The sequence below is a fragment of the Grammomys surdaster genome, unplaced genomic scaffold (assembly GCF_004785775.1).
Source record: "Grammomys surdaster isolate TR1022 unplaced genomic scaffold, NIH_TR_1.0 125580, whole genome shotgun sequence".
Taxonomy (NCBI): domain Eukaryota; kingdom Metazoa; phylum Chordata; class Mammalia; order Rodentia; family Muridae; genus Grammomys; species Grammomys surdaster.
The window spans coordinates 837,570-981,748 of record NW_021620426.1 but is presented as its reverse complement, the minus strand read 5'-3'; the positions used below and the strand labels follow the sequence as shown (position 1 = coordinate 981,748).

General features: G+C 36.1%; 1 protein-coding gene across 2 annotated transcripts; it reads right to left on the bottom strand.

Annotated features, from left to right (window-relative positions):
- Positions 1-48,655: 48,655 nt before the first annotated feature.
- Positions 48,656-136,218, bottom strand: Zbbx (zinc finger B-box domain containing). 2 transcript variants are annotated; one of them, XM_028786770.1, is made up of 17 exons: positions 136,037-136,218; positions 133,519-133,567; positions 131,572-131,681; positions 128,528-128,623; positions 107,908-108,057; positions 102,289-102,463; positions 93,178-93,313; positions 85,442-85,551; positions 84,998-85,098; positions 83,755-83,834; positions 81,796-81,935; positions 78,279-78,568; positions 71,218-71,368; positions 68,080-68,202; positions 58,120-58,377; positions 50,551-50,686; positions 48,656-48,850 (listed from the first exon to the last, which is right to left on the bottom strand). In XM_028786770.1, the coding sequence occupies exons 3-17, from the start codon at positions 131,650-131,652 to the stop codon at positions 48,724-48,726; spliced, it is 2,154 nt and encodes a 717-aa protein (XP_028642603.1). In that variant the 5' UTR covers positions 131,653-131,681; positions 133,519-133,567; positions 136,037-136,218; the 3' UTR covers positions 48,656-48,723. The 2 variants fall into 2 exon arrangements, with proteins under 2 accessions (XP_028642603.1, XP_028642604.1); XM_028786771.1 differs by having other exon boundaries at positions 93,178-93,298.
- Positions 136,219-144,179: the final 7,961 nt, after the last annotated feature.

Sequence of the window (144,179 nt, the reverse complement as noted above, 5' to 3'; positions counted from 1 at the left end):
GAAGCCAAGCTACCAGAGGGTTTTAAAACCAGTGTAAAGGTAACTGGGGCATAGCAAGCTGGAAGATCACCCTGGAGATATCTATGCACCTGTAAGTTTTGTTTAATAAGCCTAGATTCATTAATATAGGAATAGCATTCCTCTGCCAGTCCAATGCAAGTTGCTTCCTACTCAGCTCCTCAGCAGGTCAGCAGAGCTCTCCTAATTTTTAAGGCAACCCTCACGAGAGAGGTTATCTGCAGATGGAGAGAGTTGAGGCTATTTAATGTGGAGGCCATGGCCTGGCTAAGCTTGTCCTGGGAAGTTGTGGGCCAGGTGTTGTGTCTATGCCAGGGTTGCCCCAGAGGCCCTTATTGCTCCAGCAAGGCCAAATCTGTTAAGATTCCTCCTAGTTGTGAGGCAGTTTCACAGCTGTGACTTATATATGTAGACCTGTGGGGAAATTATCACAGGACCTAATAGTGGATTTTTACCAGAGAAGGTAGGAGGTAGTTAATATATATTGACTTGGTGACAGTGATGCTATGGAAATATGCTGAATGGGAACTGGAAGAAGGACATAGGAGGTATAGGGGAAAGGATAGATTAAAAAGATATATCCATTTACTTGTTGATATGGGAAGCAGGTAAAGAGTGAGTGTACATTATTGGCAAGGTCCAGGGCACAATGGATGACACTTTGCATACGGAGGATTGCCAGCTGCTGCCAGATGTGATATTATAAGAGAAAAGGAAGTTTAACCTGGCTACCAGGCTAAGGCTGGCTCCTCCTCTGTGAGACAAAGATGAGAGGGCAGAGCTATGTGCATGAATAGGGTCACTCAGGCCTGGAGCCTGATGGAGGTTGAGAAAGCCATCCTACTTCTGATCTCAGAACAAGATTCCAGGCTTTGGTCGTGTTTTGATCCCAGTCTTGTTCTGGGCCAGCTTCCCAACCCAATATCCCCACAGTATCCTTTCTGAAATCTTTCCTGACATATGTGGGGAAAGAATATTTTCTATATGTCTCATTTTAGGTCTCAGTAGTCTAAGGATATTCATTCTCTGAACAGTGAACAGTTCTGATCCTTCATGTGAAACAATGTCTGCTGCCAAAAGCAGGTTCTTTGATAACAGTTGAAGCTTACACTAAGATAAGGCAAGAGACATGTAGTTAGAAGAAAGTTTGAAACTACCTATCCTCATAAAAATAATAGGAATACATTTTCTCTGGGATGGTCAGAGTTGCAATAACAGGCATGAGTTCCATCTTGTAAAATGAGATTTACATACAATCTATGAATACGTATTTACCTTCACAAAATTACTCTACTATAGCACCGATGGCCCTATATTCTAGGCTATCACTATTCTTGCTCACAGAGTCCATAGTTGCATTCACAGAGGCATAAGACACTTGAAGATTTGTCTTCCTTAGCAGTTTCTGCTCTGTGAAAGCTAGTCAGTAGAGAGAATGCTTCCCAGTCAATTCCCTCTTGAAGTTTCTATGTTCTGTGACCCAAGTATATATTTTTCAGCAATAGCGACTTACTATCTAGTTCTAGTGGGAAAACATGAACTATGGCAGTAGCTTGCTTTATGACAGAGGCCCAATGACCCTGGTTTTAAAATCTTGTATAAGACTTACTGATTTAAATAAGAAATTTCACAGTAAATGAGCAAATCAAATGGACCCATATCTAAGACCAAGATAGTCAACAGTGGTCATCACTAGGATATAAACAATGTAAGTAGTAAAATTATTCTCATTCATTGGTGTATTACCCATTTGATAATATTGTTGATCACTGAAGATTATGGGTTATCAGGAATCTAGACTTATGGGCAAATGTTTTAGTTGTTTGCATTATAAAGAGTGTATTACTGAAAAACTTACATTGAAAAAATTATACTTGGCTATGTATTTTTTGTTTGTAATTAATTTCCCATTCAGCATCTGTCTGAAGCTAAGTCTCAGATAATATTAGACTGAAACATTGAAAATAATACTTACAAAATGATCAAACAATGAGGGTGCCAATTACAAACTTACTTAAAGTTACACAATTTGTATCAAGATTCTCTTCCTTTGAAGACTCCTAGGGAAAACATTTATTGACTATGGGCATTACAAGCCATCACAAATGTGTTGAGTAGTATTGGCCAAGAACTGCAATAGACTAAATTTCAGGCAATAGCAACATTTCTTATAGATGACACTTTTCTCTTGGTATAAGAATGTCAAAATGAAAGACATGTTGATACTAGCTGTCGACCACTTAAGAAAACTGTTGTCTTTAAAATGAAAATATGCAAAAATTGACAAGACCTCCACTTCTTAGGGAGTCAGACCTACAACTCAGAACTCACAGGCAGTATTGATTTTAAGACCCTTTGTGATTTATTTTCTGTTTTCTAAATTATGTCATCTCTTTATACATTACTGAAATACAGGCTTTTCCCATATCTAACAACAACAGTAACAATAAAAATTCAACTGTTGAGTCACAATCGTCTTATGACAGTTTTTAATGTTGACATGAATTATTTAAATGTTCATTTCCCCATTACCTCAGCCTAAATTACATAATTGACTATAAAATCATAAATCAACACATATCTTTTAATATATGTACTATAACCATTTTTATACACAGAAGAACTGGTGCAGATCCATTCAGGTCCTATGCTTGCTGCTTTAATCTCTGTGAGATCATATGTGCTTTTCTCAGTGGATTGAGGGGGCCATGTTCCCCGGGTGTCCTTCAGTTCTCTAGCTCTTACAATCTTTCTCCTTTTCCACAGGGTTCCCTGAACTCTGAGGGGAGGGATTTAGTGGAGACATTCCATTTAGATCTGAGTATCCCTCCCTCTAATGTCCTACTGTGGGTCCCTGTATTTGTTCTCATATCCTATCACCGGAAGCTTCCTTAATGGTGGTGGCTGAATAAGTCAATTTTACCATACCCCTCTTCCGCAATGATCCTGAGCCTTAAATACACTCAGAAGTTGTGTTATAGATGTAGCTGTTGGGACTGAGCTCCACGATTCTGCATTTTGATTGGTTGTGGTTTTCTCTGTTGTAAAGAGTCATTTTTTTCTTTCATTTTTTTATTTTATTTTTCCTCAAATCACAATTCATTCACACAGGAGTTATAAACACAGAAAGGCAGGATGTGGAGAAGGGGATGACACTGGAGTGTGGGTGTTCAGGGGGAATACAGATATCTTTCAGAACCAGATATCAGCTGGGTGAAGGTTCAGGCGACAGGTCACTAGAGTCATTTTTTCTTAATGAGATGTGAGAAGTACACTTAGCTGTGAATAAAAAACAAATATTTATAGATTACTGTTCAGGAATGCTCGTTTAATAAAGTGGGAGCTGTAGGTTCTCCAGTAAGGTTCATTCATGACTTCACTAGCCTTGAGTAGTTGGATGGGTTTCCAGTACTAATCATGATTTCCTATTTGTTGAGTATGTCTTATGTCCAATTAGGCAGCTATTAGTTACCAGGAAGATTGCATACCTCTATTGTACTTTAGCATTATTGGGTCATCCATACCTGGATTGGACTATGGGTACTTTCCTTCCTTTAGGAGCTTGTATACTCCTAATAACATGAAAGTTATTTCTCACAAAGTTTCTTTGAGGTTAGATCCACCTATGGTCCCCAGGATCCTGATACGGAAGTGGATGTGAAAATAGTAAAGGCCAGCAGAACATGAAATTTATTGTGTTATTGTGTTTACTCAAAATGTCTGAAAAGCTATATCTATGAGGTCTCACTAACATGGCTGCCTAAACATTACCTGAGCAATTATGACACAAATTTACATACTAATATGGAATAGAGAAAGCTCATAAAGATTCAATCCTGAAGAGAACTACCAATCTAAATCAAAACAATACAAAAACTACAGGCAACAAAGAAATTCTGAGAGCAAAAGCAAAAGTCTTCTCCAGGGTAGAGCACACAAATTCATTATCAAATGCCAAATGTTCAGACTTGAAAAAAATGCATATCTTACATTATACAAACTGAGCATTTTGTTTTAATACATCTAAGTATATACATATATATATATATATATATATATATATATATATATATATATATATATGTGTGTGTGTGTGTGTGTATTTATATATATATATATACATATATACATATATATATCACATATATAACATATATATAACAACAATTATAGTAAAAGAGGTCATAAATTTGAAAAGAGCAGAGTATGTAGGAGGGGTTTAAAGGATCAAATTAAATTAAACCAGGTAGGATGAGATGATTGTCTTGTCTTAGGGTTTCGATTACTGCACAAAACATCATGACCAAGAAGAAAATTGGGAGGAAAGGGTTTATTAAGCTTATACTTTCACACTGATGCTCATCACCAAAGGAAATCAGGACTTTAACTCAAGCAGGTCAGGAAACAGGAACTGATACAGAGGCCATAGAGGGATGTTGCTTACTGGCTTGCTTCCCCTGGCTTGCTCTGCTTGCTTTCTTATAGAATGCAAGACTACCAGCCCAGGGAAGACACCACCCAAAATGGGCCCTCGCCCCTTGATTACTAATTGAGAAAATGCCTTACAGCTGGATCTCATGGAGGCATTTCCTCACCTTAATCTCCTTTCTTTGTGATAACTCCAGCTTGTCTCAAGTTGACAAACAAAACCAGTCAGTACAATGATGATGTAGTTACATCATAATCTCCATAATCTCCCTCCCTCCCTCCCTCCTCTCTCTCTCCATATATATATATATATGTGTGTGTGTGTATACATATATATATATATATATATATATATATATATATATATGTGTGTGTGTGTGTGTGTGTGTGTGTGTGTGTGTGTGTATATACATATATATATATATATGTTAGCTAAACTCTTCAAATCTAATATATATAATATATATATGTATGTATGTGTGTGTGTGTGTGTATATGAGTGTGTGTCATACTATGTACAAATCACATCACATTCTAATATACCTATACAAAGATGATATAAAATAACATGACTCTCTAAGAACTATACTCAGTGTCCAGACATTTATAAGTGAGATGGTTCGAATGTACTTGACCCAAGGAGTGACACTACTAGGAGGTGTGGCTTTGATGGAGTAAGTATGTCATTGTTAGAGAAATTGCATCATGTTGGGGTGGGTTTTGAGCCCCTCTGCCTGGCTGCCTGAGGAGTCAGACTTCTCCTGTCTGCCTTTGGATAAAGATACAGAGCTCTCAGCTCCTCTAGCTCCACATCTGCCTAGAAGCCATTCTCTCACCTTGATGATAATGGACTGAATCTCTGAACCTATAAGCCAGTTCTAGCTCCAATTAAATGTCCTTTAAAATAGTTACCTTAGTCAGGATGTCTGTTCACAGCAGTAAAACCATAGCTAATACAGTAAGTTATGTTGTTCCTGTTTCTACACACGAGATAGATGTGTAATGATAAGTAAATATCCACATTGGTTTCAGAAAAGCATTTCAAAAAATATTGTTGAGTCTTTTATTCTGTAGGGTTTAAACACAAAAAACCTAGGCTCACAGGTGGTATACAGAAGACTGAAGTTTGATCAGGCTCCGCCCCCTAACACATGGCCCAGCCCCAAGATGGCCCTGGATCTGAGGAATAACAGGATATCCCAGATGAAGAACACTTTGTTTTCGGGATTAGGCCTCATTGAAAAATCTTCCTGGTACATGCTGCCACCAGGGAACATATTACTATATGTGGCCTATGCTTCAGCCAGGGCCACACTGTGTCCACAGAACATTATCATTTCTATAAAAACTTGCTTTATCCACAATTAAATAACATATCTTGTAAATATAAAAATTATATTTAACATCTCTTGACATGATTTTGTTTTCAAAATTTCTCTCAGTTATCTTTACTTTGGAAAAATCAGATTTTTGAAGACAGACAGGCACACATACACACACACACACACACACACACACGAACGCACATTATACCTCTGCCCTTTGCATACTGTTCACATTCACTTTTTACTACAGAGTTAGTTTTTATGTTTTGTGTTGTCGTTTTTGTTGTTATTGTTTTTCTAGTGAGTGAACCGAATCAAAGAAAATGTCTGTGTTCTTAATAGACTTGATGTCCAGCCTAAAAACACCACATGCATTTCAGTGTACTTGCACATTACTTTAGAAAAATCCAGTTGATGACTCATGAATGAAACTCTCAGATGCTTGTTCAGTTTCTAACTGATGGATGAAATGGTGTTCATTCATTGTGCACAGCATGGTATTTTGAAGAATAAGCACATGACCGAATATAGTCAATAAACACATTCACTACTTTATGTAGTTCATGTTCTTATGGAAAGAACACTTTATATCCATCACTACATTTCAAAAATATTATTCATTATCTAGAATTAGTCTCCTATTAACAATGAACCTGAAATGTATTTGTCCTTCTGAATCAAAATTTAATAATCCTGAAATATAGTACATCCCTGACCTATCCCCACACCACTCTACCTTTGGCAAATCCTCATTTTACTCTTCACATCAGTATAAACTTATATTTCCCACCTACAGATGAGATTACAAAGTATGTTTCCATAACCAGAACTTACTCCTTAATCAGAGCAAGGTCATTCAGATGATCATTTAGAAAATTCAATATTCATGTTTCTGAAATATAGTTTCAGTATTAGCTAAAAAACAGAAGAAAGGAAAGACAAAGTACTTCTCCTGGCATCCAGTGAACCTGAGGAGGATGTTCAGTTGTATTCCACACACTATAACAAAAATAACTTTTCAGAATCAGACTAGTGCTTTATTTCCCCACTATGGCTTGCTGTGGTTTTATATGTCTGCTTTTATAATTGAAAGAGTCTCTTTCCTTTAGTTATTTTAATTGTCATAGACACAGAGATGATATAATACACTAATAGAAAAACATGTGTAGTATTCTTGAAGCATCCTTAGTGGGATATGGATACAGACACAAAGTCCAACAATATTTTCAGACTTAAGTAATATGCCTCTTTTGAAAGTCAATTACTTATTATTAGCATAGACCCCATGGCTATTAAAAAAAAAAGAACATTAAACAAACTGAAGTCATACTTTAAGAGTGGCTGTGTTTTATGTATTGAAAGATTAAATAAAAAGACTTGTCTAAATGATCTCCTTTAAAATTATGCCAGATTTCCAGCAGATAAAAGAGATGAAAATACTTATCAGGTCTGAGTAGAAACACAAAGCTTTTAAACCACAGAGTAAAAGCCAGGTGAGTAGGGCATTCTAATCATTTCATTAAAACTCCAGCCACTGGATTTGTTAATGACATAGGCAACTTCAAAAGAGTTCTGTTCCTATTAGACCTCCAAGAGTTATCTTTGTCACACAATATTCAAGAGTATTGGCTAAGCTTTCATTTAATTTTAAAAAGTGGAAATAAAAATCCATTGGAAAGAGTACATGTAGATCTCACCTCCGGAAAATTAATTTAATAATATTGTACATAACAATCTAAACTGTACATTCACTTCGAGTTTGCTTAGATTTTCGTAAAACATAAAAGAAACAGGCATTGGAGATGAAGAAAAGGTTGAAAGAAAAAAAGGAAAAAGGAAAAATCAAGCACTAAGATGAAAATTGAACATCAGTAAGCACATTCTTGAAGAACGTATGGCAGCATGATTGGCAGGTAAGGAAGCAAGAGCAATAATAACCATGGGCAGGTCACCTCTCTGAAAAACTATGATTAAATCCTGTGATGTAGGATTTATTTTAAGGGGGAAATATAAGTTTATACTGATGTGAAGAGTAAAATTAGGGTTTGCAAAAGGTTGAGTGGTGTGGAGATAGGTCAGGGATGCACTATATTTCAGAAATGTTAAATTTTGGTTTAAAAGGACAAATACATTTCAGGTTCATTGTCAGTAGGAGACTGAGGGAAAAGCAAAGCATGTCACAATTGCAACAATTAGAGGCCCCAATGGAAGAGTACTTGGTTGCTCTGTGTGAGTCTGTCCATTCAGTTTAGAACACTTAGAAAGAAAAAAAAATGTTAGATTTTTTTGAATGATTCATCTCTTTCCATCTGTTCTACACTGACACTCAAGGGCATGAAGTTGTTTTTTTTTTCTGCCATTATGAATCAAAGCATGGCTTCTATAGAGGAAAGTTAGGAGAGTCAACTAGAATTCCTAGGTGTGGAAGAATAAAACTGTATGATATTGTATGTAGGCAAAATGACTCCTGGAAGATTATGGACAGATAAACACAAGTGCATACACATGATGAAATTGTACATGTATAACTCAAAAAACTACATGTGTGGGTTCTATCACAATGTTTCTCACAATAGAATGTTTTTAGCAGAATCTTTTTATAGGTATGGATGTATAAAACATTAGTGAGTCTCTGACAATAGCCATATATTAATATTTTAATAAAATGTTCTTCTAAATTGTTTTAACGAGTGCAGCTTTAAAAGCAAGAGAGAAAGTTCAGTTGAGGTTTAAGCATGAGGAAATGAAATTAAATGCCAAGCACCCAAACAAGCAGCTACAGGCAGATGTGTGTCGTATATGACTGTAAACATAATGCAGGTGAGGTGGACATAGACCTTTGGGGCTAGTTAGGCAGCCAACCAAGCCTAGTCAGTAACTTGCAGGGTAAAGGGAGAGACGTAGTCTCCACCCTCCCAAGAAAAAGAAAGAAAATAAAAAAGCAGAAAGAGAGCAGAAAAAGAACAGCTTATTAGAAGTCACCCAATTATTTCTGTCTTCCACATATGCACATGTAATCTCTATCATGAAAACATGCACCTACACATCCATATAAAAGTGGAAGCCACCCTGGAAGGCTTGCTCTTTTCTAAATGGAAACAGAGGAGGACTGGACTGAGAACAAGAGGGAGAGAGCAGGGAGGAGAAACTTCAAGTCTACATGTAATAGATGAGAGAAAAAATAAAAATGATACATAAACTGTCATTATAGTATATTCTCTCATTTATTAGTGGTTCAATACAACAGTTTAGTTGCAATCCTCTACTAGATTTGTAAATTTGACAGATGAAACATGAAAAAGTCAATGAATTTGTTTATGAGGACTTCCATAATAAAAACCAAAACTCATGTGGCTTAAAATAATAGACATGGATCCCGGCTAGGGATGCAGGTAGGCTACTTGCTGTGTCCACACATTGACATTGAGGATAGACATCAATAATTCCAACAAAAGAATAGAAAAGGATATTGTGAAAGTATATATATGAAACAAGCTGGGGCAGCCATTTTAATATCTGACAAAATAGACATCAAATGAAAACAAACCAGAAGATGTATGGAAGGACATTGCATTTTAATCAAAAGAAAAATCTGCCCAAAATTGTAATCTTTAATATCCATGCATCAAATATTAGAACACCTAAGTTCACAAAAGAAATATGGTTTAAATCACGTTTTGACATTCACAAAATGATAGCCAGTGATACCCTACTCTTATCAATAGAGGCCATCTAGACAAAAAATAACATAAGAATGATAAAGCTAACTTACATCATAAAACAAATGGATCTAAAGCATATTTACAGAATACTTCACCCAAAAACACAAGAATAAACCTTTTTCTGAGCACTTCATGGATCTTACTTTAGAATCAATCACATGCATAAACCAAAGCAAGCTTCTGCAGAAACAAGAAAATTGTAATGACATCCTATCTAAGCATCATGGATTAAAGCTGGTTAACAACAGAAACAATAGAAAAGCTTATAAGTTTAGGAAAAATGAAAAACTTAATATTGAATGAAAAATGGGTGAAGAAAGGAATTAAAACTCTGTAGAATAAAATAAAAATAAAAATTTAACATACCCTACCTTATGAGACACACTGATAGAATCTGTAAAAGGCAACCTCATAGCACTAAGTGCCGACATAAGAAAGTGCAGAGATCTCATACTAGCAACTTAAAATCACGCCTAAAGATCTAGAGCAAAAAGAAAAAAATCATACCCAAAAAAGAGTAGATGTCAGGAAATGATCAAGCTTGAGGAAGAAATTAATAAAATGGAACCAACCAAAAAAAAAAATTAAAAAAACACACAATATGAAGAGTCAGTGAAATAAATAGTTGGTTCTTTGAAGAAAAGTAAATAATAATGACAAACACTTACCCAAATTAACTAAAAGGCAGAGAAAAGATCTAAGTTGACAAAATTAGTGATAAAATTGGGGACATATCAACAGAAACTGAGGTAACTCATTGAATCATGAAAATATACTTTAAAATTCTGAACTTCACGAAATTAAAAATCAAAAAGAAATGGGATTTTTTTTCTCAACATATACCATTCACCAAAGCTAAATGAAAATCAGATAAATAATTTAACCAGACTGAGAAACTCTAGGGAAATTGATCCAAAACCAGGCCTTTGTAAAAAATTTAACACCCCTTCATGAAAACATCCTGAAGAGATTAGGGTTACAGGGAAATATCTCAATATAATAAAGGCAGTTTTGGGGAAGCCCATCACCAACTTTAATTTAAGTGGAGAGAAACACGAGCAATTCCACAAGCAGTTTCAAAGTCAGGAACAAGATAAGGTTGTCCATTTTCTCCATACCTATTAAATATAAAACTTGATATCTTAGTTAGGGCAATAATAAATATGAAGTAGATCAAGAGGATACAATTTAGAAAGGCTGAACTCAAAATATCTCTGTTTGTAGGTGATATAAAAACATATATAAGTAGCCCTAAAATTATAAAGGGAAGCTCCTACAAATCATAAACTGAAAGTGGCAAAATAGAAAATTGATTCTACAAAACCACTACAGTAACCTTTCTGTATGGAATCAAGAAACAGATTGAGAAGGAAATCAGAGAAACCGCAGTCTTCTGAATAGCCTAAATCATATAAAATATTTTGGAAAAACACGAATCAAACAAGGAAAAGAATTGCATGATCAAACCTTAAAAGGGCAAAGAAAGACACTGAAGAAGACATCAGAAGGTGCAAAGATCTCCCCTACTCATGTATCCATAGCATTAGTACAGTAAAAGTGGCCATCCTACCAAAAGCAATCTACATGGTCAATGCATCACCACCAAAATTATAATACAGTTTTTCACAGATCTTGAGAGGACAATTTTCAATTATTTACAGAAGCATACAGAAACAAGGTTAGCTAAAATAATCATGAATAATCAAAGAATTGCTGAGGATACTACCCCATCCCTCAAGTTCCAACTGTACTTTACAGCTACAATAATAAAAACAGCATGCTACTAGCACAAAAACAGAAATGTTGATCAATGGAATCAAATTGACGAACTAGACATCAAGCTTGACACTTGATTTTTGATAAAGAAGACAGAAATACACACTAAAAAATTTAGCATTTTCAACAAATGATGTGGTTTAATATTAATGGCTGCATATGGAATAATTTAAACCGATCCATGTGAGTTACCTTATACAAAACTCAACTCCAAAAGGATAAAAAACTACAGCATATGAACAGACACATTGAATGTAGCACAGGAAAAAAAATTCTGAACAGAACAACCCATACTCTTGTCAAAGTTATAAGTTGTTTCTCACAAATGGACAGCAAAGCCTTATTGCTGAAAATAAAACCTACACAACTCACTGATAACAGAGAAGTCAAGCCAGTGTCTACATTAAGCCTTCACTACTACTGGCTAGTAGTCTAGGTTATGGAAGGTTCCCTGGAGGCAACCAAGGAGAAACATAAACAGCAACCCATGTACAGACTCTTTAATCTATAAACCCATCCACAAATCCTTTGACATAAAATGGTATCCTGCATGCAAGATATGCTAGAGCAATGGTGGCACAAAACTTGTGGAGAAACCAACTACCATCTGATTTGATTAAAGGACCATTACATGAGATGAAACCCATATGCAACACTATTTGGTTGACCAAGAACTTGAGACTAGAAACATCAGAGACCCAGGAGAAAACCAAATCCCACTGTTCTACAAAAGGAACCCAAGAACAAAATGACTAATTTTGACATTATGTTTTACACAGAGATCAGTGTAGACTGCATATCCAGTAGTAGATAGCCAATAGAAAAATGCAATAGCATCCTTGGAGGTTCCTTGTCTCAGAATGTCATGTCATGGATTTTCAGTGTTTGTTTTATTTTATTTTTAACTTTTATTTTATGTTATTTATTCATTCATTTACTTGAGCTTTTTATTTTTTATTTTATCTTTACCCTACTGGTTACATATGTATATATGTATATATATATATATAATGTACATATATACATATGTAACCAGTAGGGTTAAAATAAAAAATACTATATATAATGGGTTCTGGTTTTGTATTTTTATGGGGTTCATGAATATGTAATGAGTGAGTCTGTGCTTGAGTATCTGCTTCTTTTACCCTTTCTTGGATTTTATTCCTTTTATTTGTTGTTTTGTTCTAATCTAATTTGGCTGGTTGTTTTATTTTATTTTAGTTTATTATCTCCTAGATGCCTGCATGTTTTTATTCTTTTATAAAGAGAGACAGAAAAGGCTGGATCCAGGTAGGAGGAGAGTCTGGGAGGAAATGAATGGTGAAGAGGAAGAGGAATCCATAATCAGAATACATGGTATGAAAAAGATCTATTTCAATAAATAAGAAAAGTTTTCTTTCATTGCTCTGTGGAGTGTGTGTGTGTGTGTGTGTGTGTGTGTGTGTGTGTGTTTGTATTGAAATATAAGTTTCAGTACAACTATGCTCCGAAAGGTTTGAGAAACGTTCCCAGTTTTGGGGAGATTTTGGCATGTCCTATATTCCTTGGCTTCTACATGTGTAATTCTAGTCTATCTCTCTCTTTACATGAAAGTCTGTGTTTTTTCCAAGGGCATCATTAATAGGATTTAAGATCATTTACACATACTGAACTCATTTGAAGTTGACTGTATCTGCACAATTACATTTAATAAAGGCTTATTTTCAAATAAAAGTCATTCTTGGGCTCAGACTGATGGTTGGCTGTGAGTATCTTCATCTGTATTAGTCAGATGCTGGCAGAACCTCTCAGGGGACAGCTATACCAGGCTCTTGTCAGCAAGTGCTTCTTGACATCAGCAATAGTGTCTGAGTTTCTTGTCTGCAGATAGGATGGATCTCTAGGTGGAGCAGTCTCTGGATGGCTTTTCCTTTAGTCTCTGCTCCATTTTTGTCCCTGCCTTTCTTGCTATGATTATTTTGCTCTTCCTTCTATGCAGGATTCAAACATCTACACTTTGATCTTTCTTCTTCTTAAGCTTTAACCATCTGACTGAGCCCTCAGATGCCAATGGAAGAGTTAGGGGAAAGAACTGAAGGAGCTGAAGGGGAGGGACTACAACCTCATAGGAAAAACAATATCAACTAACTGGGCAACCCAGAGCTCTCAGGGACTAAACCAACAACAAAAGAGTTTACATGGAGGGATCCATGGCTCCAGCTATATAAGTAGGAGAGAATGGCCTTAACTGGTATCAGTGGGAATGGAGATCCTTGGTCCTGTGGAGGCTTGATGCTCCAGCATAAGAAGACACTAGAGCAGTGAGGCAGGAGTGGGTGAGTGGGTGGAGGAGCACCCTCATAGAGGCAAAGTGGAGGGGGGATGTAATGGGGGATTTGTGGAGGGGAAACTGAGAAGGGAGATATTATTTGAAATGTAAATGAATAAAATGGTTAATTTAAAGAAAAAAAAAAGAAAAGAGTCAATTTTACAGATTCTGGATAGCACGAATTCAGAAAACTCATAGAGAGGAACACATTTCAACGCACCATACCAGATCAATTTGAAAATCATTTAAAAGATATTACATATTACATATTTTCCTTGTAATTAAGTGTTCTGAGAAAGTATACTGCTCAAGAAAAAAAAATCATATTTCAACATAATATCATTTATTCATACAATTCTGTTGAAGACTGAAGAGGAGGAGCCTGAAGTTTATAAAAAACTAAAATAGCAACAACCACAATAGTGTGAATTGTCCCTTGAATTGTCCTGCTACTTGAACTCAGAACCACATTCTCTAAGTAACTACATGAGCATACAGTGAAACTTTTCTCCGGTGTTGTTCCATTTATTCTTAGTAGTCAAATCATTATTTGAGTTCTATCTGATAAATATTTATTGAATTGCTCAAAATATGTGAGAAAGTGAATAATGAGTACCCTGTCAAATGACAGAGGAATAAAATTAAATACGCTTCATGAGTTACAGCTAGTAACAAGATGGAGCACCGAAATATTTGCCGAGAGACTGAAGTATGGACCACCATGTCACACCATTAAAATAGAAAGAAACAACTAATATGCCAGCAATTTGTAAGATTCTAGTCGAATTTCATGAAGTAGCTTTGAAAGATAAGGAAGCTTCAGGTCTGTGTATAAGGATAGAAACTGGAAACCATTCTGGAGAATAGAAAATGATTTGACTTAATGTAGTAGGCAGATACCTATTTAAATAAGAATGTGTTCCCTAAACTAATAGATACAAAACTTCACTCTCTTTTAGTATTTGGATGCATGCTTAATTCCCATAGTTAATTTAAAATGGAGTTGGTTCAGTAGCTCAAGGATTTTTCTTTTGTTTGTTTGCTTGCTTTTTGTTAAGATTTATTTTTGTTTTGTAAAAGTTCTATGCATGTAAGGAAAAGTAATATACACACACATTCAAATGTACAATGATTCAAATATTGCTTATTTCTATGTAATCTTCATGTAACAAACCACAGTTGATATGTTAGATTGGGATTGGTGTACAAGCATATGGGTGAAGCAAATCAGCCTTGTAATCATGTACACATGCAATTTTTAGGTCCAGGTATAATCTGAGAATTGTGTATCTAAGAGGGTTTTGCATTAATATAAGCCTTTTGTAGTCTTCATTCTACAAATACTAAAATGTCTTTCTTGTTAATTATTTCCCACTAAACAGTTAAAAAGTTAGGAAATTGTTCCCTTGTCCAGACTAATTTGAACATGCTTTATTACTGACTGATAGATTCCAATTAGTAAAGTAAAATGAAGATGGAATATCCCATGTTCTAAAATGTGGCCAAATCTGCACCAATTGCAACTTATTTTAAGTTACTCGTACAAACAAACCAGGAGCACATGAGGTAAATTGCAGTAATCTAAAGCAACTGGCTCACTTTTCATGTAAATTGCCTCAAAAATGGTTTCTAAAAATAATACTTTGAATGACTAAAAATAAGTGTGTGAGTCAAACTCCAGGAACTGTTGATTTCGATTGCTGCCTGTTGTGTCTCTGCATTTCAAATAATGAAAGGAAAAAAAAAGATTTCACAAAGCAGCAATGTGAGTTTTTTTGAGAGATGTTATATGACATGGTGAAAAATGCCATTTAACTGGAAAAATACTTGTCCTCTATACCTGAGGAAAGATGGTTCACAATAATTTTACAACCTATGCTTACACCATCTTTGCCTAGAATTTTGACAAGTGCCTTGTTTTCTGACAAGATCAATCTTCATAACAAATGACAAAGATAACTATCATGTGGCTCATAAATGTGTGTGCCTATTCTTCCTGTATGGAGTCCCATAGAGTAATTTTGGGAGTGAGGTGGGCTTGAATCAACCTTGCCCTATCATTCTCATGGTCAGGATTAAACTTGTTACTGGAGATGTCAAAAAAAATCTCCTGAATCTCAGCTTTAGACAAGGGCTTGAAGCAAATTCCTGAAAGTATACTCAATATCCTAACCCATCACAAGGGTCGATCCTTTCAGTTAAAATGCATTCTCACAAAATGTTACACCAGACTAAGTATTTGATAAGTCTTCTCAGACTTTGAGACATTCTCAAGATACAGGTTTAAGAACTTGAAAAACAGCAATGAAGTAGGCAACCACTATTAAGATTTAATATCTCTCTAGTTTTTGTTCATTTGTTTCTTAAATAACTTAGAAGGCTCACTTCATCAGCAGGACCAAGTAATAGTCAATGGACTTTTATTTAAAGTAATGCTGTCAGAAGTACAGAATCCAAAACCCAAATTAGAAGTTAATAAGCATGTGTTAGGGATTTCCTTCATCATCACTTTCATGAAAGTCAAGATGATAAAATCAAACCATTATCATGAAACCAAATGATAATGGTTGTCCAGAAATGAAGTTAAAAAAAGAAAAACACAAAGTAAAAAATTATTCATAGGAGTTTCTTTTTTACTTATGTATTAATCAGAGTTTTAATGTCTTAAAAAGACAGAGTCATGGGTGAGGGAAAAATGCCATCCCCTTCCCTTGTGTTGTGCTACCAGTGACAGGTGGAAGAGCTGGCCCCAGGTCATGAGATCAGGAATGCTGGCACTGCCCCTCACCAGCTGCAACATTGAGGAGAGCAGTCTCCCTAAACCTCGCCTGGGCAACACAGTAGATCTGGCCCTGCTGGCATAGGACAAGGTGAGTTAGTCCCAAGGGCATGAGAGCAGGAGAGCTGGCTCTGCCTCTTGTTGGCTGTGGAGCTGGGTAAGCTAACAGGGACAGGGCTGTAGAGTTTGACCTAATTGTGTGGGTGCAGAAGTGCTGGTGAACTGTCCAGCTCAGCTACCACCCAGACACTGATCCAAGGCTTTGTGTTGGCTCACTGAACATCTGCCCCTATCTCTGAACTAATAGAACACATTAAGGGGCTGGTCCTACAGATACAAAGCTGCAGGCTTTTCACAACACAGAGCAACAACAGTATATTTGAGATGAATCCTGAAGAGAATCCAGTATTGATAGTATAACAGAAGCCAGAAGCCTTGAACCAAAGTCCTCATTGCAATGAACATTTGCAAGTAAAAAAGTGTGGACAAAAGGGTATACTGTGGGATGAAAGGAGACACACTACAGCTTCCACAGTGGGATTTCTTTTCCTTTTTCTTTTGTGGGGAAGGCTACAAGGGCAGAGGTTGTCTATGAAGGGACAGGGAGATAGATGAGTGGAGTTTGAGTGTATGGTGTGAAATTCACAAAGAATCAATGACACATGAAATAAAAAAAATTTTGAGAAGAGATCTTCCTGTCAGTCATAGTGCTATCAAAATCCCACTGTGGAAAAGCAGTGTTGACTGCCATGGAAAATATTATGTCTGTATTGGTTGACATCAGTGTGAGCAGTCTTATGTCCAAAATAACTATTCCCCAGCTTCCTGTTTCCAACATCATAAGGAACCGACAGATTCTGTAACTCACAATTTCGAAAGTTTCAACAAATAAAAATAAAAGCTGAAAAATAGGGGATAGCAAATTAAATTATGATGTTTACCTGTAGTGTATATTAGCTTATTTTAAAGACGTTTTATTAACATAGAAGAAATGCTATGGATCTGAAATAAAATGTGGTGTGTGTGGGGGGGGAGGGGCATGATAACAACTGTATTCTTTTTCACAGGATGCCAGAGAGAATATTGCAGATGTGGTCTTCACAGTTGTGGAGATTAGAAATGTAAAGTTACTTTATTAGCAAATCTGGTTTACTCTCAGGCTGCTCTCTAACCAAAAGACATTGCCTCCTAGTTGTTCTGCCACATGTGGACTCTCTTATTTCTAAAAAGATGTCAGTCATGTTTAATTGAGGTCTTAACTTAACAGTTTGTCCTGACTTTCTTTTTGTCTCTGTGATAAAATTGTGACCTAAAGCAGCTTTGGGAAGAAAGGGTTTATTTTGTTTCTAGTCTACAGTCAACAGTAACCAGGACAGGAGTTCAAGCAGGAACCTGGAGACAGGCACTAAAGCAGAGACTAGAGAAGAAAGGGGTTTACTGGTTTGCTCACATGGTTTTCTCATCTATCTTTCCTATAAAGCAAACCTCCCTAGGGATGGTACCACCAACAGGGATATGGTCCCTACTATATTAATAAGCACCCATCTATCAAACACACATGTATAATGGATTCAATTCAAATTTCAGATGAGATTTCAGCTTCCCTAGTCTGGCATTTGTCTCAAATAGGTAATAACTAACCAGGACTCATTTTAATTTAGCCATGTCTTAAAAAAAGAAAATGTATCGCTAAATTCATTCTCAGGGTCTGTGTTGAGATACTCAAATATGAATGTGACATGGCATAGTTTTTTTTCACTGAGATAATAATATGTAGAAAGATATTTCTATGGCAATATGTAAAAAGGTATACCATAAAAGTTAACAAATAAATGAGAAAATTAGAGGTTTCAACATAGGAAGTAATGAATACATTTTTATCTTTGAAATCTCAAGAAATGTTGAGAAAATATAATGTAAATAAGAGGAAATGTTTATTGAACTATACAAGTTTTTATTTTGTGCTTTTACTGTAATCTATTTCATCAAAACTTATCTATCATAACACAAACTATCAGAAAAACGGAATTATTCTACTTAATAGAAGATTTCTTGCCTTATAATTTGCAAACATTCATATACCCATAAGTAAATTTCCAAAGGGAAAGAATGCATATCTTAATAACATTTGAAATTTGATCTCTTCCATATTGCCTTCAACAGAAAAACATGTTCAATAACTTGTCTAAAGACAAAACACTAAAATATCTCTAAGTCCTCCACAATATGAAGACAAAAGAAAAAAACACTTAGTTTGAGCCTGGGCAGCTCTGCTCAACTCTAAGAAAGGTTTTAAACTTACAGTTTTCTGCACTGGGTTGAAGCATGTGCTTATAATGCCCCAAAATAACTTTCTTAATATTTGTTTCAGCTCCAAGAATACATTCAGTCTCTGGAAAGTCTGTGATAGTCAGAGTCAAGAGAAGATAAGATACTTAGGCCTACAGCCAAGACCAGCAATCAAAAGCAAAATGGAAAAAGAAAAAAAGACATGAGTTTCTTGGGATAAAAAATTGTGCTTTTTAAAAAATATTTTTATTTCTTATTATTGATGTGGAAGTGTGGGGAAAAGGGAAAGGAGAACAATATCAGAAATAAAAGGAGTGAAGATAAAGAAGGGTGTAAATTTATGGGAACATAACAGGAAAAAAAACCATGCATTCCAACATAAAACCTCATTTTCTGTAAACTACAACATTCTGTAAGTGTATGGAATGTGTCATTCTCTGTCTATTAGCTGAACAGTAAGAATTCATAAAAAAAAGAAAGAATGGGGGAGGTGAAAACTTTTCCCCCTCTGTCTCTATTGTAGATGTATTTGAGGTAGACTCTAAACTATATACATTTGTATATACATCATCCACAGTTTTGTAAAAGGGAGGGGCCAAAATCTACTCCATAAACATATTACAGCACATTATGTTAAAATGCATTCCTCATGCTGTTTACCTTGACACATCCTTCTTACATAACTGTAAGTCTGTGTCTTTTTAGAATTCTTGCTATTACCTCTCTTCCCTGAACTGATTAGCATTGTTCCTGACTCTCTTCTTTTATGATTGACTCTCTCTTTTTATTCCATGTGTAAGTGACATCATGTGTCATCAATGTTCTTCCTGTGCTTTTTTATTTTCTCTATTGTTTGCACATTGTTATAAATGGGAACAATGCATATCAAAAGCTGGAGACTTAATACCCTCCTCTTAATTATATATTATGTATATATTTATAATATTTTATGTAATTAATTTATGTAATGCACTATCATGGAATCAAGTATCATTCAGTCTTACAAAAGCAAGAGATATTGACGTTTAAACAAGTATATACATCTAGAGCTATTTGAAAATATATCCACTGGCAATTATAAATAATTCTGCAATGACTCTCAGAACAGTGATATATATCTTCAGGGTAATGATTTTTTATTTCACTTTTGTGGAAAAAAAACTAAAAGAGAGGCAAATGAAAAAATTTTGGGATTTCAAGAATTAATGTTGTTAAAATTACTCGACTATGCAAAACTATCTTTATGAACATTGCAGCGACATTTTCTCACAAAAATAGGAAAAGTGATAGGAAAGTTCCTTAATGTTTCCTGAATCACAAAATAATCTTGAGAAGGAAGAACAAAGTCAGAGTCACAGTACTTCCCAAGTTTAAACTACATTAAAATGTTGTAGTTATCAAAAGAGTATGGTTTGATCACTCCTGAATGCATGGACCAATAAAACACTCTGCACAGACTAGAAATACACCCAAGCATATGGACTCAGCTAATTTTTGGTAAGGCCACTGAGAAAACAATAAACAAAAGTTTACTTTTAAATGATTTTTCAGAGAACTGGAAATCCACATGTAAAATGACTGGACCTGATACTGTACTATATATAAAACAAAGCAAAGCAAAACAAAACAAAAAAACTCAAACCAGCTAATGACTTAAATGTTATGACAGACTCACAAACCACCTAATACAAAGCATAGGAAATGTTGTTTGCTCTTATCCTTGGCAGTTACTTGTGGATATTACAGGAAATGCCCACACAACTAAAAGAAAACCAATGAACTATAGCTACATTATGATTAAATTTTCTCTCTTCTTTTTCAATATAAGCTTGCTATGCCATAGAAGTTAGCTTTTAGCTCTTGATCTTCCTGCTCCTGACTCCTGAGTACTAGGATTACAGTCATGTGCCATTAAACAAAATAACTTAATAATAAAAAGGTAAACAGGCTGTGGGCAGGAGAAAATGTTGGAAAAGATGTCTAATATGTTAATTCAAACAAATCAAGGAAAAAATAGAATAAATTGATTAAAATGGGAAAATTACACTTCTCATGTGAAATTTGGCCTCTGAGATGAAATGTAAGGTTATGTTACTTTTTAAATGTGTTTATTCAGCTACTATCACTTTTATGCTTATTTGATGAAGTATGATTGTTGTAAAATAATCACAATCAGGGAAATGGTTCTGGCAGAAACCTAGTCACTTTCCTCTGTCCTAGCTACCCACCTAGATGACTATAAACATCCAGAGGGCAAGTCTATTTAAATCTACACTTCTTAAACTTTTCTAATGGGTCTTAGTTTTTATCCTAGCACCTTACTTATGCTAAGACACCACTTATCTCCCTTACCTTCTTCCAAGCCTTCTCATGCCCTCAACCTCCTCACCCTATCCAGAGGCTGTCACCCCACCTAAGCCAAAGATTCATTTGTTCTTTCTTTTCATTGTTCTTTTGTGAATATGTATACAAACAGATGGATTTCATAGGAGCATTTCCACACATGCCTTGTTTCTGTTGGTCTCACGCCTTCAAGGACCTCCATCTACCAGTCTACCAGTACCTTCCTGTCTGCTTGAGTCACACATGTATTTTATTGCTCACTTTTACCCTCCTCCTTAATGATTCTTTTCTAATACTCTCCCTAGTTTTATGAACTTACCACATCTATTTACATATGAACAAAAATGTATGTAAAACTGAGAATTTATAATAAGGAGAACATGCTCTTATCATTTTAAGCCTGAGTTTACAATGACTTTCTTTCACTCACCTACTTTCTAGCAAGTGTCATGGTTTCTATTGTCTTTTTGTCTGAATAATGTTTCACTGTGTGCGTGTTTCACATTTGCTTTTATCTGTTCATCTGTTACGGATGTCTAGACCAGGTACGTTTCCAACCTGTTGTCAATAGAGCAGAAATAGGAAGGGATGTGAAACTGTCTCTGTGGTAGGATGCAGAACTCTTGCATATATCCACTCAACAGTGGGAGAGCTGTGCAGTTCATTAGTTATTTTTGATAAACCTTCTCTCTGATTTCCAAAGTTGCTACATGAATTTTCACTGAAGTGTAATATTAGTGAGGATAATTTTGGTTTTGAATAAGGAATTAAACAAAAATATTTTGGGGGGAATCAACATTAAAATAACATCCTAAATCCAGGTAGTGTCTATCTGCAATGTCATGAATGTGACAGCATCAAGTGACAAATGTTCAACCTTCTATCATCAACACCCCTGAAGAAAAGAGACTCACCCTCTCCTAGCAGCCACCAACTCTCAGTAACACTTCAGTTAGGAATTGAGATGTACATGTTTCTCCTTAATCCTGGAATCATAACAGACTTAAGCTGGTGCATGTATTTTGCCAATAACCACAGCTGATACAAGTTCATGAACCAGCTCTACAACTCCTGGAGACTATGTTTCCTACTTCAGAGAGGCATTCATATCTGTGTTTATTACTGCTATTTTCAAAGTAGCTAGGGAATGGAAGCTGCCTACAGGTCTGAGTTGATGAATGAACAATGAAAATGTGGTGTCTATACAGAATGAAATTTTATTTAACAGCAATTAAAAAAGAAATTGTGAAATTACAAGTAAATGGAAGCATCCTAGAGAGGTGATTCAACTACCTCTTTTCTTCCATCAATTTCAGTATGGCATTTCTGAGGCTAGACCACTTCCTTCCCTAAACTATATGAGAACTGCATTCTAGGCTCAGGACCATATGCTTCTCTGTAGTTCACCCCAGATTACCTTCAAGCATAAGAATATTTTTAAATCACTCTGATTAGTTCAGTTTCCTGAGAGTGAATGAAAATAGATCATAGAGTAACTTCAAACATTCAAATGTTTCCTCTAATTTCTTCACAGCAGAAGGTGAAGAGTTAAAGTGCTTCTTAAACTGATGAAAGTGCATCATCAGAACAATGAGTCAGATCTGAATCAGGCTTAGTTCCTTCCAGCACAAAGAGCTCTCCAGTCTGTTTTAGGCATTTGTGCATTATGCTACACTAAGCATGTGCGTAGTAAAATTCCATTCAGCTAAAATAACATCTATAAGAAGGACTCATTTCACATTAGACTGGATTTAGCTAAGTGCTATCACTCCTTGATAAACCTTTATAAGGGAGATATCTTACAAAAAGAGTGGCATGAAAAAAGATTTTCTTCCTGGAAATTGGGTGCAGGTTGAGAAGCCTTTCCTCTGTTGCCTTGCATCCTAAGAGGTCTCAGAGCTCCAGCTCTGTGGAGCATCATTTGAAAAGCATTGGAACAGGACCTGCTTTTCCTCAGACTCCTCTCCGTTTCCATCTCTGAAATTTTTTCAGACAGGAACAATTACAGGTCAGAATTTTGACTGTTGGTTGGTAACCCCCTCTCACTTGATGCCCTGTCTTCCTGCTGGAGGTGGGCACTATAAGTTCCCTCACCCTACTGTCAGATATTTCATCTAAGGTCTCTCCCTTTGATTCCCGAGAGTCTCTCACCTGCCAGGTCTCTAGTATATTCTGGAGGGTCCCCCAACCTCCTATCTCTCAAGGTTGTCTGTTTCCATTCTTTCTGCTGGTCCTCAGAGCTTCAGTCCTTTTCCCTCATCCAATTACTTATCTTCTCCCTCCCAAGAGGAACTGAGGCATCCTCACTTGGGCTACTCAGCTTGTTGATCTTTTTGAGTTCTGTGGACTGTATCTTGGGTGTTCTTCATTTTTATTTATGTATATTATTATTATCATTATTATTTGCTAATATCCACTTATTAGTGAGTACATAGCATGCATGTTCTTTTCGGTCTAAGTTACTTCATCCAGGATGATATTTTCTAGTTCCATCCTTTTGCCTGCAAAACACAGGCCCAGAGTAGGATCCAGCTCGAGGGAAGGTCCCAAGACATGACACTGTTACTGAGGCTATGGAGTGCTTATAAAAAGGGACCTATCATGACTGCCCTCTGAAAGACCCAACAAGCAGCTGAAAGAGTCAGATGCAGATATTTGCACCCAACCAATGGTCAGAAGCACAGATCCCTGTGGTTGAATTAGGGAAAAGCTGAAAGAAGATGAGAAGAAGGGTGACCCTGTAGGAAAACCAGCAGTCCCAATCAGCCTAAACCCCTGAGATATCTCAGACACTGGATCAAGAACCAGGCAGCATACACCAGCTGATATGTGGCTCCCAACACATATACAGCAGGGGACTGCTTGGTCTGGGTTCAGTCAGAAAAGATGCACCTAACCCTCAAGAGACAGGAAGCCTCAGGTAGTTTAGAGGTCTGTTTGAGTGGGGGCTGGAAGGTGGTGACATCCTTGTGGAGACAGGGTGGTGGACAGGAAGTATGATGTGGAACACACAGGGTAGGAATAAAATCTGGAGTGTAAATAAATAGATAAAGAAAGAAAGAAAGAAAGAAAGAAAGAAAGAAAGAAAGAAAGAAAGAAAGGAAGGAAGGAAGGAAGAAAGAAAGAAAGGATTAAATTTTAAAAAGCACTGGCACAATACAGTTTGCTCTGCATTGAACTCCAAGTTGCATATGACAGTGCATCAAGTAAATACCTTAGGGATAGCACACACAATGTCTTAGATCATGACTCCATCACTCATGTTTCTGGTTTTTTGGTAATATCTGTTTTTCTAGGAATTTTAGAAAGCAAATAAGCTCATTGCTGCTAAGTTGAATGACATACACCTGCCACATCTGGCAGGTGGCAGCTTTTGTCAATATGTTATTAGAAACGTTATATGTCCATGTTTTTATATCCTGGAATCATAACTTTATGATCTACATTTAAAAGCAGTTATTGATACTTTCTGCCTCTCTAGAACAAAATTCCAAATCTCTTTAGTTGTGGACACGTAAACACACACACACACACACACACACCTGCCCAAAAATCTTTAGATAATTTTGTAATGTAAAACTTCAGGATATTTTCATCCCTGGTTACAAACTGACTAAGTCAGAGCTAAATGATCACTCTGTGCTTGGGACATTGGTACATGTGAGTTTAATAAGGAATGTTTTCTATTCTTGTCCAACTATTCACTAAATATATACAATATAATTCATTTGTAAGGCCTAAATTAAACATCATATATTTTGTAAAGTTTTTCTTAACACAAATATCACAAATATGCAGGCATTCTATTTCCATTAACATGATTATTTGGCGTTTATTCTCCCTATCAACCCACAGAGTACTGAAGGCAAGATTCATATTTTATTCATTTATTCCCCTAAGCCTTATCACATATATGTTAGCAAAGACAGATAAGAATGACAGTAGCTATAAATGAAGTACTTCCTAAGATTATCATGTAGGTAGCCATACTCAGGATATTTGATGATCAAGTGTTAACTGAACTTGTCAAAGACACATAGGATGCTTGTGTTTTGAGCCCTCCTCAAAAGCATCTCCCATCTATCAATGTGCTACCCATTTTACCTTTGAATTAAAACTGTTTATTGCAAACCTAAGAATATAAAAAGTACATGGCTGGAGTTTGTTTTGGATATCTTGTTTAACCAAAATTTGTTGACTACATTTGAGGCTCATATTCTGAAAAAGATTCTTTTTAATTTTTTCAAAAATATATTTTCAAAAGTTAAGGTATACATTACAAGTAATAAAGCTTAGATAACTGTGAAACCTCTCTGTTCAGTCCTAGAATCTAGAGTTGAGATCAATTTTATTAAGCACTACTAAACTATCATTAACATTTTCTTTGACGTAGGAAGAAAATATCACATAGTTTAAATATAGCCTATGGAATTTGAGTGTCTATAATTTGAACTCATAATTTCTGCTTATTGACTTAGTAACACTAGTTATATTGTTTTACCATTTGACGCCAAAATCTCTTCATATATCTTGTGTGGATTAATAATAATATCTATGAGCCAGACACTTCTAAGGTCTACGAAAAATGCTTATAATACATTTTAGATGCTTAACATGTTAGAAAAATACAGAGGAAAGGCTTTCCACCAACCTCTCTTGTCATATGTCTTTGTAAAAACTCTTTCATTTAGTTAGCATTCACTGAACACTTTCTCTGTGCTAACTGTATGTTAATGAGACAGTTATGAATAAGGCAGCCTGTGCCATCATATTTTGTAAACATTTGAGAATTTTGTATGCCTTCCCTTGTGCTGAAATAATGACACACCGACCTATTATATGTATTAGTAAACGTCAGGCATTATAGGAGGTCAGGGTTTTGAGCTATTCTCTCCTGAAATACTGCCTCATCATGACTCCCTCCTGGCAAGTCCTTCTGGAGACTCTTCAGAGATAGAAATTCTTCTTATCAGCTCTTTATTGATGATCACAAAATGATGGGGAACAGAGTTTTACAAAACACTGAGTAGGAAAACACTTCATAATAATAACAATACCAAGTCCTGATTTTTAAGCTTCTACAGTTGAGACAGAGAGAATGTAGTACAAACTGCATTTTAGTTGGCTAGTAGTGCAGTAAAAAAAGCAACAATGTTTCTAGGCATCATTTAAAAACAGAAGTTTTAATACTATATTTCTGAACAATAAGTACTATCTGTTGAAGACGTTGCCATTAGCGTGGCTGTACACATTTACTTTTGTTAATGGAAAAAAGAAAAGAAAATTTCATTCATTCTGAGGTTTCATAGAATCAGATGTTAGTTAATTCTTTAAAAGCCATAGAATGTGTGGTGTTTTTAAGAGGCAGTATTGGAAATTAAATTGAGACTGCTGTGTTATTGTGTGTCAAAATTCCTCTTGCTTAACAGTGCAATGAACTATGTTTCACTAATATTAAATGAATGTGTTTTTAATGATCTTACAATAAAACTGAAATCTTAAGACAAAAGTGATGCTGACAAAATAAAATTGTTTCAAACTTGGAAAATAAACCAGTCACTGAAAATGTAATATTCATTGGAATGATAAATGGTTCATTTTCACATTGGAATTTGTGTAAGAGGAGAAGAGAAGTAAACTTGGTAGAAAGTTCTGCTACCATTAGCCCTCATTTTAATCAGGAGCATCTGCTAGAGGATTGGTTCATCCTTTAATTAGAAGAAGATAAAACCGTTTAAAGAACCAATAAAAGGGCATCTGTATGACACTGGAATGAGCTTCCTCTAGAATCTTGTGGCCCTTATACCAACCAAGCAGAGGGGCAGCACTTGCTTTTGATCACACAGCTTTTTGACAAATCTTCTGGAACTTCAAGGAAATTCCTTACCCAGAGAAGAATTAGATATGAATCTAAATTTCATATCCTACAGAGTAAATCATACTTAGAAATGGAGATGTACCTAGATGAAGATTAAGAAGTTAAAAATGAAGTTACTGTTTAATCATTTCCAGCCACAGTTCATGAGACTAGAGTGAAAGTTATTCCAAATTCTACATGAGAGAGTAACCATGAAGAGAGTTATTAACATGACATTCTTGGGTTGGGTCTAGTTTCATACAAATACTAAGAATGATCCTGAATTACCACCTACATTTAATAACCATTCTTTATTGCGTAATTCTTCACACCTACCAGAGCACTCATAAATTCTTTCATATAACCCTTCTTCATTGATCCTGAATCCTTTCCCTGAGTCTATCATAGAAGCCTATAGTATACTAGACTTCACCATTTAAAACATGCCTTAACCTGAAGCTCTGGGACTGTTGAGATATGCAGGCCCTGAAGTATCTCAAATTGTTCTGCCTTTCTTCTAAAGTCTCTGTGTTATAGCTCAGCCAAATTATTTGTATCCAGGTTAGGTTTTCAATGTCTCTCTTTTGGTTTAGAGTAGTTCAATTTGGAAGGGCAAAACTGTCATATTTGGATGAAAGCAAGGCTATGAGATAGAGTGATCATTGAACCCAAATAAAGTAAACTCTTGGTAAGAAGCAGAAGCTAAGAGTGACTACTGAGCCAAGAAACCTCCCTTAGCTGTCCTGGTCTCCATGACCATGGCAGTCCTATGACAGAGATGCCTCAGACCCTAGGAATCTCAAATGCCTCTTTGAAACCAGCTTGTTTTTCTTTAGTTCTTATTCTCAGGCTTATAAGCAATTCTAGTGTTGCTGTAAGTTCTTCCTATTTTCAGTATCTTCTGTGACTTATCTGTGCTTGAAGAAATTGTGTATAATCTGAAAACCAGTCATCGAAACACCTGCCAGACATTGGGCCAAACTTGAATGAATTTCAGTGAATTCAAGACAAACTATGCTCTATCTGTCCTTCTCTGGAGCCTAAAGTTACAGTAAAAAATTGTAAATCCAGCTGTCTTAACAATTCTGGACAGTGTGCATGCCAGAATACCAGCATAAGAATGGGACCTGGAAACGCTAGGAAGGCATTTCAGGTCTGAAGGCAGAACCTTTTCACTTCAATTTTAAAAGTCTCCTTTATATAAATCAAATACAGGCATATATGTGTTTCTTGAGCACTCAGTTTTCTTTTAGACATCTCAACAAATTGAGGAATCCTCAGTTTCCCAGAAGTCAGCTCAAATACAGTATCCAATTGTATACATGTCATAGAAAGTATTTAAGCTTTGCATTATGGGGACATAGATAGCAGTGAGACTATGTCTCAGACCATCTGGAAATCTTGGCTCTATTGCACTACAATACAGCATTCCTATAAAATATCATTTTATATTTGTTCTCTGTGTGCACTTGTGAACATTTCCAACATCATAAGTTTCAAAATGCCTTAATATTGGAATACTCTTTTAAAACAAATATTCCATGTCACATGTTTCTAACACTATACAAAGGAAGGAAGTCTTGGTCAAGCCAGGTTGGATTGGGACATCATTAGCCCAAAGTCTAAACTTTCCAAAGATGTGGAATGTATTTGACGATGTCTGAAGGAGTTAAATTTAATCTGAATAATAAGTTGCGGGGCTACAGCTTTCAAGTTGGCAGGGCTCTGAGGCTGGAATGCAGAGAGGTCCTCCATGGGAGATTAGATGGCAGCTTGATACTTGAAGACCTTCTCCACAGTTCTCAATGGTGGGCCCGAAAGACACAAGGAAGTCCATGGTTTTAAAAGGTTTATTGTCTTGGTGGAAAGTGGGTGAAGCCATACCCAGTATCCCCAGGGTGGGCCTGAGGTTAAAATACCGGGTGTAAGGAGGAGAGTCTGGGAAGGAATTGGCTTAATTGGCTATGCCCTCTGGGCTTTAGGTATCTCATTAATATGGAGATTTCTTGAGTCACGCCCTCTATTTGTGGAGGAGCTAGTAGCCATTGCCCTACATGACTGAAAGGCACTGATCAATGGAGGTAGATCTTCGGTCATGTGTCAGGTGCCTGGAGTCTGGGAGCATGGCGAAATGCATGCCATCCCTTGCAGAGATACATGGTAGGTCACTGGCCATCTCTAGCCAGTGCTCCACCAGAAACCAAGCTATCTTTTCATGGTCCCACAGTAAGTTTTTTTTTCTAATTGTATGCCATTATATAGACAGAAAAATTGAGGATATGGCTCATATAATAAACAGGGTGAATTAGGCATAGAATTGTCTCAAAATCTGACTTGTTTAAAGACTGGCTCTTATCACATATTTCAATCTATACTAGCTGCAGTGCCTATATGTTCTGACAACAACCAGTTATAGTAGTGAGGACAGTGTCACAATCGAAAAGGATGCTACATGCATTTACTACCCTCTTTTCTTATCTTCCCTAGTAATAGAACTATCCCTATAGTTCTATTCTGAGAATCTATGTATTCAGTCACATGTCCATTTTCATTATATCTAGATACAATTATGTTCTCACCAAGAAAATGTAAGTCTTGTAACAAAGGCCTGAAGCCCTGAGGGCCAGCAGAAAAAAATGGAAACAGGCAACCTTGTGAGGTAGGATGTTGGGGGGACCCTTCAGAATGCAACAGAGAACTGGGAGGTGAGAGACTCTCCGGACTCAAAGGGAGGGACTATAGATGAAATGCCTGACAGTAGGGAGAGGGAACTTATAGAGCCCACCGCCAGCAGGAAGACAGGGCATCAAATGAGGAAGGGGATTGCCATCCCACAATCAAAACACTGACCCATATTTGTTCCTGTCTGAAAGAAATGCAGGGATGGAAATGGAAAGGAGCCTGAAGAAAAGAAGGTCCAGAGTCAGGCCCAAAGTGAATCCAGCTCAAGGGGAGGTCTTAAGACTTGACACTATTAGTGAGTTTATGGAGCGCTCACATAAAAAGGGACCTATCATGACTGCACTCCATAAGACCCAACAAGCAGCTGAAAGAGTCAGATGCAAATATTTGCACCCAATCAAGGGACAAAAGCTCTTGATCCCTGTTGTTAGATTAGGTAAAGGCTGGAAGAAGCTAAGAAGGAAGGTGACCTTGTAGGAGAACCAGCAGCCTCAATTAACCTGGACCCCTGAGATCTCTCATACACTGAACCAGCAATCTGGTAGCATACTCCAGCTGATATCAGGCTCCCATCACATATACAACAGAGGACTGTCACGTCCGGGTTCAGTCAGAAAAGATGCACCTAACCCTCAAGAGACTGGAGGCCCCAGGGTGTTTAGAGTTCTGATTGGGTGGCGGGTGGGAGATAGGAACACCCTTGTGGAGACAAGGGGATGTGGAGTAGGTATGGGACCTGGAATAGTCAGAGGGTGGATAGAGGGGGAAATAAAATCTGGTGTGTAAATAAATGAATGAATAAATAATAAAACATAAAATAAAAAACAAGAAATAATAAAAAAAAAAACAAGAAAAGAGCAATCAGGTTAAACCTTAGGAAAGAGTTGGAGGAAGAATTGAAAAGCCAAGCAGGGGATAGGAACTCCTTAGGAGGACAGAGTCAACTATCCTGGACCCTTGTGGGCTTGCAGAGACCAAGCCACCAAACAAAGAGCATATACGGGCTGGACATAGGATCCCAGCATATATGTAGTAGATTTATTGCTCAGCATTTATGGGTTCCCAACAACTGAAGCAGAACCCATCCCTAAAGCTGTTGCCTGTCTGGGAATCCCATTCCCTAACTGGGCAGCCTTGTCTGGCAACAGTAAGAGAAGGATACACCTAACCCTGCAGAGACTAGATGTGACAGGGTGGGAGGATACCTAGAGGGTGGGGACCACCCATTCAGAGAAGGGGAGGGGAATGGGACCAGAAGGGGCAGAAATCTGGATGTAAAATGGATAAATAAATAAATGGAGGAAAAAGACAGTAACTTATGAAAATCTTCACTATCTTGAAAGATAAAGTATACTTCATAATGAAAACACAATGTAAAATGTAGTTGCCATAGAAATGCCTGACTACCCTATTATCAGACTTAATTTCTCTCTCTAAAAAAAAAAAAAAAAACTTACAGGTTTATTACCTTGTTGTTTGGTGTCTCTCATGAAATTAAATCAAATTAAAACTCACCCAATAGCCTAAGTTTCCTCTGCAGTTGGGCACAGATCAAAGAAGAAAGTGAATGTGATAAATATTCCTGAAAAATTATACAGGAAGCTCATGTCCTGCCTGTGCTTTTAATTCTCACATTTTCAGACAAAGCCATTAAGAATAAACAACACAAGATTAGAAAGGTGGCTCAGTGAGTGAAGAGCACTTGCTGTGCAAGCATACAAATCAGAATTTCATTCTCCAGAACCTACAGAAAAAGCAGGCTTGGCTTCCCATTGTATCTGTAACCCAGAACTGTGAGAGGTAGAGACAGGTAGATCCCTAGGGTTCACTGACCATCCAACCTTCTTAAAATGATGAGACCCAGATTCATTAAGACTCTGTATCAAGAGAAGAGCAATAGACAGGACACTCAGAATCTTCCTCTGGCTTCAGGATGATGCACATTCAAGCATCGGCATGGGTATGGGCATGGGCATGGGCATGGGCATGGGCATGGGCATGGAAATCAGCAAGTGCATGCACATGCATACACGTGAACATGAACATGCACACTCACACATGAGTGCACACATGCACGAGCACACACACATACACACAGAGGTGAGAAATTGACCTTAAACATCCATTTCACATTTATTAAAACATATATATTAACAGCTGTTAATTGGAGCTAAGAGAAAAGATCATTTTTTAAAGAAAATTCTTGAAAGAGTTTGTGTATATAATAGCAGATGTATATTTTTCTGGATGGAAGGTATACACATATCTCTTCCTTTTGCCACAAACAAGAGCAGAGACACCTTTCAGAACTGTTTGCATCCACTCTGATCGTATATTATACACAATCGTATATTATTCTTGAGAAAGAATATTTATCAGTCAATTAATTCTTTTCATTTAAAAGGTAACTGTCACCTAATGGAGACTGTTAAAGAATATCGTCTCCTTTTCCATAACTATGGAAGACATTTGCATTAAATGAGGAGGTTCTTTATTTCCTCAGGATTCATTTATGCCTGCTGGTTATTCCCCAGCTAAAGTCATAATCTTGTTTGCAACATCATAATCATTTACCCAGTGAACAATCAGTGTGTCACTAACAAAGAGTTATGACTTTAGGTAAAGGATAAACTACAGGCACAGATGAACTCTTAGGAAATAAACATTGTTTCATGCAAATGTGTCTAGTAATAAATAACTGGGGAAGGAAATTATGATTAAATAGAGTATACTACAAAAACGGGGATGTGGAAATGTGAGAGGCTGGTTTCAATTTTGTTTTTTATAAGTATGGTACACAAAGTATTTATATGTTTCTGGCATAGCTTTAGCACATAAATTTTTAATTATTATAAAAATGTTAATATATGGCCTAATGGTTGATCATTTTTAATAAAATAAGTGTAGGTCTGGCACTTTGTGTCCTTTAATCTAATTGCCATAGTTGATGAAAGTAGTTTTGATATTGATTTTATTGGCTTGTTCATACCAATTTGACCCTAGATTTACTCACAAGTTTATGATGGTGAGCTTTAATTATGGAACTAACACAATGTGGAATTATCTGGATAATGTTGCAGTAAAGGATTATCTTAATTATGTTGACTCATAGATGCATCTGTGTGGGATTGTCTTAAGTATGTCTTGACCTATGCCACTGAGGTCAACACCATTCCCTAGACAAAGGTTCTCTTAGGATTGGAACATTGAGCTGGGAACGGATAAGCAAGTGGGTGAGCATGTATGCATTCATTTCTCTCTGCTCTTGATGGCAGATGTGATGTGACTTGCTGTTTGAAGTTCCTACCTTAACTCCTATGTAATGACTGACTATAAACTGGAAATATTTGCTGAATTGAAACCCTCTTCCCCCTAAGGAAGTTTTGTCAAGACATTTTTTTAATGGAAACAAAAACGAAACTAGAACATTATTCCACCGTTTATTTATCAAATACATTATTTAAATTTGAGCTCCAGAAAGGTGATAATAGACCAGAGATCTTTTTTTAGCTTCAAAAGCATTCAAATATTCATCATTTTAATTTATTCTCACAATACACCAAATAACCTGAGGAGGGACCTTATGCTTCTCTCTACATATATTATTTTTAATATTTAAGCATAATGTATTATGTTTTCTCTAAGTGTATTATACATATACATGTGTTTGCCCTTGGGAGACATTATGGAATGAGATGTCTTATCATTTGAGGTGTGTGCATTCTTTCATTTCCTAATGTCCTCTCAGACTGAAGAGGCATCTCCTAGTTTGAGTACACAATGGTGAACAAAGAAACACAATACATGCTCAATCAAGATGTTCCACAATACCAATTAAAATGTACAGCCTACCAATTAAAATAATATCTTCAAGAGCACAGGGAAGCAGTGATAACTCTAAGTGTGGATTTCTCATTATGAGAAAACATAAAGGGGCCAAGGGAATAAATGTGATAGGGATTAGATGTAGTACTTTGAGAGGATTCTTGATGAGACAGTCCTAAACGATGAGAGGAAACATATTCCCAAACCTACATGAGATAAGCATATCTTAAGTCATTCTAAAAAGCTTAATCAGAAACAGAGAACTTGTTTTTCTGAATGAGTGAATTAGAATACCTAAGTCTCCTCCTATACTGGTAGAGCTATTTCATAATGTTAATCATCCAGAAAACATTTCTGTACACCTCAAGTGTCTTAAAACAGCATTAAATGACCTGCAGATTTTCAGATATCATGATTCTATGTTCTGTACAGGACAGTGTATTGCATCTTGGTAACCTCATCAAATTAAACTATTGAATAAAATTTAATATCATTTTGTTTCTATTATGTGGAAGAGCAATATAGTGATGTAATGTTGTCATGCATATTGCAACCCTATAGTTCTAAGTCTTAGTATTTGAAATGTAAAGTTTCAGGTGTTTAGAGAAAATAGAAGTCTTTAATAAATGCTGAACATAAGAGGCAGGCATGGTCTGCGTTTGATTTAACTATGTGACTGAAGGAGAAAATGGAATGCCAATGAGTTAGGCTTTGTGACAGTGATCACTCTTTTTTTTTTATTGGATATTTTATTTACATTTCATATGTTATCACCTTACCCCATCCCCTACCCACCCGGGAACCCCCATCCCCTTACCCCTCCTCCTTCTTCTCTGTGGATGTAACCCCCACCTACCCCCCCCACTCCCACTTCCCCACCCTCAAAATTCCCACCCCCTGGGGCGTCCAGCCTTCATGAGGTCAAGGATCTCATCTTCCACCTGTGCCCGGCAGGGCCCTCTACTCTTACATATTCAGCTGAAGCCCTGGATCCCTCCCTAAGTGCTCCCAGGCTGGTGGTTTAGACCCTGGGAGCTGTGGTTGGTTGGTATTGTTGCTCTCCTCATGGTGCCACAAACCCTTTCAGCTCCTTCAGTCCTCACTCTAACTCCTCCATTGAGAACCTCATGATCAGTTCAATGGCTAGTTGTGAGCATCTGCCTCTGAATATGTCAGACTCTTGAAGGCCTCTGAGGAGACATCCATATCAGGCCCTTATCGGCATGTACTTCCTGACTTCCACATCAGCATCTACCTTTGGTGACTGCATATGGAGTGGATACTCAGGTGGAAAGGTCTTCAAATGGCCCCTCCTTCAGTTTCTGTCCCTCACTTTGTCTCCATGTTTGCTCCCTTGAGTATTTTGTTGCTCCTTCTAAGAACAACTGAATCACCCCCACTTGGTCTTCCTTTTTTATGAACTTCATGTGGCCTGTGAGTTGCATCTTGGGCATTTCAAGGTTCTGGGCTAATATTCAATAATCAGTGAGTGAATACCATGTGTGTTCTTTTGTGATTGGCTTACTTCACTCAGGATGATAATTTCTAGTTCCATCCATTTACCTAGGAAACTCTCGAATTCATTGTTTTTAATAGCTGAGTAATACTCCATTGTGTAAATATACCACATTTTTTGAATCCATTCCTCAGTTGAAGGACATCTGGGTTCTTTCCAGCTCCTGGCTATTGTAAATAAGGCTGCTATGAACATAGTTGAGCATATGTCCTTGTTATATGTTCGAGCATCTTCTGGGTATATGCCTAGGAGTGGTATAGCTGGATCCTCGGGTAATGCTATGTCCAATTTTCTGAGGAACCGCCACACTGATTTCCAAAGTGGTTGCACCATCTTGCAGTCCCACCAACAATGGAGGAGTGTTCCTCTTTCTCCACACCCTCGCCAGCATCTACTATCACCTGAGTTCTTAATCTTAGCCATTCTGACTGGTGTGAGATGGAATCTCAGAGTTGTTTTGATTTGCATTTCCCTGATGACTAAGGACATTGAACATTTCTTTAGGTGCTTCTCGGCCATTCGAGTTTCTTCCATTGAAAATTCTTTGTTAAGCTCTATACCCCATTTTTTAATAGGGTAATTTGGTTGTCTGGTGTCTACTTTCTTGAGTTCTTTGTATATATTGGATATTAGCCCTCTATCAGATAAAGGATTGGTAAAGATCTTTTCCCAATTTGTTGGTTGTCGTTTTGTCCTATTGACAGTGTCCTTTGCCTTACAGAAACTTTGGCTGAGAGTGGAACCTGGCTAACCTATGTTATGGTGGTAGTTTGGATGAGATGCATCCAGAAAAGTCTCCTGCTTTTGAATGTTTTACCCCCAGTTGATGACTTTGTTTGGAGAAGCTTAGGTGTTGTCTTGTCTGAAGAACTATGTCACAGGAGGCAAGCATTGAGAATTTAAAGACTTACACCATTTACAATTTTTTTTTTTTCTGTGATACTGCTTGAAGTTTAAAATAGAAGCCGGGTGGTGGAAGCTCTTAGCTGCAGTTTCAACTTTCATATCTGATGCCTCTGTTCTATCAACGTGGTGTCTGACTCTCTGGAATCTCATGAGCTTAATAAACTTTCTTCTATAAGTCACCTTGACCACGATCTTTTACCAAAGCAACAGAAAAGTAGTATGAATCTGTAGGCTATGGTGGTCTTTAAGCTGTTAATGATCTCTGTCCTCATGAGACAGAGGAACATGGGTATTAAGTGTAATGCTATCCTCTTTGCTTAGGACTTAGGTTTTCCAACAAATAAGTCTTGCAATAAAATTCCAAAGGCCAGTGTTCATGTGAAATCATTGGGGCACTTCTCTAACTGGTCCTAGAGACACAATGTGCTAACTGTAATATCCTTTTCTTTTTCTATTTTTTTTTTTTGGTTTGGTTTTTCGAGACAGGGTTTCTCTCTGTAGCCCTGGCTGTCCTGGAACTCACTCTGTAGACCAGGCTAGCCTCTAACTCTCAAACTCAGAAATCCGCCTGCCTATGCCTCCCAAGTGCTGGGACTAAAGGCGTGTGCCACCACCGCCCGGCTGTAATATCCTTTTCATTGTTCAGATGACTCTGAAATATTCAGAGTCTATTCAGTTCTATAGTCAGAACTATGTGCAGTCCTTGATAAGTATTTTTAAGCTTGAGTGTTGAAATGAGTGAGTACATTGAATCTGCTTCAGGCAAAAACTAGAATCTTACTTAGTTTTTATATCCTCATTAGTCTAATAGCTGTAGAATTAAAGAACTTTTCTAAGTGTGTGGTTATGGGGAACAAATGAAGGCATAAGGAAGTCTCTTCACTGGCAACTCTTTGGTGTCTTGTCATGGTCATGCCATATTATGTCAGGGTTTAAATACACAAGAGATGGTAGACGGGATTATCAAACTTTTAGGGCACAGTGTTGTGGATAGCCTTGGTATTCTGAATTCTGAGGTTAATTCTGCTCTCCTGGGAGGGGCTGCGAACAAGGAATGAGTCACTTACTCAAGGACTTCTTGTGAACCATACCCTGATGAATAAAGGAGCCAATCACTGGGAGAGTAGGAGGCAGAGCTTCTGGGTTAGACGGAGGAGGAGGAGGAGATGGAGGAGAGAGTTAGAGGCTTTTGAAAAAGGATTAGTGCATGGGCAAGATGTAGCTTCTAGAGTTTCCTGGTTTCTGCAAGAATCCTCCACTGGAGGAATCAGATTTACAAGGTTTAGAAGATTAGGTTTTAGTTGTGTCTAGAAATTGAGTTACCATTATTTTTTAGCTAAGTTTGTGTGGTGTTTTTCTTTTCACAGATATTCAACCAAGTTGAAAAGAGAAAGGTATGGCGGCTAAGCATGGGTTTGCGTGATGCACCCCACAAAGGTGGTGGGGGTTTGAAGAACGGGTATGGCGTGGTAGTGACCTGCCAGGGGGAACTTTGCGAACTGGGTGGAGAGATCATGAAGCTCTGAGTCAGAGTCATCACAAGATAAAACAGGTCACCTTTGCCTGCCAGTACTTGGCCTGCCAGGCATTCTGACTGAGATGGCCTGCCAGGATTGGGCTTAGTGCAGGAACCTGGATGGTGGTAGAGCTGGAAGCTTGTTAGTCATTCTTTTTAAATACCTCCCGCTACAGCACTGGAGCTCCTTAACAGTCATACAAGGGATGTGCTTTGAAACTTGAATTGCCTGGTTCCCATCTATCTTTGTTCCTACCTGTACCATGAACTGAGGAGAGTCTTATTCATACATTCTTACTCTGTGAATTCAATCATGAATTTTCAATCATGACAGAAAGTATACCCTAAAACTGTGAGCCAAAATAAAAGTTCTTCTGTTTTAAGTGGCTTCTGTCAGGAACTTTGACCAGAAATAAAAAAAAAGTCAAAAGTCAAATTTTAAGCAATATATTGCACATTACATATTTGAACTTTTGACCAAAACTGCATTTATGCTATTTATTAGTTTAATTTTTTATTTATGTTTTGATTTGAGACAGTTTCTATTAGCCAGCCTAGCCTATAGCTCTCTATAGAACTCAAGCTACCCCATAATTTTTAAGTTAGAAAGGTAATATATCGCACAAAACCCATTATAATCTTTCATTTTACATACAGATATGACACAATATTCTTCTTAGAGAGATTACCTTGGCCAAGAGGCCTGGATCTAGCTGATCAGAACAGCATAGTCATATATAGATGTATAGTAGTGCCAACATGTATTGTAGAAAGAGGAAGAAGAAGGTCCTAGGACCTTCACTTGACATGAAATCATTTTTCCTCTTGCTTTCTTCAAGCTACAGAAGTTCTTGAAATATGTTACAATATGTACAGTATATCAGCAAACTTATTACTTCGACCAAAGCATCTAGATGCTTGAGGCCAACTCTATCAGCAACTTGACTTGTTACAATAATTCCAAGGAGTGAATCTTGTTAAAATTTTTCAGGAAATGCTCACCATTAAAACCCCTTTACCATTGCCCAGGAACTTAATAAGTGTTGTAAAATAAATAGCCACTCTTTTATTCTAGCTTCTGTAAATTTGCTTAATTGCTGCATGCAAAAGGCTTAGGATTTAATCTCATATCTGCGGAAGTGCATGTCTGCAGGAAAGTAATTGTGCAATTATGTTTTTTTGCCTTTAAAAGCCCATGCCAGATTCAGTCTGGGTAGCAGTTCCTGCAGTCCCAATTCCAGAAAGGGTACAGCAGATACAACTGAAATAAAATTTGAATGTTAAAACTTGATAGTCTTGGTGGTCTTTCCAGTAATCTTGAACTCTATGACAACAGACCATGGGAGATTATACTAAAATGAAGAACTCCTAGATGCGACTTCCATTAGGACTACATCCACTGTACTATGAGACTTTGCTGTGGTGAGACTGCTTTCAGGTCATCCACAATTCTGTGGATAAACTCTCACCCATTATCTGTATGTAAATAAACTTTTGGGAGATTTCAGATAGTTGAACTTTGATAGAACTGTTATTGGTGCCTGACATTGGATAGAACTTTATGTGAGGAGAACAGCATTTGTCCATGTAGCTCCAGGAAAATGTTAATGCAGCATCTTGAAACAAGTACATAAAAAATTAATACCATGGCTAACAATGTGAAAGGAATAGGAGTGGGACAACTTTGACATGAATGAAGAATCACTTTTACATTTCCCTAGAAAACCACCCAAAATTTAGAAAATATATCTGAAGGAACACTTTTTTCTTCAATAAAAATAATATCTTTGGGAAACACTAAAAAGAACAGTCAAAAAGCCTGAGATAACATGCTAAAAGAAACACTTTTCTATGTTAATAGATAAAGGAGCAAAACATATTTGACTACAGATACCAAAATTCAGGTGACTGGTGGCAGCAAGAGATATGCCAAAAAATATTTTTAAATAAACTATGATGATTTGGAGATGATGCAATGCTGTATCTATGGAACTGTGAAAACAGACATGTCAAGAGAAAAATTAAAATTAGTGCTCAAGGAGGTAGGCTTTTAGCAAATCGTCTCCTTTCCTTCAGACCCTCCAAATCCAGTTACCTTCCAAACCCTACCTTGCCCTGAGCTCTGAGGCAGATGATATGCTGAGGCCTTCCATTGCTTCCAGCTCCAGCAGGTCTTTACCTTCAACTCCTTCCTTCACATCCAATTGTTCCAGCTATCAACTATGGCAGGTGAATACCTTGCAAACAACCAGATAAGCCTGTCAGAGAAGCAAGAAAGCTAACTAAGCAGGAAGGCAAGCCTCAGCCTTCACTCTTTCTCTTCTCTTCCAAATAAAATCTGCCACACCCATCACCACACCCATCACCAGGTCTGTAGCATACTACCTGGTGTTGTCTTAACCTCACTGTCTACTTCACTCTCTATGCTCCTTCCTAGGAGATCAAGCATATTTTGATGGATCATGCTGTATTACACCTTCCTGAAGATCATGGGCCAAATTAGCCCTATACTCATCCCCAACTCTATCTTTCAACCAATTTCTGTTCCTAAACATCAGTATCCAATACACATTCTAAGCACAAACCTCTGTAGCCACATCTGGCAACAATCTGGAAGTATTACCTACTAGGCATTATGCAGCCAATGAACACTCCTACATACTAGATAGGGCACTAGAAACCAATGGATAAAACATCAACCCAACAAACAGAAGACCATATGTCAGCACCCAGAATGACAATGATGCAATCCCAGATGTCTAGGCTTCAGCATTAAAAACATATTAACACCCAGGTAAATACATCTTCTCTAGAATCTAATAACAGTAGATCCTAGAAAGGTAACATATCTGTAGCAGAAGGCAAGGACCTTAATAATAATGTCTTTATAAATATGATAGAAGTACTCAAAGAGGAATGAATAAGTCACTTAGAGAAATTTGTGAAAGGCAAACAAGCAATGGAGGAAAATGAATAAAGCAGTTCAAGACCTGATAGTAGAATAGAATCAGTAGAGAGAACTCAAACTAAGGGAAATATGCAAATGAAAATTTTAGAAATTTAAAATCAGGAACCTCAGACACAAACCTCACTAAAAATAAATAAATAAATAAATAAATAAATAAATAAATAAATAACAAGAGGTGGAAGAAAGTATCACAGGCATTGAAGACATAGAAGAACAAATAATTCTATCAAAGAAAATGGTAAATCTAAAAGCCTCCAGGAACAAAACATCCAGGAAACCTGAAACACTAAAAAATAAAATCTATGAATGACTGGAATAAAGGAAAGAGGAGAAACCCATGTCAAAGGCACCTACAATATTTTTTAAAATATATTAAAAAAAAAAAAACTTCCCTTTCCTGAAGAATGAGATGCCTACCAAGGTGCAAGGTTCAAGAAACATAATGAAGACCTAATATACTGGAGCAAAAAAGAAATTCCTTTAGCACATAATAATCAAAAAACTAAACATATAGAAAAAAAAAGAAAAATAAAATCTGCAAGGGAAAAAGAATATGTAATATAGAAACACAGACCAATAAGAATAGCACCCAACTTTTCAAGGGAGACTCTAAAAGCCAGAAGGCCTAGATGATGTTCTGTAAACTCTAAGAGGTTACATATACCAGTCAAGAATACTATAACTAGCAAAACTTTTAACCATGATAAATGAAAAACAGAAAGACACTCCGTGATAAAAATCAAATTCAAGAAATACCTATACAAATGCAGCTCTGTAGAAAGAGCTAAAATGAAAATGTCAATCAGAAAGCTTATAACTATGTGCAGGAAAACACAAGGAATAAATAATTTTAGACCAGCAAATAAAAAAGAGGGAGAAAAACCCACAACTCACAAACAAAATAACAGAAATCAATGTATACTGTTGATTGATAACTCTTAATATTACTGATGTCAATTCCCAAATAAAAACAGACTAACATAAAATATGTAAAAACAGATTCTATCCTTCTGCTATATCTGTAAAACACACCTTAAGATCAAAGATAGATATCGCCTGAGGGAAAAGATATAAGGAAATGGACCTACGAAGCAAGCTAATTTGTCAATATTGACAAATACTTGACAAAATAGACTTCAAACCACAACTTATAAGATGTAGGCAAGTACACTATATTCTCACTGAAGGAAAAAGTGTGCACTCTAAGAGCATACTTTAGTTCTTAATATCACTGTACCAATACAAGGCCACCCAAGTTTATAAAAGAAAGACTAGTACAGCTTAAATCATACATTGGCCCTCTTACAGTGATAAGGTGTAACTTTAATAACCCTCTCCCACTGATAAACAAGCCATAATACAAAAACTAAACAGAGAATAAATGGAAATAATACCATTCAAACTCACTGACCACCATTGGCTAAAGCTGGCTTTTAACAACAGGATAAACAACAGAAACTTTACAAACTCATAGAAACTTAACAACTCACTCCTAAAGTAAAATGGGTCAAGGCAAAAATTAAGACATTAAAGACTCTTTAGAACTTAATGATAATGAAAAACAATGTACCCAAACTTATGGGTCACTGTAGGCTTAGATTTTTAAAAATTTAATTTTAATAAGAGTTCTTAAGTGCTTTGACCTCCCTTCTAGCTCACCACCCACCAGAGGTAGTGGAAAGGAAGCGTTAATAGATCAAAGGAGGATGTGGATCTGCTTAGAAATACTTCTTTGGAGCAAATCTATCTTCATTTGTCAAAATATTAGCAATCCAGTTCATGGCAATTCAGTCTAGAAGAAACCGTGAGGCTTTGCCAATCAGCCCTAATCCACAGCAAGAAGCTACCAGCACACCACTAGAAGTTCATTGGTGGTGTTTCTCTCTATGAAGCTGTAATAACTGATGACCAGCAAAAAGTAGTAAGGCATACCAATACTACACAGCATCATCTACTCTCTGTTGGGTGATAGTTATACACAGTCTAAATATCATATGTTCTCTGAAGCATCACATGTTCTCTAGCAAAACATCACACACTCTTTTTCTAGGCGCTTCCAGAAAAGCACCAAGTGTCTGTTCTCAGCAAAACATCTTCCCATATTATCATCGTCAGCAAAAACATCCTCTCATGAGACATTTTCCAGAAAAAAATCACTTGACACTACTGAGATTCCAAAGAAACCAAACATTTCCACTTCTGGACACAATGAAGGTAGTTCAAAAAGGCAAGTTCACAGCAATAAGTTCCTACATTAGTATTTTGGAAACATCTCATACTCTTAAGATCACAAATCATCCCCAAAAGGAGTTGATGGCAAAAAAAATTCAAACTCAGGGCTGAAATAAAATCAAGCAATACAATATAATTCAAAGAATCAATGAAACAAACAGTTGCTTATTTGGTAAGATCAATAACATTGAAAAGTTCTTTCTCAAATTAACTAAAAAGCAGAGAGGGTGAATTCAAATTAACAAATTTAGAGATGTAAGTGAATACGAGGGAATAACTATAGAAACTGATGATAATTTTTTGAGTTCCTTATATATTTTTGGCATTAGGTCTCTATCAAATATATAGTTAGTAAAAATCTGTCCTATGATGTAGCCTGGTGCTTTTGTCCAAATGATGGCATCCTTTGCCATGAAAAATCTTCTCACTTTCATGAAGCTCTCTTTATTACTTTTTTATCTAAGAATCTGTGATAATGGTGTTATCTTCAGAAAGCCTTTTTTCTGTGCCAATTAATCCAGAGCTACCCTTTACTTTTGCTTGCATCTGGTTCAGTGTGTCTTGTTTTATCTTGAAGTCTTTGTTCTTTTTGGAGTTGTTTCATGCAGAGTGATCAATATAGATCTATTTCTGTTCTATATGCAGACATTCATTTTGACCAGTACAACTTACTGATGTTGTAATTTTAGTGCATATTTTTGGCTTCCTTATCAAAAATCAGGTGTCAATAAGTGTCAATTTAATTTTCTTGGTCGACATGTCTGTTTCATTGCCATTTGGTTTCATTCATTTGGTTTTTATTATCTCTCTAGTACTATTTTCAGTCAAGGATAGTAATACATCTAGAAACTCTTTGATTATTCCAAACTCTTTTAGTTATTTTAGGTTTCTTGTATTTTTATATGACATTGAAAATTGTCTTTTTAAAACCTGTGAAAAACTGTTGGAATTTTGATAAAAGTTGTATCAAATTGTCTCCAGGGAATTCCCACTTAGGAAATAAACTTCACTTAAATGTAGGTTGTATGCCCTGAAGAAAATGGCCAATAGAAAACAAATTCAGCAACATTTTTGGAGATTTTTTTGTCTTGAAATGTCATGTCAGGATATTTTCTTTGCTTTTTTTAATTTTATATTTTTAAAATTTGTATGATTCTCCTTTTTTAACCTATAGGTTAATAGCATATATATTATGGCTTCAGTTTGGTGTTTTTATGGGATTCCTAAGTGTGTAAATGAATGACTTGTGTGTGTGTGTGTGTGTGTGTGTGTGTGTGTGTTTCTTGGTCTCCTTTCCTTATGTTTGTTTGTTTTGTCCTGTTTAGATGTATTTTATTATTACTACTTAAATGCCTGCTTGTTTCTAATGAGCCACAAAATGTGAGTGGATCTAGATTTGAGGGGACATAGGGAGGAACTGGAAGGACTAGAAGAAGGGGAACCTGTAACTAGGATATATTGTACTCTTAAAAACCTATGTCTTCACCTACTCACATCTAACAGAGGACTGACATCCAAAATATTTAAAAAAAACTTAAGTATCTAGACATCAGAAAACCAAATAATTCAATTTAAAAATAAGCTACAGACCTAAACAGAGAGTATTCCACAGAGGAATCTTTAGTGGCTGAGAAGCACTTAAAGAAATGTTGAGTATCCTTAGCCATCAAAGAAATATAAATCAGTATATCCCTGAGATTTCATTTTACCCTTGGCTGAATGGCTAAGATCAACACAAGTGACAGCTCATTAGCTCACTGGAGCAAGGGCAACACTTTTCCAAAACTGATGGGACTGTAAACTTGTACAACCACTTTAGAAATCAATTTGGTGGTTGGAAACGAAATTTAGTTGAACAGCATGGTTGCTTTGGCTAGGAATCACATCTAAAAACCTTTTCCATTTATGTAATCTGGCTGGAATGCAGATGTAATCCTAGTACATACCTTTAATCCATAACAGTGAAGGTAAGATTAGTTTGTAGAAGAAAATTGTCATATTTGAAAGTGAATTCTAATTGAGAGACAAAGTAACAAATCAGAGAAAGATTTGACAGAATTAATCAGTGATAGGATATGCCCAACTCACACAAGAACAGCACAACAAAGAGGCTACTTAAGAAAGCAAGAGAGAAAATGTGTGGTGGTTTGTGTATATGGCAGTATTACAATAACAGGTTGCAGAGGACAAACCAGACATAAGTGAAGACAGAATGAGAAGAAGCCATAAAATTAGAACATACTGCAAAAATTAGTAAGAAGACAAGCAGAGCAAGTTAGGCATAAGCAGAGAGAAGCTATATTGAATCAGTCAGCTTGGAAGATTCCAGGCTTAAGCCTAGGGATAGTTAGAACAGAGAACAAAGTGCTCTGGCTTTAGCCTAAGCTGTATGTTTGCATCTCATCTTGTTTGTTCATCTGAGTGCCAAGGACTAGCCTCAGCTTGGAAAGGTGTTCAAAGAGAATGAGTGTTTGCCAGCCAAGAAACAAATGACTGGAATTCAAATGATGGGTTACAAGCTGGCTGTCTATGTTCTACCAGAGACAGTTTTTCCAGACTGCTCTATGTTCTGCTTTCTCTGGAGTTCTCTAGACAGTCTCTGTTTCTATAGATCTGTGAAGCTCCTTATACAATTCATTTTGCATCCTCATATTTTGCATAGTTAAGAAATTATATATTTTTGAACTCAGGTTTTCAATATCCTTTCCAACAGCCTTCAAGAATATCTTGAGGTTCATAATATTCTACCATTTTGTTGAGACATGTATATGCCCATGCCTCCCAGATTCATGCTGTCTCTGATTATCATGGAGTCTTTAACCTTGGCAGAAAGGGCATTCCTCAATGGAGTAATATAAAAATATGTAAATTGTTTTACAAACAAGCCTTACTACCACAGCACTACAGCAACCATCAACACTCGTGGATGTCCATGCCTTGTTAGATCTGTTCCAGGGGAAGGAAACCATACCATACTGTCACTTACATGGCCAAGTTGGACTTGGCATCTAAGGAAATAAGAAACATTTACAATTTCCTAGAAAATTGGCAATCAACCTACCCCAATACCCAGTTATATTGCTCTAACCTCTAAAGGAAATACTCAAAGCCCCACCAGACCACAAGAACACTCCATCACCTATGTTCATAGATGGTTTATTCTATAAGAGCTAGAAAGTGTAAGCAACCTAAGTCTTCCTTAACCAAAGAATGAATAAAGAAAATGTGACACATTTACACATTAGATTATTACTTGATAGGGTCTGATATAACTAGCCATTTTGTATTCAGGCTCTATGTTGCTTTTAAGATCAAACTAGGTTCATTTACATTTTATAATCTATTACTTTAACTAACATTAAAGAATGTTACTGATGAGCCAAAAAGTTATGGTTAAATTACTTATGCTCTGTTATCTCAATATTCTGAAATTCCCCTGTATACTACCTGTCTACCACCCTCTTACTTCACCTAGTACCAGTCAGCTTAAAGGTGGGCTGCTAATACTTTGTCTAGTTAGCTAAAATATTATACCATTTTCTTGCCTGCCTTTTAAATATTTGAATCTGATACTTTTCCATAAAATGCCTACACTGAGAACAGAGTAGCACCATATTTAGGCTCCTGGGTCCTTTCTGTAGTCCTGAATGATAAATTTGAATAATGTGTTCAATAAAGTTTTATCATATTTGAGACTGGTATCTCAATGGTCATTGCTTGGCTAATCCTAGGCTACAAAATTACTGAGCTATTAAAAACAGTAATATCATGTAATTTGCAAGAAAATGGATGGAACTAGAAAAGATCATCCTGAGTGAGGATGACAGAAAGACAAATATGATGTGTATTCACTTATAAGTGTATATTAGCCACAAAGTAAAAGATAACCATGCTACAATCCACAGACCCAAAGAAGCTAAGCAACACGGGTGGCTCAAGGAGGAGGAGCACTTAAATTTCATTGAGAAGAGGAAATAAAATAGACATCACTGGAATGGCAGGGGAGGAGACTAGGTGGGGGAGGCCTTGGGGATAGGAACAGGAGGGATCAAATGAAGATAGAACAAAATGAGAAAGTACTGAAAAAAGGAACTGAAATCTGAAGTGGAGAAGCATCTATGTATAGGATGAACTAGAAACCTAGGGCAATGGTAACTCCCAAAAATCTGTAATGGTGATCCTCGCTAAGACTCTTAGAAATGGGGCGTACAGAGCATGAACTGGTGATCTGTAACCAGGCAAGACTTCCAGTAGAAGAACTGAGACACCAACTCAGACACAAGCCTTCAACCTATAATTTTCCTGCCTACAAGATGTGCTGGGGTAAATCTATGACTGGTCCAGCTTTAGATACATGGCATATAAGAAGAGGGAGTCTACACCTCACATTACCCAGAGGTGAGGATAAAGGACTGGGAGGAAATGAGAGAGGGGAAACTGGAGATAGAATATAAAATAAATAATTTTTTCATTTAAAAAAATCTATCTTCAATATAATAAAAAAACTCTCTTCCCTCAATAAAATAATATAAAGTGAGATTACTTTTTAAAATGCTGTGTAACCATTTGAAGGTATCTTATTTTCTTCTACAAAATATGACTAGCTTTCCTGATTGCTTACTCTCTATGCATTTTAATCATATTTAGTGAGATATATTTTAGCATTAATAGAAATTATATATTCTCTACCATTACTTTATAGCCTATTAGAGCATATGTGTGAATTCCAGTTTAATTTATTGGCCCAATAGTGAAAATGGCAATGATAAAATGACTCAGTGGTCCCATCAGTCTTGTATAAAGGGATACTACGCAGAATCACAAAATAACAAAAGAATTTGACCATTCCGTATGATATATTTAGTAGAAGTACAACCAAACATCAACATTTTTTTCTTAAAACAACAAAGTCCAAACGTGAAGGGAAATCCTCTAAAACTACAGAAAAATGTCAACCACTGTACTACCTTTCATGTCTGTTTGTACCATTTCTTAAATATCCAGTACTATGCAAAAAATCTTAATCACCCACCAAAACCAAGATTTGGAACTAAGAAGCACCTGCAAGAAATAAACAACAGTAGTGACTGACTACCTTTCAAATAACCTACATTAGAGATGTCTAGATATAAAAGGACAATACAGGTGGTAATAGAGCATTCATATGTATGTGTGTGTGTGTGTGTGTGTGTGTGTGTGTGTGTGTGTGTGTGTGAGAGAGAGAGAGGGGGGGGGAGAGAAAGAGAGAGATGGGGAGGGAGGGAGGGAGGGAGAGAGGGGGTGGGAGGGAGAGAGATGTGTGTGTGAGTGTTTGTGTGTGTGTGTGTGTGTGTGTGTGTGTGTGTGTGTGTGTGAGAGAGAGAGAGAGAGAGAGAGAGAGAGAGACTGAAATGGAACAGTAAAAGGAGGATCAATTTACACAGTTATAGTATTATTAACTCCAAATTTCTGGTGAGCAGACTGGAGACCCAAAGAACAATGGGTGAATCTCTTGCCAAAGAGAGCCTGGTGGTAGAATTTCATCTCCTTGAGAGGAAATTATTTAGTTTTAAATTATGTATAAGGCCCACCTACATTATCCAGAAAAATCTATTTTACTCAATGTTTAATCATGAAACTGCTACTTTCATCAAAAATTAGTGTCCCAGACACTAATCTGTAATAGTACCTGAACTCTGTAGACTAGTTGAGCTGACACATGAAATCTTCCAGTACATTCACCAGCCTAAAGTAAGATGCTTTAAGGTTTGAAAATGTACTGGAATTAGGACAAATAGTTTATCTACTTTATTTTAGGTCTTCCTTTTTCTCCTTGTATCAACTTGAGAAGTTGCCACAGCTGCCATTATGCAATGTCAAAAAGCACTGTGATTTTAAGCTCAGTTGATAACACTGTGATGACATGGCCATAGAGAATACACTTTTTGACATAATCATGACAAACATAATTGAGTAAGAGTGGTCAATTAGTTTAAACACAAGCTGGTTCTGTCCAATGGTAAGTTTCATTGACATAGGTTTACCCATTACCAGTGTAATCTGTAATATAGATGAGTTTTTGACATGCAATATGTTATCTGGAAGAAAAGTACCTTAAGCCTGTAACATCACGAATCTTTATTAGTTTAGAAGCTTTGAAACATCAGAGTCATTAATAATCTCCAATACCTGCACAAGTTAATCACTCACTTGTTTGGTTTATTCTGAGTACAGAATGGAAAAGGAATGAACTGTTAAACCCTCTTTGCCCATGGTAGTGTAATGACATGTTGCTTGTCAAGAAAATCTTCCTCCTCATCATCTGTACTGTAATCCCCAAGTGACAGCAAAGGATGCATTTCAGTATTTCTTCCAGAAGAGCTGAAAATGCATTAGAGGATCAATACACAGCATATGGCACCAAGTTTCAGTTCTCATTTGTCTTATGATCTATACTACACAGGTCGAAGTCATTGGAAGCAGGCTGAATGGCTCCATGAGTTTTAAAATGCCTCATGATGAGAAATTCTCATCATTTTCCTGTTTCTGAAAACAAAGCTACAATCATACCAAAGGAAAAGGATTTTTATAGGCTCCAGTAGTGTCCTTCCCTGATGATTTTCAAGGAAGTGCTAAAACCTGGAGAGCCTCAGGTCATCATTAAGATCATTCATCATGATATTGGCTGCTTAACAGAATCCTAATGAGCAGAGATTCAGATAAATCATTCCTTTATGTACAGTAAATTAGGAGGATATGGATAATCACTCAAGATAAACCAAAGCTAAAATTCAATGACCCTAGTTACCTGGAGGGGTTTTGTTTGTTTGCTTGTTGTTTGCTTTTTGTTTTTATTTTTGTTTTTAATTTTCCTTACTAGTTTGAGTGAGTGAGTGAGTGAGTGAGTGAGTGATTTTGTTTTGTATTTTATCTATAAGAAATGAGGACTTCCCAAAATTCCAGCACATGGATATCTGACATTTAGAATGAAATATAACTTGGGTGAACAAAATTGTCTATATCATTCAGATATTTTGGTTCAATTTCTAGCTCATACATATCAGAAAATATGAACATGTTCACCCTGTGATGGACATGATACTTTGAAAGATTATTTTATTAAATCCTAAACAGCCCAAATCAGCAATCCATAGAATTATCTGTAAACCAGCTCAAAAGAGATTACAAGTGCAAAGTAGATTTTTGTGCCACTATTTTATTTGTAAATCTTGCTTTATATCATATATTCCCATATGTTTTTAGTACAACATTTCTTTTGAGAAGTTGAACACACATATTGATTTAATCTGGACTTTAGAAACTTTTAGGGGAACAGCAATTCCCTACTATTCCTCTTTTAAAGTGTTATCTGTATTAAATGCAAAAAAAAAAAAAAGGTTTCAAAAGCTCAGCCAAATTGTTTTCCCTTTCTGAAAGACTTAAGTTACAAATTCTTGATTCCTTTTGAGCATGTGACTTCAAATTGAGAGACTTACAATTAGAGAGGGTTTTTAAATTCATTTTCTTACTTCTAAAAGGAGGTGTCTTCCTTTAAAACTGCCAGTGCCACCAATAGCCAAATTGATCTCTTTGTTGAAGCATTTGCCAATTTGAGCTATGTATCATTTAAATTGATGCCCATGTTCAAAGAAGTGTAAAATTGTGCAAGTTAAAATGCTGGTAAAAATTCTAGATTAAATTTTAAGGAGAAGCCTTTTATATGTTTTATTCTGTATTATTTATAATGGATAAGAGTCTACTTCTATTAACTCTGAAAATTTACCAGATTAATTCAAATAAGACAACTGTCTTTCAAGGAGGATCATTATTTCCTTCCTCCCTTTTAATGACACATACTATACGAAAGGGAAATATCTTCAAGTTAAAATAACAAGTTTTTATATCCTTTACTAAATAACACTAGTAGTTCTGCATAAGATACAAACATTTTACAAAAATGAAGTTGTCATAAATTTCACACATGTAGGCAAATTTCCTTTATATGATAAAGAAAACTGATTGAAGCTCCTTTAAACCTGCTATTCACCATCTTTCTGCAGAAAGTTGTAGGCTTAACTTACCTAGACTCAGCTCCATGGGGGTCATTCTCACATGTCATCTCAAGGAGGTCTTTGGACATTCGGCTTAAAGTCAGAAAATTGTCATTGAATGCCTGTAACTCTTCTGACGGTAGGCTGTGAGGTTCTTCTGAAGGATCTGAAACATATGATTACATATATTAATACCGCATTCATTCAGGAATCAGGTGAACAGCATATGGTGCTGAAATTTGCTCAAACTGAATAAGCAACATAGAGTGGTTCCACCCAGATTTGCCACCACCCAGCATTGTTCTGACATGATTTTCTTTCTTTTCTGCTGTCTTTGCTTAGGGGAAATGATGCTTTGTATTTGAAAGAGGGAGAGCAGCTTGTAAAACTTAAGTCTCCCTTTTCATCAGCTGCCCTGTGGTTCAGCAGCTTAGATGTAGACAAAGAATACATGTAAAAGAAACAGATTATTTAGGCAAATTCATACAAACTACTCTAGATCTGAATATGTAAATACATATTCCTATGTTAGACTTCCAAGTTATTTTTTTTTTCTGACATTGACATCACTTTTTTCATACAGTTTCTCACATAGCCTAGATTGACAGAATATGTAGCCAGGGATGATCTTGAATGTCACAGCCCTGTATCACTACCAACTGAATGTTGTGATTACAGATGTGAATCACTTTGCCCTGTTTATGATTTTCTGGAACTTAAATCTAGAGTTTTGTGTATTTAGCACTCTAGCAACTGAACTATATCCCCAATCCATAAAGCCACCTAAATTATAGTATCCTATATTACGCTGACTGTTTAAGCTGTTACCATCACTGGGTGCTATACCCTTCCTTTTGGCAAAAGTGTCAAATAAGTAACTACCTGGTTGAAAGAATAAACACTAACACTCTGGACTGAAAAATATTTAGTTTTTGGTGGTTAATAGTAACTTCCAGTTTTTCAGCAAGCAGATTTCTCCAATGAAAGTAATTTACATTGTTCCCAGTGAAAGACAGACCTCAATGTATTTACAGATTAAAACTTCCTTTGAATTATTTAGCTCAGTGATTTTCAAATTATGATACACTTAGATAAATTAAGTTTGAGATGAAGTTCTTTCCCCACAATCCCAAAGCAATTAGAGAGTCACCTAATCTCATTTATATTTGAGAACTCTTGATAATATTTGCTGTGAAACAAAAAAAAATCCTAAAAGTTTGGGTTATAATTTTAAAAAAGCCTAACACCACCCTCACTTGTTAGATAGGAAAAATGAAGACTCAGAAAAACAGTCACACGCCATACAATGAAGCCAAAGTTTCAAATGGTACGAAGCCAAAGTTTCTTTAGCTCAAAGGTACTACAAGTGGCTATGATACAACTCCTAATTCTTAGCTATGAGCTCTTCTATTCTCCTGCACCCAGACTTTAAGCTGAATGAACAACACCAATTCCTAGAAGGCAGTACCAAATAAAAGACTGACATTACTGCAAAACTGAAGATTTTAGGTGTACTTCCTAGCTCATGATGAACACAAAACACACAAAGTTAACACAACAAAGATACAAAGATGATGCATGACAGCCAGCCATGCCAATAAAAGAAGGCTTCAGAATCAGAAGTATGATGCAATAATAAATGTAAGATTAACCTAAAGTCAAGTATTGCATTACATGCCTATAATTCCAACATTAAGGGTTTGGCGGTAAAGGCAGGAAAATCCTTAGTGCTGGGCATCACTAGACTATGTAGCAATCATTAGGCCAAACTATGCTATATGGCAAAACCTTGTCTCGATAATACTAGTAATACTTTAAAAAGGAACTGACAGAAAACACATAATAAGATCAAAAATATTTCACACAAGACCCTTAACTACAAAAGAAGTAACTAAAACAAACACTTTTTAACAACAACAAAACTAACTTCAAAGGTCCAATATTAGAAAACAAATAAAATGGCCATTTATTCTTCAGTTGTACCTTAAACCAGAAAAATAGTAAGCTCTAACAAAAAAGTTCAGGACAGTACTGTTAAACACGTCTTCTGAAATAGAGAAACATCTTCATCATGTTAACTGCCTGACTCTGAGCACTGCAGCACACATGTATGAGAGGACGTCTTACATAGGGCGATATACACTGATAGGATTTTTGGTAAAGTCGTAACATTTGCAACTAACTTTCAAATGGATGAAAAAAAGTACAAGATCACAAAAGGCATTATTTGCTCTGCTCTACCCTCCCTGACACCTTTCCTTCCTTCCCACTCTCTCCTTTTCCCTCCCTCTCCCTCTTTTCACTCTATGGCTCTTTGTCTTAAAACATCCATATATACAGGAGTTTGTTGCATTTTTCTTCTATTCTTTTACACATTTTCCAAAAATTTGAAATTACTTCAAAAAATTTCTCCATAATAGCAAAGGAAAAGTTAAAATGATATCATTATAGAATTTGTTTTTAAAATCCTAACATAGACTTTGAGCTTTCACAAGAGCATAATAAATATAGGTGGAAATAGAAAGCATGGTGAGCAACCTTGATGGGGATTCTTGGCTGTCAACTTGGCTACAACTGGAATTAACCAAAACTCAAGCAGCTGGGTACATCCGTGAGAGAATTTTCTTGATTGGATCACTTGAGACGGTAATATCTTCCTACCTTCTGGGCCTACAACGTCTGGTGGCTGCCTATATCAAGGAGAGGCTTTTGTAGTTTGCTTGCTTGCCCTCATGCTCAGTAGAAAATCCCTTCCTTCACTGGCATTAGAGCTGACTTTTTTGTGATTTTGTACTATTCTGAAGACCAGCTGAGACATTCAGCCTCATGAGCTGAACAACAATCAGAATTTTGGACTTTCTGTTGGAAGACTGCCACTGTTGGGACCCCAAATGATACAGTGACTAAAGGGCATTGAAAAGGTCTTGTTAGAAAAAAAATCCAACTTAGGAAAATAGATTCCCATCAGGAGAAAACAGAATGTAACAGAATCTAATTAACAGATGATGCAAAACCAGAGATTTTTTTTTCTGAAAATGAGGAATTTATTCTACAGTCAGAAAGAACAGCTGCCACTGGAAGAAGCAGCTGAAATAGAATCTCCCTGATCCTGTCACAAAGTAGCCAAGAACCTAAGACAAGATAGGCCGCAGGCCTAGTGGAAATATGATCAGAATACAATGTATCAAAAACTTGGATAAACAAACAAAAAGTATTTCTCCTGGGGGAAAAATATGAGGAAAAAAAATGGTGAAGTCACAAAATTAAGAGAGCATAGGATGAAATCCCAGCAGAATCTAGAGCCAGAAATGTTCCTGTAGAAGTTTTAAAAGAAACTGGAGCCACTTCAGTAAATATATCCACAAAGTCCTCTCTGCAGGGAAAAAGAAAACATCTGGACTACTGTGCTCAACAAAACAATGGTAAAAACAGACAGAAGACAGTGAACAGATGTCTGCTACTGTGCAAAGGAAAGAAAATTCAGATATGCTAGTTATGTACATACAGGTCATTCATCATAACCAACATGTCTTGGAGGGCCTGTCAAGCTGGCTCTCCAGGCAAAGCTCTTGCCCAGCAAGCCTGGCAATATGAGTTTGATCTGCAGAATCCATGGAAGGGTGTAATGGGAAAGGTGGCTTGGCAAAGTTGTCCTCTGCCCCCTGCCCTTGCCATGTCATACCCACCCTCCTCCTTCCCTGTACATCATCCTTACACCCAGACATACAAAATATACAGAGAAATATTTTTTAAAGTATACCATTATCAAACCTTTAAGATAAATAAAACTTTGAAGATAAGTCTTTGGGTTAGGATAGAGAACTTAATCCATGGGAATTTTGAGCAAGAGAGAAATGAGATAGAAATCTTAATATAAATTATAACTCACTGAGGTGTATTTATTATTCTCATGATTAGAATGGTCACTATGCCTCAAGATCTCCAAGTCAAGATCCAGGTCAGAAGCCTGTGTTTTCCAGCCTCAAGGTCTGGATAACAGATGTGCCCTCCATTTCTGGATTGTAGTTCATTCCAGAATTGTCAATCAAACTGACAACCAGAAAATAGTCATCACGGCATGTGATTTAAGTAAAATAGCAAATAAATAATTTTCATTGTTTATTTTAGTGATGAATTAATGCCAAAAATCTAAAGCGGAAAGAAACACTCTCAATTTCCTAGGGATCTTTTTTCCAGTTTTTCCTGAATTTTAAGAAATACACACATAATTTAGAATGAACTGCAAATGTTTTACTGTTTATGGTCTAAAATGTGACAATTTTATATACTTAACTTGGCAGCCATATTCTGGTGAAAATACTTAGTAAACATCTATGTTTCCATTCTATTAAACTTTTGAATCTTTATGCCTCTCAAGCTACAATTTAAAAGTACAGTTCAAAATAGACATCTGTTTTTATGAAGTTACAATACATCTCTTTTCTTTAATCTGTCCATCTATCTTTGGGTAGGTGTTTGCTTCAAGATTGAAACATTGCCTTTTGAAAGAAGGAGAGAAACTCAAAATACTGAAAGTCAGTTTTGTGCACTGTGTACTTCAATGCTGATTTCTATACTCAGAGATCTAGTTGCAGTCTGGTTGTCATTGTCATTATTATTGAAACATATTCTGTCTCAGTGTTGTGTAAAGATTGTTCTCCTTCACCTCTGACTGGCTAAAAATGATCTGATCAGCTTATAACTGTGCAGAATAGTTAACGCAGAACTTCCTATCTAGTGAGAGATCCCAGGTGGAGGATTTACCCTGAGGGTCACTATGAGGGAGTTGCTATCAGGACAGGGATGGAGCAGGAGCAGCCGGGGCAAGAGACTAAGCTGTCAGATAACAGAGCACATGGCTATTAAGTGGCCAACATAGTTAGGTTAGAATAGATGAGTATCTTGCCCAACTATAGTGCCAAACATTATTATAAAATATAATAGGTCTCATTGTCATTATTCTGGAAAAGGGACTCATAGAAAAGCCCCAAATAATACTTTTACATCACAAGCCTCAAGATGAGAATCTCACAAGACTCATGAGATCTCTCCACACTTTATATAAAAAGGATTTTAGGGGGTGGAAATGGGAGCAGAAGACTTCCTCTGAGAAGCTGCCTGCAAAGTGAGCAGAGAATTACAGCAACAGAACTTGAGTAAACTTCATTCATACCAGGTTGAGATTTCCTGTATACAGAAGTCAACCATACGTCTGAAACCCAATTAAACTCCTTGTTTTTTCAAGCAAGGCATGAATGGTATCACTTCTGTGGTCTGTCATGAGCTTTTCCTTCTGGGGTGAGTATACATACACACCATAGTTAAAGTGTTCTACGAATAGTAAGATTTTGTGATGTTACAGGGTTTTAGGATTTTTTTTTGTTTATTCTATTGGTGGGGTTGGTTGGGTTTGGTTTGGTTTGGTTTTTGTTTTTCTTGTTGCCTAAAGTTTTCAAAATTGAGTTGGATCATTCTTATAAATATAGCAAAGTTGTAAAAATGTACTAAGGGAGAAAGAGGCTATTAACAGCAAAAAAAGCATGACAGAAAAGTTGGGACAAGAGTGGAATACACAAACCCACATAGTTCTGTGACCTCTTCATGTACAGTTGGATTCAAACTATGAATGACTTTAAGAGGTTTGCCTCCCTGATGCTTTGTTACTACCAGACAGTAGCAATGTTCAAGAATATGAGGGCCATTTGTCACATGCTTTGAAGCTATTCAGGTTGGATATAGAATGAGCAAGTAGAATTCCATCCTAAACTGTGGTTTGTTATCTAGCAGCTTGGGCACTGGTGCATTGTCTGGGTCCTTGGGCCCTTGTTAGATACTGCAGACACTTCACTTAGTATGCTTTTGGAGAAGATGCCAGTGGTTCTGTCCATGCATTCTAGGTTGGGAAAGGCTGCTTTAAAAGTTTCAACAGCTCAATTTACCGCCCGAAGAGGCTGGACAGAAGATTTTGAAAAGCTAAAGACATTAGCCCTTCATTACAATTGAAGAAAAGATAAAAACTATTCTATTTTCAAAGTGTTTTTTCATAACATTTTATGTGTGTGTGTGCATACACACATACACACACCAGTGCATATATGCATACATGAGAATGGTACAAAGAAACTGGGAGAAATGCTAACATGTGTGTCCCTTTGATTAATTTCTTTCATCCTTCCTTTTTTGTTATTGCTTTTTGTTTTGGTTTGGTTCGGTTGGGTTTTTGTTGTTGTTGATGTTTTACTAGTTTGTTTGAGATAGGGTTTCTTTGTACAGCTCTCCCTGTTGTGTAACTCTGTAGACCAGACTAGTCTGGAATTCAAAGACTTTGACTGCCTCTACCTCCCAAGTGCTGAGGTATCACCACCGTACTGCTGGGATAATATACTAGTTGCCAATCTTTGTCAAATGGCTTTATACACTGAAACATCCTGCTGGTCCCAAACATGAATGTTCTTATGTCACAACTTGTTTGAGTGTTGTTTAGATTGTAGAGGACCACACAAAGGTACTTAGTACCACATATTAAAATATATAATATTTCAATATATTTTATAATATTTTATATATTAAAATATGTGGTACTAAGTATTTTTGGTGTGGTATTGGGGATATCTAAGGAAATAGGACGTAAGGGAAGAGAATGTCTTTGTGTTTGTTTGTAGAGTAAGACATAAAGATTAGAGAGAGCCCACCATGGGCATTGCCTGGAGTAACAAATGCCAAAGGCTAGATTGCACAAAGACCTAGAGCCAAACATGACTGGGAAGAAAGAAAAAAATAAAGAGAAAGTGATAGAAGGAGGGAGGGAGGGAAGAAGAGAGAGAGAGAGAGAGAGAGAGAGAGAGAGAGAGAGAGAGAGCAACAGAAAAACAATCAAAATCAATTAATGGAATCATTCTAAATGGCATTCTGCTGTACTCATAAACTGGTGTCTATCCCATGTGTCATCAGAGAGGTTTCATCCAGAAACTAATAGAAAGATACACAGACCCACAGCCAAATATTAGGCAGAACTCTGAGAATCCTGCAGAAGAGACATGGAGGGTGATAGGGGGATGGACAAAGTATTACAGAAACCGGAGCAGTCAAGAACACTACATAAAAACTCACAGAATCAATCATCCTGGGATCACAGGGACTGAACAGACAGCCAAAGAGTTTGCATGACTACACGGGTCTGACCTAGGCCCTCTGCATACATGTTACTGTATTGTAGCTTGGTCTTCCTGCGGCACTCCTACCAGTAGAATCAGGACTGTCTTTCTCTGAATTTTTTGTTTCCTTTTGTAACCATTTTTCTCTACTAGTTGCTTCATTCATCCTTATTAGGAGGAGATAGGCCTAGTCTCATTGAAACTTGATTTGCCATGCTTGATTGATAACCATGGAAATCTTGTCCTTTTCTGAATAGAAACAGGAGAATGTTGGGTGTGGGGAGGCAATCAAAGAGCAAAGGACTTGGGAGGACAGGAGGGAAGGGAAACTGCAGTCTGTGGTCAGGATGTAATATATGAGAGAAAAATAAATAGAATTAGTAAGAAGAAAAAAACTGAAGCAGAACACAGAGCTAACATTTTGTAAGCAAAATCTAACATTTACCTGCAGGGTTTCTCAGTATATTTAATTCTTTTTCCAAAGTGTCTAAGGCTTGTTGATCAGCAGTGTTACCTCCGAAAAGCTCATTCTGGTCAGTGACATCAATGTATTCAATTTCTGAAATTTCAGAAGCAGCCCTGGATGGAAACTGAGCAGCTGCACTTTTCGATCTAGTATACGAGGACAAAAGGCAGCTGGTGTTTTTCTGATCAGAGTTGGAAACAGGAATATTCGCTGTTGATGGTCTCTGTGATTTCCAGCCTACAAGAAGAAAAGAAAGAAAACAACTGCTTTAAGATCCCAATTGGAAACCTGGTAGAGTGGCACATGCCTTTAATCCCATAATTCCAGCACACTGGAGAAAGAGGCAGGTGGATCTCTGTGCTTTGGAAGCCTGTCTTGGCTGGAGAGCCAGAGCTAAACAGAGAAACCCTGTCTTGAAAAAAAAAAAAGGAAAGAAAGAAAAAGAATAAAAAGAAAAAGAAAGAAAGAAGGAAAGAAAGAAGGAAGGAAGGAAGGAAGGAAGGAAGGAAGGAAGGAAGGAAGGAAGGAGATCCTTCACAGGTGTGTGTGTATACTTGTTTGTTTAATTTACAATGTGCATGTATGTGTGAAGGCGTGAAAGGTCATGAATATGCACATATGTTAATGGAGACTGGAGTTCTCATCCTCAGGGACACAACCCAACTTCTTTGAGGAAATTTTTCTCTTTGCCCTAGGTTTACTGATTAGACTCCAGTGTTTGGCCAGTGAGCCTTACTGTTGCTCCTAGAGCTACCATCCCATCAGTGGGATCACAAGCATACATCATCATGCCTGCATTTTTACATGAGATCCAGGGATTAAACTCAGGTTCTGGTACTTGGAAGTCAAGCACTTTACTAACTCAGTCATCCCCTGTGTCCCACCCTACATTGCACGTTAACAATACTAGTTGCTTCCTTCTTGAACGCAAACCAATAGAATTCATCAAACAATATTGGTGAGAAAGACAACTTTTGATTGTCACTTAGTTGAGCTATTCACAATTAGTTAATCTCAAATTACATCCATGGTGACATAAACAATTCTTCTGCGACATTTTTCTGAACTCAGGAAAAGAGAGCCTAATTTTAATAGCAGCTAAGACAAAATATCATATGACAAGCCAGTTTCAGACTAGTATACCACACATGCTCTATTCTAGTCTACCCAAAGCAGAATATCACACATGCTCCTGAAATTCTAGGAAAATACCAAATTCTGCCTTGTAAACGGGACATGATAAGTACACATGGTATATTCCTAAACAACTAATTTGACTTATCAGGGTTGTATGTATGTATGTACGTATGTATGTATGTATTATGCATGTATTTGATATAAAGACAGATAGGCTAGTGTTAAGGGCTAGGCCAGGTCAGGACTTTCCCTGAGGTCCTGATGCATGGAAAAGGAACTTAGTTCCCTGTCTAAAACCAGATACAGGTCTGGCAATGCCGTTAATATCCTAGGGACAACACCTTGTGGGAGGGACAACTCCTGAACACTCAGCAATTCCCATTGTATGAATGTGTTTTGCTGACTTTGTCTCATTTCTCTTTTCCGAAGAACTGTATACAAGATGCTACACATTTTTAATATTTTTATTGAAAATAGTTTCTTCTCTCATACAATACATCCTAACCACAGTTTCCCTCTTTCCACTCTCCCTAGCATCCCTGCCACCTCCCCTTTCTCTGCACTCCCCCTCCATTTCCATTTCAGAAAATAGCAGGTTTCCAAAAGATGACAGCCACATAGGACAAAAAGAAATACATTAAGACAAAGCAAAAGTTCTCATTTTGAGGTTGGAAAAGTCAACACAATAGGGGGAAGGAAGCTCAAGAGCAAGCAAAAGAGTCAGATACACCTGCTTCCTGCTGTTAGGAGTCCAGAAAAAAGCACCAAACTAGCAACCATAACATATATGGAGAGGACCTAGGGTAGATCAGTGCACACCCCATGCTTGCTCCTTCGGTCTCTGAAAGCCCATGTGGGATTTGCTTAATTGGTTCAGTGTGCCATGTTCTCCTCACATCTTCCCTCCCTTCTGCCTCCTGTAGTCTTTGGTCCCTCTTTTCTAGTGTGGTTCTAGATAATTACTTGGCATAAGACATCAGCTTGTGCAAAAATTCTAACTAGCTTTTCCATCTGCTTGATTTATATATCCTTGGCCCTCCCACTTAGGAGCTTGTCACTGAAAACCAATGTGCTGGTCCAGGCCATGCTAGTATGTAAAAACACTTATTTAAAAAGAAAATGAGAATTGGTGTTTAAGTTTTATCAATTTGAATTCATTCTCTACTACCCCTCAGTGACATGGTCCCAGAACAGACCCAACCAGGTTACTACCCCCTCACTGGCTCAGACAGAATTGTTTCCATTTCAGAGGTTGGCTCAGTTGATTTCTTTTTATGCAGTCTTTTACTACATAAAGAACGGAAAATCTTTAAATTCTATAGAGCATACATAATTCAAATTTTTCTCTTTTTTCTAAAAGATTCTTTTACAAAAGTCATGGGAATTTTCAAGGTGTGAACTCAAAGATTCACAGGACATGTGTATCATTTTGATTTACCATCAGATTTAGAGAAGTATTTCAAGTTAAACATAAGTATTTTAAAATATAAGTTTATAGCCTCTTAAATGAGCATTGCATAAGTTTTGAGATATGTAATTGCTATTATCATAGAAATCACAATTGAACATATCCTCAAAACATTATATCATGATACTGACTTAAAACTTGACTATGAAAGTCACCCTGTATAAAATAAAGAGTAAGTTTGTCTTTTTTCCCTTTTATTCTATGTTGAATGTAGTCGATATACTCAGAAGCCTCTGGATGCAACATGTAAATAGTTAATTAAAACTCACTATGGTAACACACAGAGGGTACTGACTGTAATCAACATTACAAAAACCAATTTTAAAAATTACTTTGCTAAATGTAATTATGAATAAATTAAGTCTCTGACCCATTTGTAACTGTGTGCAGAAAAATTTCTGAAGAAAGGTAATCAACGGACATTTGCCAGTGTATTGATTCTTGTTAAAATGCCCTCAAGAATTATTTTGATGACCAAAATTGAAAGTGATTTTCCTTTTATAGACTGTGGAAAGACGCCATATGCCATTCGTAGCCAGGAAGGAATAAACTGCCACTCCCGCATCAGGCCCAACCCAGCAAAGAAGCAGCAATTGCAGGAATTCTTTACAGAACACAAATATCCTGGATCTCTGGATACATTCTTTCTTTGGTGTCATAAAGCCTCATCAAATGCAAAGTTTAAACACATTTATATTTCTCATTGAAGCATAGCAAATAAAAGGAAGCTGTTATTAGTAAGGTCTGGGGTTCTCACAACAACAACAAAACAGAAGTAAGAAAACTATAAAATAACATAGATGCCCTTCAGAAAACTCAAGAGAGGACTCTAGTAGCTGCTGCTTTCAGCAGCATCTGGATACCACTGAGTTTGAAGTTAATTGATCCCAATTGAATGAAAACGTACTCAGGGGATAGATCAGACATGCTAGAACAGAGCAAAAAGCCATACAATCTTCCCTTCTGGAAATGGGCTCCACTATAATTTGAAGTCACCAAGACACAGAGATTTTATTATTTATTTATTTATTTATTTATTTATTTATTTATTGTTCCTTCAAGTACACATCTAATTCACTTCAGAATTTAATTTATGACCTTATTAATATCTTTGCTAAGGTTAAAACTCAACACATGAAAAATGCTAGTTGAAGCTACCATTCCATACTAAAACACTCACACATACAAAGAGAAAGAGAAAGAGAGAGAGAGAGAGAGAGAGAGAGAGAGAGAGAGAGAGAGAGAGAAAGAGAGAAAGAGAGAGAGAGAGACAGAGACACAGAGAGACAGAGAGACACAGAGAGACACAGAGAGACACAGAGAGACACAGAGAGACAGAGAGAGAGAGAACCATCATTGAATTGACAATATAGTACCAGAAAAAAGATTAATTAGATAGATTCCAGGAAGATTCTAGATATAACAAATTCCTTTTGGTGATACCTTAAGAACATATGTTTCATAGTTAGTACTGAAACTATGCTGCATATTGAAAAAAAATACAATGGTGTTAATGAGTACAAAACCACTAATAAGATCATGACACATAAATTAATCACCAACTAATAATACATAAAGTAATTGTTACTGCTATTCTCTATACTACCGAATTGGTGAAACAATTATAGCATGTGCTTTGCTGTAACATTTTTTTTTCTGTGCAGGTGTAGAGGAGATAACAGTCAATATAGAAATCCTTCCTCCATCACTCATATTTTTTAGACAACATTTCTCATGGAACCTGGAGCTCACTGATTCATCGTAGATTGGCTGGCTAAGAAGGCTCCAGGGATCTCTTTGTTTCTACTTCTCTAGTGTCTGGATGATGGGCTTGCTCCTCTGTCCCTGGCTTTCATTTGAGCTCTGGGATCAAACTCATGTCCCCTTGCAAGTATGGCAAGGAAATATTTCTACTGAGGCATTACCTAGCCTTCTTGTGTAGCATCTTAGCAACAAGATTTTTATCAAAAAACCCAGGAATTTAATTAATAAGTTTCCAAAATATTATTGGAATATATGCTACCCTGCATAATTATAAGAATTACTGTTAAAAATACAATGTGTTCTCAAAGACTTCTAGGAACACAAAGAACGTTAGCTGAGCAGTATGGTTTTGTGGGGAAAGTGCTTAGCTGGGTTGCTAAGAACCTTAAAATGTGTCCTCATTGAATCAGAAATTAGCCTGTGATCTGACATATGAAAAACCACACCTCACCTTTAAAATACAAAATTAGACAGTGAAATGTCTTAAATTCCATCCAGCTCTGAGAACCTGTAAATTAATACTTATTTCACTTCGATGATAAATATAATCTGTTAACCTCTAAATCTATCAAATACTGTGCCACAATTAAGGTATTCTAAAATGAGTCAGACATCATCCGTGCTGTCAACTTGCACTCCAGAATAGTAGAACCAGTCTCCATCACCGAGGAATATGCAAGTTACTTCCTGCTTTCTAACCAAGGTAACACACATGAGAAAATGTAAGGTTAGACAATGGCTTCTAGAAGAGAGAAGAAACTGGGTGAAACCCTGGGAGAGCAACATTATTTTTTTTTTTTAGTGGGAAATTGTTAGCTTTATTTACTGATTATGCTCAAAAGTATACATCTGAAAATGGAATAAAGAAAACAGAAAAATACTGCTATCCTGTGGCAAAGTACAATGTATAGTAGTTGTGTCTATGAAAATATACATTCACCTAGGCCAGTTGTTCTCAACCTTCCTAATGCTGTCACCATTTAATATAGTTCCTCATGTTGTTGGGATTCCTAACCATAAAATTATTTTTGTTTGAACTTTATAACTGCAATTTTGCTACTGTTATGAAATGTGATATAAATATCTGTGTTTTCTGAAGTTCTTTTTTTTTTTTAATTTCTTTTTTTTTTTTGAACATGAAATGCTTTTTTATAGCGTGTTTTACAAGGGGAGGGGGTAAGAGGGTCCAGGTGGTGGAAAAGTACAAAATCTTCTTGGCCTGTGCCTTGAAACATGTCATGGTCTATATGGTACACTGCCTTGAATTATGATCTACCTGCAGTTCTTCAGAAGATATGGTACACTGCTTGAGTTATGGTCTCCCTGCTATTCTTAAGAAGACATGGTACTCTGCTTTGAGTCTATCTGCAGTTGCTAAGCAGGATCTTGCAGCTGCCAAGCTTCAGAGGACATTGTGCAGGTGGGGAAAGGTAGGGGGTAAGGGTAAGGGCGAGGGTCCTGGCTTCTGGCATCTCCCCCTTCTCTGTTTAGTTAGAGAAGGCTTCTTATGTTCAATCCCAACTATGTGAGTTTTGAATTTGGATGTCTAATTATGGGGGGTCTTAGACAAGTTCACAACCCCAAAACACTGATGTGAGACAAGTCACATCGATGGTCGAAGGCTTTAGGCTGTCGACGATGGGCAACGTCAAGGGACTCTGATGTGGGTGAAAGGAGGGTGAGAGCCCTGTCTTAGGCCATGTAGGCTGCACCCACTCCCAGCACCACGCACTCCTTTTCGGCTGCATTGGGTGGGCCCCTGGGAAGTGGACCTACAATAATCCCGTCATTGGGCTAACTCACAGCCATCCTAGTCTCTTGTAAATGTTCAAGTTACCAACCATTTGTCAGTTTGGGGTGTAATATTGTCATAAAGGAAGGCTCCCCAATGTTAGCGGCCATATCAAGGGTGGCCTTGGTTTAGGAAAAAGCCAATTTTTGTTGTGGTGATCAAGAGGCCAAGCTCTCTAGCGAGAGAAATGAGGGCAAAGCCAGGCATACCAGGAACCCGAGTGCCCTCAAAGACCTAACTGAGGAGGTAGCATCTGATCTGAGATCGAAAGTAACCCTGTGGGGCCTTAATGAATTACAGAAGAAGGATCAAGGAAGCTTTACCATGGCTGACCTCAAGTATGAGAACAATAAGAGTTAGCAACCTCCACCTTCCCAATCCAGTGCCATAACGCCAGCTCTCCCGCCACCAACCTTAGCAGGAATTTACTGCCCTGAAAATTATCAGGCTTCACTCCTTGTCTGATCTTTTAAGTTTTGTTTTGTTTTTGTTTTGTTTTCCATCCAGGCTCTAAACTGTCTTAGTATAGAGATGAAGTATCTTCCAACACCCCTACCTCGGTCACACAAACCTTGCCCCGGAGACGCTGGACTCCACCCAGGGATGTTCATTTACTGTGTTCCTGCAGACTAAGATTCTGTACTGCACCCACTCACACCCAACTAAGCTTCACTTCCTCCAGTCCGGCTAAGTGTGCAACAGTCCTGGCTGTGGCGAGGAAGAAGTGAACTCTGAGGAGCAGCACAACCTCAGCAAGTTCTGAGGACAGAATAGTATTCTGCAAAGCATCCTGAACCAAAGGGAGAACCATTTGCTTAGGCTAAAAATAAGAGTATTGTCTGCCTAAGAACGAAGAGGAGCCAGTGAGAGAACAGAGTGTGTGTGTGTGGGGGGGGATGCCTTGAGGAGAGGTGTGGAAGGACTTCAGGTAAAGTCATTCATCAGAAGGAAGATTTTTTTTTTGGGGGGGACAGGTGGAGGTACCTTCCATTGCTAACTGGGGTATGCTTTTAGGCAATTAAATGTCCAAGATCTTTGCTCACATTAAAATATAAATTCCATAAATTATAAAATATGTAAATAATTTTCTGACTGAAAATATGAGCAAATCTCTCACTGATCATAAACAGTACAACTGGTTAGAAAGTTAGGAGAGTTCTGAAAAGAGTAAAAGTGAAACTGGAGCACAAGCCAAAGTTGGACAGTTAGCAAGGGCTCACCTGGGGAGTGAAAGTTGAAGTAGTTAAGTTTGTGCTGAGTTTTCAAAGGAGAAACCAGCATTTACAAATGAATTGGTCTTATCTAGTGCAAGTTAACTTGACCTCTTGCTGTCCAGCTGAAGATATTCTACAGTGTTAAATTTACAAAAAACATGAAATATTGAGGGAAGTTGGAACAGAAAGAGACTTGCCTCTAAACATGTATGTATTCTATCCTTTTTTACATCCACAGATTTTAAGGACCTTTCAGAAACTAACATTCCTACATACACTGGCATCAGTTCAGAGTCTAAAATTTCTATAGCCTGCTGCGCTGCCAAGAATATTTAATTTTGTTTCAGGCCACTATCTCTGTCCAGAACCCATTTACCAACTTTCCAAACTGGCCATTGTTATTACCTTTTAAAGACTCAACTAAATGTCATATAATCTGTAACATCTGACATATCTATTTTATCATCTCTACCTGCAAAAACATAAATAGCATACACAGACCTCTATTGTAGCTGATATATTATAATTTAATTTTTACGTTCTTATGGTTAGCAATTTCCTCCAAATAAGACTTTGGAAGAATCTACAATAACACCACAGAGAATGATTGACAATTGCAGATTATTGGCAATTTTGCTTCTTCCGGTAATGATCAACATTTCTAATGAAGAAATGAACAAATTTCCATTATAACTTGTTGACATTGGCATTTGAGAACTTCTGGATGAACACCTGGGTCAGGTTTCCGTTTTATCTCCAGTGGCTGGCGGTGGCTAGCCTAGGACATATGTTGTAAAAAAAGGGTTTTCATAGTAAATTACTCACTGATGCATCTGCCCCAGATAGTTACCTAAAAGCATCTGGCTATTTACATAGGAATATTTGTTTTGTAACTGAGTTCTCGCAGCATGTATTTAAATTTATTTTTAACAATACATAGTGACTTGAAACACAGTTCCTTCTCCCTTCCCAGGAGGCAGGAAGCAGCAAACTTGAGGTTGCTTTTAAATTTGATGTGACAATAAGTATCTAATTATTGAACTCCAAATATGTTATCATAAATGGGTGGTCTGATACTAAAAATATTATTTATGACGGTGAATCAACAGAAATTCATGTAGAAAAAAATCTAAACTCTCCAAGGATACTTATTCATAAAGTTTAGGTCAAAAGAGACTTATAAACCATATGTATATGAGCAAATCACATGTAATTAAATTTCTGGCTTGAAGAGAGGCTTTAAACCAAAGAAAATGGCCCATTTTGTCAAGTATTCCTCCTAAATTGCAATCTCCCTTAGACAAGGGAAAATTCTCATGAATCCTTTTATCCCCAGACTCTCAGGTGGCATTAGCATGGTATACAAATCCATGTTGAGCTGATTTAATTCTTTAATCTACATATTGCTACTTCATATAAAATACAGGAAAAACACAGATATACTATAACATTCATGATGGAATAAGAGAAATACTATAACCTACTAATGACAGATCCATCAGGAAAAAACCTGCGATAGATATCCAATAGTGTTTATCTATGCTCATATAACACAGAAAAATAATTAAATCGTAATCTTTAAAACATAAAGTTCCCATCATGAAAACATGAACCATTAGATTGAAGATTAAATGATATTGATCCTGGTTCTAAGATGCAATCTCAATATTGTTCAGGGACTTCATAAATTGGTACAAATAATCATAATAAGATCTCTAAGTCTTCATTAGATCCCTCCTTTCAGAGCTTAGGGAATCCAATAGAGGATGCAGAAAGTGTCAGAGAGAATGTAGGACACCAGGAGAACATGGCCCACTGAATCAACTAAGCGAGGCCCATATGGGCTAACAAAGTCTAGAGCAGCAAACATGGAGCCTGCAAGGGTGTGCACTAGATATATGTTATGGCTGTTAGCTTGATGTTTCTGTGGCACTCCTAAAAGTGGGAGTGGGTTTGTCTTTGACTCTTTTGCCTGCTTTTAAGATTCCCGTCCTGTAGGATTGTTTTGTCCAGCCACAGTGTGAGAGCTTTTGCCTCGTTTTATGTAGTTTTATGTAGTTTATGTAGTTTGGTTGTTGGCTCTTGAAGGCCTATTCTTTTCTGTGAGAATAAAGAAGGGTTGTGGATATTTGAAAGAGGTGCGGTTGGGTCAGGGAGCTTGGAGGAGAAAAGTTATGAGAAACTATGGTCAGGTGTATTGTATGAGAGAAGAATCTATTTTCAATTAAAAGAAGAATCAAGTAAGAAGAACACGAAATATAGCACAGAAGCACAGTTAATATGTAGAGAACTTGTATAAATATTGAAGATTGCTCAAAAACATACCATATTCTGAGCTACATTTTTAATATAATTCACCAATATGTTGCTGTGGAAAGTAACTAGGAATATAATTTATCTTTGAGAGAAATAATGAGTTTACTTGGTGGCTTGATTATTTCCCTTTAGCTTTTAGAGTATAACTGCACAAAATAATGATCAGATGACTAATAGCTTGATAAGAATCAAACAGTGAAACAAAATGAGAAAGCAACATGACACTTCTACCTTCCCATTGACTATACCTGTTTTTTCCTGTTGCATATTTGGAAGTGGATTTTCATCACTCTGCTGATTGTACAAGACATCTGTACTATCAGCATACTCACTTACGCTGCTCACTGGGATCCACATTTTGTCTTCTGAAACTAAAAAAAAAAAAAAGAAGATAATGCAATTTAAAGTATAAATTAAGTCCCACTCCCATAATACTAATGGAACACAGTAGAAGAGGACATAGAAAGAAGTTACAGCCAGAAGACACTGAGAAGGACTATGATATGTTCTTATCCATATGATGCACCAACTGCGATCATGGACTCTTCAAGAGCTGCAGTTGTCTGCACTAGGATTCCACAAGACTTCACAGTTTATCAGTGAGTCACAGAACAGGCACTCAGGCATTCCTACTCCTTCCTGGAAATGTATTGATATATGCTTGGATAATGTGGTTTGTCCTTCAGTTGTATGATCCTACATGGCTTTGATGGATAGGAACACAGTCACAGAGATAGTTCTGTTAAACTCTGTGGTGTTACAAAACAAAATGAAAATATACAGACTTAGAAAAGAAACTCATGAGAAAGAAGGATGTCCAATTTAGTTTTATGTCAACTTGACACAATCTAAAGTCATTTAGGAGTAAGTATTTTTAATTGAGAAAAGCCTTCCACAAGATTAACCTATTTTCTTGATTAATAATAGATGGGGGAAGGTCCAACTGACTTTGGGTAGTGTTAAACCTAGGCTGATGGTCTTGAGTTATATAAGAAAGCAGGGCAAGCCATAAAGAACATGCCAATAAGCAATATTCTTCCATGGCTTCTGCTTTAGTTCTGCTTCAAGGTTTCTGCCTTGATTTCCTGCCTTGATTTCCTTCGGTGGTATGGAAGTGAAAGAAAAAATAAATTTTACTCCCTAAGTTTCTTTTCACCATGATAGCTTGTTGTTCTAACTAAGACAAGGAAGATCAATATGGATAGAAAAAACATAAAATAGAATAGTCAGTAAGAATAACCAGAATATGTATATGATAGTGCTAAAGAATAAAAAAATTTAAAATGTACCTCAACATATTAGAAAAATCACATAAATACATTACTCATTTTTTTACTTCTACTATGTTCCCTAACAATGTTAATCTGAATTAAGGAACATTTACAGAAAAGAGCTATATTATGAAATGCAACCTCAATTGTGAAATAAAGCCCACTGAGCGCCTACTTCTTAATTATAAAGAAAAAATACTATAAATTCCAAAAGTTTACACAGATGTTTATAAAAATAAAAATTACTTTTAAAGTATATGACATAACACATTAAGATATACTAATCAATGAACAAAGGTATTTCTATGTTTGTGCTACTGAGATAGATCTCGGGGCTTTGCATTTACTACTCAATGACATTCAAAGGCCCCAAAATACATTTAAACATATAGAGAGTCAAGACCTAGCACCACAAACAAAATAACAAAACTCAAGAAATAGAGAATCTGATATAAGGTAAAACTACTGGGGGGCGGGCAATCTCCCTACACTGAAAAGTTGTGGACCTGGTAAGTTGTTTTAAGGAAATATTAGGCCTAAGTAACTGGCACTAAAGGATGAGGTCCTGAGTTTTATCCCTAGCCCTTGCTGTAAAAAGCCGGGTGTGTTAGAGACAGGAAGATCCCTGAGGATCAGAAGTCTGGTAGTTATTGAATCTATGAGCTCCAGATTCAATGAGAGACCTGATCTAAAAGAATAAGGATGAGCAATGAATAGAGAAAACACCTAATGCTGACCTCTACTTACTTACACACACACACACACACACACACACACACACACATAACAAATAAATAACTACAAACATGAAAAGTAAATAATAACAATAATAATAAATACCAATACTCCTCAAACTTGTCCCCAAAATTCGAGGAACACAAATTAACGTCATCTATGCTGCATTGTGCTATACAGCAATTTCTTCTTAACTGGAGTATTCCCTCCACAAAGAATTGGGGAAGCTCACAAAAATTAGGAAGGTAAAAGAAAAAAAGCTTTACATGTCTTGGAAAGCTGGAATTTATAAGATCCCTGAACATTACTCTCCAAGGTCATAGAACTGCTTCTGGAGAAAACTGACAGGTCAAGTAGCCAAAAAGCCCTTCCTGGACTGTTGATCTGCCTGAATCACTGGAGAGCTACTGTGGTTTAGCAATTGCAGATCATCACTCATGCTAGGCTGGTGAAATTCAGTGATGACAAATCCATACTTTGTCACATGATTAGCCTTACAAAGAAAAAATTGGTTTCTTTTATAAACGTAATATGTTATCAGTGATTTCCCAAGTGTGTCCTCTGGAATTTTGGAAGTTTGGAATATGTATAGAGAGAAAATGAACATAAGGTGACTCAGATATTCTAGCCTTATATTCTCACACTTTATCATAACAACATACATTCTTGCTTTTAATAAAACTTGGAATAATAGGCTAAGTGAAATATTGTGGCCCACTTATATAAATGAGTTAATTATAATAAGAAAAATGATACAAGGAGAGAGAAGAATGCTAGTAGCTGGGCACTCAAGAGAAAGGTTAACGAGTTATGTTTAATGAAAATAAAGTTTTGATCTAATAAGATATTTCCTAGAGATGAATGGCACTCACATTATATAAGAATATGAAAATAAAAAGTACCACCATATCATACACTGAACAACACTTAAAAAGTAATTTTAAGTTAGTTTTGTTTTAGAACAATAAAAAATGATATCAAGATTATAGAAGGAAACCAAAATTATATGTCAATCTTAGAAATTTAGGAGACCCTGGTATTTCTATGATTTGTTTTTATGACAAATGTTAAGGAACTATCCATATAATTCTTAGCTAATGAAGTGAATCAAAGAGATTTAGTATTTTGTCATATAAAATGAACAATGCTTTTAAATTCTTTACATGATCTTTTCAATATTATCATTTGCTTTTCCTTACATTCTGATATCCTCTAATATGGCAACTCACATGACTTCAATTCTTTCAGGTAAAAAAAGAGAAGGTTTTTGTCACTGAACAAAAATATCCATGATTTTTTTTTAAATGGCGGCAGCTTTTATAATTGAGTTAGGATTTGCCTAGAGTAGCCCAAAGATCATGATTCCTGATGAGAAGTTACCTGTGGATGTTATTTCAGAACATGAATGGCTCCCTTTTATGCTTGATGACTGGACAGCATTGGGTCTTTCACTTTTATCAACAGGAAAAAACTTCTTAGGTCCTTGATAGCGTTCACTTACAGGTTTTTTTCTGGGGGCTACTTTTCGTAACTAGGAAACAATATTTAACACTTGTTAATTTTCTAGCTCATTAAAACAAAGTCATGCAATCATTCATTCATTAAGCAACTTACTATGACTTTGATGCCAGTTTTGTCGTAGTAACTTTTATGCAGTAATAAAGAGACAAAAATAATACAATATATACATCCAATAAACACAAAAACTAATTATAAACTGAAAGTTGTTGTTGATCCAAGTAGGTTGAAAGTTTAATTTTTTTTTCTTTGTGTATTAATTTCTTTATTTTCTTCCCTTAGTGCAGTGGTCTTTCACCATTCCTAATGCTATGACCCTCATGTTTTGGTGACCCCAAAACATAGAATTATTTTTGTTGCTGCTTCATAACTGTAATTTTGCTATTCTTATGAATTTCAATGTACATCTGATATGCAGGATATATAGTATACTATATCTGTGAAAAGGTCATTAGATTCCCAAAGGATTCACAACTCACTTAGAACCACAGCCTTAGGCTATTTTCACGTAAAGTATGTTGAAATGAGGAAACTTGTACATGTGCCTCTGAACTACATTTGTGTTTATAAACAGAGTCAAAGTTGAAGTAGAAGGCCAATGAGAATAAATATGATGTCATGGTGCATATAGATGAAATCCAAATTACTCAGATATACAGCTAAAAACAAATATGCAAAAAAATAGGCAAAATGAAGAGAAATAACTTGTGATGTTGATATAGTCATAACCTAGAAAATCTAGACTGTGTCCCTTGGAATTATTACCTATTCCAACAGCCAACTCATCATTCAGTTTATGATTGTGATTAAAAGACAAAAATAAAACATAAGCTAGACATGTTGGCTTATACTTATATTCTCAGCACTTAAAGAACACTGGAACAGGAGGATTTCTCTGAGCTCAAGGGCAGCCTGGGTTACATAGTGTCTTAGAGTTTCTAGTTTTGGGACAAAACACCATGACCGAAGCAATAAGGAAGGAAACAGTTTATTCAACTTTTACATCCACGTCAAGGTTCACCATAAAGGTAGTCAGGACAGGAACTCAAGCAGAGCAGAAAAGGAACTCATCCTGGAGACAGACACTGATACAGAGTCATGGAGGGATGTTTGCTCCCTATGGCTTGCTAAGCCTGTTCCCTTATAGAATCCAGGTCCACAAGACAGCATAGCACCACTCACAACGGGCTGAGCTCCCCCTCCCCATCAATCACTAATTAAGAAAATGCCTTAAAGCTGGATCATATGGAGGCATTTTCTCGACTGAAGTTCCCTCATTTCACATAACTCCATCTTGTTTAAAGTTGATATAAGAATAGCCAGAACTTATAGTTAGCTAGACCCATTCTTTAAAGTATGAATCCTAGGAAGAAACAATAATTGATAAGCAAAACCTTTAGATAGATTTAGATACAGTGAGAGTGATTATCGGTATTAAATAATTCCATGAGCAATGTAATACTTAGTAGTTCCATAAATACCATAAAGTGATTCTTATAACTCCAAACAAAGATATAGATAGCATTTAAACATCTTAAAATAAGGCTGGCAACCAGTAATGTCTACCATTCAGGAATCCCACTCCACTCTCCAGGACTATTTTTTATAGCTCTCCCAGATATTTATCTGTCCTAATATACACAGATTATGCCATTACCAAACTAAAACACATTTTTAAATCTGAGTTTAGATTTTGGAAATTTATAATGGTGATATTTTGTTTTGCATTAATTTTTTTCAAATTCACAAAGTTTACTATAGACAGTTTCAGAACTGGAATAACCAAGGACCTCCAACTAGTTAATTTTCATTCCCAGTATATCTCAAAACCATAATCCAGTAGGCAGTTCTGCTTTACAAAGATAGAAGTCCAAAATGAACAATCTTATACTTGACTTTTAGGAAACATCACAGCCAAAATTATTCTTGATTCTTTAATATCAATTTTATTCTTGAATATAATAGATTTCTACATGATTTCTGGCAAGGGAATTATCACTTGGCTAAAGTGGAGCTTACAGGTCAAACCCTTGAATATCTGGAAGAAAGAATCCATTCTTCAGACTGTGAAGGACCAACTCTTCTGATGTCTAATCTCAAAAACTCTCGCTATTGAAAAGACTCTTGGTGGTGCCTTCCTGTTACTCAAGTTCTTTGTACTTTGAATCCTACTCTCCCCTGAGACTAGCCTAATCAATTCCTGAGTGAAGATACTCAATCTTCTGGCCTCTCAGTTTGAAATGACTACTAGCAGAAGATGATCTTTTTGTGAAACAGTTAGAGTTTTAGTCCTTCATGGAGTACATTCCATATTGTTACCTTACTGACAAACTTCTAGGAATACTTGTTATTTAACTCACCATGAAAATACGAGGTCAAAAGCACAGTGTTCCATAAATGAGCATTTTACTGTTCATGACACTGTCTTAGACTATTTCTCTAGAAGATTGTGGAGAGTCACTGCTTACTTGAGTTGCTAAAGGATGATTACTTTAGACTGTTCCCAAATCAAGATAGTTGGAGTAGCAGATTCTTTGAGACAAACAGATGAATAACACTAAAAATTTCTCAGAAATATCTGTAAATTTGCTGAGCATATTTTCTTGAAATTCAGTAGTATCTTCCTGAGCAGCTAGGTATGAGGCACTTTTGCTCTGTGATAAAAAAATGTTACCACACATGAACACAGATAAACTGACACCCATGCATGTTCTGCACCTGACATTTCAGTCTCTGTGAGCCCATGTGAGCCCATGTGAGCCCTGCTATGTTGATTTGGTGGGCTGTCCTCTAACCCCTCTGATTCCTACAATGTTTTCTCTCTATTCTGCTGGGTTCTCAGATCTCCAAGGGGAAGGATCCAATGGAGACACACAAGTTAGAATCTCTCTGCTAAATGGCTGGCTGGTGGTTTGTGAACCCCTCCCATCTGCTGCCAGAAGAAATCTCTCTGATGTTGACATAATGTTGCTACTGTGGGACTCCTAATAATGGAAGCAAGTCTCTCTCGAACTCATTTGTCAGCTCTAGAGACTCTTTTGCTCATATTGGTTTACCTTGTCCAGTCTTGATAAGAGGGGACATGATCTGGTTGAAGAGGTAGGAGATGCCAAACTGGGATTAATTATTATCAATAACTAATCATGTTTTATTTTGTTATTGATATACTCTGTAATGCATGCTTGTATTGTAATTTATTACAATCATAGTATATCTATGTAAATATTTAAAGATCTTAAATGTTTGCAAATACTGTCATTTTTCTCTATGAATTTTCCATAATTAAATTTCAATATATTTTGAGTTATGTTAAAAAGTATGGTTGTGTTTCATCTTAATATTAATTTCATCATAAGAGTTACCAGAAAATGTTTATTTTCAAAATGACCTTTATTAAGGTAATGGAAGATGTACTTTATTAATTGTTTAACAAAAATATTTTAAATTTCTCAAAAACTTTACTATGTCCATTGTGCATTTGAGTTCTTCAAAGCCAGTAGATTGACTTTTTATAAATCAGTTACCAGAGTTTATTCACCATTATTTTCTGTTTTCTGAGTTTGCATTCTGAAAAAAATAATGTTTTTCAAATTTCTTCATTAAAAGTATATTGGCCTCAGGACATAATTGAGGGCTGTCATTCATTTTCTTTTGCATAAGAGATTGTTTTGTTTAAAATATAAATTCTTTAATTATTTGTTAAATTTCACTTGAAAATCTTTGATGCCTGGTTTTCCTTGCATTGTTTTATGAAGGGAAAACTATATGCAGAAAAATAAACGCATTTACTATTAGTTCAAAAATGTTCGTTGTGTCTTCATTCATTATTTTGTTGTCTTAACAGATTATCACATAGAGGGAAATTTGTGAAGAAAGTAAATTTTCCTTCATTCTGAATATTCTAAATCTTAGGATCTGGGGTCCATGTCTTCTCAGTGCCTTCTTACTCTACCATCACATGGAGAAAAGTGGATGAAAAGAAAACACCAGAGACCTAAAGGTGTTACAGCTTATTGTTGTAACAAACTTTGTGAAATGCAATATCCTTTCTACAATAACAATAGCAAGTCATTCATAAGGAAAACACACATGACTCAATCAATACATTGTACACTCTGCTTCTTGACCTTAATACGCCTTGCACTAGAGATCAGGTTTCCAACATAGAAACTTTGGAAAACACAACCAAATGATGGCAAGTGACATCTGTCTCTTTAGATTTCTAAATTCACAATAAACTTTCAGATGTCATATTTATAGAAAATATATGCCACTTTTCAACATTTTGATTTTAATAATATATCAATGTAATAACAGTTTAAAATTATATTTTTCATGCTGATTCAATATATAAATCTTTGTACCTTTTCACCCATACATTTAGAATTGCGTCTTATTAATCTTTTTTATATAAATAACAGCTTCTAGTGTTGGTATAACTTAAGTTCTATATCTTATATCTTTCTTATCCTCACTAATTCTTTATAAGCACATTAAACTTATCTTATTATTATTGAGTTTTCACTACTTTTGTGCCAGGTCTGTGATTCATTGCTTTTCACTTTTTTTCTTCCATTCATGATTACATGTTCTCTTGTGATGACAGTGGCTTTATACCATAGTAAACTTATGCCAGCACAGGGTCCTCAATGGAGAAGTTATAGAAAGGACTGAAGGAGCTGAAGGTGTTTGCAATCCCATAGGAAAAACAACAATATCAAGCAACCAGAGCACACCCCCGCAGATCTCCTAGGGCCTAAATTACCAACCAAAGAGTACACAGTGATTGTCCCATTGCTCTAGATACATATGTAGCAGAGGATGGCCTTGTAGGGCATCAATGGGAAAAGAGGTCCTTGGTCTTGTGAAGGCTCAATGACCCTGTGTAGGGGAATGAGAGGGTGGGAGGCAGAAGTGGGTGGGTGAGAAGGGGAGCATCCTCATTGAAGCAATGGGAGGGGGTTTCTGGAGGAGAAACTGGGAAAGGGGATAAAGTTTGAAATGTAAATAAATAAAATATCCAATAAGAAAAGAAAATACATTTAATACACCTGAGCCATCAAAATTATACTTTATCTGGATTTCAACATCTAGACACAACTGTGTATCCTACTAAATATTCCAAGACTACAAACAATAAACTTCAAAATTGAAATATGACTCTAATAAATGTATATTCCTTTAATGGAATAATAAGCGACACAATTTGTAAGCAGAACCACAATAACAGACCATCTGTATACACATTTTCTAGTAAGTAATTTTTCTTCCTGTGAAGTAAGAAAAGACAAAGTGACAGACAAAGGGAGATAGAAAACTTGGTAATCTAAGAATTCAACCATCTGTGAACCTTTTATGGTCTTAAGCATGCTGACAGAAGGCACCAGACAAACATACTCTAAGGACTAGCCTTTTTGTTCCTTCTCAAATACATTTGGTGTCAGAGTGCCACCAGCCACATCAGTTCCCTGAGCCAGTTTCCAATGAACATCCTGAAGATAGAATAGGATAAATTGACTCCCCACAGAAAAATCAGCATTCCCTAAGTGTAGGATTCCTCCTCTACATTAACAGATATATCAAACCATCATCACCACAATACACTGTTGAACATGGAAAAAATGTATTCTTGGTTGTGTGTGTGTGTGTGTGTATGTGCGTGTGTGTGTGTGTGTTTCTGTTTCTGAAAATAGACATCATAATCTACTGCTTTCTTCACTGGGGCAGTAGAATGACAAGTGAGACCTTATATGGGAAAACTGCTGCTGGATAATCTTTGTGAGATTCAGTCAGAAAGGAATTGAGTTTATATCCCCCATATACATCAGGTCATTCCTAGGGATGACCATCATGAGTATAATCATGAGTATATATCTTTGTTTGGAAATTACAGGAAAGAATATACAACCAGCTGGATAGTTACATACAGACCTGTGCAAAATTATAGCTCTTGTGTTCCAATTCTCATGTCAGATATTTTATTGACCTGGCCCAAATCTACCCAGACCAGTTTTCCATCGTCTTGCTGCACATGAGGTTATTTCCTTTCGTACCAGATCCATTCCTTGGTATCTGAGCAGATGTTTACAAATCTGGGATTTTGAAGAAGTCTCAGGTTCCAGTTTCATATTTCAAAGACACTGCATTTTTGATAGGATGGTGCAAAAACAAACAAACAACAAAAATTCTGCCCCAAATCAAATGATCATGCACTCATTTCATTCTCCCACATGTTTTGGCTCTTGTTTCAGTTTAGGCTACAGAAAATGACTTTAAAATTAAATTTTAAGTACTGAAAAAAGGGTGGTTTATCTAATTCCCAAGAATTTTATTATTAATAATCATAACAACAGAAGACTTCTACTATGTAGAATAAAGATTCCAAAACATTTCAAAATTTGGCATGAGTACATTCTTTGTTTGTTGCACTATTTCCTCCTTAGTCATATTCCTGAAATCATGACTTGTTTTACCCACATTAAAAGCAGCAGTCATTTTCTCTGCACCTGAACTGATATCACTTTCAACAATAAGCATATTGATATACGTGTGTATGTACATATGCATATATGTATGTGTATATATATATATTATATATATTACAGAATGCATTATATTCTATTCTTCTTAAGCAAATTTTATTTGCAATAACACTTGCATTCTTAATAGGTCTATGTAATGGCTCTGTAACAACATTTGTCACAGAAAAATGCATGTTAAAATGATATTTATCTTATAGGACTTTGTCATATATAAACCTCTAGTGTCTGTTTCCATATGAGTCATTCTGTAGCTATCACCTTAAGATGCAGCACATTTTAACTGCAGTAGAAAATAACCTTTTAGTATGTACTATGCCAAAACATCATTTTCCCAAGAACAACCTTATAAATTATTAATGCAATAATATAATAGATATTTACCAGTGGTGGCTTTGTGGTTTTTGAATCTTCCACATTTGGCCTCTCATTTGGATTGCTGCATTTCAATGATGTGTTGGTGTCTTGAGATGAATTCTCCTCTATGAAGGATGTAGAAAAATCTATAGTTGGCAAGGAACTCTTGCTCCCAAGTGACATGCAGGAATCAACAGAGTCTTTGTTATTTTGGGGGTCTATATTTTTCTCTGTTTCATTTTTCTCAAAAGGGGTGGTTTCTTCTATATTTTTGAACTCATCAGAATAAATACTAGACTCCAGAGTGCTGCCGAAATCTGTGTTTGAAAAAATCCATAAATACATTAAAACTCAATTGATTATATTGTTCAAAAACCAAAAGTCCAGTGGTTAGGCTCTCCAGTGGTTAAAAGTGGTTGATGTATAAACATTGTTTTATCAAAACCTGTTTACACATTTCCATATTCTACCTTATCAGTTCAAATTATGCTAAAACAAGGCAAAAGGAGTCAACTATATAAAACAGCAGTAATGAGGAGACAAAAAGAACGTGTGGCAGGAATATCTACTGTACCAACATACAAAATGAGCAAGGCAGTATTAGTTATCATCTCATTATGTGTGCCCCAATTCTCCTCATTTAGATCATTGGTTTTTACTGGACTGCAGACTGGAATCATCAGCTGTTCTTTAAAATTGTCAGTGCATAGTCGACCTCAACCAATTAGACTCTGAAGTAAAACTCAGGCAATACCATCTGTCATTCCCTCCCATCAATCTCTGTATGTGACTAATGGGAAGCCAGTGTGGCAAAGCACTGAGAAAGATGCTACAAGGATTCAAAATACTTTAAAGATTTTACCACCAAATTACTTTCACTTTAAAATACACCAACCATTATTTGTATTGGATAGCATTTAAACTGTTCAACTCTTAATTTGTTCCAAACTAAATACCTCTATTTGATGATAGGTTATGTCAAATAGTAGAGAATTTAATTAACACTTCTCTGGTATAAATTCTGGCTATAGCCCCAAAGTGTTGCTTTCATTACCAAATAATTATATAACATGAGGAATATTCCATTTAATATTACTCATAGGAAAATTATCCTTCAAACTGCTAGAGTTAATAAAAGCGACAAATATTATGAGAAATGAAATAAATATATATAAGAGATGTACTTCTAAAAGAACATTAGATAGGTTGTAAACATGGTGTAATATCAACAATAATCCTATGCTTACCCCTTAGAAGGATCCAAATATAAAAATATATGCTATGTTAAAATAAAAGATGGCATGTGCATTGAAAAGTTTATAGATAATTTCAATAATGTTTTACAAGACTGAAAGATACTGCAGCTGAAAACTTTTTCATAATGCTCTACAATAAACCTTGTTGGGAGTACGATAATAGAAGTAAGACAATGGAAGAAAATATATGGAAAAATACATCTGAGAATGTGTACTGTCTGAAGTATAGACAGAACATTTAAAATTCTATAATAGAAAGGCAAACAACTAAAATGGACAAAATGTGAATAAATATTAAAATGATACAGAGATGAAATATTAGAATATCAGAGTATATACAAAGATGTCATTTGAAGTCCCATCATTGAACCCTCCCCACTACACACACACAAACACACACACACACACACACACACACAGAGAGAGAGAGAGAGAGAGAGAGAGAGAGAGAGAGAGAGAGAGAGATGTTCATACTCAGATGCCCCAAATTATATACAAATGGCAAGTAAATATATCAAGAAATGTTAAATATCAAATTTCACTCTGGAGCTGAACATTGAAACCACGTCAAGGGTCAGGAAACACTGCATCAAAAGGAATTCTCTTTTCCTGTGGAAATGCAAAATGTCTCAGTACTTTGGTAGAAAGAAAGGTTGTGGCTTAGATATGGACTGTAATCCACAGGCTAATACATTTGGACACTTTGTCTCCAGATGGTCTGGGAAGGTTATAAAACTTTTGGAAGGTAGACCCTTGAGGGAGGAAGAATATCAGTAGGGATGGGATTTGAGATTTTATAACCTGGCCTGAATTCTTGTTTTTCATTTCCCTGTATATTGATAAAATGTGATGATTTCTGCTCCCCTGACTGCTGAGGAGCCTGCTATCATGCCTTCCTTGACACAATGGACTGTATCCTTCCTATAACTCTAATCTAAAATAAATCCTCTATTCCCAACTTTCTTTGAGTATTTTATCACAGTAACAGAACATATGAGTAATAACTCATATGTGGACTTTAGTAGAAGCTATATTCATATTTGCTAAACCTTAGACACAAAAGATAGTCTTTTATAGTTAATTGGATATTAAATAAATTGAAGTTGATTCATACAGTACCATATTACTTAGCATAAAATGAGCTTTTGTCTGTGGAACGTGAATAGAGGAGGAAGCAGTGTAAATTTCAATGCAAAGGGAATCCTTCAGTTCTTTGTAATTTCTGCTCAACTTTGATGTAAATAAAAATCATATCTAAACAGTAGACATTTTTAAATATCATTGAAGTAACACATAACTATTTGAGCTCACAATTTTCTCAAACACAACTGAAAGGTGGCTTTAACTTCGCAAAACAATACCAACTAAATATGTGTTCAAAGTGATAAGTTCCAATGCATTTGGACACTTTGCACATGCAGTTCACATGGGCCTTACCAGTTGAAAATATCAGGACCAGTAGGACTGCCATGAAGTCACCACTGTTCCTCATCTTCTGCTGGCAGGTTAGGCTACCAAAAGATTTAAATCAGTTATTTTTTAAAATGCCCAAAGGTATTTTTCAACTTCTTCACAAGGATGTACCTACTGGTTTCCTGAAAAATCTTAGGCTTATAAAATAGAGTATTTGAAAAGAAACTAAAAAATAATCCAGAAACTAAATTGTAGCTTAGTAGAAGAAAGTCATAGGAAGATGATGGAATTTCAAGGTGACTGAGTTTGAAGGGTAGATATGAAAATCGACTATCAGATCGGGACACTTCAGCATGACTCTCTAGATAGTGATCTTAAATCTTAAATCAGAAAATCCCAATATTTCTATTTAACATTCAGATCCACAAAGTTCAAAAGATTAGATGGGAGGACACCACAGAAATAAAAACAATGAATTGATAGGCTCAGGGTTTATATCATAAACTTCACATCCAATGTGAACATTATAGGGAACTGTTTAATTGTATGAGAAGGCAAAAGTCACTTATCACACTTTCACCTCTAAAACTTTCTCTCTGTGGCTTCAAAATGACACTTTACTTAATATTAAATGTTATAGAGAACTACAATGACTGTATTTGCTTATAAATACAATACTGTTATCTGTTGATTAAAAGGGTTATTTTCAAGGGAATTACATATATTCAATCAATTTTCTTCAAACAACTCATTTTTTTCTGATTTTAAAATGAACAGAATAATAATCAACATGTTCCTCAACCACCACAGCTATTGTTTTTATTAAGTTACTGACATTCATTATTAAAATTTATTAAGCAAAAAGAATGTCTTACCTTTTAAGTCATCCTTGTGGTACCCAGAATTTGTTCTCAAACAGAGACTTAAGAGGTCTGCTTTTCCCTTGTTGAAAATAAGATGGTGATGGATGTCATTTTCACATGGGAAGCAAGTCTGATAATCCGGATAGGTAGAACTTTCATGTTTAGGGACAAGCACAAAGAATGTGTTGAAAGCAATGGTCCCTGAAAGTTTTGGTTTATTAATACATTAGGTTACAATTTAATTCTGGTTTTAAATATTTGTAGTCATATTCTACGCAGTAAAAACAAGTGCTATTATGGACAAGATATATGACATAAAAAATTGCAAGTACATTGCAACATTTCAATAAAAACTTCCTATGTAATAATATATCAATATGTTAGACTTATTCAATTTTTCAAGAACATTTCAGTTTCATGGAATTATAATCATGGTATCTCAGGAATGAGTCTGTGTTCCATTTAGAGGTGGAGGTTAAAAATAATATGTATTACTACAATTCACTTACCATCAATGAATATTATCTGTGTACACAGCTGTACTGTTACATTCACATCAGACTAAGCAACACATGATTTATATGTAAACAATATAATCATAGCACTCATGTGTTATAAACAAAACCATCACTTGTGATTCAAGTAAATGAGATATTATAGTCTTGTAGATACCTTCAAACAAACACTGTTAATATTAATGCCCAATCATAATGGAAATTTTCTTTACCTCCTCAAACATTTTACACAGGGGTCAAAGAAGACATTGGATAATGTATATTAAAAAACAAAAATAGGGGGTGGTGATATGATTCAGTTACCAAGTTTTATGAGCCAAGTTCAATCCCCAAAACATATATGGTAGAAGGAGAGAACCTGTTCCTACAAGTTGTCCTCTGATCTTTACATGCACATATATGTCAACACACACATGCACACACACACACACACAGAGAGAGAGAGAGAGAGAGAGAGAGAGAGAGAGAGAGAGAGAGAGAGAGAGAACTATAAATGACTAAACAATCTCTTAAGAGTAGCAAGCAGAAATGACATTCCTTCCCCTAAGGAGACACAATAACATATATTAGCCTCTCAACTACTGATCAGAAAATTGTCTCCTATCAAAATATTGCTACCAACTGCAGCTCTGCTATTCAGTATTTGAGACCCTATATCCACACAGAAAGCTGCCTGAGGTTCAAGGTTAGGGCACCACTTAGACTCAAAACTGCTGTGATATATAAGGAAGGGTAGAAGCTGTCCTGAACCGAGCTCTAGTAGAAGTGGAGCTGGATCCCACTATTGAGTCATAGTGAGCATTTGTTATTGACACGAAAATCCTACAGTTCATAGAAAGATATTGTTTTTTAACTTTACTAAGTGAAAAAATAGTTTTGATTATTTATATGAAATGAAAAACACAAAACAATTTTAATGGGAACTACTATACTTCTATTGCTAGTCATGTATTGGGTTTTGCCTAAAGAACAATATTATATTAGAGAAGCTCTTGAACCTGATCATTTGTGTAAGTTCTTATTTTAGGGATCAAAAGAAAGTACAGCCAAACAGGATTTTTAAAGGAAAATGTGCTGATATATATTATATACAAATTAGAAAACTATTTTAAAAGATAGCAATCACTAAATTCCTTAAAATATCTAAAGTAATAAAAATATTAGACAAACTGCAACTATGTTTTATAAATGACTAAATTAAAATGATATGTACAAATTGCTACATTAATAGGTTAACATTAATAAACATTTAAACATCGAGAACTTTCCATCTATAAAAATGGATGATATGTGCATGGTTGGACTTTAGTTTTCTTATTATTACTTTTGGCTACACTATATATCAGATCTACCCTATTGCCTAGTGTGCATGAAAATGCTCTTCCATCCTACCCACAGCCTAGCCTGTTGTAATTGGTGTTTTTAATAGAAACAAGGGGAATGGGAAAGAACTTACCTTAGTTGACTCTCTGAGTCAGCCAATTCAACTCTGTAAGGCACAGCATTCCCTGGGTCTTCAAATTCTCCTCCTTGAGTCTTATTAAATGCATGTTACATAATGTTAATGTGTTCAATAAATACATTAAACAGTAGCCAGTTAATTGGAGGTGATATATATGTATATATATTTATATATTTATATATTTACATATATTTACATATATATTTTTTTCATTCATTCTATGGTTTATTGCTATAAATGACTCTCTAGTTATATCATACTTGTTCCAGGGAGACTAAATTCACCTGCTTCTCCTTGAGCTAATTTAGTGTTTTAGTCAATTTTTATAATGGTCACATTTGTAACTAATAATAGCAATTTATGTAACAACTGTCAATCCTAGTAGATTAGTGACTATCACATTTCTAGTTTTCTTATTGTCATGTCTCCAACTTATACCAAGAATAAAAATTCTATTGAATGGTGTGTGTGGGGATGTGTGTGTGTGTGTGTGTGTGTGTGTGTGTGTGTGTGTGTGTAACTAATATCTGCCACTATTTACATGACAAATAAAGCATTGATAGAAGAAAGAAAAAGCCGTAGCAGCTACCAATCCAGTGGCCATAGAAGATGTAAGAGATGTGATCTGCATTCTCATCATTTCTAAAACAGCAATGTAAAATGTCAGAATGTTTTGAAGAAAATGGTAATTCAACAATTAGGTAACTAGGAAGCCAAAGGCAGGGACTGGATCACATCTGAGTCACTTGGTCTGAGCTCTGCTTAGCTATCTCTGGTTCCATTATAACTTTCAGGGCTGTGCTGACATTATTATAAAAGCTCTAAAATTATAAATAATACATTTTCCTTTAAAGAAAAATAATATTAATGTAATTCCAGAAATTACCTTTTACACCTACATATATTTAAATAAGATACTATCTAATAAAACTGATCCATTTATGAAAGTGCGAAAGAATAAAGAACTATAGAGGCACAAAAACCATACTATGTGAGCTAATATAGCAGAATGCTAACACTTCTTCCTAGATGCATGCCTCTGAAAACTGGCAATATTAAGTTAGCATGCATTCTCTAATTAAATACATATTTTCTATTTATTGACAAGTTGTAATCCAAACATGAATTTCTTCTTAAATTCTGATTGTTTTTAAAAAAATCTAATGACAAAAACAGGAGCCCATCACTATTACAAATTTTCTATGGTAAAACATTGGAATGATCATTATATACTTACACCATCAAGTTCTACTATTGTTAGAGATGGTGGAGGTCTCTCTATATTCAATTTTTCTGCTGGCATAAAAAGGGGTGGGGATTTTACTTTGATCTCCTCAACTAGAAAATAAAATTGGAAAATAATATTACCAAAGAACATGTCTGATAATTTACTGTCTAGATATAATTACCAACAATGAAAGAACAGTTTTTATGGATCTATACAAAGATAGAAACACTGTAGATTTCTTCAGCTCAAACAATACACACATTTTATTGCATTTATCATTTACATGAAGCTATTTAAATTAAAGTAAGGTAGTATAGTAAATAAAAGAAACTAGGGTTTCATGGTCTATCTCAGAATAATACATAGACAAAAACTAAAAGCATATGTTGATTACTGCTTCGTTATAGATTTTAAATAGTAAGTATTAAAAGATCTAATCAAAACTCAACTGACCATCACTATCAGACTCATTTTCCATCTGAGTGCACTGTGCCTCTGCAGTAGCTTCATGTGGACATGTGAATGTATTTGGTAGCATGGTACGAAGTTGTTCCTGTGGAGTTCTATAAAACAACAAAGATGCAATTAAAAAAGAAAATTATCTTAATTGAACATTCCCAGACAAGATGTTTTACTTACCAGGTGAGAGAGAATACAAAATTAATGCTGAAATTTTGACTGTAATATTAACTCACAGGTTACGGTGATTAATGCAATTTTAATGTGATGAAGGTTTTTTTTAAATCAGTTCCACATTGCATAAGAAGTTTTTCAACTGCATACTGTATTTGCTTAAGGTGAAGACCAATGTCATGATTAAAGTCAGTATTCTCTCAAAACCCACATGGAATCCAAAGAACATGCCATGCTGTTGACAAGGCTAATTTACAAGTGAATGTTTTATCTCACACACTTAGCACTGTATTTTGATGAGTTCTAAGACAAACCGAAGGCATTTATCTAAAATTTCAATACATTGGTGGAGTGGTAAAATAGAATCCCATTATAAGAATGTAATATGTTACGTCTATGGCATCTATTACTTAATTAGATTCAAGAGTGGATGCAGCATACTTCAAATGTATGAAGATTGGGAGTGCTGAGATTTCAAGAGTGTGTATTTAATTCTGGGGAGGATCACAGATTTGTGAGGAGAGTGTTCATTTTTGAGCTCTAACATGTCCAGGAGTGTAGGCGAATACGTATGAAGTAATTTCAGGCAGGAATCTAAATCTTAGGCCAGAACAGAGAAGTAATTTCAGGCAGGAACCTAAATTTTAGGCTAGAACAAGGAAGTAGCCTTCAGAAATGAAAATGACTTTGGGCTAGGACAGGGAACTTGGCTCAGATATTTTGGTCATCCCAATAAGCCCGTAGAAACAGTGATCATTGAAGTGTTCACAGAATTTTGTTTATTGCCTTGCTTGTTCTTTGACTATTTGTGTTTATTGTCTTGCTTTTTCCTTGACTATTTGCATCTATTGTATTGCTAGTCCCTCAACCTAGAACTGACCTGAATACTTGCATGTAATTCAAATGATATAAAAGCAAACAGGAAGAGGAGGGATGGGATAGAGGTTTCTAGGGAGGGAAAATGGGGAAAGAGGATGACATCTGAATTGTAAATAAATAAAATATCCAAAAATAGAAAAGAAAAGAATATTAAGTAATATAAAAGATCAAAGGGAAACTGGCATTTGGCCATCAGAAACTGCTACCTAGTCTGTATTAATTTATTGTGTTAATAACCCTCCACATATGTACATAAGTACAAATAAGGAATCATCCAAATAATTCCGGAAGCAAAACATCTTTAATTGATTATTTTCATCTTTATTTTTATAAGTAAATGCTTATAGAATTCTGATAGCAGGATTGAAGTGTAGGGATCATACATACATATTTATGCTATATTTAACACAGGAAAACTTGTACCAACAAAGTATAATTGATTTGCCTATGAATAAGCTACCTATCTATGAAGGTATTTATTTCATTTATGAAGTTCTGACCACATAAGTAAATGTGAAAACACCTTCTACAATAGTAGTTGCTTCTCATTTTCTTGTCTTTGAAATATTTTCATTCAGTGTCTTTCTGTGCATGTGTGTATACATGTTTGCATGTGTGTGTTGTATAAACACAAGCATCTGTATGCTCATGTGTATGCAGATGGGTGTCATTCATTGCTAATGATATCTTAACTGCCCTCCACTTTACTGTACAGTCATCACTGGTCTTGACCTTGCCAAATATAGGCTAGCTTGTCTAACAATGAATCCCAAAGACCTGATCATGTCTGCCTTCCTGCCACTAGGATTATAAGTATTTGCTACTAGGCACAAGCATTTTTTATGTGAGTTCTAAGGATTAATTTTAGGTTCTCATGGTTGTAACACAGATTATTTTATTGATCCTTCATACTCCATCTTACTGACATAAATCCATTTAAATATAACATAAATCCATCCGGGAGCTTATGCCTGTTCTTATTTTGTCTAATGGACATAGAATTTGTCTGCTTTCTAAACACAGATCTCTCTATCTGTAGATTAATGCAGCTGTCAATCCTCATTCAAAACCCTTTGAATAGTAAACAACTAAAACAGAGACTCAAAAATGATCAAAATGTAGACAATACATCTGTGAAGACCTCATGCATAAGTGGAATATCTACAAGATGCCCATTCTGAAGTCTAAGGGGACAACATGAAGCAGAGCCAGAATTTAGGGACAACTAGGAAGAAATAACATATTCTGAGCAATACAGGATCATTATATACATAAAAACTTAACATCTGTGGTTGTTTACAAAACACTGTACAAGACTAGTCAATCTGTTACTTAGGAAGGGGAATGGTAAGAGAAAGAAGGACAAGAGAAACTATTGGATGTTGGTGGCTGCTTGGGGAAGATAAGTTGGTTTTATTGAGGGAGATGGCCTCTGGTAGGTTGACTATGCTCCAGTAGATGGCCCCACACCCATGATCATTGGGACATTAATAATTAAAAAGAAAAGAGGAAGGATAAAACATTTTCTTGAATAACTCCAATTTTTAAATGAAAGAGAATGACTAAATCATCAGTGGAACAACAAAGTAGAATTATGACTAGGCTCAGAAAGTAGTTGCAAACAGAATAAGACTCACAAGGAATATTATCTTTGAGGCTTTCTCAAAGATGAAATCGGCTCACTCAAAAAAATGGAGAGAGAGAGAGAGAGAGAGGGAGAGAGAGAGAGAGAGAGAGAGAGAGAGAGAGAGAGAGAGAGAGAGAACAAAGCATGGGCCTGTGATCATTGTTTGCCTGCAGGATAGTTTTTCTAGAATCTTATTCTTCAAAGTGTGCATCAAAGACAGGCATCATAGCATCCATGTCACTTAGGAGACGCTGGTACTATAGAAACTATACTTAGAGTAAGCCTACTTTGTCAAGATTGTCATTTCCTCCCATCCTCTAGAAAACTGGAAGGAACAATGAAGTGTAGACATCTCAGTGATGTAATAAATTGAGCTTACACAATCCCAAGTCAAAAACTCTATAAACCTAGGTATTGATAAAATTGTCAATGAAGAAAACACATCCTCATCTGTAATGTTGGCTTCATATTGAAAGTTTGATTTTTGAACAAATTACAAAACCATGAATCTGATCACAGGTCTTCATGGCCTAAAATTAGAAATAAAAGCAATAAAGAAAACAAAAAAGGAGGCAATCCTGGTAATACAAAACCTAGGAAAGAGAACAAGAACTATGGAGTCAAGCATCTCCAACAGAATATAATACATGGAAGACAGAATCTCAAGCATAAAAGACAGAATAAAAGAAATTGATACTTTGGTCAAAGACAGATTATTTTCTTTTCTTTTTTTTTTTTTTTTGGTTTTTTCAAGACAGGGTTTCTCTGTGTAGTCCTGGCTGTCCTGGAACTCACTCTGTAGACCAGGCTGGCCTCGAACTCAGAAATCCGCCTGCCTCTGCCTCCCAAGTGCTGGGATTAAAGGTGTGCGCCAACACCACCCGGCTGACAGATTATTTTCTAAATAGACACCACTTACCAAAGTTAAATCAAGATCAGGTAAATTATCGAAATATTCTTATATTTCCTAAGATAATAGAAGTAGACATTTAAAGTCTCTCAATCAGAAAAAAGCCCAGGGCCAGACAATTGCAGTGCAGAAATCTATCAGGCTTTCAAAGAGGAGGTATTACCAACACTTTTCAAACTATGCCACAAAATAGAAAGAGAAAATACACTGCCAATCTCATTCTATAAAGCCACAGCCACCCTGATACCTAACCCATAGAAAAACTTAAGAAAACAAGGAATATCAGATAAATTTCTCTTTTGATTATTTATGCAAAATACACAATAAAAATGTGCAAATTGAATTCAGGAACACATAAAAAAAATCATCTTCTATGATGAATAAAGTAGGCTTTTTCCCAGGAATGCAGGGATAGTTCAATATACAAAAGGTCATCAACATAAATCCACCATATAAACAAACTGAAAGAAAAAAATCACATGATCATCTCATTAGATGCTGAAAAAAGTCTTTGACAAATCCAACACTACTTTATGTACAAAGTATTAGAGAGATCAGGGACATAAGTCTCATGCCTAAACATAATAAAAGCAATATACACCAAGCCAATAGCTAACATCAAATTAAATGAAGAGAAAATTAAAACAAATCTACCAAAATCAGGAACAAGACAAGGATGCACAGTATCTCATCTATTCAACACTGTGCTTGAATTTCTAGCTAGAACAACTAAGACTAGACAACCAAAGGAAATCAAAGGAATACAAATTGGAAATGAAGAAGCCAAAGTATCACTATTCACAGATGATAGGACAGTGTTTGTAAATGACCCTAAAAATTCTACCAGAGGACTTCTACAGCTGATAAATACCTTCAGTAAAGTGGATGGATACAAAACTAACTAAAACAAAACAACACAAAACAAAACAGCAGACCTCCTTCATACAAATATAAATGGGCCAAGGAAAAAATTAGGGAAACAACATACTTGACAATAGCCACAAATAATATAAGGTATCTTTGCATAACTCTAACCAAGCAAGTGAAAGACCTGTATGACAAGAACTTCAAGTCCCTGAAGAAAGAAACTGAGGATGATATCAGGATATGTGATGATTTCTCATGCGCACACACACACACACACACACACACACACACACACATATATATATATATATATATATATATATATATATATATATATAATTAGCATAGTGAAAACAGCCATCTTATCCAAAGTAATCTACATGCTATGCAATTCCCATCAACATTCCAGCACAATTCTATACAGAGCTTGAAACAATTCCCAACTTCATATGGAAAAACAGAGAACTCAGGCTAGCTAAAACAATCCTGAACAATAAAAGAACTTCTGAAGGTATTACTATCCTTGACCTCAATCTGTAATATAGAGAAATAATAATAAAACTGCATAGTATTGTTACAAGTACAGAGAAGTTGATTAAAAAGTATAATCAAGGACCCTAAAAGAAAATTACAGACCCAAGGGCACTTGATTTCTGACAAAGAAGGCAAAACCATCCTATGGAAAAGAGAAAGCATCTTCAACAAATGGTACTGGTCTAATTGGATGTCTGAATATAGAAGAATGATACTAGATACCTATCTCTCATCCTGCACAAAATTCAAGTCCAAGGGGATTAAAGACATCAACATAAACCCAGATACACTAAATCTATAGAACAAAAACTGGGAAATACCCTAAAACTAATGGATACAGCAGAAAACTTCCTGAATAGAATAACAATGGATCAGACTCTTAAGATCAATAATTGTTAAGTGGGATCTTAGAAACTGGATGGTTCTATAAGGCAAAGGACACTATCAATAAGACAAAACAGCATCCTACAAATTGAGAAAGGCTCTTCACCAACTCTAAATCTGACAGAAGGCTAATAAACAACTTAAGAAATTAGACACCAAGAATATAAACAACCCAATTTAAATATGGGGTACATAGCTAAACAGAATTCTAAACATAGGAATCTCAAATGAGCAAGAAGCACTTGATGTCCATAGTCATCAGGGGAATAAAAATTAAAACAACCCTGAGATTCCATCTTACACCAATCAGTATGCTAAGATCAAGAACCCAAGTGACAGCATATGTTGGCAAGAATGTGGAGTAAGGGGAACACTCCTCCAATGCTGGTGCAAGTGCAAACTTGTACAATCACTTTGGAAATCAATTTGGTGGCTTTTCAGAAAGTTGGCAATAATTCTACTGCAAGAACCAACTATACCACTCCTGAGCATATACCCAAAAGGCATTCCACCATCTCACAAAGACACTTGCTCAACTATGTTCATAGCAGCTTTGTTAGTAATAGAAACTGGAAACATCTTAGATGTCCCTCATCTGAAGAATGGATAAAGAAAATGTGGTACATCTACACAATAGAATACTATTCAGCTATTAAAAAAAAAAGACATCCTAAATTTTGCTGACAAATGGATGGAATTTGAGATTATCATCCCTAGTGAAGTAACCCAGCTCCAGAAAGACAGAGTATTGAATGTCGTAGCTTACATGTAGACTTGTTCAAAAGTGTGCCACAACAATGTTACAATCCACAGACCCAAAGAAACCGGAAATAAAGATGTCCCATGTCAGGATTAGTGAACCATACTCTGAAGGGGAAACTAAATAGTGATCAGAGATGGATGAAGAAAGGGAACTAGGTCGAAGAGGTGAGGAGGGAAACCGTGATCTGATGTTGGGGGATGAATGGCACAAGAGGGTTTGGAATGAGAATGGAAATCTGCTGTGGCCATTTCCCTTGACTATCTGGAGGTCTGGGACAGGACAGAGTACTGGGAGTTCGTGGAGGTGACCCTAGCTTAGATTCCTACCAGAGTGGGAAATAGAGACTGAAGTGGCCACCCCCTGTACCCAGCAGGTAGAACTTTGAAATGAGGGAGGGGGACAGCAATCCACCCACAAAATCTTCAACCAGAAATTTATAGGGATAAAGATTGAACTGCCACTGAGCAAACAGCCAACCAGTGACTGGACTGCTCCTTCTAGAGACCCATGCCATGTGAGAGAGTCAACCTTTGATACTATTAATGATAACATACTATGCTTACAGACAGGAACATAGCATAACTGTCTACCGAGTGTCTTCATCAGCAGAAGATGGAGGCAGATGCAGAGACCCACAGCTAAGCATCAGACAGAGCTTTGGGAGTCTTGTGGAAGGTTGGGAAACAGAAGTGAGGAACTCCATGGGATTAAGGATACCAGAAGTAGACCCACAGAGTCAACAAAGTTGGGACCATGGGGGTTGTCAGAGCCTGGTCACCGCAAGCAAGGAGCATTCAGAAGCTAAACCTAGATATCATATACATTTGTAGTAGATATGCAGCTTTGTCTTCATGTGGGTTCCCTAATAAGTGGGGCAGGAGCTAGTTGTCTTTGGCTCTGTTCTCTGACATTGAATTACCTTTCCCCTTACATGGAGTGCCTGGTTAGGCCTCAGTGGGACAGGATGTGCCTGGGACTAGATGATCAGGGTAAGGTGGTACCCAAATCCGGTTTGCCTTCTCTGAGAATGGCAGGAAGCAATGAGGGGGGAGTGATATGTAAGGGTAGGACTGGAGAGAGAGGAGAGGGCTATGTTCGGGATGTAAAATGAATTAAAAAAAATAATCAAATAAAAAAGTTTAAAAAATAAAAATGAACTGATTAGAATTAATTAAAGTATAAAATTAAGAATCTAATTTTAAACTAATCTAATTTTTAAAATGTTTTAATTTAATAAATTTGTAAAATAAAACCTTAAATATCTATACTAAAATACAGCAAAGCCACTTTAAAGTAAATCTTTGTTTACTACATACTTTTGTTATTATTCTTAAATGCCATACTTAATTTTTGTCTTTCCCGAGGAACACTTCATTTTATATTTCTCAAGATTAAAATACACCATATATGTGTTTATATAGCTGTAAGTAATTAAAATTGTTGCTAATATAGTCAAAGTTTCATAAGAATTTAAAATTGCTTTAAAATTAGTCATACAAATATGAGATATAATTACAAAACTTACTGACAAAATGAAGTAAAAACAACTTTTATTTCCTAAGAAATAGTAATATTAAAATTCTACTGAATACCTTCTGTACTTTTTAAGCCATAATTTTTCCACATACGACAGACTGTCTTCTGTGAATTCGATATTAACTGGTTCTGTCCAAATTTTCAAGTTAGTTTGTACTTCACATTCTTCCACCGAGTCTACAAAAATAAACACTACACATAATTAATGTAGCTATGTCTATGAAATATTATATCTTTTCTTTAGATAAAGAAGAGTGCTAATTGTTTATAGAGTGTAGTTCTTTGACATTTATCACTGTAAGTGTAATTATTACTATGTTATGATATATGATATTAATACAATACCAAGTATATAATGTATAATTGTAAAGGTTTTTCAAAACTAGTTTTAAAAAATGATTCTGTGGATAATTTCTTTAAAATCTTTTGAAATAAAATGATTTTATGAGTCAAAAGCTTTCCACATGCAACATTATCTTAAATGAGAAAGGTAAATACAGAGTCCTTGTATGTTCCATACACCCAACACACACATACACATTAAAGGTGTATATTATAGTCATTTCTAATATTTACACATTATAAGGAATAGAAAATAAATAGTTGCCAGGCAGTGGTGGCGCACGCCTTTAATCCCAGCACTTGGGAGGCAGAGGCAGGCAGATTTCTGAGTTTGAGGCCAGCCTGGTCTACAGAGTGAGTTCCAGGACAGCCGGGGCTACACAGAGAAACCCTGTCTTGAAAAACCAAAAAAAAAGAAAAAAAAAAGAAAGAAAGAGTTAAATTGGTGGCTTAGTATATTACCTGTTAGTAACCTGCCAACTCACATTTATTTCCCCAAGAATTCCAGATCACCTCCTTTCTATTTTTCTTTTAGAGTCTGTTCTTGGGTAATATTTGGTTACTCGTTCACTTGTAGCCACTCACAATCCGCAGCTATGCCTAAACCTCCAATGTCCTCATTTTTCAGTCTGTCATGTCAAGATAGACTCCAATATTAAGCTGGGTGTAGCATCTAACATGTACTTCCTCCCAGCTAAGGTCATGATCCCACATTACTAGGTAATGAAAATTCTCTAAATGTGCCCCATAAAGTGTGGTTTAAAAATAAAATAAATAAATAGTTTATAGTGAATTTTATTTCATTTATGATGAGAATATTAACCAACATGAACTTTTGCCTTTTTACTCCTAATTGCTATTTCTTAAGCACCACAAACTAAAATAACTACTCAGAACTATTTTAAAGTGATCAAGCTCTGGGCTAAAGGAAATCTATGAATCCAGGAGTGGTAGCCATCCTCACATCCAGATATTGCCCTCTATCTAGATTTCAAACACCACCAGACTAGAATCTTCCAAGAAAAATAAGAAAAAAAGGAGTAAAGCTTAAAAAAAAATTTAAGCTATTCTAACACCATGCTGGTCCTAACTTTATACTGCCAACTTTACTGATTACCATTCCGCAACAGCCAAATGCCAACAGCTAAATAAACCAATGGAAGGACTCAGTTCCCATCTGCCCAAGAGTACTGTAATATTGAGGAAAAGAGCAGAAATTTGGAGTGTAGCAAACATCTATCTACTGCGCAAAAGAAGAGAAAGAGTTGAGGTTATGAGTGTGAACTGTGACTATGACTATGATGGGAGGGACAGGAGGTGAACTGAAGCCTAAGAATTGGAGCAAAAGAGCTGAGAGATGGAAGAAAGGAGGGGCGATTAGGTTTGTTTTCTTTTTGTTATTTTTTTTTCAGAGAAGGAAAGTACTGTACTTGGGTACTATACTTGATGCTAAAATCTGGATAAAGTTGTAAAAAGTAGAGCTAAAACAAGTAACCTGTGTTTCATTTTTCTCCATTCACCAATGACACAATCTCACAAAATAAAGCTCTTCATGTACATAAGGAGGTATTATTTCCTCTTATATAAATAGATAGTCTCCAAAGCCCTCAAAAGTCCACAAAATATGACAGCTAAGGCCATTTCATTATTAAAAATCATTTGACAGAGACATGTCTGCTCCTGACAACACCCATTATTTGGTTCAAAGAAGATTTGAACATGTTTACCTGCAGGCAAGGTTGCTTTCATGGCAGGGCAGCCACTGCAGAAATTACCCATTTCATCTACAAACAATACTATCCAAAAAAAAAAAAAAAAAGATGTTTTACAGAATAGTCAACTACTGACTTTGCCGAGACAGGGTCAGCAGTCCTTCAAATTTCTGCTTTGTAGGTCTATCAGATGACCCAAGGCCAAAAGGCTATAGACTGAAGCTACAACATTTTGAAGAATGAAGGACTGTCCAGGTAGTCAGCTATCTCTACAAATTGGTTAAGATGCAAACGATATGCTTTGTGCTTCTTATATTTTCAAGTAATATTTAGTCATTCTAGAATTTCTAATGGGGTTGAAGACTAGTTTTAGTCTCATAATCAAACTCAAGTTGTTTAACATAGAGTTTATGGAGTAGATGATATGGTTTTCAAATAATGTTACAGACTAAAATTATAAACATAATACAGTAATAGAATCTTAATTCTTTCAGTTAGGAAATATGGTAGAAAAAGACAAGAGTCATTATAACTTCTCTTTTTGATTCTCTGTTCCACAAGATCTAAAACTTGAGGCAAGGCAGCTTGTCCCATCAGGGGTATAGGTAAACAAAGGTGGGTTGGGAACATATGTCCAATAAAGCTTCCCAGTCACCATTGTCAGGGCACTCAGCAAGCTCACAGATCCGCATCATTCTTTGTCCATGCATCAGCATGTCTCACCTGTCCCTCTGGCAGCCACCATGCTCCTACAGCATCCTACAATCCTGGGCATCCAGCCTCCTCTGGGTTTTGGGGGATTTGGTGCAGAGCTGGTGCCCTAGGACTGTTCTGGGCACCTTACCAACCTAAGACAGAAGTGCATTGCTTTTGACAATGCATATTCCATAATGGGTAAGGAGGGCATTCTTGACAGAATGACCTAAGACAGTCTTGCTAAAGAAATAAAAAAGGGGGAGAGGCAGAGAGCCTTTTTGGCTGCTTGTCAAGAATATGACATGGGCCAAGGACAAGGAAATGGGCTGCTTGGCAGAAATATGACACTGGCCAAGGACAAGGAAGTAGGCTTCAGGCAGGAATCTGATATTAGGCTACAACAAAGAAGTAATTTCAGGCAGGAATCTAAATCTTAGGCCTGAACAAATAAGTAATTTCAGGGAGGAATCTAAATTTGAGGCTAGAACTAGGAAGTAGGTTTCAGACATGAAAATGACTTTGAGCTAGGACAAAGAATTTGGCTCAGATATTTTGGTCATCCTGGTAAGCCCTTAGAAACAGTGATCACAGGAGTGTTCATGGAATTTTATTGCCTTACTTGTTCTTTGACTATTTGTGTTTATTGTCTTGCTTGTTCCTTGACTATTTACATCTATTGTATTGCAAGTTCCTCAATGTAGAACTGACCTTAATACTTGCAAGTATTAAAAAATGTATAAAAGCAAAAAGTAGGAGGAGGGATGGGATAGAGGTTTTCTAGGAAGGGGAAATGAGGAAAGGTGATGGCATATGAAATGTAAATAAATATCGAATAAAAAAAGGAAATATGGTAGAATACTTTGGCTAATTCAAAAATTGATAGACTAGAAGTCATTTGTACCTCATACTGTGTATTTTACTCCCTTGTTATTGCTTTGTTCCATTTATATAGGGGAGAAGAAATTTTATTTTAAGACAGAAGAGGTGAGGTGTAGAGGGGGTGTTGTTTCCTTGTTTAGTTCTTGATTTTGTCAATAAAAAAGGCACAGGCCAATTGCTAAAGTAAAATGATGAGACTTCTGGAGCCCAAGAGAAGGGAAGGGATGCAAGGAGAGGAGAATTGAGTCCAGGCTTTGGAATGAGGAGGAAGCTACAATTATATAGGTCTTGAGACACCTAGAATTTGTAGCCTCCACGAGCATGGACCTAGGAGGTTGGAAGGAGCTAGGTGATAGGATTAGGACAGGGGAAATTCCTTGCTCAGTTAGAAGCAGCTAAGCTATCTTCAGTTATCTGGCTAGTTTTAAAATAATAAAACTGACTATTGTTTTCTATCTAAGGTGGGCAGGAGGGCAGCTGGGGCAGATGTTGGCAGCTTGACAAAGCTAACCTGAAGGGGCTGGGAGAGCGATCACAGCTCCCAGGAAGGATGGCCATCTTACATTGGCAGAGATGAGTAAGACTGGTGGCTGATGATCTCAAAGCCTAGACAGGAGCTCGGGCAGAACTCCTAAGAAGGCAAAAGCATGAATTTTTAAAATTACATGCAACATTCATGTGCTTCTCTGAGTCTTTGATAACTGATCCTAATAGCAAACACCTAACTGCTAGGAGAAGAATCTTCAGTAAACATTCACCAAGGTATACTTCAGAATACTTTGATCATCAACTGAAGGGCATAAAGATGCATGAGCTGTGGCATCCAGACAGAGAGACCTCATGAGGTATCAATAGGGCTTTATTTACCATATTGCTTCTGGCTCAGCAACCTTCTCTTCATAGAATTTGGGTGAGATTCTCTACCACTCATTCTTTTGAGAACATGGGCAATTTTCTTAACATATAGTACAACATCCTAAAGTAAATTGATGCCTGAAGAATCTGAGAAACACGCAGGAGACCAGAGTAGAGGAAAACAAGTGAGCCAATAGGAGAATGTCAGCAGGGAGGTCAGAAGAAGAGATTTGGCTCACATATTGGCCTCTGGCCAGCAAAAGCACCTAACATTCACACTGAAGAAAAGAAGTTTCTGGTTGACTAAAATGAATTAAGGTAGAAATCAGTGATAAAAGATATATGGAAAACTGTGAGATTTAAAGCATAGTGCTCTGCTAAATGGCCATGGAATACAAGGATGCTTAATGTAATTTATAATAAAATGTGCATATATTAAGCATAGTACTTATCTCCATTATTTGAGCAAAATCTTAAATGTTTGAAAGTATTAAGTTTTGGTGATAATGGAATCAACAGAAAACTCTTACACATCAGATGAAGTATAAAATGTTGCAGATGGAGTATAAAATGTTGAAAATACTTTTCTTAATAGTTAAACTTTATCTAGTTTAGTTGAAGACACGTATTCCTGACAAACCAGCTAATTTGCTCTCAAGTAATGACATCCTTGGAAATGTGTACAGGGCATACTTCAAGACCTACACAAAAAACTTACAGTAGTATTGTTTGACATGCTCAAAATGAAAATACAGTAAAAAGAAAAATCAACATTTAAACTGAGAAATAGTGGCACATTCACATAATAAAAGCTCAGCAAACATTGAAAGTAGGTAAATAACAACCATATCCATTTTTGTGCATGAATCCCAGATAAATACTGGGTGATACAGATATAAAATAATATAAGTAACATAATGCCATACACACACACACACACACATACACACACACATGAAATACTTGCACAATAAAACATTATATTTTGAATAAAATTCAGGGAAACCAAAGGAATTAAAAAAGATGAAACACAGGTTAGTGAGACCCTGGAGAAGCTGGGAAAAAAAGAGAGCAGTCATATGAAATGAGGGAATCATTGATGCATATTAATTTTTCCTCCATGAGCAGTATAAAATTCACAATCCTTCTTTTATATCCATTTTATGATAGAATATAAAAGCTAACATGAAATTAAAATATTTATAACCACATGTATTACTAATAACATGTTTAATTTTCTATGAACAATCAAAATTAAATGTCAATAATAGCTCTTATGACTATTTCTACACAGAAGTTTCATTGTGAGGAAGAATGAGAATAAGGTATAAAAACAATCACTCCACACAAAACATTGCTATTTTTGTTTCCAAACATCCATTGGATTATCATAGCATCTTTCCCCAACTTCCCACTCTAAATGCACCTTAGTCTTTGCTGGAACATTACAGCAGAACTGAAAATTAAAATAACACAGAAAATAAAAACATTTTCTCTTTCAAAACTCTCAGTTAAATATATTTGTTTCTCCAAATTCTATAAAGCCATATATAATTCCTGGGATTCCAATTCCTCTATGAAAACAATATTAGACAGAAGAGTCTGCCTAGTGCCACGATGCATCTGTGGGTTCCAAATCAGTCTTATCTTTGTGGTACAGCAATGGCAGAATTACTTCTGTAACTGTACTCAAACAAAGTCAGAGAAGTGACCCTTCTCTCACTTCAGTGATGACAAGCTCCAAAACATCAGAGAGTAGTTTGTTCTTTCTGTTATAGTGGAAACATGACAGGAGTTTCATAGATCATAGCAGCAGCCTGAAGGAAAAATACCCAAATTCATGAGGTACTGTCTCCTAACAAGGATCATGTTGTACCTGTGTCAACTGTTGCAGGAAAAAATTAAGATAGGAATTTCTATAAAATATAGCACATGGTAAGAGTAATGAGTTCCATCAATATAGCTGCACTTATCTCAAAGTGAAATGAGACAATTATTTTCTGAGGGTAGTTTGGTAATAAATAAGGATTACATAGGGCATATACTATAGGCAGAATAAAGAAATAAAAAATCTGTATCTGAAATATGTATTTTCCCATTAGAATAAATCACTGTGGCTTTCATGATAATAAAATAAATGTTCACTATAATCATTCTGTGTGTCACCAAATTACCCTAATGATGTCCATCTAATGGCCAAATACTGGCTATTGGTAGATAGAAGGAAACCAAGATGTTGCAGTCTTCACAATGCTACAAAGCCCGAAAGATAGTGTAATTAGATGGTGAAGGAACATCCTAGCCCTGACTTCCTTCAATGATAAACAGTAATGTTTAAGTGAAATAAACGCTTTCTACTCCAACTTACTTTTGGTCACAGTGTTTCATCACAGCAATAGTAACCCTAAAACGACCTCAATGTGAACAGATCTCATACAGCTCATAGAGAAAAACCATGAATTATACCCTTTTTTAAATTATTATTATATCTAGTGACAGAAATAGAAAAAAAAAACTGCATTCACTGAGTCTAGCATTCCTCCACTAGAGCTAGTAGTCAAAATGTGACATGTTGTTTCTCTATCACTGAAATTGTGTTTATGAATATAAGGTTTTATTGCAGCACAATAACTCATTAATGCATGTGTTATCTCTGACCTTTTTCATACTCTATTTAGAAGACTAGCTACATGAACTTGTTTACAGTAAATGTTAATCAAGTTCTGTAGTAGATCAAGAGTATCTCTTCAGCTATAAATGCTGTGTTACCTTTTCAGTTAAAAATACAGCATCTAAAAAGCAACTGTGGTTAGCTTGATAAACTTTATGACAGTCTGAATGCTGGATTTTGCACTGAATCAGGATTGATGACAACATGTTCATAATTCCAAAAAATGGTTATTTCAGTCATTTCATTTTAGGATATAAATGATTAGGAAAGGGAGAGGAAATTCTAGGATCATCTACTTATGTTCTAACCTATGGATTTTTATACCACCTCTAAGACTTGCAGTATAAGATGCTTTCAATATTTATGTCAAAGGAAATAAGTCACTATTGGATCCATATTTTCAATGCACCCAATATGAGAAAGAATTAAAACAAGGCTTCATCTTTCACTTCATGTGAAATAAACCAGTATAGACTCAAAGTTGGGATTTAACAATGTTTCTGATGTTCTGAGCATTGTCTTTTGTTTCACTGCATGTCCTGGTTAAGTTCTGCTCACATTGTGGTTGGTTTAGGGTTACTATTTCTGCAATGAAGCACTATGACGAAAAATAAGTTGTAGTGGAAAGTGTTTATTTCACTTACACTTTACCGTTTATCATTGAAGGGAGTCAGGACAAGAATACAAAGAGGACAGGAACCTGGAAGCAGGATCTGGTCAAGAGGCCCTGAAGGAATGCTGCTGAGTGGTCTGTCCCTTGTGGCTTGCTCAGCCATCATATAGAACCACCTTACAGGAAGTCCCATTCACAATAGGCTGGGCTTTCCTACATCAATTACTAATTTAAAAACAGCCGCTTAGTCTTGGTCTACAGGCCAATCTAATGGAAGCATTTGCTCAACTTAGGTTTTGTTCCTCTCAAATGATTATAGTTTGCATCAAATCGACGCAAAAACTTGCCATCACAGTTTATATGAATACATCTTAAAGAAACTCATTATTTCATATTTGAACTAAAACCTGAGACTAAAAATTTGCAGAGAAATAGCTTTTGTAAATGAAAAAAGTACAGCAAGCAGAGTTTGATTCTTCCTATGAGGTTCAGTGTGGTCATACATTCAACCTTCAAATTAAGGTTTAAAGTTTACATGCAAATACTTGTTCTTCCACCGTTATTACCTATGGTGCTATTTTGGAGGCAGTGCAGTTTGGGAGATTGAGGCCTCAACAGAAGACATAATTCTCAGGGAGGCATGCTGTGTGGTTTATACCAGCACCAACTTCCTGTCTTGGGTCTCATGCCTATAATGTAAGAAATGAGGAGTCCAGCCATCTGCTCCTGCTACTTTGGAGCCACCTGCTGCTGTATTTCTCCTACCATGATGGGTTGTATTGTCTCCAACTGTGACACAAAATAAATTCTCCCTTAGGTTGCTTTTGTTGGATATTTGTCCACACTGAAAAGAAACTTACTGATCTAAGGCATATAATATATATTATATATTATAATATATAATAATATATTAATAATAATATTATATAGTATAACATAATATAATATATTATATATTATTTTATAGCATTGTATATTATAATATGTAATATGTACATATCATATATTATATATTTAAGGATATATATATATCCTTTTGCTTACCTGTCTCATATTTTCTGCCAACCTGATACAATTCAACAGTAGAACTCAAATTAAATACTATTATAACCACTGTTTTATTGTTGGAAAAGAAAAGTTTAGACCTCAGTGTTTCACTCATCCCATGATCTGAATTTACATAAAAAAACAAGATATATATCCCGCCCATGATCAGCTTCATCTTTTATAAATATTAAACAACTCACCACTGACTGCCTATTGTGTGCACAAAGCTTCCCTGAGAAACTGTAGCAAATTGTTCCTTATTGGTTTTAAGCATTGCATTTGTACTGTCAGGAGTGGAAAGAAATGAAAACACATTTATTTTTTTAAATGATTATTTAAAAAATATCCATACCTGGTTTTTTAGCATGAACTTCCTCCTCCTTGTTTTCCTCCTGATGCCCAGCTCTCCATTGTGTTAAGGCTTCTCGGAAGGACTGGGCAGATGCTTCTTCATCAAAAGGCATTTCCCACATGGCCTTGTACCTTGGTTTTCCACCTTCCCCTCCTTCTGTGGCTGTAGTTTCTACCTAACCAGTCAAAAATGTAGTAGCAAAGACTTGTTTATTAAATTTCCTTCATCTTACAAGGACATGAAAAAAAGATGCATTTAACTCTGAAGGATATATTTTTATATAACATGCATTTAAATGCTCTATCATTTTCTTTAAAACTCTATTGGCAGTTATAAATTATCTGCTCAGAAGTGAACACTATAAGAGCCTGTAAATCTGACCACTTTCTTCATGTTATCCCTGCGCCTCCCCTCTATAGATGCTCTGGTTATGTATATATTATCCAGACTTTTTCCTTCCCCAATCCTTTGCTACTTGCAACCATCCAACATTACAGCAGTTGTCTGTTAGGAGATAGAGTCTCCTTCTCTATATAGCCAAGACTGGTCTCAACCTTGAGATGCATCTGCTTTGGACTCCCGAATTAAGGGATTATAGACAGGAAATCACATCAGTTGACATGAGTATCAATGAACATGTGTGTGTTTTTATGTGTTCTAATATAAACCTCATGCTGTCAGTGTGTCTACAACCTTTTGAGTGTCTAAAATACCAAGTTTCCATTGGCATCTCCAAAGCTTCTGAAGGACTTCTCCTTCCTTGTCCTACACTCTCACCCCCACTTCTCCTTATCATTCACTGTTCCAGCTAACCTTAGGATCTTGAAGAATAGAGACCTATTATGTACATTTTCTCATTGGGACTTTACACTAGTTATGAGTACTTTGCATAGATTTTCAAAGTCTTTTTGCTCATATGAGCCATTTAATGTCTTCAATATCACCTTCCTATACAGTTCTCTACTGGGAATGGTAATAATGACTAACTCCTTTGAGACCCCTTTCCTGTTTGCTTGCTTGTTTGTTGTTTTCTCTTTAAGATTATTTCTGAAACAGTTTACAGAGCCCATAGAATAAATCTTGTGTAAATACTATTTTATACCATTTCATTAGTACATGGTTACAGTATAGTAGCTTCCCTTAACAAGTAAGCAAAATGGTCAATGAGTTTCATCAAAGTGTAGAAAGCAATGCATCCCAAAGTACTGGTTCTTTGAGAAAATCAGTAACATTCAAAAAACCCTTAGATAAATTAACTAAAAAAAGAGAGAGAGAGAGTGAAGATCCAAGTTAATATAATGGTAATGAAAAGGGGAGACATAACAACAGACACCGAGGATATTCAGAGATAAGGACATGTTTTAAAAACCAGCACTTTGCCAAATTAAAATATCTGAAATAAATGGATAATTTTCTTGATGTATACAAACTTGTAGTTAAATGAAGACCATATGAGTGATTTCAACAGACTCATAATCTCCAGCTAAATAAAGGCAGCAATTAAAAGCTTCATAACAACAAGAAACCCAGGCCAAATTGATTAAACAGAGAATTCTATCAGACATTGAATGAAGAATTAATACTAATACTGATTTTCCTTATGAACATGGATACAAAATTCCTCAAAAAAAATACTTGCAGAACAAGTAAAAATCAATCAAGTCATCAAGGATACCTCAAGAGAACCTATAGAGTAAACTTATCTGGGCCTATAGAAGCTCACAGAAACTGAACCATCAACCAAAAAACATACATGAGTTGGACCTAGATCCCCTACATATATGTAGTAGTTGCATAACTTAGTCTGTGGGTCCCCGGTTCCAGAGGGTGTCCCACTATGATCTCCCTGCTGAGGACAGAGTGGGAGCAGGGAGGGTCTGCTACCATCTCCGCCGCAGCCTTTGCCAGCTTCTCCACTGTCGCCACTCGGTCACTCCCAAGTGCTGCACCTGTCTCTCAGCGCTGAGCCCGCCTGGACTGGGCCAATAGGAAGCAGGCTAGCTGGCAAAGAAGCAGCTTGGTGCCCCAGAAAGGTTCCAGGAGAGCAGATCTCTCCCCAAGTGTTACAGTTCTAGTGTTACAGCTCTTGTGACAGAAACTCTAGGACACCCGGATGAATCTCGAACACCCCTTTACTTCTCCAGAATAGAGCCCTTATATACAGTTTCAGGGTGGGTTAGGGTCTGGCAGCAGATAATGCCTATTGGCTTGGTCTGAGAGGTTGGAGATACCTCATCTACATGTAGGATAGCCTGAGGCACTGTTCCTCATGACTGATGGTCATAGACCTCTCTTTGGGAGGGGTTGTGGAGGGCCGAAGCTGAATGAAAAGAACCAGGGACTGGGGGCAAAAGCCAAACACCTGCCATCCAGATAATGGTCTGGGTCCAAGACTTGCTCAACCACGTACCCAGCTGCTTCTCCCAGTCCAGCACCCCACATTAGTCTCCATGTAGATTCCGTTACAACTGGAGTGGGGGTTGTCTCTGACTCTATTGTCTATCCTTGGATCCCTTTCCCCTAGCTGGGTTGCCTTGTCAGGAATTGGAAGAGGATGAACTTAGTCCTGTTGTGACTTGATGTTTTGGGTAGTAATTCTATCCAATTCTTCACAGAAATTGAAAGAACAGTTTTCAGTTTCATATGGAAACAGCCACAAAAAAAGGAAAACCAAGGATGCAAAAACAATGAATCAATCAAACAAACAAATAAACAAAACAAAACCAAAAAGAACCTGAGTAATAAAAGAACTCCTAGAAGAATTACCACCCAAGATCTCTCAAGCTGTACTGATGAGGTACAGTAATCAAACCATTATGATAATAGCAGAAAACATACAAGCTGGTTTTTAGATTAAACTGATGACATGGTAATTTTATATACCTAGGACTCCTGATTTTTTCTTTTTTTTTTTCTTCTTTTTACAAAGGAGCTAGAAACATACACTGGAGAAAAGACTAAATCTTCCTAAGTGGTGTTGGTAAAAGTGGATGGCTACATGTGTAAGACTTTAAATAGACCCATATTTATTACTATGCACAAAACTTACCCTAATAGACCAAGAACCTCAAATCTGATAGAAGAGAATATCAGGAAAAGTGTTAAGTTCATTGGTACAGACTCTCTGAACAAGACACTAATAGTGCAGGGCATTAATATCAAGAATCTTTAAATGAAAACTAATAACAATGAAAAAATTTTGCTGCAAAAATAACAAACAAAAAATGCTGTCACTCAGACAAATAGGCAGGCTAAAGAATAAGAAAGGCTTTTTATCAATCATACATCCTAGAGAAGGTCAATATCTAAATTCTATAAAGAATTTTAAAAGTTGGACATCAAGAAAAATAATAACCTATACTAATAGGGTTCTATTTAATAGAGAACTCTCAAATGATGAAACACAAAAAATGGCTGAGAAAAACTTTAAGTGTTAAACATCCTGAGTCATCATGGGAATGCAAACCCAAAATACTCAGAGATTTCATCTTATAAAAGAAGATTAAAATCAATACAAGTGACAGTTCATTCTAGTGACGATGTGGGAAAAAGGGAACATGTATCCATTGCTGCTGAGAGTGTAAATTTGTACAGATACTATGGAAATCAGTGTAGCATTTTCTTAGGAAGATAAGAATAAATCTACCTCAAGATCCAGTTATAACACCCTTGGACATAACCCTAACTATGCTTCATTCTACAATTGAGACCATGTTCATTGCTGCTTTACTCAAAACAGTTTGGAAACAGTCTAGATGTCTATCAATAGATAAATAAATAATGAACATGATGTACATTTATGCTAAGGCAATGGAAAATTATAAAGCTGTTAAAATAATGAATCATTAAACTCACAGATAAATGAATGTAGTTAGAAAAAAATGTATTTTGAGATAACCAAGACCCCAGATGACAAATATTGCATATATTCTCTTACAGGTGGATAATATCATTTAAGCCATAAATAACCATTCTAGTGTCTATTTAACTACAGAGGATAGTTATTGAGCAAAGGACTAGGGACAAGGAAGGAAATCCTAAAGTATAAAAAAATAGAATGCAGTTTTAGGAAATAGGAGGCCTCTGGAAATAGAGCATTAAATAGAAAGTAGAGGGGAAAGAAGGGGAAAGTTAGTTAACAAGAGGGGCCATTTGAGAAGTTCTGTGGAAACCTAAAACAGTAGAAGCTTCTTAAAATTTATACATTCATCAATAAACTGTAAATGGAAACTCCAAATAACAGGGGAAAGAAGACCCGAGCTGGTTCTCTCTTGCTCCCAAGTGAAACCTCCTAGGGCTGGGAGACTGTTTGTCAAGAGGGCTTCATGGAAAATCCCAAACAACTCAGGGTACTGTCAAATCTATTGGTAGTTCTGCACAAACTTCTTCTGTTAGATATTATCATTTCCATCCAATTTCCATTTCCAAAGACATATTGCCTTGATTCCCAATTCTTAACTTTTTCTTCTTTTGATCTTCTCTGCTTGTCTGTTTACTTTGTTTTATTCTGATATTTCTTTTATTGGCCTGTATATTCTCTAGGGTAGGGGAGAAAAAAAAGCTATGAAATTTTGTGTGATGGGAGACGTAGAGGATCTGGGGGAGATGATCATGGGAGATTAGTCATCAGAATATATTGTAATTCATCCAGTGATGGCCCAGAGTACATTTTCTGTAGGTCTATGAAAAAAATACATGAAAATCTTCCTATTTTCTGGATATATTCAAGCCTAGCTTCCATGCAAAAAACAATCATGCTGGAATTGAACACTTATTTACATACTCAAAGCTCAAGGGACTTCAGTTCAACCCACATTTAATCATCAAGTAACAAAGCTTTGGGGTTAGCCAAGTAACTAAATCAGTGAGCTACTACAGAAAGACCAGTACCACATGGAAGAAAGAGGATTATAACATAGATCATAATGTGGAATTTGTTTCTTGCTAAAGAGTCAATAGAAGAGGATACTTTCCCTGCAAACTTCCCACTTTGGGAAGGTTTTTTTTTTTTTGTTTCTTCCTCACTTCTCCTCCATAAATCTACCACATTCATTCTATAAAAGAAAATAACCCATATGAATGTTCTACATGTATCTATACACACATATGTGCATACACACCTATGTATATACGTGTATGTGTGCAGATAAAAGTTTATGTAGTGCATTATGTGATCAATAGTTAATCTAAATAACTGTCAGATTTTGATATCCATTTCCATTTTTACACTGCCAAAATTGTCTGTCACCTAAACTTTTATATTTTAACCATTTAGAAATTTTAACTAATAAAAGGTTGTTATGTTGCATCCCGGATTTTACCTGAATGTTTCTCTCCAACATTCATACAATACCTGACATGGTCAAAGGCTCAAAAGTCATATTGTCAAAAAAAAGTTTCACCAACATTTTTTTTCACTGAAAGAACAATTTTCAGTGGAATCAAAGTAATCTTAGAATTATTTTTATAGTCTAAATATATTGAATTACTAAAGCAATTAAATATTAACTAACAACATGATAAAATAATCTCCCCAAATGAGCATCTCTGGTAAAAGATATCAACGGCAGTCACCACACGTAAGACAGGAAATATCCTCCTTTGTCTTCCTCAGTTTACCTCAGGGCTGTTCTGAAGAAGGGGGGCTTTGGGTTTCTGCTGACTTTTACTTGATGCTTCTGCAGGCTTGTTCCCTTCATTGGGTGGATTTACTTCCCTTATAAATTGATGAGCAGCATCTAATACGTTGGATAAGATTTGAGATTTTGGCTATTAAAAAAAAAGAGAAAATACTGTCAAGAATCTTAATATCGGAGTCTCTGTAATTTATAAAAACAAGTACGATTTAAGTATTGTATGACTCATTAAATTTAATATAATTTATATACAGTTATCTATTACTTATTTTTCATATCATAATATAATTATATTTCCCTCTTCCCATTCCCCCTTTCAAACTTTCCCAGATGTCACCACATATTGCTTTTGTTTTCTTTTAAATTCATTATTCTTTTTCATTTAATGTTTACATGAATACAAGCATATATATATATATATATATATTTCTAAATATAGCCTGCTCAGTCTTTGTAATATTACTTGCATGCATGTTTTCAAGGCTGGAAATTTGGTATTAGATAACCAACTGATGTGCTTCTTTCTCTTTTTTATTTTTATTAATTTTTTTTTGTTTGGTTTTTTCGAGACAAGGTTTCTCTGTGTAGCCCTAGCTGTCCTGGAACTCACTCTGTAGACCAGGCTAGCCTCAAACTCTCGAACTCAGAAATCTGCCTGCCTCTGCCTCCCAAGTCCTGGGATTAAAGGCGTGCGCCACCACCGCCCAGCTTATATTTATTAATTTTTATTTATTCTTTATTATTTTTTGACAATCTAGACTTTATCCCCTTCCTGGTCCACCCTTTGTTCCACATCCCACACCCCCTTTCCCTCATCTCCAAGAGAACGTCTCCACCTCCCCAGCACACCAGACCTCTCCACTCCCTGGGGACACAAGTCACTTGAGAGTTAGGTGCATTTTTTCTGACTGAGTCCAGACCTGTATATGTCTGCTGTATATGTGTTGGGGCCTCATATCAGCTAGTGTATGCTGCCTAGTTGGGGGCTCAGTTTCTGAGAGATCCCGGGGTTCCAGGTTAGTTGAGACTGCTGGTCTTCTTATAGGGTAATCATCCCCCTCTGCTTGTTCCAGCTTTTCCCTAATTCAACCACAAGGGTCACCATTTTCTATCCATTGGGTTGGTATAAATATTTGCATCTGATTCTTTCAGCTGCTTCTTGAAGCCTTTCAGGAAGCAGCCATGATAGGCCTCTGTTTGAGCATACTCGGGTAAGACCAAAGTCCCTGGAAAGTATGCAGCAGATGTGCAGCTCAGTCTCCATGTGGATCTCTCAAGAACTGGAGTGGGCTATCCCTAAAACAATTACCTGTCTGTGGAATCCATTTACCTATGTGGGATGCCTTGTCTGGCCTCAATGGGAGAGGTTGTGCCTAAGCTGCAGAGACTTGATGTGTCAGGGTGGAGGGACACATAGGAAGACTCCATCCTCTCAGAGAAGGAGAGGGAGGGTGGGGAGAGGGACTCAATGAGGGGTACTTCAAGGTGGAGACAGCGATGAGATGTAAAATGAGTAAATTAATTAATTAATGGAGAAAATAAATTGTCTGTGTCTCCTTAGGGCATATCTCTGGTCAGGGTAACATTGAGAAGGCCTAGTCTCTGAGGGGTCACCTACCAGCAAGTAGGCTACTCTGTCCCATGACACTACCAAATTCTGGATCTAAATTTAAACTAGTTTTCAAACGGAAAGCACAGGTCTCCAGAAGCTCTCTAAGAAACTTAGTGTCAGCAACACAAAAACATGAATCTCACTTATCAGAAAATATCCAGAGGAAGTGTACAGCAGGGTTCAGAAGTTACAATTTTTTTCTTATCTTCTGCCATGGCAGTATTTCTATTTAAAATTTTTCATCTAGTAAACAATTTAAATAGCTAAAATTACATTAGAATTTCTCAGATATGACCTTTTGCAAATCTATTAAGATGCATTGTCATCTGAAATGGTAATAAATCAGTGATTACAAAATCTAGAAGTGTTATTTCACACTGAATTTATAGACTACTCATGAAAACATAACTGTGTTCTTTACACAAAAATATTGGTGCTGCACTGTGCACAGACCTGTGAGAGCCACTACCCCCTCCATGGTTACCTAACCTCTGCAGTCTTTGTTTAAATAGACATTCAATCCACTGCTAAAAATCAGCCTGAAAGTAGTGACTGTATTTTAGTCATTAATTTTATTCAAGTAATTGAACAAAGGCCTGATTTTAAATTGTCCAGAATAAAGGTCTGTGGATTTCAAAAGCACTCAAATTGTTTGACATGTGTATAATATTGATAGCATCAAACGTATAGTAAATTTCATATAGTAAATATCAGAAGTATAGATACCCAAATAATGCCAAGAAACCTGATTCTTACTCTAGTATGAATCCAGCTATCAATGTTCTAATAGCTTTTATATCATCCATACGTAACATTTTTAAATGCAATTTATGACAGAATTATATTTTGAAGTTAATTTATGATTATAAATTAGTCTTGTCTTTTAGAAGATGGTAAATTTTACACAGGCCTGTCTGCTAGGGTCTCTGGGAAATGACCAAGGGAAACTTGGAGAACAGCTGTAAATTACCTTGAAATGAACCTATTCAAGTTAGTGAAATGCCTGTGAAATGAAAACTTTAAAATACTGAAGAAAGACATTGATTAAGATTCTTCATTCTAGAACACAGGAAGATGCCTTATGATAACAAATTGGCAGTACGAATATTATGAAAATGTTATAAAACCACAAATGTTTGATTCAATGAAATCCCTACAAAAGTTTAAATGATAGCCATCACAGAGATTAAAAACATTTTTCTTTAGTGGTCATATGAAAGCTCAAAATACCCAGGAAGCCAAAGCATCCTAACCTACACAGTGTTTGATATCACATCATATTCCAAAGTCATTGTACCAAGAACATCATGGTTCTTGGCATAAACAATGATGCATAGAATACAATAGATGAGCTATAAGTAAATCCACACAGCTCCAGCCACCTGATTTTAGACAGAGATCCCAAAAACATACATTTGAGAAATAACATCCTGTTAATCGAATGTTCCTGAAAAGAAGCAAACAAAAGAAAAAACCTGGGTATTTACATCCAGGAGAGTGAAGAGACACACCTACCTTTAAAAATAAAATAAAACAAAGCCACAGTGCTTTAATTCATTATTTGAGAATTTCATACAATAAAATTTGATAACATCTACCCCACACACACATACTCGTCCTTAAAAATTCTCCAAGATTCACAAAGACCTTACCAAATCTCTATTCTGTGTCTTTTTTCTTTTTTTAAAAAAAGTAATCTATTGAGTCCAATTTGTGCTGTCCACATACTAATGGGAGTGGAGTAACTCACTGGATCATGGTCGCCCTAACAGGTACCACACCCTTAAATAAATATGATCCCGGATGGAGAAGCCACGAGCTAACAATAGTTCCTTGGCTAAGGCTCAACAGACTAAAACCTTGTTATTGATTATAAACAAACAAAACTAATGATTCAAAGATCTTAATTTAATACCACAAAGGAATAAGGGAAAGCACTTCAAGTTTTTCTGGACAGACTGCAGAACCTCAGGAAATTGTTACTAGAATAGCAAATGATACAGATGAACTACAAAGTTGCTGTTCAAAGAAAAGAAATTTTAGTTGAGCTACAAACCACCAATAACTACATATACAGCTGGAGTCAGAGGTCCCTCCATGTATGGTGGTTTAGACCCTGGGAGCTCTGGTTGGTTGTTATTGTTGCTCTCCCTATGGGGCTGCAAACCCTTCAGCTCCTTCAGTCTTCTCTCTTACTCCTCCATTGAGAACCCTGTGATCAGTTCAATGGTTAGCTTCAAGTATCTGCCTCTTATATGTCAGGCTCTGACAGAGATTCTCAGGAGACAGGTATATCAGTCTCCTTCTAGAACTGACCTTAATACTTGCATGTAATTAAAATGGTATAGAAGCAAAAATGAGAAAGGAGTTTCTGGGGGATGGGAATGGGGAAAGGGGGTAACATCTGAAATGTAAATATGTAAAATATCCAATAAAAAAGAGTATAATATCAATATAATCAGATTTAAAACAAAAAACAAAATCAAACAAAGAAAAAAAACACCAAACAGAATGGAAAAACAAGCATCGCCAGATATATCTGTTAGAGAATTAATATCTAAAGTATACAAAGATTTCAGGAAAAAAAATTACAAAACACTAGCAAATCCAGCAACCCGGTTGATGAATGATGTAATGAACTGGTGAAGCACAAATGACCAATAAACACATAAAGCTATGTTTCATGTTTTTAGCCTCCAAATGAATAGAATTAAAAACTATTTTAACATTCTTTACCCCAGGAGGAATGACTACCATTCAAAATTCAAAAAAAAAAAATGCTAGCAAGGGTGTAAGAAAAAAAGGAGCAGTTGTATCCAGTTTGTTGAACACAAACTGATCAGATTTATCAGTTAAATCATGATGGAAGCATCACAAAATTTAAAAGAACAGATACCATGTGATCCAACTATAACATATCTGGGTGAATACACTGTAGGAACTCTGCATCAACATATACAGAGGAGACTATCATGTCCACGTTTATTTGTTATGTGTATGCACAGTAGCCAAGTTATAAAGCAGGTTAATAATCAATGACAAATGGTGGATAAGGTTTATGTGGCACACACATACATACATACATACATACATACATACATACATACATAGTATGTGCAGTTTTGTTCAATCATAAAAACAATGAAACAATTAAAAATACAAATGTATATCATCAAATCAAATGAAGTAAACCTGACTCCCAGAAGAAGTCATCATGTTTTCCATAGTTTGTGAATCTGGGAACTCCTGATATATGTAAAATGATGTATAAGTATCTGAAAGTAGGAGAGAAAACTGGGGGAGAAAGGAGCAAATGGAAAGGGAAAAAGGAAACAAGAACGACAAAAGGGAAGAAATGGAAGTTCGTAGAGTATGGCCAAAATTGTCTTATGAAATGCAGCAGTGCACATTGATTATATACCAAAAATAGCTTGCATAACTAATAAAATGTAACATTACTGAAATGTCTTTTATCCCTAGGAACATTCTTTTCTTTAGCATGAGGTTGTGTGTGTACACTTTATTATAGTAGTAGTAGTAGTCGTAGTATTTCAAAGGAGATCATACAGAGAAAGAAAATAAATATTTAAGGTCGTCAATATAAAACCAAGGAAAACTGACTTCAGGAAGCCCAGGTGAGATGACCATGACGATATCAGGGTTTGGATGGGATCTAAGTCGTCCTTCTTGCATTTTAATTCTTTCCCCTTGAGGACACAGGAAACACATTTGGTCTTTGTTTTTCTGTAACTATTAAATTTATTACTAGTAGATTTTTAAATGTTCCTTCTCTTAAAAAACTGTGTACAAAACTCTGGTCCTAAAAATAAAATCACTATGTAAAAATTAGATAGCAAATTTTTCCTTTTAACTTATATTAACTGTTTGCTTTTTTGTATTTAACTAAGCAGGTAAATATAAATTAGCATCACCTCATATTAAAGTCTTAAAATATATAAATTCTGCCTGGAATAAACTACAGTTAACATTTGGAAACACAGTTCTGAAAACTTTGTGCCTGTTTAGAGGTGCACAGTTAAATTGTGACACAAATCATATTATCTTTCACTTAATACAAGCACTACCATTTTTCTTTTATTTATTCACTTTACACTGTGCTCACTGCCCCCAGTTACCTTCCCACAATCCTCTCCCACTCCCATCTCCTTCTCTTCTGAAAGGCTAAGAACTCCTGGGAATCCCCTCACTCTGGCATATTAAGTCTCTACAAGACTAGGTATATCCTCTCCAGGATATACCAGGCCAGACAAGACAGCCCAGCTAGAAGAACATATCCCATGTAGAAAACAACAGCTTTTAGGATAGCCTCTGCTCCAGTTGTTTGTGGCCCACATGAAGACCAAGCTGTACACCTGCTGTGTATGTGTGGGGAGATCTAGGTCCAGCTTTTATGTACTCTTTGGTTGGTGGTTTAGTCTCTGAGAATACCATAGGTCCAGGTTAGTTGATTCTGTGGTTCTTCCTGTGGATATCAATCTGAGTGAGGAAACCCAGTCCTAAAAGAACATGAATGGTATGTACTCAGTTATAATTGGATATTAGCCATGAAGTATAGGATATACATGCTACACTCCACAGACTGAAAGAAACTAAACAAGAAGGAAAACTCAAGCGAAGAAATGAAAATAGTCATTTAAATGGAAGGTAGAAGGAGGAAACTTGGTGGGAGGGAGGATGGAGAGGAGAATGAGAGGAGGTCAGGACCAGGTAAAGAGAGGGACAGGAGAGATGGCCAGATGGCCATGAGACTAATGTCCATGATGACCAATACACAACAGACAGGGATGTGGAGCATCTCCAGGACATGACACAGACCTGTGACAATGGAGGTCCCCAAGAAGAATCAATGGGAGTGACCTTAGTTATGACACACAACATTTGGGGATATGGAATCTGAAGAGCCCACCTACTATAGCCAGACAGGAACCTCAGTGGAATAATAGGGACCCATCCACAAACCTTCGACCTAAAAATTATCCTGTCTACAAGAAATGCATGGATGAGGGATGGAGCAGAGACTCTGGAAATGGGCAACCAATAACTAGACAACTTGAGGCCCATCTCATGGGCAAGCACCAATTCCTGACACATGACAGAGTAGTGATACTATGTTATGATTGCAAACAAGAATTTAGTTTGGCTCTCCTCTGAGAGGCTCTACATACTAGCTGACTCAGATAAATGCAGATACACACAGACAAACAGTGGATGTAGCTTGGGGACTATTATATAAGAGTAGAGGTAAGATTTCAGGATCTGAAGGGGATAGAAATTCCATAGAAAGAATGAAAACTACCATCTTAAGTACTAAACCGCCAGTTAACAAGAATATAAAAATGATTGGGTTTAGAATATATTAGTCTATTGGGCATAATACTGTACCATATATTAAGAGATTAATTTCAAATTGAGAAACTTAACTCAAAGATAACTTTGTTTATATCTTCTAAATATAAAGATTTAAGTACAGCAGTGCTAATATGGAAAAAAATGAGACTGAGATTGTATATATTTACCTTGCAACTATAATCCATACTAGAATGTTCAAATTCAAACAGAAACAGCATTTAAAGAACATACCAAATCATATCTTTCACTATAGGACAGAAGTTTTTAGAGCCATGGAATATGATTTACTGCCAACATTTCAATGTTTTACCACATTCTTTTTCACTTCCCATGATTTGGCGGTGGGATTTCGTGTGCTAACTGTTTTAAATTCTCACCTCAACTTTCCTTCCCCTTAGAATGATATTATCTTTCAAATTATACTGAAGAAGAATTCATCACTCTGACAATATGGCATTAATCAAAATAGTGAGAGCTGATATTTCATAGTATTTTGGAGTGGATGACAGTCATTTTGTAGAAGTTAAGGTCCAGGAGTGAAAGTTTTATTTTTTAAAAGTGTAGCATGCTTGATGGCATCTTCCGTGCTGCAGGATGACACCTTTCACTGTCAGCTAAATCCTTCTTGGTGTTCAGTAATAAATACTAATGATCGCACTGACACAGCCCTAGTTCTTTAAGTTCCAGCTCAAGAAAGTTAACACACAGCCTACACCATCTTATTTGCAGGTTTGAAAGCAGAATTGGGAATGCCTCCATTCATAAAATCTTTTGCTTATGATTTGATTTGGTGACAAAAATGTCACTATATAATAATGTGAGACTGGTTTTGAATCTCTGGTCCTGGTGACTCAGCCTCCAGAATGTTACATACCACCACATCTACAACAATCCTCCTTCGAGAGTATTAACTTTCTTTGGTTTTCTACTTGCAAAATTTTAGAAATTATTTATTGTAAAAACAGTCTTCATGCTAACTTGATTATTTTAAACTTGGCAGAAGAATTCTGGTATACATTGAGATTAAGAGTTAAGGTAATACAAAGAAAAAAAGTGTATTTTAAAACCTCAGAGGATATTATAAATCCATTAGTTCCAATGTCTAATAAATATTGATCACTTGAAATTAGCACTAACTATACAATTTTTCTGCAAGAACAATTTGTTCTTCTTTGTTCTGCAAGAACTAAATTTACACATCAATGAATATAATTGTAACAGTCTTTGTACCTATCAATTAAAATTAATGCCTTCAAAAGATTTTAAGAAATTCAACTGATTTTTTTAAGTTAAAATTACTTATGTACAAAACCATACTTTTATACATCATAAGCAACTAAATAATTATGGAAATGATAAAGTGTTACACACAACTGTCAGTTACTAAATTATACCTCTGTTCTTAGATCAAACTAGTTTGTTCTTCTGATAAATTTGCCTTTACAGATCAACTTATTAGAAATATTTTTCCCTAAAAGTAGACTTTACCTTAACTGAATTATTTATCAGAATTTAAGGAGGAAATCAATGAATGACTGTTCAAAAGTTTCATCTATTCTAAGTTAGGACCAAAAGGCAAAAATTTCAAAATATCAGGCAATTGGGAAAAAAAACAGAATTTGTAGCAAATTCCCTACATATACATCTACAAATACAGAGAAAACCAAAATATTCAGACTGAAACATGTTGCAATGAAAAGACACAAAACAAAATCTGAATTTTACAGAATAGAAAAAGTGATCAGTGGGGGGAAATGTGCTTACTCGGCAAGCAGGAAGACCTTAAGTTCATTTCCTCAAATCACATGTAAAAAGACAAGTATCATCAAAGGCATACCTGTAAACCTTGTGCTGCAGGAAGATAGAGACAAGAGCAGCACTGAATTTTGCTGCCTCACTCTGGGTTCCATAAGATACTCTAGTTCAAGAGAGTGTGTGTATACAACACACACATACACACACACACACACGCACGCGCACACACATACACAGAGAGACACTGAAAATTCAACAAATAAAAATAGAGAAAGCAATCTTCACTTGGAAGCAGTCTGCTTATCATGTTGTTAAGAAAGTGAAAAATAGCCTCAGACGTATTAGCTCGGGGCAAATTTTCCTGAACAGAACGAATACCAATGATTCAGTCTCTAAGATAAATAATAGATAAATGGGACCTCATGAAAAGCTTCGGTAATGCAAAGGACACCGTCAATACCACAAAAGGCAACCTACAGATTGGGAAAAGATCTTCACTAACCCTACATGTGATAGAGGGCTAATATTCAACATATATAAAGAACACAAGTTAACCTCCAAAAATTCAAATAACCCAATTCAAATGGGGACAGAACTAAATAGAATTCTCAACACAGAGGAATCTCAAATAACCAAAAATCTGTTAAAGAAATGTTCAACATCTTTAATCATCAGGTAAATGCAAGTCAAAATGACCCTGAGATTGCGTCTATACCAATCAGAATGACTAAGATCAAAATCTCAGGTTGACAGCACATGCTGGTGAGGATGAGGAGGAAAAGCAACACTCCTTCATTCTTGGTAGGATTGCAAGCTAGTACAACTACTCTGAAAATCAATCTGGCATTTCTTCAAAACATTGGATATAATTCTACCTAAAGACCCAGAGAATACCTTCTGGGGCATATACCCAATAAATATTCTACCATCCCACAAGGACACATGCTCCACTATGTTTATAGCAGCCATATTTATAATAGCCAGAAGCTGGAAGCAAACCAGATGTACCTCAACAGAAAAGTGGATACAGAAAATGTGGTCCATACACAGTAGAATACTATTCAGCTATTACAAAAGAGGATATCATGAATCTTGCAGGCAAATTAATGGAACTAGTAATTATCATCCTAAGTGAGATAACTCAAATCCCAAAACATGCATGGTATGTACTCACTGATAAGTAGATATTAGCCAAAAGGTACAGAATATTCATGACTCAACCCTCAGAAGTTTGACAAGGAAGGAAGGGCCAAGTGAGCATGCTTCAATCCCACTTAGAAGGGGGAACAAAATAATCACAGTGGAGCAGAGGGAGGGAGAGACAGGAGACGGGGAGAAGGGGCAGGATCAATTTGGGGACAGGAATAGAAAAGAAGCACAGAGGACAAGAAGAAAGAATGAGAATATGCAGCTTCTGGGAGAGACCTGCCATGTGAGAAGCTCCCAGGACTCAATGAGGGTGACCTTAGCTAAAATGCCCAACAATGGGAAGACAGAACCTAAAGAGTAGATAGTCAGGGCCTCAAGTGGAGGGATAGGGTTACCAAATTCCAAAATTTCTGACCCAGAATTGTTCCTGTCTAAAAGAAATGCAGGGACAAAAATGGAGCAGAGATTGAAGGAAAGGCTGTACAGTGACTGGCCCAACTTGGGATCAATCGCATTGGTGGGCATCAAAGCCTGACACTATTACTGTTGATATGTTGTGCTTACAGACAGGAGCCTTGCATGGGTCTTCTCTGAGAGGCTCTAATAGCTGACTGAGATAGATGAAGGTACTTACAACCATTAGACTGAGGTCAGGACCCCTCAGGACAACTATGGCCGAGTTAGGGGAAAGACTGAAGATACTGAAAGGGATTGCAACCCTGTTGGAAAAACAACAGTGTCAATGAATCCGGACCTATAGGAGTTCCCAGAGACTAAGCCACCAACCAAAGTGCATACACTGGCTGGTCAGAGGTCCCTAGCACATATGTAGCAGAGGACTGCCTTTTGTGGCCTCGGTTGGAGAGGATGAACCTAATCCTATAGAGACTTGATGCCCCAGGGAAGGAGGATGCTGGGGGACAAGAGGAGCACCGTCTCAGTGACAAAGGGGAGGGGAAATGGGAAGAACTGGAAGAGATGGGACCAGGAGGTGGGGTAACATCTGAAATGTAAATAAAATAATTTAAAACAAACAAAAAAATCAAAACAAAGTCATGTGCCTGAGCATCAAGATCAAATCTGAAGCAGAACTTAGTCTTTAGAGCCATCTTTCTCATAAAGTGCTGGCTGGTTTCTCTCAGGTTTTACTAATCGCTGAACTAGTTTTCCTTTACACTAAGAAGGTAATCAAAATGATCAAGGGTCTTGACATTTGTAGTTTATTTGTTTGTAATTTATTACAGATGTAATCCATCATACAGCAGATAAATGGTGTCAAATAAATATTATCCAGATTTGATACTTAATACTATCATAAAGTAACAGACGAAAATGAAATAAAATACATCTCCTTCAGTTAAAATAATTTTTTAAAAGGACAAGATGACATGGGAATGCAAGTACTCTAAATATAATGTATTTTCAAACATGCAAGCATCCAGTCTCAGGAAAAGAAAAACATGATTTGCATCTAAATAATTGTACCTTTCAATTTTTATTGCATCAAGAATTTCTTAAGGAGCAATCTTTAAGGCAGACTAACCAAACAAAGCAACACGGGAAATTCACACCTGCAATCTTGCTACCTATTTGCAGTTTTGATGCCATATAATTATGTACTATATTAATTATCTTAGCAAGTTCTTGTTTTCAGCTAATATTACATGTATAATGAATGCATTCAGCTGAGTTAGCTGCTTTCAGTAATTACTCATATTTGAGTTACACGAGGAACAAATGATTTCATATTCAATTATTTGAATAGCAGAATTTTAGACATAGCAGAATAAATTCACCAGCAAAAGTGATCAAGAAACCTGTCTTATTTGGGTGTCAAATATAGTATTCTACCTCCATCACCACTGAACAATTTTATTCTATAAATAGTGGTGAGCCTAAACTAATTTAACCGAAACCACTGTAAAGCTGTCAAACCTTGTGAAAAGATCAGGAGACAATTTAGCCCTTACTTACATATAATAAAGGCTCCTGAAATATCTAGTATTGTGTCATCAAATAAAATTTAGATATTTGATGAGACGTCAAAGATTCCCCAAATAACGTTTTATTTTCCAAAATTTGAATAAGGAGGAAATACAAATTGGTAAATATGTGAAAAAATAAAAACTGAAACTTTCATCATCTATTTTACAAAAATTTTGCAAAATATGCTAATACATCCACATGGAAACAGCCCTCAGTGAGCAAGGCCTACTGACACTACAAACTGTGGTTATCAGAATGTAGAATTTACTCATCTCTTAAATACATTCATTTATAATTTTATGTGTTTGAGAATTTTATCTTCATATATATTTGTACAACACATGTGCCGGTTGGCCTCAGAGGCTAGAAGATGGTGTCATATTACCTGAAATTGAAGTTACGTCCATTATGAGCTGCCATGTGAGTGCCAGTACTCAAGCTTTGAGCCTCTGGCAGAGCAGCCAGTACTCTAAGTGGCTGAGCCATTTCTCCAGTCCTAAGAATTAACTCAGCTTTGAACTGTATCTATGATTTCCTTCTTCTATTGCTCATTACTTTTCATTATTGTATTTTGCCTCTACATTTGACTGTTTTGGTTATCATATACTAAGAGACTCATGTAAGTTTTGTCTTTTATTCATTTATTCATTACATATTTTTCTCTAGCTCCATGTTAAATGTCTTCTCTTCTAACACATATGGTCTAAGGGAATCAGGGTACTTTTATAATAATCAATTAAGTTTATTGTTATAACTAAGGTGATGATAATGGGTCCATGAGTATGTCAAAATTTATCAAACTTTATACAATAATTATGTGACTATTTTGTAATATAATTTTCCGTTAAGAAAATTATGAAAAATATTACTACATATAAAGGTTATTTTAAATTCTTTGGACTTATAATTAATGTTACTTGGTGTCATAAGCAAATGGCATAAGGGTAAGGTTAAAATTCTAGGATCACTTTATATGCATTAATAAACTTGCATATAGCACAAGCTACAAGCAGAAGAATTTTTATACCAACATTGAGTTGGCTATTATCCATAGTTTCTGAAAGTTTCTGAATTTGCATGTATGACTTTATCTTAAGACCCACTTAGCACAAACATGAAAGAGCACATTCTTCTCCCTTTGAGATTAGCTCACAACTTCTCTACATTAAATCCATTCACTATAGGAATCCTCTCTACTGTATTGGGTGCTCTACCTGTTACTCTTTCTATAATATATTTCCTAAGCCATCCAGGGTCTTGCTCTTGAATGATAATAGAAGCCCTACTATCTTTTCTGCCTACATTTCCAATTCACTTCATTTTATTTTCCCATGCTTTCTTGTCTAAGTAAAGGATTCAACTGACAAAGTCACTCTCTTGAAACTATGAGAGTCTAACTGAAGATCCCTAGAACCCATGTGAAGAGCCAGGTACAGTGATGTGTAACTGTATCTCCAACTCTTGGAAAGCAAATAGAAGGATTCCTAAGAGTTCCTGCGCTATGTAGTCTGACCTATCTAATGAATTTATTGTCCTATGGGAGACACTGTCTTAAAACAAGTTAGTCAGTAACAAGCACACATGAGATTCTGGTTTCAGAAGACTAAGAAAAATTACAAGTACAAGGTGAGTCTTAGCAATATACAGAGACTCTGTCATCCCCCTATAACATATAAACACAAAAGTAAAACAAACAAAAAAAACTTAAATTGAAAAATTCACAGCCTCAAATGTGAAGAGAATACAGATACTCATCAAACCATGAATGGATGAATAAACTCTGGTACAGTCATGTAACAAACAACATTGTTAGTTGTCAAAAAAAACAAGTGAAATAGTGAAGCAGAGTGACAATTAATGCTTAGAACATCACGGTAAGGTAAACTGATCACAAACAAGTTAAATATTGCAAATCAGGCTAATGCATAAGAGAGAGAAAATAGAAGATCATCGAGAATGAATAGGAATGCCAAGAATTTGACTAGAACAATGAAGGATCATTTGAGTTTCACTTTGACCTGATACATATGCCCAAAACTAAGACCAATAATTACACATATCAGCAAGAACACTAGCATCCACTGAACTGTACATCTTACATGATTATATCTGTAGTATCTTCTCTGTGAAATTATATATTCTCTGTGAAAAAATAATTCGATTAATTGTTCTCAGTAAAGTATTTTTATTAGTCTTCATATCAATCTAATTTTGAAATTTTGAGTACATGATCAAACACTTAAATGAAACGTTGACCAGGCATTCTGCCTGAGTTAAACTGTCAGACTCCCAATGCTCTCACCAAGCTGGGCAGCAGTTAACTCAGAAGCAGGCATATTGGCTTGCCAGCAGGACAGCTTCAGTGTTTGTTCTAGGAAGGGCCCTGTGTAGGGGTTCAGGCAGAAGCAGAGCTCTGGTATTTATAAGATGACTGGCTTTCACTTCTTATTTTCCAGAGAGCCAATGTGCACTCCATGGCTTCTGAAACCCCACAGGGGCTGTAGCAGTTATAAAGCTCTCTGCAGGTAGGGAGCTCTATTCACCCTCCGTCTGCAGTTTTTCCTGGCTAAAATAAAACTTGCCTTTTACAAGTCATATTTACTGTAAATATGTTTCCGAGGCATCTTTTTCTACTTCTCCAAAAACTACAAAGTTAACTAAAGGGCAAATTTGACATACACGAGGGAAACATTTTGTAAATTTTTCACCTACATAGCATATTAACATTTATATTATTCATTGTATTTTGGCTAATAAATTCTTTAGCTTTCAAAATATATAAAATAAAATAAAATTTGCTATCTAAAATCCTTATGCTATTTCAAGGACATGATCATATCATTCAGAATCCATTCACATTTTTATTCCCTCAAAAATTGATTTCTAAGGGACAAGTACAGGAACTGAGAATTCAGTCAGGAACAAATGTGAAACATTTCTTACAGAGTTGGAATTTTATCAGTAGACATGGAAGAGTAAGTAGCAAATAGTAATATAATTTTTAAGAATCCTTTAATTGAGTTGGCAAAAGTGATAATTGGATTAAAGTGGATGAACTTAGCCCTGCGGTGTTAGAATAAGTACCATTCAAACCCAGCAATAGTAAAGAAGTGACAGTGCCCAGCTGTCAAATATATTTTACATATTTTACAGCATTAATATTTATCAGTTTATATTATTTCCAGAATCATTTTGTAATTTGACTGTAATATCAAGCGAGCATGTGATAATTCCCTTTAAGGGTAACTTCTTGGTATCTGCTTCAGTCTACCTCATTGATGACTTTAGAAGAAGACACTGAGTGAGCTCAGCTCTGATCATTCACAGGTCCACAGTAGAACATGTTGCAATTTAGACATCAGTCAACTGTCTAAGTAATTCTACCTTCCAAAGAATATTTAGACAATTCTAGGAAGCAGCAATAAATTTATTATCTTAACACCCATGGCATGACTGGTAATTTTTACTGTTTCTGTAATATAGCTGCTGCTTCTATTTATACCTTCACTCTTGAATACTGACTTCTCAGTTTCTATGCACTGACCTTTAAAAAATTCTATCATTCCCTAAAACTAAGCCAATAACAAGCTCTAAGTTTACCCTGAATTCTATATTGTCATGAATAGAGTTCTCCTCAAAAATAATTGTAGAATTTGTCTTCCAGAGTTTTACTATAGAATGTTCAGGAAAAACCATCTTCAGGCAAGGTAAGAGTGAAAAGGAGGGTAAGAAAAAATGTTGACCTTAGTTCTGGAATTATAATGGTCACCAGAGTTAGTCCAAATTGAAACAAATTGGCTGTTTGAATTTTTGAATTTTGCGGGGGTTAGGAGGCACAGGGTGGGGATTATGCTATGGTCTGTAGGTCAATTCATTCAGATGTAAACCCCACTTGTGACATGCTGAGATGTGGTACCAAGTAAGATCTTTATATGAGGAATATGAACAACCAAATTATTTATCAATATTTCCCCTTAAAATTTTATCTCTGTCCGTGTAACCATGTAATGGTCTGTATAACCTCAAATCTCTGTACTACCTTGCCTGCCACAAGTCCCTCTTTTCCAGATGTAGTTCCTCAAATGTATCCCTTCCAGCCTCAAGAACTATGATCTGAATACAGTGTTTATTGCCTATAAATTATACAGTTTGTGTGGTATATTGTAATATTAGCAGAATACAAACAAACCAAGCAACCCCTTAAAAGTAGTGTTAGAATTGATAGATACTTTAATAAAGGAAAATTCTTGGAGAGAGTCTCAATACTGCTCCACCTGCATCAGTGTTCAAGCAGTCAAGGAAATGAGTACATAAGCTGTAACTAAGACAATCTGGGGGACACACACATCACACCCGTAATTCGCATGTGTATGGCAAATGGCCATTGTAAGAGTACCCAAGTAATCATGATATTCTCCACCATGACTAATCATTGCAAAAATATATATCATTTTAAACCTTAATGGGACAGTGATAATCTGAGCATAAAATCAAGTAATGAACAATGTCAACTTAAAAATGTAATAAAAATATAATGAAGTTAATAAGCGTAAATTGTATTCTGTCCTGAGATTCATTTACTCAGCAATTAATACCATGTATGATGATGCATACAAACATATGTTGCCAGATACACTCATGCTTATGTAAGCAGGGCTTCTCTTGGAGATAAGGGGTCTTATGCAATACATTATGAATTTCTACCCTGGATGGTCTCTTTTTTTTTCTAACCACCCCCATTCTGAGGTTTCAACCTTGCATTTAAGAGACTCTCCATTCTAATTAAGAGAAGCTACTTACTATAATCTATCTATTAATGATTTACTTAATCCATCCTCCCCTGTGAATGTCATACTTCACAGTAGAATGCCTTTTGTATTTTCTGCAGCCTTCTCTTTCTCTGATTAGTGTTCTCCTGTGTCTGAGCATTCATGCTAAAAGGAAATATGAATGCTTGATATATTAAGACCTTATTTTTCTTTTCATTTTTATTGGTTATTTTATTTATCTACATTTCAAATATTATCCCCCTTTCTAGTTTCCCCTCCATCCTCTCCCCCTTTCCCTTGCCTCTATGAGGGTGCACCCCCACCTGCCCACCCATTCTTTCCTCAGCATCCTACCATTACCCTTCCCTGGGTCATAGTGCCTCTACAGGACCAAGGGGATCCCCTCCCATCGATGCCAGATAAGGCAATCCTCTGCTACATATCCAGCTGTAGCTATGAGTTCCCCCCCCATGTGTACTTTGGGGGGAACCCAGGACTCCAGTTTGAGAAAAAAATCTTCTCATTTCAGTATTGACAATTTTTCTAACTAAAGAAATACAACTTTTGTAGGTTGCAAATGCTCCCACTCTTTTATACTTTATTCTGCACATGATTAACTATTTAACAGGGCTTGAAAGAGGCATGGAAACCTGACATGTTTCAATCATCGCCAAGCATAAATAAGTCATAAATCAAACAGAATATCTTTAACATTTGTGTTAGTCATCATGGGGACAGCAATAAACAGCTTGCTTTCACTATTTTAGGGATCTTTATTTTTTTTTTAAAGTAAAACTACGTAGCATTTTTCAAACACATGTAATGACTGGACCATAAGATGAACTGGACCATAGACCAAACCATTTATATGTTTTAAAAGTATGAAATTTGCTTATATATTATACAACTACAATGAATACCATAGGTTAAAGAATATAAAATATACTAAATAGCCATTAGCCAAGAATGTGTTCTCCTTACATGGCAATGTAATTTCTATAGCAATACTTAATATTTTGATATCAGTTATCTTGCCCAATTCTTAAATTAGGTATAAATCCAATGGTCAATGAAATCTCATGACTATATTCACTACCAAAATGATAAACATAAAAGACAAATATTTTTCATGAGATTTACAAAGTAAAGATTGGTAGGCAAGACCAATACCCGGTGGCAGGGGGGAAAGCATGAATGCACAAGAAATAACAGTGGAAAAGAGACAGAGACAGAGACAGAGAGGGTAGAGAGATGAATGCAGAAGAGGCAGGGTTCTCGGTATTAGATGGCAGTTTTTAAGCATCAAAACCTTCCAGGGAGTCAGGGTGGCTTCTCAGACTCGTTGATTCTTATACAGTTGAAATTCACTCGTGCTAACTTTTAGAGACAAATGTGTTCTCTTCAATTTCAAATTCCTAAGTATCTTAAATATCAATTTTCTATTTGTGGCTTACCAACATTTCCTCATCTGCAGTCAAAACTAGAAAGTACTATGGCAGCAATATTTTATGTGTTCTCTCTCTCTCTCTCTCTCTCCCTCTCTCACACACACACACACACAGAGAGAGAGAGAGAGAGAGAGAGAGAGAGAGAGAGAGAGAGAGCGAGAGAGAGAGAGAGAGAGAAATAAAATAGAGAACATGGTAGATGGAGTAAGTGATATATTCATTGGCTTGTTTTGGGTAATGTTTCTCAAGGCAGGGTTACCTGGAACCACCAAATGAGCTTGCACATGTTAAACTGATCTCTATAAATTATATATTAATAAAAATGCAAAAATAGCCTGCAGATTGCTGTAAGTGCTCTCTGCAACGGTGCTATGGATCCCGTAGGAAATTTACATTTCAAAATAAGCATACTCTAGTTTTAAAAATGTATAATAGTTAATATGTACATAGTAAATGCCTTCTCACTTTCTTGATTCTACATTTAGAACTTCACAGGATTTGAATCTGAAAAGATCAGATTAATAAAATTCAAGTTATAGAATATACTTCAATGATTCTGATAGTGGATGATACGGATGAAATAATACGGATGAAAAATGGCTATATATTGAGAAGGTACTCTCTAGTTTGAGTTGTCTTGATAAGCATGATTTGACCTACATTATATACACATATCTACAGAAAGTTGTATCAAAGTGCTGTGAAGGATCTGTGGAGACCAGACAGAAGGGAAGTGGGGAGGGAAGACAAAGAAAAAGAGAAATCAGTTTGGATACATTAAGAAGTTCAAGCACTAAGATGAAAGGAAGAAGGTGTGGTTCACCCTCCTTTATATCAGCATGACAAAGTTTTGTAATGTTTCAATTCACTGAGTGAACTGTGTTGAATGAATAAACCATCTAGGGGAAACTTTCTATTAGGAACTTATGGTAAGGTCATAGGGTGTTTACATTCATCATGAGCAATTCTACAGTAGTTACATTTTAACAGCTAGACTCTTTTTTATAGACTGATTTCGATTTCTAGAGGTATTCAGTTAAATTACCCCCAAGATAAGGAGTGTTTTGTTTTCCATGTTATTTGCCCTTTCTGTTTGCAGGCTCCAACACTGCATGATAATTGAAAAGTAACACACAGAGGATGATAAAGTAGCTCCTTAAGTAGGATGCTTTCTCAGGAAGCCAAACACCCAACACTCACATAAAGCCAGGAATGGTGGAATACATTTGTAAATTGGGTGCTGCAAAGAGAAAAAGATACCTATGACTCCTGGATCAAGCAGCTTATCCTAAGAAGCAAGCTTAGGTTCTTAGGGGAAAACAAAGACACAAAAACATGGTTGAAGGTTCATCAAGAATGATGGATGATGGCTTCTGCTAGCCTACACACACACACACACACACACACACACACACACACAGGAAGAGAAGGAGAGAGAGAGAAAGAGAGGGGGGGGTGATGTATGTGTAATGAAATTCAGAAAATATGAGGCACATCTATTAGATGCTTTGTTTTCCTCATCATAATGGGTCAGAATCTTTATGTGCTAAATATGTTTATGATATATATTATAAATATGCATATATAATACATATTATATATTTAATACATAATACATATCATATATCCAATATATGATATATGATCTATATGAATATATATATATATATATTCATATATATATATATATATAGAGAGAGAGAGAGAGGAAATGTAGATTAGAAGTAGGTTGTAGGTTGAAATACAGATATGAATCTCACAAATACATTTCCAAACACAAATCTGGTCATCTCCTTTTCATTCTCTATGGACTACCAGCATCATTACCTTTTAAGTCTCATTTTTGATTCTTATTTTAGCTCCAGATTCTTACCATCAGCATGCTAGCAATATTAACCTGTGTAATGTCTAAGCATTCACTCCAGCAATAAAGGAATTAATTTATGACAAATGATTATAATATTAATGATAACCAGTGTAGTGCCATCACTATATCTTACCACATCATTTCTTTAAATATGAACGTTTTAAAGGTGTTATTGGGGCTAAAGTTGAGGCACTTTACAAAGTAATCAATATATTTAAAACAACAAATAAAAAAAACTAGCATATGGAAAGAAAGGGATGCCCCTAGAGAGAGGAGCTTACCTAAATGGTAGTGCAGGAAGATAAATGTTTACATAAGGAAACAAATTTCTATTTATAAACCAGCTATAGATGGTACTTAAAATAAATACCTAACATAATACTGTGATAGATTAAAATATTGTCTCATCTTAATATTGTAATCAAACTAAGTGTTTGAGGGACTATATTAAAAGACTTTAAATATCAAAATAGAATCTAGATTATCATTCAGTGAAATAATTTTAAGATACTTGTCAAGGATGAATGTACATAAAAGGATTATAGAAATTAATGTATTTTTTTCTGAATTTTAACTTATAAGATATGTTTAAATGCATGTTACGTTATGTGGTTAACATCTTCGGAATAGATGCTGAAGAGTCCTACCTGTAAAAGAGTTGTTCTGTGGAACTTCAGTGCCCCCTTCTGGTGCATTTTAGCAAAGCATCCTGAACAATAGTCTTCTCCACATTCCAGGCATACCTTTAAAGACACACGTGTGTACATATGATACTGCACAACGACAGCGTGACTTTCAGAAAAGATTTGCACAATGGTGTTATTGTCTTCATATTTATTCCTCAAACTACTGTCATTGGAATGAAAAGGCACAGAAATGCCAACGTTTAACATGGAAAGACTACTCTCAGATCAAGTATGTATGGACTATACATATTATATGCATAGTAAACATGAATCACTTCATAATGACCATAAGACAATTTAATAGCACCAAGCCACTCCTTGAGCGCATGGAAGTAAAACAACACTGCAAGTTAAAACTCTCACTTTATTAATTTTTTTACTTTTATGCATATTGACACTAGCTGAAAACAATGTATAATGTCCCTTTCAAAACTTTCAACATACTCCCATGAATGAGCACCTTTCTTGTATGTTCCTTATATTTCCTTAAAATATAATTTAGAAGTTGTCAGATTTGTTCACAAAGAATGAATGAAACAAGATGCGTTCTTTGTGAGGAGTAAATGGTCACTAAGATGCTCATCATGAAAATGTAATGATTGGGCCCTGCAAAGCTAGGGCATGTAGTACACCTATACCTGTGATGTTGATAGGAATCCCTTCAGGTAGAGAGAGGGGGAAATGAAACTTTACTATGCTTGAAGGTGCTATTGTGTAGCTTCACCTTCACAGCACAGTGAGCTGTAGAGGAAATCACTAAGAGACTTCCTTTGTTTCCGTTTGGCCCAGGCTGAGAACCATGAATGAAAACATGAAAAAGAAGGTAAGCAGAAGAACAGCTTCAGAAGGTCTATGTCACAAAGAGATTAATATTGCTGACAATCGTCAGTGACTGACTGAACAGCAGTGTCTATCATGGTTCAGATCTGGAGCTTCACACCATATGGCATGGATATTTTCATGGCTTCGGCATTAGCTTGTATGTTTAAGCAGGTTAAGTATGATATAACAAAGGAGTCCATGCTTGTAAAACTAATAATATCCTTAAGAAAATAAAACTGATATTTTAGATGATTGCATGGTCTATTGTGAATTATATGTATTTTAAATGGTGAGTAAGAACACAGAGCTGGAATTTTTTTTATTTAACAAGAAAAGAAAGACACCCTCTAAAGTCTAAGTGTCATAACAAAAAGTCCTTAACTGTTTAATTTTGAAGTGTCACATAAGTGCTAAAGATACAGCTATGTGGTAGCATTATTATACAAAGACTTTTTCAAAATGTATTCTGCACAATTTTCTTGAATATACCTCCTAATACTTCACTCAATTTCTCATAAACCTTTGGCAGTTTCTATCACATAATATGATGCAGAAAACTTAAAATAGGCTGCAGCATATAATTCTAAGCCAAGTATTTATTAACAGATGCTTAAAGAAAGCAGCCCAACAGATATTTGTAGACTGAAAGATCAAAGCTAGAGTTGCCAAGTTAGCTCGCATATTTTGTTATACAAGCATATTTAGATTTAAATGGGTTAAAATGACTGCCAACTGGAAAATCTTTTTAGGCAGTTTATGCAACTGGCAGAAACTTACTAACCCATAGATAAGGATTCTATTCGGCTGCATAACTTCCTCAAACACCGGGGTCCAGTTTTAAAAACTATCTAGTTGATTTCGCAAATTTCAAATTGGCTGTATCAGGTTTCAGAACTCATTTCAATCTAATTAAATAATCTACATATGCCAAATTAACATGTTACTTGACTTTCTAATTTTAGCATAAAGAAATAGCCTAAAGCCACTGATATGTCATTATAAATTATACATTTGGAAGTGCTGGATTTTGCTAATAATTTTAAATGCATGAATTCTAAAGGTGATAAGTAAAGAACAAAATCATTTTAGTTATTGTCTCCTTTTTATGTGTTAGATACAATGGTAAGTATTTTATTAAATATAATCATCGATACCTTTGTGGCATAAGCCACAGGTGAGGAATCATCTACAGAAACACTCAGTAACTTACTAATGTCATACATTTTACAGGGAAATGACATGCAAAATTCCAAACTGAAAACCACTTCATCTTATTAAGATAAAACCAGTTGGATATGAAACTACTAAAAGGAAACATATGAGGAGCAGTGTCCAAGGTGTCCAACCTTTCAAAATTATAACAGGACATTGTGTTTACTCTAGAGATATTATTGCATATGTGTGTTGCTAAGCATGATTAAAAAGAAAAAGGATACAGCCTGTGTATGTTATTTGGTTGATGGTTAAGTCTCCAAGAGCTACCCAGCGTCCAGGTAGTTGACTCTGTTGGTCTTCCTGTGGTGTTACTATCTCATCATCAATCCTTCCCCCAACTCTTCCATAAGGGTCCCCAACATCTATCCAATGTTTGGCTGACTGTATCTATATTTGTTTCCGTCAGCTTCTGGGTAGAACCTCTCAGAGAACAGTTATGCTATTCTCCAGTCTCCTGGTACATGTGCAGCTCAGTCTCCATGTGGCTCCCCAACAACTGAAGTGGATTTTCCCCTGAAAGCTGTAGCCTGACTATGGTAACCATTCCCGAACTGGACTGCCTTGTCCAGTCTCAATCGTAGAAGATGTTTCTAATCCTTCAGAGATGCTCCAGAGTATGGGAGTATATGGGGGAGGGAGTCACCTTCCCAGAGGAGAAGAGGATGGAAGGATAGGAGGATAGACTCTGAGAGGAGGGAGTGGGAGGTGGCTAGAATTTAGGAAGTAAACAAATTTTTAAAAATTTTAAACATAGAAAGGAAAAAAACAGATATGATTTTAAATGCTATTAACCGAGAGTAGGAGGTTGATGTTCAGTGAATATATGGAGATGTTAAACTTACCTGTTATCACACAGTGAAACAGTAAGAAAAGAGAGTAGCATAGGGCTGTGCTATCGGGTTCAGGAGCGAGAGCTTTGTCTAAGGAGCTGTGAGAGGTCTATTCCCTTTGCACTGTAGTGTACTTACCAGCAGAGCAGCTTTGTTCTCACACTGTCCGCAAACTTTCCTTTTATTCTTAGGGTTTTCACTTCCAGTAGAATGTGCCATTTTGTAATTAACTTGTTGTTTTGCTGGAGCTAAAAGGGAAAGATATCAGGATCATCAGTCCAAAGTATGGTGTTTGCTTTCTTGATTAGCAATGTAATGAAACTATGAGCATTTCTAAATCCTCACACAGCACTTAAGCAGTAGCAGCACAAGATATGGATACAGGCAAGTCTGATGTGTTTGTTCATTGTAAGACCTGTAAAAACCTCTACCAGCTGTCATGAGTAAGGGCCACAACTTCTGACTACTTTGCTTTGAGACCCCGTTGACCTGAATATCCATCACTACACAATACTGAGAATGTTACACTTAATAGATTTCTTATGGATTATCCTTTGCCTGAGTACAAGAGAATTCCAGTTAGAAGACTTCTAAACAGACGGTCTACATTTGTAATTCTTATTTACATGCCTTGTTGCTGCAACTAAACACACCTGCCTAAAGCAATTTAAGGAATGGAGCATTTGGTTTTGCCTTTCTGTTCTAGGTGATATAGTTGTGGTAGAGAAGTCATGGAAGAAGGGTGAGAAACCACTTCTCATATTATATTCACAGTCAGGAAGAAGAGAGATGCATGCTGCTACCAGTTGTCTTTGTCCACTTTTTCATTCCATGACACTAGACTACAGAATGGATCCCTCCATATTTGGTGTGGATCTTCCCAAGTCAATTAACCCAATCTAGATAATCTCCCAGAGATATGCCCAGCCTCAACAAGTGTGTTTCAGTGTAAGCCTAAATCCCATCAACATGACAATGAAGATCAACTCACAATGTTTGTATGAATATTTTATTATAGAGTATTCTAGAATTTATTTCATCAAATTATGCTAATATTCATGTATAAATATGCTTAATTTCCAGAAAAATATTGTGTTTGCTTTGAGATCACTGTAAATTCAAATACTTTTTAAGATGTAAAGCAACTTTTAAATATTTGTATGTTCAACAAAGTACAAAAGAATAATGTTGCTGGGCGGTGGTGGTGCAAGCCTTTAATCCTAGCCCTTGGGAGGCAGAGGCAGGCGGATTTCTGAGTTTGAGGCCAGCCTGGTCTACAGAGTGAGTTCCAGGACAGCCAGAGCTATACAGAGAAACCCTGTCTCGAAAAACTAAAAACAAAAAAAAAAGTTGGGAGGAGTAAGGAGAGGAGGAGGAGGAAAAGGAAAGGAAGAGGAGGAGGAAGGGGAGGAAGAAGGAGGAACACGAGGAGAGATGGGGCAGAGTTGTAGTGCTATGGATGACCACTCATGTACCGAGAACAGTCCTGGGTAACAACTTATATACGGGTTAGTTAATTGGGAAACACCTCCAATTGGATGGGCATATTGTTATTGAACATTGTGAAACTTATAAAGCCTTCAGATATTCTAAACAGAGTCTCATTTATACCAGGCCCATGTGGATGGCAGGATGGTCTGGGTAGAGCCCAGCTTTGTGGAGACAGTGTGGAAGACTGGTGGAGCCATCTCCCATGTTGGTGTCTCGTGGGTGGAGGGCCTGGTGTTTCTGGATGGCCGTTTCTAGCTGTGGTGTGTGCATAGCCTCTGACCACTTCCAGCTGCAGTGCACTTGGCTTCAGGCCCGGTCTCATGGCGGCCTGAGCTAAGCAGAGCTGCCACCACATAGATAGTTGGCCGTCCAGCAGCCTTCATTTAAGTAATTACTTCAAAACTAAGTTGACATTTTGATGCAAAATACTAAAAATCTTATTCTGAAAATCAAAATATCATCATCTGGTAACTGAGGAGCTTTATTCTATATGAATTATTGCAGTTTATAGAAAATCTATGTGAAAACTCTACATGAATATATATGCTATGAAATGAACCTTAACTTTATTATATAATACAAAAAGATGCTCACCTTGAATCTCTTCCTTAAGTACCTTCAATTTCACTTTTCCAGGAGAGAGCTGCATTAAGGATACAGATGTTACTTTTCATCTATGCACTCTCTTATTCAAAGAAAGTGTAATTATTAATAGAATGTTAGATATCTATATCATTTGAGTGCATCTTACATACATAAAAATGTATTTGAAATAGTCTAAAATTAAAAAGATAATCAAAACTATATATTAACTTAAATTTTCACTGAAAAAAGAAAAATTAAATTAATAAAAGTCACACATATAAATCATGTTGGGTTTTGTTCTTTTGGATAAATCGTCTTCCTAGGTAGCCCAGGCTTACCTCTAACTCGTGGTCCTTCTAAATAAACTGATATTAAAAGCATGAGCCACCATGCCTAATTTATAGACAATTTTGCAGAACATATCAGGAATATTTTTCTTATTATATAAAGTTTCACAAACTCATTTTGATGCAAATTTAGAATATAGTTTAAGTATAAAAAATTATTATATGTCAGCATGAATTGATTTTAAGAAAAATTAGCATTCATATTGTGAAGGTTTGGAAGTCTCTTTCTCCTTCTTAAACTCTAGAGTCTGGTATTTGTACAGACCAAATCTACACTGAATTCTGACTGAACCAGTCACATAAGTGCAGAAGTCAGTGGTTTTATCTTATTTGTACAATTTAGAGAACCACATTTAAGCATCATGACCCTTATCTATCATATGTATTATTTATGATCCCAGAACTGGCTATGTGATTGCTTAAATATACTTGAGAAAGTAAAAGCCAGTACTGGGTATTTCAATATAAACAATCTCTGGAAACCTTTGGTTCTTAACATTGTAGGCAACAGAAGAGACCTGATGACTGAACACACTCGCCTGGGTCTTATTAAAACCAGCATTTAAAGTACACAAGTGAGCAGAGAGGCTGGTGTGCATTTACATACACACTGCCAATTCATGCTCAGCTTTCAATTTGCAATTTGCATGCTCAATTGCCCAATTTGTACATGAAGATATGAGAACAATGGCCGCCTCTATATCTATGGCTGCACCAACTGCAGTCATCTTTGAAAATTTAGGCCTAATTATTCTCTGTGGTTTGGCTTCAATGAGGCACTTATTGTGCGTATTCTTTGAGGGAGCTGTTCAGATGTTTCCTCCGCCAAATACAGCAGAAAAGAAAATAGAATTGAAATCATCAAATTTTATATGAATCACACTTTTTTTTTAAGTTGGCAATATTACACAAGTTACAGATAAGTCTAACCTCACTTTTTATAACCAAATTATCCAGTATGATTACTTTAATGATACAATAAATTGCAATGAGATCAGCCTGGCTATGGGCTCCTTAGGAAGAGTAGATAAGTCAGGAAATAAAGTAATTATTAAGAAAGTTTTATAATTTAATTTTTATTACTATGAGTAATATTTGTCTGTTCTATAAACATATTTATGTTTACTTCAAATTATCCTAATTACATAAAAATATTTGAGTGAATAAGCCACAAGCTCCTAGAAACAGTCTAATTGCATTTTGTCATTAAATCTGATTTTTGTGCTTGAAAACTAATTGAGTGATAAAGTAGCACTACGAGATGGATACTAATGCACACATGCATGTTTACATGCCTCTGAATATCTGAAACAAGAATTTAATACACTTATTGCTGTGCCAGAAGGCATTGAACAAGAGCTTCCCAATGCCAAGGCAGTTTAACTGGCCCTGCCATCCATAACAACTGAACAATTGGGGTAGATTAAGCAGGCATCACACGTCCCTGTAATTTAGCACAAGTGCTTTTGTGCATCCAAAGTGCCCTCAGAAGGGCACGTTTTCAACAATATTCATACTCAACCCACCTCCTGATAATTTTCCTTCTCTGCTTACTATCTGTATATGCAGACCCCCTTACTGTTCCATACAATCCTGTGTAAAATTCCACTTAATCATTTGTGCCTGATATCTCTCCTAAAAATATTTCACCATGAGGTTCACATTAACTGAAGCTCACTTTGGCCATCAAAGCTACTCTTGAAATATATTCACAGAAACTAGTTCCTTTTTGAGGGTTTTGTTCTTGTTTTTATTTTGGCAAGCTGGTCTTCAATTCACTATGTAGCTGAGGATTACCCTGACCTTCTGATCTACCTGCTCCTTTATACAAGTGATGAGTGTCATCAGGTCATTTATGAGATGATGGGGATTAAGCCCTGAGCTACCTGCATGCCAACTGAGGCACTTTCCAACTGAGACATTTTCCCAGACCAACTAGTTCCTGATTTCCTCCCTTTTACTCACTGCCATGTGGTGGGCTTAGGAAGTTCCGTACTTTTTACCTACGGTACTGTTACACTGTCATCATTCAGAAATTCATATCCACTGAAAATCTCTACTGTCAACATATTTAATCAATGTATAAGAGGTTCCTCTTCCACTAGATATAAGAAATCTACTCAGTATTTCTCTCTACACATTTCTCATTAATAACTCTAGAGACTTCAGTGCCCACATACCTGACATCCAGCACTGAAGATCCTCCAACACACCAGCTAAGTTCCTCTAGCTGCCCCACCATTGTAACCAAATCTTGCAGCTAGACATCATTCTAAATGTCCATTCCTTCCAAATCCCAAACACAGATGTTCTCAATGTCAAGCATGTTGACTTTTCCTTCGACTCTCAGCTCACCCTATCTGCCTTTTATTGTGATGAAATAATGATATGGGGTTTCCTGGAAACCCATGATGAATAACACCCAAGGGCACATAGGACTTCTTAGCCATCAGTTCAATCTTTTGCTGCTCAGCCCCAGTTATGATTTCCACAGCTGCTGCTCCAAACCTCCACCCTCAAGAATTCTGTCATCCTGTTTCCTATGGTTTACTCTTGACAGCAAGTGCTGTCACCTTCAACTCAGTGAGGATGCTGATAGCCTCTAACAGTATCACCTGTCATACCCAAGCTCTAGTATTGGTGTTTACTTCCATCTGTGTTAATTTCTTCTGTTTTTCTTGCCAGAGGGAATGCATTCTCTCTTCCCCAGTGAAGGTGTCTTTTTACTTTATTTTATTTTATTTATTTTATTATTTATTTACTTATTTGTTTATTTATTTATTTTAAACTCCAGATTTTATTCCCCTCCCATTCTACCCCCTGACTGTCCCACATCCCATACCTCCTCCCCGCTCTCATCTCCACAAGGATGTCCCCAACCCCTACCCTATGCCACCAGCTCTCTAAACTCCCAATAAAGTTGTCTTTAACACACCACCTTCTCAAGAAGCACTGGCATATTCTGTCATCTGCACCTTCAATTTCTGGCCTGCTCACATTTCCACTCCTGAGCCAGTAAACTGACCACAGTTCACCAACTTAGTGGAAAGAATTGAATGCTGTCCTTAAGCCTATCGAACCTTTATGTGTTCTTGCTCTTGTCTTCATTACTGTAGGTTTTGCTCATTATCTCCCATTCTTTGATTTTTAAATATTTGAAATATAGGGTTTCATTGATTTAATGATGGCTAATTAATTAAACTCCAGCCTTTTAATATTCTCATTTTCCATAAATATGCATTGGAACAATTCAAAGTATGTTCATATATAGCATCACTTACCTTGCTTACAAACCCTAAATGTTACAAATGTCTTATGAGTGCATAGCAGAAGTTCAAAGTGGTTGAGTTGCATAGGAGTGCAGCAGTGACTAAACGAATGAGAAGTTTAATTTATAGAGCCCATACACAGCTTCTCACCCTCCACACAACTGACACCATGGGGTTCTGAAGTGCACTGTAGCAAGTTCAGCAGCAGCTTTGGTCCTGGTCCTGCTCTATTATACATCTTCACCAGAACCAAATGGAAAACCTCTCTTGATGGTAAAAGTGACAAAAAGAAATCTTGAGACATTTCCAAATGTCTTCAAGGAAATATAATTGCCTTATTGAGAACCATTGCTTAAAACTGAAGTTTCTTTATGACACAACACATTTGGGTATCATCAGCATGTTCATGTGTTCTAACTCCCCCCGCCTTTAATCTTCTATGAAATCCTAAGCATTTGGCTCCATTCCTGTAGGCTCTCTTCACTGGACAAAAACTGGGAAATAATTTTATAACAAAGCTAACAACCTGATGCTTGACATTGAGCAGATCAGTTTACTTCTCTGATGGGAAATTACTTCATCTGTGAAGCCATAATTATAAGTTGAATCTTGGGATAGATAGAAGTGCCTGCTGTAGTAAAAAGCCAACAAAGAAAAGTTCATAGCCAGCGTAAAATATATTGAGTAAATATTAAATTGTAAGGGTTACCTTACACTGTACATGGACTTTCATTGGGTTTAAGTCTTCATAACGCTTTTGTTTATGTAAATTCTTAGAGATACATTTACTCAGTGTTACCTATCACAGGACAATTTCCAAAAAAATCTAAACTTATACTACAGACTTTTCTTTTTCCTTCCTTCAGGCTCCCTCTTACTCTATATAGCCTATATTATCTATTGTATGTTTTATTCCTCCTTTCCTCACTGTACTTTGGTGCAGTATTTTTCTTTACATTTTTTCTGTCACCATTTCAATTCAGATTTCTTTCATATGAGCTCTATGGTCTTTTTATAACCTTCTACCATCTCTGCACCACTGTAACCCTCTATGCCTCTGAGCCCACTGATCTCTAGAGCAGCAAGCACACATAATACCAACATCTCACAAAGTAACTGAGAAGTAGAAGAAGACACCTATTTCTACTTTTTTATTTTTCTATTAATTTCCACAATTAATATTATAATGTATATGTTGTGAATTGTTATGCACATAAATAAATAGAAGTATATGCATAGTAAGTTCATGTTCAAAGTCTATTCATTTCTGCTGTATTCCATGGTCAAAACTGTGTAGCCTAGAAAAACCATTGTAAATCATTCTTCTAACATTGCAATCCTACTGGTCAAGTTCTGCAGAGAAAGAGAATCTTATTCATCAAGTGAAATCCATTAAGGTACCTGAGACTAGAATCAGAAACTTCTACATCTTTCCCAGCCTCTAATTTTATGATGGCTACCTCACACACTTCCCAATTTTGCCTGCTTTTGTAATTAGGATGTTTGTGGAAACAAAGACTTTTTTTTTATTCTTCAAATATTTCCATACATAAACTCATTAACTAAGCTATTATTTTTCATGTATACATTATTCAAACACAAAATGATTATAACAAATGTTTTATATTGACTCTTACTAAAAATATTTTATTTCCTTGCATTTTCTATGGTAGATAGGAACTTATTTAAAAATAAGAAGTAAACCACTCAAAGCTCAAAATAGCTTTTTCCAAAGGCCATTGCCCACATGTCCATGATCATATGTTTGGTAATCACAACTAGCAGTTTTTCTGCTCTGTTCGGTTTTGTTTTGCTTTGCTTTGTTCTTTTCTTTTATGACTCAAGGTCTCACAGCATAACCAACGCTGGCTTCAAGCTTAAGCTAGTCCCCCTGCTTCAACTTCTGGAGTGATGGGAATACAAGTATGAGCTACCATAACTGCTCACAGCAAATTTTTTTTAACCTATTTACAATAAAATATCTGAAATGCAACACAGGACAGTACTGTGGGAAGACAATGAACAGTTAAAAGTGGCTTATAAATTTTTAACCCCAGAATGAAAGAAAGCCGCCTCACAAAAGGAATGGCACTGTATAATGAAATGCTTTTTCTAAAGCCAAAAAGTACAGAAGTGCCGAGTAAGATATTTGTAGGTGCCAAATGACCCAATGAAAGTTTAATGATAGGTATATAAAAATAAAATGCTGTGCAAGTTAAAATTCACAGAGTCACGAATCCTGTACCAAAGAAATCCAGAGAAAAAGTTTTCTTTATATAAAGACACCAACCAGCCTGCAATCATAAATGTAACATTTTACAATGCACAACAGAGATAAAGTAATCTGCAGCTTGGGAAGTGCCATGCAAATATCTCCTTGAACATCTTTATTCATGAGACCAAGAGTGTATGAATTATTATTATTTAAGAGGAAGACAGCAATGTTCAGGAAATAAGAAATACCATGAAGTTGGGACTGAAGCCTACAATCTGTTATATCACATAATATTAATGTTCACGGTAATATAGAACAATGCCATTGTATTTTATATCCTTTAATCCTCAAACAAATGGAGAAATTGTACTTGAAATTCAGAGAAAGGCAGAATGCAAAATTTCTCCCCAAAGTAATTTTTAAAAAACCTTCTGAAATATTTTATGTATATAAAATTTTTCTGTATGAAAGACAAAGGATATCTGAATAATTAAAGCCTCGTAGTAAGCTGAAGACTTACTAAATGGTGTTACTAAAGCAAGAAGAGTGAGTCCTTAAGTACGGGAGAGAATACAAAGCCTGACAACATACATCATGGCATTTTGCTTAGCAAATGGCATCTTTCTTACCTTATCTCTCCCTTTACTTTGTGAGGTTATGCCTGATGGGTTACGCAATTTGCTTACATTTCCAGATTTCCAGTGATATCCAGTTGCCCTTCAATAGATGGAAAACAAAAGGTAATTACTGAAAACCTTCCCTCTGTTAGGGAAAACAAATATATTTACCTGTGTTTAGGAAATATAAAATCAGGTGTTAGCATGTTAAAGAACTACAACCTGGAAATAAGATGTTAATCACACCCTGCATTATCACCACTTTACATCTACTCCTGTATATCTGTGACTTGTGGAGTGATGACTCAGAGTGAGATGTTTAAACACAGGTGAAGACTTAAACTGCCTGGCATTTACAATGACTGACTATTACCAATTTTTAGAAAACTTTATACATTGTTCTGGAATGTAGTTATTAAAAACTATGTATCCACAAATAAAAATGGGGGAAATAAAGCAAATCGGTATACCCTAATATACAGCAGATCTGCTGGGTGATAGATCTTAAAAGACATCTAAAAAGTACCCCCATAGAAAATAATACAGATTACAAAGAAGGCAAATTGTAATTCTACAGTTTTAAAACTGGAATTTGAACACACACACACACACACACAACATTTTTGAGGGTACAAAAATACAGAATCAAATTTAATTGGAAAAGCTGCCCAATGTCATACAGATAATGAATAGTAAACCCCAAATTGAAAATATAAAGCTCCCTTTCCTCGTTAATTTGTCGCAAGTCTTCACTTTCTCTGTGAACTCTCTGTCACTGAGACATTAGGAGAGAATATTACTACTCTAAAATCTCATTCAAGTTAAAGAATGTTTTAAAAGACCACCTAAGAAAAGCTCCACAGTTAAAGAAAATACAATCCAGCGTGCTGACTCAAGAGACTCCAATATTCAAAGGAAAATGGCTATCCATTAAGAAAGCCAAATCAGAAATTTTAAGGTAGGTCAGTCAGTCAGGCTGTTTATTTCATGAGGATTTAAGTTTGATGTTCATAATTTTTGAAGAGGGAGAAAGAAGAGAGAGTGGGGAAAAGGAATTAATGGAGAGAAGAAGGAAGGCAGGAAGGCAGGAAGGCAAGGAAGGAAGAGAGGAACAGATGGAGGGACAGAGAGACCAAGAAAAGAAGAGGAAAAAGTCAGGCATAGTGCTGCACACTTGTAGTTCCAGTGCTAGGGAGGTGGAGGCGTATGCACCTCTGGAGTTTTCTGGCTGCTTGGTGAAGTCAAGGCCAGTGAAAGATCCATCCTCAAAAAGAACAAGTGATCCACCCCTGAGAACTGATACTCAGGACTTTTCTAAGGCTTCCATATGATTGGACATAGACACACACATTTGCAGCCTCCCACACATGCATGTAACAAACATTCACAGAAAACGTAAGGTAAAAGAAAAACATCATCATTGAACTGGAAAGGAATGGTTACTGATCCTTATTTTTAAAACAAAAGTGCATGTCTGGCTATCTTCATGACAAACAGTCTGAAATGTCTTGATTAAACCAATGCTCTACTTACTAAGGAACATTTATATAAATTTCATGCAAATTTCTTAAAAGTCAAACTCTAAAATTAAATATTACTTAGGCTATAGTAAATACATTTGATTATATATCAATGGTTAATGATTGCTCTTGGTCTTCACTTTGAAGACCAAACAAAACTAAATCTAATACACAAAAATCATGGTGACATTTAATATAAGAAAATATGTATAAATTGTATTGTTTTATGCTCTATGAGAGATCTATAAATAAAATAACTTACATATTAACTCATTTATAAAGACACCAAACACACCCATATATTCCCACAAAAACGTGTACAAGGATTAGATATTTGTGGGAAAAAGAATTTTAATCATTAAATGGTTCAAGGAAACGGATTGGTTGTGATCCTAGATTTAAAGTAAAAGATTTTTTTAAATCATGTAACTGTCAGTTTCTTTTCATATATCAGCTTTACCTGTCAGTGTTATAAGGAAAAGAAACTTGCACAGGGCAATATACAAGCATAATACTAAGGAGATTTCATCGATAAAATAAAACAAATTCAACTATGGTTTATTTAAGCCATTTAACATATACCTAGAGGTTTAAATAATTCTGATGTAGTACATGGACACAGTTGTTCCTTCAGAGTTACACTACACAACAATGTCCTAAACATCAGTCTTGACTGCAATTGTTTCATAGCAAAAAGTCAAGTTTGCATTGATTTCCTGTACATTCCGGTCTTAAGTCACTGGGGACTATAATGTAAGAGGAAACCATGAAAAGAAAACAGCTAGGAAGCGTGAGAGGAAATGGAAGCCCTGGCAATTTTTTAAACTACTGTGCTGCATGTAGGTGACAGAAAGAAAGAAAAAAGTAAAGGAATTCAATAATTCCATATTCCTCAGAAACTGTTAAGGGTCATTAACCCATGAAAAACAAAAAAAAATTATGCAGAACAGTTCTTTCTGTAATTCAGTTAAATAGACAGGATGTTTAAATCTACAGAATATTGGGGAATGTCATATTTATTCTTCTAAAGCTCTATGATGAGTTCACTCACATAATTTCTTCCTTTCCCTTGTTCCATGTGGACTGAAATTCTCGTAATTTCTTTTCCATCGTTTGATTCTCCAGTTCTAGCTGAATTTTCTCCATTTGCAGTTCCTGTACACGTCTAAAGATGCAAGATTTGAATAGTCATTTAGAGCAAACAAACAAACCTCAGAGCAAGCAAATTTTATAGAAGTGTCTGCTCTTAGATTGCAATTATTAGTAAGGCTTAAGCGATAGCGTAGTTCATCCGCTGCCTTTGCACTTTTTGAAGTCTATTTTTAAAAGTCAGTATTTGCCTGCTATTAATATTCTCTTTAAGCAATGTGTCTCTTCAAATCTAAAAGTTGGAAAGCATTATTTGCTTTACATAGAATTCATGTTTTATATATACACAAATATCTGTGGCAAATAGAAGAAAGTTTCAGGTTTTTTCTTTTTACTTGTTTTGTGGTTCATATATATCATAGCATTGTAATTAAAACTGCTATTATTCTCCATTCATATAATGCAGTCACTCATATAATGCAGGGATGGAGATTAAACATGAAGCTTTGTACCTGCTAGATGAGCACGTTACCACTGAGTTATCTTATATCCTAAGCTTAAAAAAAACATTTACTTCCTATAAAAACTTTTTCTGTTGAACCAGCAACTTGAAACCAACCTTCCTTCCTTCCTTCCTTCCTTCCTTCCTTCCTTCCTTCCTTCCTTCCTTTCTTCCTTCCTTCTTTTCCTTCCTTCCTTTCTTTCCTTTCTTCTTTTCTTTTTTTTTGTTTTTCTTTCCTTTTTTGGAAACAGAATCTCTCAGAGACCTATAACTCTCTAAGTAGGACCCACTAGGTAGCCAGTGAAGCCCAGGGCTTTGCCTGTCTCTGCTTGGCTCAGCACTGGAATTATAAGCATGTAACACTGCACCCAGCTTTTGTTATGTGGCTTCTCATGACTGAACTCAGACTGTTATGCTTGGACTAACTAAGCCATCTCCATAACGTTAAAAGCTTTTCTTCACAGTACCTGAGGCTCCACCCTCCTGTTAGTCCTAGTTCCGGACTATTCCACAAGAAGCCAACCCAGGGGTCTGGATTTCATTATCTATTATGAACTTAAAAGTTTCCCTTCATAATTGTGTATATTATGGCCTGATCCAAACTACAGAATCATGGAGATAAGAAAGAAGATTAATGTACAGAGGTGACAAGCCTTCACTAAAGAACAGATGCACCAAGCTTTTGTCCTCAAGTGGAAACAATCCACAGCAATAACTCAAGGTGACAGGCAAAGGCTGACAAAAGCTCCAGATGAGCTGACTTAAGTACAGATGGAGAGACTTGACTTTACTTGCAAACAAAAGACGTGGCTTGTGCTACTACACACAGAACTGTGAGGGGTGACAGGAGGCAATACACAATTCAGATACAGACTGGCAGAAAATTCACACAGGCATGGTGTGACTATACTGTTACTGAGGGAAAGAACTGCTGGACTGTCCAGTTCTACAGTCAAAGGATAAACTAAAAACAGACTAAAGACATTTCTTTGGCTAAGATATACAAAATTTGAGCTTAGATATATAGGACTAAATAATTGAGCCAGCCAAAGGGAGGTGGTAGGCATGGGGTTCCAGGAAGAAAAAAAAAGTGTAGACAGAGGAAAGAGAA

Coding starts and splice junctions, on each gene's coding strand:
- Zbbx (XM_028786770.1), bottom strand. CDS start 131,652: ATGGCACATTCTACTGGAAGTGAAAACCCTAAGAATAAAAGGAAAGTT. Junction 102,464..107,907: donor TTCTTCAGAACAGCCCTGAG/GTAAACTGAGGA, acceptor TTGACTGGTTAG/GTAGAAACTACAGCCACAGA. Junction 48,851..50,550: donor CCCCATGGAGCTGAGTCTAG/GTAAGTTAAGCC, acceptor ATGCATTTTCAG/CTCTTCTGGAAGAAATACTG.